Raw genomic sequence first — 114,828 nt, 5'->3', positions numbered from 1 at the left:
CTACATATCGAAAGATCGTATCTCGTTTTTTCTTTCCAAATCGGGTTTTTTACATATTCTGGTAGACAAAACTCAAATAGACCGCCCTTATTAGATTCTATGTATGAGCATGGCTCTTTTTATACCCTTCGCCATAAGAATCCTAAAATTTCTTTTTACAAAAACTGTTTTCAATCTGAACGAAATGTATAATTTGGTGAAGGTTATATAAGATTCGGCACAACAGTGTATAGCTCTCCTGTTATATCCACATATCTGATTTGTTACAGATTATAATACATTTAAAAGAAACGTTATTTTCATTAAAACCTCTTATTTTTATTTTATACACTCAAAACGTTTATAACAAAACAATTCCTTATTTCTTAGATTTTTGGCTTGTAATTTAAATACTAATATTACACATAGGAAGCACATTTCCTACCAGTCAACCTTCGTCGCTAGCCACCACCTCTAATAAATTGCCATTCATTTGTACTGTATTCAGTTTTAAAGCATTTAGTTGTCCTAGTATTAATATTTCATCTATGGCTTTTTTAGCAAAAAGTTTTTGTTGTGGACTTAATTTACGAAAACCACATGCCCATGATTGGCCATAAATTGCTGCTTCATCTGTTGGTATAGGTGATACTAAACAATTTCTGAAGAGTTTTCTATTGTTAAGATCTACAGATTTAACACGTAATTTTGATTTTTTGTTTAGATTGGAACGTTGTATTCTAGGCGTAGATGTTCTTTGCAATTTAATCGTTTCTTCCAAGTCTTCTGATTGTTTTAAGTTAATTTCATGTGGAACCGAACTTTGAGGTTCTTCTATAGACATGGGACGTAAAGGGCTACATGGTTCTGATAAATGCTCAATTAAGGGAGTATAGTCAATTATAGGTTTTTGTTCTGGCTCTAAAAATTTGCTTGTATTGTTCCTTTTAAATCCTGAACGTGTCATTGATTTATTCGGTATTAATTTTTCATAGCTTGTTTTCTGATCATGATTTGACATATCCATTTCTTCTTGATTTATAGATACTTCATGCATTGTTTCATTTTCATCCATGTTTTCACTTTTGGCTGTAGTCAGACCCTGTAATTTTAAAATAATAACGGTTAAAAAATGATTGAGGTTACTCGTCATGCATGAATAATTCGTTTGAATTAAACGAAAAAAAACTCTTACCATCAATGTCATGCCTTCGTCATAGTGGCCACTACCAATATTATATTTTTCTTGATTCAACAGAAATGATAAATGATCAAAATACCATAACGTGGGATTGTATACTTCTGTGGGCTGTTCTTTTTGTGTTTGTCTTATTTTCCGTACCTCCCGATTGAAATTCGAACGGAATGTATTAATTTTCCGTTTTACAGAATCTTGATTGGCATCTGGTTCAACTTCTTGCAGTTTTTCCACCAATTTATACCACGACAACGAACGACTTTCACGATTATTATAGTTTTCATCTTTTGTATTCCACAGGCTGGGTAGACTGTGATAGATATCAATGAATTCAGTCCAGAATTTTTTATTTGCTGTGATTGCCATGATCAAAATATTTTAAATTTTACTTTAGCTACTCTAAAAACAGCCACAGCACAATCATAACCAAAATATACTTTGAGTCATACAGCATGCATTATGGCCGACTGAAGAAAGCATGACACAATAATAATAACAAATATATATAGTTGTACTATTCTGGCAAAAGAGAAAGCATTGAGGCTATAGATTACTAGTGTAACAGCTGACTTGTGTTTACATTCAATTTGCTGTGAAATGCAATTTTAATAAATTATAAAAAATTTATTTATTTGGCTAATAATAATTAAGATTTTGTTAAACAATTTAACTTGGCAGTACAGAAGCCGTTTTTATATTTGAATAATCCTTTTCCGTTGAGCTTTATTACAAAAGTGTTTCTTATTTCAATAATTATAAAAAAAATTCGTAATTACTTTAACTATTTCCTATTTTTTGCCTTCTACCATTATAATATGGTAACCAAATTTAGTTTTGATTGGCGGATCAGTGTACACGGGATTATTGACAGTCGAAATGGGTAAAGCAAAGGCAGCATCTTGAAATGGTCCCACCATGGCGCCACGTATCTGCCAACCCAAATCACCACCTGAACGTGCTTTGTCTTCACTATAGGCGGCTGCTACTTCAGGGAACTTTTGACCGGCTTTTATTTTTTCCATGGCCTCCATAATTTTACCTTGTTTTTCGCATAAAATATGTCTCACCTTAACAGCATTGCCTCCTTTCTTTTCTTTGCCTACAAGCAAATGTAAACAAAACTTAAACAATGTTATTTATAAGGTATTGAAGCAAACCTTTGTCTTCTGCAGCTGCTCCTCCCTTCTTGCCGCCGGCAGCACCTTTGTTGTCTTTACCCTTGTTATCCTTTTTGGGAGGCATTTTTAATTACTTTATTAATATTCTATATATTGGTTTCTTAAAAAATAATTATAAAATGTGAGGTTAGGTTGTCATACAATATGTCAAATGTCCCAAGTGCTGCCAAGTTAAATTTTATCATAAATTTCATGCTGGCAATGCTGTAAATACCTTGTGCGATTTTTTTTATATCATCATTACCAGCATGACAAACCTTATAAACTATAGCCATCTCTTTTCTGCTAATGGCGTTTTAATGCAAGCTCTTTTGACATTTCATAGCCTTTATAAAATGTGTATTGCCTTCCCTCTTTTCTGTCACAGAACTGAACATATAAAGTTCATCAGGCATTTTGTCGTAAGTGAAAATTTCATTAAAAATAATTAAATTCCATATTAATAATTGAAAATTTTGTTTGATTTCATAAAATTGTGTGCGTAGATTCGATATTTGTTGCAAGAAACCTCAGTAAACCGCAAACACAATGCCTAAAAATAAGGGAAAAGGTGGCAAAAATCGTCGTCGTGGTAAGAACGAAAATGAATTCGAGAAACGTGAATTGATTTTCAAAGAAGATCAGCAAGAATATGCACAAGTTACAAAAATGTTGGGAAATGGCCGTCTGGAGGCAATGTGCTTTGATGGTGTCAAACGTCTGTGTCATATTCGGGGGAAACTAAGAAAGAAGGTAAAGATCACAATTATATTAATTTTGTTTTAGTTTTATTTAAAGAAAAGGAATAGAATAATTATTTTTCTTTATGTGAAAGTGAATTTAATATTGAAGAGGTATGAGTGTGCAAATGCTGGCAATTGTTTTTGTACAAAACATCCATTTTTGTTTGAGGGTGTGTATGTGTGTGTGTGCAAAAATTGTTTTGCGATGTGGATTTTTTTTATTTTTGAAGGAGACAATAAACTGTTTAAACCCCCCTTTGTAGTGGGTTTGTCAGATATTTATTATGACGTTAAATGTTTATAAAAAGTCAAACAAGGTTGTGCAAATCACAGATATAATAGTGCAAATTTCAAAAACATTTAGTTTAAATAACTATAAAAATACAAGGAATTTTGTAATTATATTAAAGAAAGTAGTTGAAATTCGTGGTGGGAATTATTTATATTTTTTTACACTAGGAAAGTTTGTAAATTCTGTATAAATATAGAGATAACCTTATCGTTATTATTAAATATAACTAGCGAATAGTCAAGCCCATGACCATCCCACTTTAATAAATAAGTAAACATATTGTATTTTTCAATATTTTTTAAACAAAAAAATAAATACTCAAAATCAGTCCAGCTCTTCGTCTTGAGTTTAAAACCTTCCTTTGAAAAACTTTCGATTTTGGCTTAAATATATGACTAAACGGCTGCGTCCTAATCTCTTGACTAAGAATAACAAACGTCGTTTTTTGCATCAGTCGGAGATGAAAATGTCTCCGGAGGTAAAACCTTTCGTCTTGAGTTTAAAATCTTCCTTTGAAAAACTTTGGATTTTAGCTTAAATATACGACTTTAAACGGCTACGTCCTACTCTCTTTTCACTAAGAAGTTATACAGTAACAAACGTCGTTTTTTGCATCAGTTGGAGATGACGTCTTTATTCGCCCAAAAACCATTTAGACTTCGCTTCTCCATATACCCCGGAGAATTTATCCGCCGCAAGGCCGATAACCGACTACTCCGAAAAAAAATTTAACAACGATTTGTTAAAAAATGTACATGAAAACTGTTTTCAGAAAAAAATATCTATCCTAATTGGCATCTAAAGCCCTTTTAAATGATATCAAAACATTTGAGATCAAGTAATTATTTTAGAAGATATTCAAGATTTTAGTAATTTACGGATGTAAATGAGTTACTCGATTTTTTTTAATTATTGAATTTTAGTTTATTATCTATATCCTTAAAGTTTAAAGAAATAACTAATTAATATAAATTAGTAGATTTTTGAGACACTTAGAAAGAAAATATACTGGTCAAAGCCCATTTTTTTCATTATCCGAAATACCTATTTGTTTAATTTAAAAATTTGGTTCGCTTTTTATGGACCAATAAAATGTTATGTTGATGAAAAGAATTTGTTTTTCTTTTAGATATAAAAATTTGGTTTAAAAATCTCCAGTTTCGAAGTTACCCCCTTAATAGTTTTAATAAAATTTCACAATATTTCGATTTCTTAACGAAATATTTCTATAAACAAATTATACCAAGTCATTCTTGTATTTTTTTTTTATTATAGATATGATTGCTTCTTTTTATTGATAATACAAACATTTATTTGCGTTCTTTAATTTATATAATTGTAATTGTTTGTTTTAATTAGAAGTAGCAATGTAAAATTTTCCCCAAAAGGTAAACATGTATTTTGTCTAAATATAAATGAGTATTTATTACGTCGTTGTTTCTTAGAAAATATCTGTCTACTTAAGAGAAATTTCTTTGTTTCAAGTGCAGATATTTATTTTATGATATGGGGAGCTTAGTTCAACTCGAATCTTTAGAAAAGTAACGCTAAATGCTGATTATTTAGTTTGTAATACTTTTGTTTAAAAGTTCTTTTATTTTTATAACATTTAAAGGAAATCTAATCTATTATGCAAATAACACTTTCTCGTGAAATTACTATCTAACAAATAACACCAGGAGCAGTCTTTGCCCTCAGAAAAAAAAAAGTATCACACGATTTATAATCAATCCTCTCTAGCAATTTAAGGCCATAAATATTTACCTTGAATTTTGCATTTGCTCAAATTGCAATGAAAAGATTAAAAACTTTAACTTTAAATGCTATAAACCTTTTATTTTATATTAAAAAACAATTTAATACTAACTAAACAAATAAGCCAATTGTTTGACGACTGTCATTTATTTGCAATTTACGTGCTGCTCAAACACAAAAACAATAAATACATACTTATCTAATCAAAATAAATATTTAACCAAATCATACTTACCATACAATAATTTGCAAAATACATTTACTTTAAATTCCAATCATGTCTGGCGCATTTGTAGTGTTCGCGTTTTTTTTTAATCCACCATTAATAATACACGTGTATTAAGATGATTTTGTTGCGAAATCATTAAATTTTTCATCTTGTTAGATAATTTAATTTTTCATCTTGTTAGATAATTTTTATTATTGAAGATTAAAATAAGATAAAAGGCTGACATTTTACTGTTACTATTTATTAAAATAAAACGTAATACTGAGAATTCAAAAGTTAAATTTAAATATTTAAAAATATGCAATAAAGCTTCTTAATATTTAAAAAAGTGTCAAGGTTGTTAAAAAAAAATTTCAGTTCTCAGAATTGTTTTGCGTCTAGTTAGTTTTTAGAGATAAATTATTTTTATTTATTTTAAAAAATTTATTAAATTTTCCACATAATGAATTTTTGAAATTATCTTTGAAGATTTTGAATTACTTAATTATTTTAAGTCAATTTTCACAGTTTTGAATAATTTTTTTAAAAAAGTTTTAAATTTTCGAAAATTCTAAATTACTTAGAAAAATTTGAACTTTGAAAACCATATATTTTGCTAAACATGATTTTTTATATTTTCGAAAAATTTTTTTTTGCAAATTTTGAAATATCGATAATAAAATATTTTTTTTTTAGAATTTATTTAGAAAATTTCAAACTTATTTGAAAACCTTAACAATTTGCTGAAATATTTTATAAATTTTTTTTACATATTTTCAAAATTTCAAAACTAACTGAAAGTTTTGAATTTAAAATCCAAAATTTCGAACATGACTGCAAACAAGTTTAAGTCATTTTGTTTTAAATTTTCGAATATTCTAAATTCATTGAAAAAATTTTGGATATTTTTGATATATGGATTCTTTATTTTCGAAAATTAGAAATTTACATCGAAATATACATTTCGAAAAATACGTTTTAAAAATTATTTTTTTATTTCGAATACTTCGGCAATATCGATAATTTTTTTTTTTTTAATTGTCGAAAATTTTAAATTCTTTGGTTTTGAACATATTGGCAAAAATAAGTTTTAAACATGATTTTTTTATATTTTCGAAAATTCAAAATTTATTTCGAATAGGTACATTTGCAAATTTTAAACATCGATAAAAAAATTTTTTTAACAAGTTTATAAATTTTTTTTATTTTCGAAAATTCAAAACTAATAGAAAATTTCAAATGTGATTCTCAACTTAAAATCTTGGTAGAATATATAATTTTAAATAAATTTTGGTAAATTTTAAGTAACATATTTAATTTTTTAAAATTCAAAATTTATTTCGAATATAGAATTCAACGTTAAAATCTCAATAAAACATTTGGGGAATTCAAATGTTCTGCAAATTAAGTCATATTGTCTAATGTCCTAAAATATTATTTTAGTAAAAAAAATGTTTGTTACAACAACAATTTGTTTAAACTAAAAAAATTATTAGGACATTATGAAATAATAGCAGACCGTTTGATTCCCCCAATTATTTTAATTAATTAATTAATATTAAATAATTTTCTATTTTTCGAATATTCAAAATTAACTTCGAAAATTTTTAAAATTTCGAAAATGTTTCCAATATGAAATTTTGATAAAAAAAATAGTTTTAAATAAAATTGGAACAATTTCTACTACTTTTCTAATTTTCGAAAATTCAAAATTCCTTTCAAAATTATCGTTGATGATTGAAAACTAGGAATTTCCTGTTAAATGTTCTGTACACAATGTATCAAGACAATTTTTATTTCTGAAAACTCAAATGTTCTTAGCATAGGGTAACATAGAGACGAGACGTAATTGTCAATAACCTAAGTCTGTGATCAAAAACCTATCTCTGGCAACAACAAAATACATGCTAGTCAATGTATTTTGTTGTTGTATCCGACATATGATTTGTTGTATTTTTGTTTGACAAATCGGAGTGTCTCGTCTCTATGTATAATTCTCTATGGTTCTTAGTTTTCTAAAAATTCGAAAATTTCAAAAATTATTGTAAACTTTCGAAAGTAACGAAGATGATGCAAAAATAAAATCTTGCCAAATTGCATTAAATTTTTTTAATTTTCGAAAATTCAAAATTAATTTGGAACATGATTATATACATGTACAACCAACAACTACCAGAATCGCTCCATCAGTTGCTAATTAAATATCTTGGCAACAAATTTAGGAAATGTTTTAAACATCTGCAAATATGTCAAATATTGTGTTAGCACTTGTCTTAATCAAAACATGTATCAGTTAAAAAGCGATAAAGCATTATTTTTGGTGGATGTTAGACTTTGAACTTCATCACGACAACAATTTTGTGCTTTTTTTGTTATTTTTGGAAATCCACATTCTTTAAGAGAGGAAGAAGGTGTAGAGGTATTAACACTTGCCGCCGTCTACTTGTTTAGATTTGAATGAGTAATTTCTTGTTAAAATTTCACCATAATTATTTTTTTTTTTGCTTACTTTTCTATATTTGTGTAGCTAATCATGAATTAGATTATTTAAATGGAAATAAAAAGTCTGGTATGATTTTTTTTTAGATAAAATAAATAAATTTTTTATTAAATAAATATAAATTTTTTTGAGATTTAAATTTTTTTTAACATTTTTTATCTTACAATGTAATGAGATTTCTTTGGTTTTATACAGTTAAACTTAATTTTACAAACTTAATTCGAGTTGTTTTTTTTTAATTGGCTGAGGAGTTTTTATTTGTTTTTGTTTTCAATACTTATTCAAAATGTGTAGCTGTGGTAATGATTTGTTGTATCCACTCAGTAAACGCCGACACTCGTACAAACACCGAAGGGGCATTCTTTTGGCCACAAGGCATTTTACCCCAGGATACTATACCGATTATGGTCTGTTGTTCTTGACCATACATATCGTAGTCAGTTTGTATTAAAGGTCCTCCCGAATCAGCGGTACATATGCTAACACCTCCTGTCAAAGGACCCGTACATAAATTTGTTTCATGCAACTGCATGCCGGAGGCAGCCAATACTTCCTCGCACAATTCCATATCCAATATGGGCATATTTGCCTGCTGCAATTTATGAGGAAATTGAGGTACAATTGTCATCGAAACATTACCCCAGCCATACAGAGTGCCATATCCTTGGGGCAAAACATCGGGTTCAGGTAAATTTACCGGCTGCACATACTGATCAAATACCAAGGGTTCTTTGGTGTAGATGAGGGCTATGTCATAGGGATTTACGCCACCCAAATACAATTCATGCCTAACGTAATAGTCTATATGGCGCAGTTGTACATGCTGAGATTCACTGCGGGCATGAATGTCATGACAACCCGCCACTATTACCGAATTTGCCACCATTTGAGGATTGGTTAGGCAATGGGCAGCAGTTAGTATCCAATGTTCATTGATAACTGTTCCCGCACAATAGTGTACCAGACCCTCTTCGGGGGTCATTAGTTGTATGGACACCACATGGGGCGCTGAATGTGGTTCTGCCTCACGCTTGGCCAAAAACTTTTTACTCCACAAAGTTTGTTGGGTTTCCAAGGAGGCTATACGATTTTCTAAAAAGCCATATGCTAAGCGGGTGGTTGATGATAATCCTTGTATGCGTAGACCACCACCGCCGCCGCCGCCACCTTTTCTTACTGGCAATAACTGTGAGTTGCTGGCTACGACTACCATTGGTAATAGTGTGGTTATTAGGAGCACATAAATATAGTTGACACAAGTAGTCATAATTTCTTCTTCTATAACGTTTAAACACGTTGAGCACGTTAATAAATCCGTTTTGATTTGTTTTTATCAATATCATAGAATAAATTTATAAAAAATTTTATTTTCAAACACTTGTCTTTTCTTTTTAATGTTTCTTGTAGCTTTTCTTGTTTTAAATTAACTTGCCTACTAAAAATGAGTGTTGTATTTATAACTAAATTGTTAATTAAAAATGAAACTTACTCTCTTTTTTACCAAAAACGAAACTTACACGAAGAAAAACGATTTTCTAGCCAGTTAAACACGAGTGGTTATCGGTTAACATTAGACGATCTTTATAATCACTTAACTAACGTGCTCATTTTCCTTATCAATTTAACACTCTCTGTCTCTCTTTAAACAACTATTGTTAAATTGTTAAACACACCTCCTCCTGCCTCTTATTTAGAATTTTTTTTTTTAATTTTCTACCACCTGTGTAGATTAATTATAGAAAAAAATTATTCGCTTCGTTTTTTTAAATATAGTCTTGTAAAGAAATTCCTTTATTATGACTCAAACTTAATATATAAAAGCAATTAATAATTTTAAAGAGCCACTACACACTGCTCTGGTTTTCCTCAATTATTTTTAGTACATACATAAATATTTTAACAAAATATTGTTAAAATATTGCCTAAACATGGTTTTAACTGTAAATTCTTTTAATTAATATAATTGTCATGTTCTTTTTTGTTGGGAAGCACCTTTTATTATTTACTCATACTTACCATACCATATATTTTTTTATTACTTCATAGCTATAGTAAAATTATTTTCGTCATAAAACATTTCTTATCTTTCGTTGGCTTCTTTTTGGCTGCCTTATCTCTTCAACTAAAAGATTCATGCGTTCAGCACAGTTTTTTTTATAATTTATCAATTATTTTCAACACTTTCCCAGTCACACGTCCATGTTTATCAATTATTAGTTTAGATTTAATTTGAATTTTCCAAATATACTAAATAGTTTTAGGACGATTATAAATGCGTGACATTCACACCATGCACGAGATCTTTATGTTAAATCTATAATTTTATGTAATTAATTACTTAAATTTGTTGCTTGCTATCTATTGGTTTTCCATTAGGGTTTTTTTAGTTAAATGGGAATTGTTTAAGAAGCTTTATGAAATTGTTATGGGAAATTTGTATGACATTTTAATTAATCCTAATTGTTATTTGTTTAAATTTTAGAAATCCATTAATTTTTAAACAAATAATTTAATTATATTCGGTTAAAGGGTAATATTTTTATTTAGTTTGAAAGTTATTGCATGTTTTACAAGTTATTGAATTGATTTTGTTTAAATCCAACTAATATTTTATGACTCCTTTGCTGGATAAGTACTAAACAATTGGTGTCGTGGCCATAAACTGTTGGTTAATGCAATTTAATATGTCGTTGCTGTTATTTATATTTTAGGAAAGTTTTCCAACAAATCATGAAATTATGAAATAATGTACAAAATTTAAAAAAATTCGAAATTAACTTTAATTTCAAACTATACATTTCTCAAGAACTATAAATTTTGTTAAAATATACTTTACACAATGATTAAAAAGCTAAATATTTCATTTTCTAAAAATTTAAATTAATTTCGAACATGTTTGAAAACTACAAGTTTTATTTGTATAATATCTTTATCTAAAAAATGTTGGCAAATGTTTCCTGAAATTCGAAATTAACTTTAATTTCAAAATATACATTTCTCAAGAACTATAAATTTTGTTAAAATATACTTTACACAATGATTGAAAAACAAAATATTTCATTTTCAAAAAATTGAAATTAATTTTCGAAAATTCGAAATTAATTTTCGAAAATTCGAAATTAATTTTCGAAAATGCATGTTTTGAAACATGTTTAATACTGCAAGTTTTGTTTGTATAAAGACTTTGGGAAAAGCTTTTTTGATGATATGACTTAAGCAACCATTGATCAATTTTAATTCACCAATTTCAGTGAATTTATCAATATGTTATTAAATTGGAAATTTAGCACACGAAGGGCCATTATTACAACTTGCCTTTATAGTTAAAGTTAACTTCAAGGGTACCTTTTTCTATTACTTAAAGTTACCTTTTACTGTAAAGGCAAGTTGTAATAATGGCCGTAAAACTAAATCTAATTAAAATCATTGGCCCATAATCATAGTCAAACACTAAAGTCGGTTCTTTTTAAAAACAACTTTAAAATAAAAACCAGCTTTTAATTATTTTGCAACTATAGTCAAAATGAAAGTATGTTTTAAATTGAACCGACTCTAACTGGTTGCAACCTCAAATGTAGAAGAAGTTTTCATACAATATACAACAAAATACAAACAAGTGGCACCGCTGAACAGCTGACAGAAAATTTAAAAAAAAAAAATCAAAAAATTTAAACAATAAAAGTAACCGGGACAACTAAAGAAAAAAAGTTGTTTGTGGTGGAAAACTGTAAAAGAAAAGATTAATATCATATTTAGGATATTTTGGTACTAATTTTATTGATTACTGTTCAATAATTGCAAAATCTCTGCCAATATCTTGTAACCAAAACATTTTTGACTTTTTGTCGAACTTTTTTACTTAGCGAAGAACAGCTGATGCTGTTGTTAAATGAGTTAAAAACAACTTCAGCTGGTTTTATATTTACAGTCGACTTTAACGTCAAAAGTATACTTTAACTTGTCTATGGTAGACCTAAAGTCCACTCTTAGGTAAAGACGACTTTATTTCTCTTAAAATATACTTTATTTTTGACTATGATTATGGGCCATTGTTAACAATAAATGTTGATAAGAAAAGTTATTTGTAAGTAAATTTAAAATTTTCGAAAATTCGAAATTAACTTAAATTTCGAACTATACATTTCACTAGAATATTTATGACGATTTCAATTTTCGAAAATTTGTAATTTAACTTTTAACATAAATTGTAAACGTAATTGAAAGTCAAATTTTTGAAAATTCGAAATTTATTTTGTACATGCATTTCTCTAACGGATTATTTAATGGGTAGATTATGGATGCCAACCGAGCTTCAGTTGCGTTGTCGATCCATAATAATGATTTAAATTTTCGAAAATAATTCCTAATACATTTCGAATATGATTTAAAAGTATACATTTTATCAAAATGTTTTTTACATAATTATTTAAAATCGATATTCTACTTTCGAAAATTCGAAATTAACTTTGAAATGTTTGAAAACCATATTTTTAATCATGTTCGAAAATTTCGAAAACTATAAGGCTTTTTTTTTCATATTACTATGAATAAAATAAAAAAAAATAAATGTCTTAATGTGTATATTTATATAAAGAATTCGAAAATTTTAAAATCTTTCGAAAATTATCAAATTATGATTGTGTAAAGAATTTGAAAATTTCAAACTAGATTTCAAACGATTATAATAAATAAATTTTTAATTTTCGCAAATTCGAAATTGAAAATTATACATTTCTCTCACAGATTCTCAAATAATGATTTTTAATTTTCGAAATTTACTTCGAAAAGTTCAAATACTTTATACAAGCATGAAAACTATGCATTTCTCTCAGAGATTCCCAAACAATGATTTTTAAATTTCGAAATTAAATTCGAAAATTTCAAATATTAAGAAATTTTATAGCTTTCGAAACATTGTTAAAAACTATGCATTTATCAAGAGATTATTTAATCTGAAAATACGAAATTAATAATAATTAATGTTGATATTCTAATTTCGAAATAAACTGAAAATTTTGGAAAATCATGTTTTTAAGTATCGAAACTAATCAAAAGATAAATCGTCATTAAAGCTCTTGTACACAAGATATGAATCTAATTTTTAGTGTTGTAAAATTCGAAAGTAAAATAGAAAATTTCGAACATGCTCAGATTCCTTAACAATGATTTTTAATTTTCGAAATTAATTTTGAAAATGCTTGAATATAATTTACATAATGATATTTAGCCAATTAATATTTTTCGAAAATTCGAAATTAACTTCGAAAATGTTTGAAATGTTTGCAAACGATAAGCGATCTTTTAAAATTTTCGAAAAATTTAATTAATTTTGAACATTAAAAATTAAATATTTAAAAATTATACATTTTCGTCTGAGATTCTAAAACAAAGATTTTATATTTTCGAAACTAACTTGCAAAATTGTAAATTTTTCGAAAAATTTAAAGTATTTAATTTCGAACATATAAATGTTTGAAAACTATACATTTCTCTCTGGGATCCTAAAACAAAGATTTTATATTTTCGAAATTAACTTGGAAAATTGTTTAAAATTAATTTATTATTCATTTACAAAATCAGAATTTTGTTAAAATCTACTTTACATAAAAATATTAAGCAAATTAATAAGCTTAACGATATTAAACCAATAAGTTTAAGATCAATATATTTCAAAGTCTTTTTCTCATTTTAGATTTGTTAAACAAACATGTTTGTCTTATAATATTGTGAAATTATTTTGCCCTCATTAGTTTGATACAAATTTAATGTGACAACTTTAAAACAAGCAAGTGCATATGTTTGGCATTATATCTAAACTATTTTCTCAACTGGAGGAATTAGTTGTATGTAGACGATAACTTATCAGTCCTTATAAGGATTTGATTTTTTTACAAATAACAAAGTGCAATTCAATTTCTTATCAATTAACTATCACCCACTCGAAACATGGCATATGGCTGTAAAATACGCAGCAACAAATCATAATTTTTTTTATTTCTAAAATTCATAAAATTTTTCACACACTCACACTTGAAAATTATCAAGCGTGATCAATTATTAGATTCCTATATAGTGAGCAATTTCTTTGATATGCGCCAGTGCATATAGTATACATATATTTATTTTCAAGATTACAGTGGGTATCAATTGAAATGGAAATATTTCTTAATTTGATTGATTGTCATGGGTTTCATGAGAAATAGGAAATTCGTTTATTTTAAATGGTAACATAAGGTTATGCTCTTCAAAGATAAGGTTATGGAATTTTAATAGCATACAAATTTGTATGATATTATCTACACATGGAAACATTGACGAAAGTAAAAAATTTCATTCTTTTTGGAAATTTGATTTAGACATTTTGGCAAACAATTTTAATGAATCTGAAGCCAAATTACAGCATTCGATAATGAGTAAAATTTTATCTCAATTTTCAACAGAAGCGTTTATAAATGGGAGAAATATAAACGAAAATTTTACAAAATTTATTTATGGAAGTCGGTCCTCCGTTAACTTTCGATTCCATGTATTTGGAAAGACCAGTCAGATATAAATGTTTGGTTTAAAAATGGAAAAAACCTTGTTTAAGATTTTTTTTCACAAAAAATTTTTCTCGAGATCCAGCCATTACTTTATTGTTACTTACAGTATGTAAGTTAAATTAAATATATTTTTTTTAAATGAATAGAATATGACAAGTTCAATTTCTATAAAATTCCAAAAAATTTTCGTATATGATTAATGTGTAACACAAAGTCCATGTCTTGTTTATAAAAATATTTACAATTGACACTCATAAATCAAAAAACAAAATACAATTGGCCAGTAGACGTCCTCCCTCAACTCTCTCTCTTAAAATAATAAAATAAATTTTAATATTTTAACTTCCTGAAAGTGTGCGTAAAAAGTTTACGTCATATTCTATTCTATGAAAATTTATGATTTTTATAGCATTAATAAGTATAGTGTCGCCTGCCTTACGGTCTTACTGATAATTTGTTAACGAATAGTGATTGGCCTTTGGCAAATGACACTTTTTGTTTTATTAGTAATTATGTCACTTTAGGTATTTAGGGAAATATTATATTATGATGACCATATTTCATATTATTTTCCCCCCAATCTAAACGGAAATTCTTTAAGACTTTGCAAAATACTTTCGGAAGTATTTAACTGTGATTGCAAAAGGCGCAGGGCATTGAAATTTAAGTCTCTTTATTACATTCGTAAATGATTCGCAAATTAGTCATATAGATAATACTGATTGTTTATATACAATCTTAAGGCAGGTCTTTCCTTTTTCTATTAAACCTAATGACGTCCAAAAATTTGTTTATTTGTTTGTTGTCTAACTTTATCTCATCATCTGGAAAGTGATAAAGTTGAGCTAATGCGACAGTTATTTCTAATGAATTAACTAACTACGTTAATAAATAAAAAAAAGCATAAATTTATTATTGTTATGATTTTAAAAGAATGATAAAAAAAAACACATTCGCTGCCCACACGAATTTTTCCCGTCATGTCATGTGCACCATCGGTGGGTCACACTTAATATAAACCTTTGAACAAAAAATATTTTTGGCACACTGGTAAAAGCCGTTTTTGTAGACACTTCTTAATATATATTTCTGTGTTTATCGTGTCTGATGTCACAAATGATTGGCTGCTTTTGCCACAACTGCAAATGGCTTGCCACACAAGAAACTTCTTGAGGAATTTTGTTTGTTTTTTGTCCGGTATTGTTCTTGAACATTACCTCGTCCATCAGCCACATGAAAATCTTGACCCGAAAGTTGTGAAAAGACTGCCAGTGCATAAGTTTCATCCATCACACAACAGGTGTAAGTTTGTCATTCCGTTTGTAATTTCCACAATACAATTTTCCAACCCTATAAAGTATATATATTCTGGATCCTTGTAGATTAAGCCATGTCCGTCTGTCTGTTGAAATCAACTTTCCGAAGCCCCCAAATAACTTACACGATTGATACATCAATATCTCCGTGCTATTTAAAATAGAGAAAATCGTCCACAAATGGCTGAGATATAAGGAAAAAACCAGGACAACATCGATTTATGACCTATATCTGGACTACTAAGTAATTAATATAGACAATATGGATATCTAATTATAGATATTTCAATATTTGCAACGACGTATATAAGATCATAGTAAATTTTTTTTATTCCACGAAGTTTTTTTTTCGTTTCATATTAAAAAAAAAAATTTAAATTTGAAAAAACAATTCGAAATTTTTTTTTTCCAAAAATGATGTTTTTTATAAAATTTTACCTCATTTCAAGTTCTTTACCGCGATCTGGAACTTTCTGAACTTATACGACTTCAATAATTTCTTGGACCAAGGATAAGTTTTGGCTGGATAGTGTCTATAAGTTTTTTTTTGACTCACTCTTTATATCTAGATTACTAAGTCATTAATAGTCAATATGGATATCTAATGATAGACATTTCAAGGACCTTTCCAACGACATACAGTGGTTAACAAAACAATGGAAACTTTTCCAAATATTCCATATGTAGCCCAAAATTTAAAATATTTTTTAAAATAAAATTTTTTTTTTTCATAATTAATTATATTCTGAAAAAAGGGAACAAAATTAAAAATATTCACTATTTCGCTACTGACAGAACAATGGAAACTTTTAAACTTCTGCAAGAAAGAAGTGTAAAACGAAAATAATATTTAAAAGAACGATGTAAAAAGCATCCTGTTTATAGTTCTTTTATTTTATTTTTAAATTCTGGTAATTTTTCACAATTTCTTTTTCTAAGTTTTACGCATAATTGCTTTTTTTCATAGTTAACGAAAATTGCTAAAGTTAAGATTTGCGAAGACTTAAAAAATAAAATAATTAACGATTTTAAAGCTGGTTTAAAACAAAAAAGTATCTCTGACAAATATTCAATAAATAAATCAGCAGTTTCAAAAATTATAAAGAAATTTCGTGAGACCGGTTCTGTAAAAACTCAACATTTAGGAGGAAGACCTCGTAAGACTACTCCTAGACAAGATAATTTAATAGCGAGAGAGTTCAAGAAATTCCCAAAAATAACTCCTCGAGAGATTGTTAATAGCCTAAAATTAGAAATAAGTACCCGAACAGTTAGTCGCAGGGCAAATTAGGCTGGTCTTGGTTGCTATCGTCCTGTGAAAAAACCACTCATTTCTAAAAAGAACCGTTCTGCTCGTCTACAATTTGCCAGGGATAATTTAAACTGGTCGATACAGAAATGGAATACTGTCCTCTTTTTCGACGAATCCAAATACAATTTAAGAGGCAGTGATGGGAGAACATTTGTAAGACGACCAAAGGGAAAAAGATTAGATCCAAAGTACACAAATAAGACTGTAAAGTTTGGCGGTGGCAATATTATGGTATGGGGATGTTTTTCAGGACAGGGTTATATTATAAAAGATACCATGACAGGTATAGGATACAGAACCATATTAAACGATGTTATGTATCCATACGCTGAGGAAAATATGCCTCTAGTTTGGAGATTCCAACACGACAACGACCCGAAACACACCTCTAGGGTTGTAATCGAGTGGTTACAATCCAACGAGGTACGTGTTTTGAAGTGGCCTGCCCAATCGCCAGATCTCAATCCCATAGAAAATGTATGGGAAATTGTAGATCGTAAAATAAGGACCCAAAATTACACCAGGAAGGAAGATTTATCGGAGGCGGTTATAAGGGAATGGCAAAATATTTCAAAGGAGACCATTGACTCTTTAATTGGTTCAATTCGTCGATGTGTAGCAGTTTTAAAGAATAAGGGATACCCAACAAAATAATTAGACCATATTTGTTAAAATAATACCTAAGTTTCCATTGTTTTGTCAATGCCGTAATAAAGAAATCTTTTCATTTTGTTTTCTCATTTTTAGAATTTAATTATGTCCTTTGTTTTTTGTTAAATTAAGTTAATAAAAGTATACAAATAAAATACTACAAAAATGTTAAAATTTTTTAAAAATTTATTTCAGATTTTAGGCCACTAATGAAATATTTGGAAAAGTTTCCATTGTTTTGTCAACAATCAATGGGTCAAAATCGGGAAAAATATTTTTTAACCAGATTTTTTTTCCCCATAAAAATTTTTTTTATCGCAAAAAAATACACAAACATTTTTTTTAACAAAATTGTTATTTTTTTTTAACCAAAAGTATACTTTGCCATCAAAACTAATTAAATTTTTCTTTACTTTCTGTTCACTTCCAGGTGTGGATCAATCAAGGTGACATCATTTTGGTTGGTCTTCGTGACTATCAAGACTCAAAGGCCGATGTTATTCTTAAGTACACATCCGACGAAGCTAGAAATCTGAAAACCTATGGTGAATTCCCCGAATCTGTGCGTATCAACGATACAGTCACCTTTGTGGAAGACGGTTTGGATGAAGATATTGAATTTGGTGATGAAATCAGTTCTGATGATGATGCCGACTCTGTGGACAATATCTGATTAAGCGCTAAAACTAAGAGAGACATAAATAATCAAACAGCAGCAGCCGCAACAACAACAACAGAAGAGGAAGAATTGAACAAAGTGAAAAATTGAAAAGAAAACTAAAGAACTAAATTAACAAAATTAAAGTAAAACAAGGAAGTGAAGAACAGCAACAACAACTATTAAGAGAATTAAAGAAAAAGTTTTAAAAATTATTTTAAACACAGATTTATTGTCCACAGAGTAACGAAAAGCAAACAACATCATTTTAAACAAAAAGGCAAAAGAGCACGTTTTATATTACCCGTAAAAGCGGGGCAAAAAATATAAAGAAATAAAAAAACCATCAAAAGAACAACCAACCAACTAACCTTTTATATATACATTTAAAATTGCAAAGACACCACGTCAAACGTACTCTCTTATATACTTATATAAACAAACAAATAAAATTCAAAATTTAAACAATTATAATTCTATATAATAAATAAATATACAATTAAATTAAAAACAAAAATTATTAAAACAAAACCCTATATATATTATATTTAATTAATTAAATTTAAAGAAGAAAGAAAAACCAATATATTCAACTACAAAAGAAAAAAGAACTAAATACATATTTAAAGAAAGAAAATAATAAAACAACAAAACCAATCCATACACATTAATAACTAACTAAATTATATAGATTTTAGAATTTTATTATTTAAATGAACTTAATTCTTAAAGTTAAAAACTCAATAAAAACTTTACATAAAAACAACAACAACAACTTTAAAACCAAAACCAATAACATCTTTGCAAAAACCTGAAGTTTAATTTGAATTCTCTTGAGTAGCGCCCTTTCTCTTTATTTATTTGTTAACTTATCTAGAATCTTTAAATTCTTGTAATTTTCTTTAATAATATTGTCTGTGGTTTAGTTTAATTTGCTTTAATATTTTCCTTTTTTGAACAAAAAAATAAAGTGTTCCTTTCCACCATTTTTATTTGATAATTTTTTTTTTTTAATAATTTCTTTAAGAAATCTTTTGTTTTTTTTGTAAATTATTATTATTTAGAAACAAATATGTTATTAAATCTTTGTAAAAGGATGCAAATCAATAGTTTATTTAAGAAAACAATAAAATGTGAAAGGAAGACGCCTAAAATGTAAACTGATTTTTTATTTTAAATTGAGGAATATTTAAAGGGTTAAAAGTTTCGGTTTGTTGGAGATAGTGTTGAATAATAGATTCCGTTTTGAAATAAAAAATATTTAAGTCGGACTATAATGATTTTCATGATCTTCACTGGTGTTTACTCAATTTTGAGCCTGGGTGTATCTTATAAAAGTTATCGAAAACTTTACTTTTCTATAGAAAAGTTATCGATAACTTTACTTTTCTATAGAAAAGTTATCGATAACTTTACTTTTCTATAGAAAAGTTATCGATAACTTTACTTTTCTATAGAAAAGTTATCGATAACTTTACTTTTCTATAGAAAAGTTATCGATAACTTTACTTTTCTATAGAAAAGTTATCGATAACTTTACTTTTCTATAGAAAAGTTATCGATAACTTTACTTTTCTATAGAAAAGTTATCGATAACTTTACTTTTCTATAGAAAAGTTATCGATAACTTTACTTTTCTATAGAAAAGTTATCGATAACTTTACTTTTCTATAGAAAAGTTATCGATAACTTTACTTTTCTATAGAAAAGTTATCGATAACTTTACTTTTCTATAGAAAAGTTATCGATAACTTTACTTTTCTATAGAAAAGTTATCGATAACTTTACTTTTCTATAGAAAAGTTATCGATAACTTTACTTTTCTATAGAAAAGTTATCGATAACTTTACTTTTCTATAGAAAAGTTATCGATAACTTTACTTTTCTATAGAAAAGTTATCGATAACTTTACTTTTCTATAGAAAAGTTATCGATAACTTTACTTTTCTATAGAAAAGTTATCGATAACTTTACTTTTCTATAGAAAAGTTATCGATAACTTTACTTTTCTATAGAAAAGTTATCGATAACTTTACTTTTCTATAGAAAAGTTATCGATAACTTTACTTTTCTATAGAAAAGTTATCGATAACTTTACTTTTCTATAGAAAAGTTATCGATAACTTTACTTTTCTATAGAAAAGTTATCGATAACTTTACTTTTCTATAGAAAAGTTATCGATAACTTTACTTTTCTATAGAAAAGTTATCGATAACTTTACTTTTCTATAGAAAAGTTATCGATAACTTTACTTTTCTATAGAAAAGTTATCGATAACTTTACTTTTCTATAGAAAAGTTATCGATAACTTTACTTTTCTCTAGAAAAGTTATCGATAACTTTACTTTTCTCTAGAAAAGTTATCGATAACTTTACTTTTCTCTAGAAAAGTTATCGATAACTTTACTTTTCTCTAGAAAAGTTATCGATAACTTTACTTTTCTTTCTAGAAAAGTTATCGATAACTTTACATTTCTTTCTAGAAAAGTTATCGATAACTTTACTTTTCTCTAGAAAAGATATCGATAACTTTACTTTTCTCTAGAAAAGTTATCGATAACTTTACTTTTCTCTAGAAAAGTTATCGATAACTTTACTTTTCTCTAGAAAAGTTATCGATAACTTTACTTTTCTCTAGAAAAGTTATCGATAACTTTACTTTTCTCTAGAAAAGTTATCGATAGCTTTACTTTTCTATAGAAAAGTTAGCGATAACTTTACTTTTCTTTAGAAAAGTTAGCGATATCTTTGATGTGATGTGGCCATTTCACATCACCTCCATGTGAGATTAAGCAATTTATATGAAGAATACTGAAGAATAGGTTTGAAAGTTGAATATTTCTATACAGTTTCTCAAACGTTTGACGTTATGGTTCATAAAATCTGGCCCTAAGTAAAGGGTTTTTAAGCCCGATAGAACTTACGAAAGAGTTAACAGAAATACTGCGCTCACTTTTTGACATTTATGATCAGTATACTCTGGCAAATCATCATGAATAGATTGACGCTTGAACAACGCTACTAAATTATCCCAATTTACTTTCAAAATCAGTCATTGATTCGCGCAACTTGTAGACGACTTCTTGATTTCTATGGCGCACATAATCGTCCATCTAAGCAAGCCATCCGTAGAACTGTGGATAGATTTCATACCACTCTCTAAATGATGCAATAACACCAATACTTCGAAGGACTGTGCATACTGAAGAGAATATCGCCGCTGTAATGTGTGTAAGAAGATCCAAATTTATCGATTCGTCGCAGATCGCAGGAATTGGGGATCAGTTCGTCCAGTACGACAACATTTCTATTGGAGATTATGGCACTCGATATCGAGCCATAAATTTAGTACATTTTTTGTAAAAATCAATCGATAGATTTTTCTACACTATTATAGCTCATTCGATCACGAATGCAGTAATTCGGTCCCAGTTTAAGTTTTGTACTAATTCAACTTAACTATTGTTTTGTTATAAGTTTTGTACTAATTCTACCTAACTAATTCAGCCATAAAAACTATAACGCCTAGAATTGTATGTCAAATGTAAATTTCAAGCAATTTGTTTTCAAATATTTCGAACACCAAATTCTGTAGAATTTTTTTTCGGTTGTGCATTTGTCAATTTGTATAATTTCTGTGATTTCTTGTTAAAAATTTATCAAAATTTATAACTTCCAACTAAAAACGCAGGAATATTAAGAAGAAAATTTCCAACAAAACCAAATAGAGACAAGAAATAACAAAATTATGTGTGAGTAAGTAAATTCACATTAAAAATTCATCTAAAAAAAACGCCTTTAAACAATTTATTCAAATCCTTGCCAGTCAAGTTATATGTGAAGTTCCCGAAGAATGCACTCTAAATGCAAATCCCTGCGATGCTGCAGTTGCTGCTGGCAACTATTGCGGCGACTTTTGCCCCCCTCGTTGTGAACCTTGTCAAGCTCCTTTGGAATATCCGTCGTGTCCTCCGGTAGGTGAATATAATTCAAGATGTGATTGTGGCGACTATGCGGGATGTTGTTATCAACAACCCTCTAGAACTTTACCCATAAAACCACAAACCTGTATTATGCGTGCCACCGAACCTCTAGAAACCGAAACTATTTACAAACGTTCTTATCCCGGCAATTATGGTGATACCTTCAAAGCAAAACCTGTTAAGCCATACAATAATATTTCCTCAATTAAGGAACCCATGGAAAAATGCACCATACAAAAATTGTCGTATATGCCTCACCCGTGTGTGGCTCGTGTTGAACCCATAAGGCCCCGAGATAATTGTTTAAATTTTACAGGTCCTTTATATGCCATAACCTCACAGAAACATGATTTTATGCCCAAGGGTTATTGTAGAAGAGAACCCATTAAGCCTAGTAATGGCATATGGAAGTCGTGTGATCCTTTAGAACATTGCACAGTCAATAGACTTTCCTATATGCCCGTGGATGTGTGCAAGAACCCACCTCCTAGACCTATAGTACAAACATATAATTATATACGTCCTACTGCACCCGGAGAACAGTGTACTATACAAAAGTTGAGTTATTTGCCAGTGTGTTTGCCTGCCAAGGAACCCATGCCTTGGGCAGAAAAATCTCGTTGTCCACCACCTAAATATGAAAATCTAGTCAGTACCTACAATTTGAGTTACATACCGAATTGTAATAGCCATCGTATAGCGCCCATAATGCCTATGAACGGCCTCAAGTTCCTGGGCACAGACTGTAACGATGGAAATACCGTTTACAAACTTAGTTATATTGGCAACGATGCCCGTTGCTGTCGTCCTGCTCCCATTCTACCCCTAAATAGCCTACATATGCCCACCGGTCCTATGGAGAAGTGTACAGTACAGAAATTATCATATCAACCAAACTATTGTACTGGTCGCACTGCTGCCATAAGACCGCGTGAGAACTGTATAAAACCTTCGGGACCCATGTACTTTATGACAACCCAAAAACATGATTTTGTTCCGAAACCAATTTGTCGTCGTGGCACTATTAAACCGCCTTCCTTAATTTGCCGTCCTTCGGGTGGTTTGGAGAAGTGTACTGTTAATAAATTATCCTATATGCCGGTTAATGTTTGTGAACATCGTCGTCCTGCGCCTGTAAAACCACCAACAGGTATTTGTCGTCCTCAGGGGTCAATGGAAAAGTGTACTACCTATAAATTGAGTTATATACCGAATTGCATAGGACCTAAGGAACCATTACCATGGGCCAGAGCCTCAAGTTATGTTAAGCCAACAGCACCGATAGAAAAATGCACCATACAGAAATTGAGTTATGGTCCTCCGGGAACGTTTAACAGATGTGGAGGTAGGAATAATTTTAATAGAAAAATTGTAAATTTCTAAGTTACTAAAATATTTTCAAGTTATCGATACAATTTCAATAGAAATTTTGGGATATTGATAAATTGTCTACGGATATTTCAAAGTAGAGATAAATTTCCTATGGAAAATTCGATAAGTTTTCTATAGAAAATTCAAATTATCGACAATTTTTCTATAGAAAATTCAAGTTATCGACAATTTTTCTATAGAAAATTCAAGTTATCGACGATTTTTCTATAGAAAATTCAAATTATCGACAATTTTTCTATTAATTTCGATAAATTATCGATAACTTTTCTATAGAAAAGTAAAGTTATCGATAACTTTTCTATAGAAAAGTAAAGTTATCGATAACTTTTCTATAGAAAAGTAAAGTTATCGATAACTTTTCTATAGAAAAGTAAAGTTATCGATAACTTTTCTATAGAAAAGTAAAGTTATCGATAACTTTTCTATAGAAAAGTAAAGTTATCGATAACTTTTCTATAGAAAAGTAAAGTTATCGATAACTTTTCTATAGAAAAGTAAAGTTATCGATAACTTTTCTATAGAAAAGTAAAGTTATCGATAACTTTTCTATAGAAAAGTAAAGTTATCGATAACTTTTCTATAGAAAAGTAAAGTTATCGATAACTTTTCTATAGAAAAGTAAAGTTATCGATAACTTTTCTATAGAAAAGTAAAGTTATCGATAACTTTTCTATAGAAAAGTAAAGTTATCGATAACTTTTCTATAGAAAAGTAAAGTTATCGATAACTTTTCTATAGAAAAGTAAAGTTATCGATAACTTTTCTATAGAAAAGTAAAGTTATCGATAACTTTTCTATAGAAAAGTAAAGTTATCGATAACTTTTCTATAGAAAAGTAAAGTTATCGATAACTTTTCTATAGAAAAGTAAAGTTATCGATAACTAGTTATTTTTTAACCTGAAGTTGTACTGACAGTTTTCATGCAAAAAATATTTTAACATACATTATAACTATAAGTTAAGGAATAGAAACTAATAAAATGGAGGTTATAGTTAAATTGTATATAGAAAAATCCAAGTTATCGATAATTTGCTATACAAATGTTAAATTATAGATTCAAGTAATAGAAAATTCAAGCTATTTATAAATTTTTCTTCAAAAATTTAAGTAATATAATATTTTTTTCTTTTTTTAGCTTGTTGTAATCAAAACAATAATAACTCCAGATTTCCTAAGGCGGGTATTTGTTAAAAGAAGCAAGAATTTCTTGAACTTATTTTTTTAAATAGCTGTATTTTTCCCCAACCTTTGAAACAGTAAATAAATTTGTCCAAAACTATATATTTTGTAATAAATGTTTTATAATGTTACATTATATACATTTTAGTAAATTTTATTAATTTTTTGAATTTCATATCAACTTAAAAACATACATATTATATTAGAAACAAACTAAAAAATCAAGCCATTTGTATAAGTTGTCTTTTAATACCCTCACGACGTTTCTTATCACGCTTCTTGCGTTCTTGAGTGGCTTCACGGAATAGTTCTACACCTTCACGTTCTTCTATATCATGTTGTATGAGCGCCAAACCATGCAGATTTAAGCCAATAACATCTCTTAAGGAATACACATCTTTCTTCAAAGCCTTGACCAGGGTTTGTAACAAAGGTTTCATGTGTTTGGCTCCAATGATGGGTTTCATATGGACTCTAAACAAAAACATGGTAACTTTGGCCAATAATTCAATTTCATCTGGACGTTCTTCCAAAATGCCTGGTAATTTTTCTAGCAGTTCGCAGACATTAGAAAATGGCAGTATAAGTAAAGCTTCTTCCAAATCTGAAGCCCGAATACGTGCTAAAGTAGCCAGCACAAAGTCATTGGGATTTTTCACATCTAAAGCACGCATTAAGGGATGTAAATCGGGTTTTTCATCGTCCTCCACATCGTATTGCTTGCATATTTCCAAACACTCTAATATAGATTCAGCAGCCTTTTCAGAACCCACAGTTTTGCGTGAGGCTAGTTTTAGGCCAGGCAGCAAGGGAACCGTGTGATCTTCTCCAGTAGCCAATTGTTGATTTTCCATTTCTTCGCGTTCTTCTTCTTGGACATCTTGTAAAACTATGGGCTCTTCGGTGCGCTCAAATAAACGTAAACAGCGATCAGAACCACAGGTTACCAGGAAACGTCCATTGGGACTAATGGCTAAATTATAGGCCTCTCCCAAATGACCTGGTAATGTAAGAATTTTGTCAAATGTATCAGCGTCCCATTGTTTAATCTTGCCATCTTTGCCACAGGTGAAGAACATGTGGGTTTTGGGTATAAACTGTAAGCCCATGACAGAATCATCATGGGCAAACAAAGATCTATGACAATCACCAAAATCTAAACCCCATATCTTGACATTACGATCAGCAGAGCCGGTAGCTATTAAAGTGCCATCATGCGATATATCCATACACAAAACAGGTAACTTGTGGCCATACAGCGATAGATAAAACTTAAAGGTGTCTAAAAAGAAAACTTTGACAGTAGAATCCAAAAGACCCACAGCCAAATATTTCATATCAGGACTGACTTTAACACACAAAACAGTTTCTTCCAATTTCAAAGTGTTTTTGTGTAAAAGAGACAAAACCTTGCCTTGTTGGAGTTGATCTCCACCGTCCACTTCCATAGAGTCATCTTGGGCACTATCAATTAACTCAAAGGTCCAGATTTTTACCGTAGAATCACTGCTGCCGGTAACACAACCCTTCTGATCGGGCAACAAAGCAATTGACCACAGTTCACTGTCATGAGCTGGAATTTCTTCTACCACATCTGCAGAGCCCACATCTATAATCAGCAATTTACCCGACTTAAGACCCAATAAAACATAGCGATCTCCGGGTACAAATTGTGAACAAAGGACATAATCACTGGATACAGTTCTTAAACATTGCATGGAATCTCTATTCCAGAACTTAAACGATTCTGCAGAACCGGAACCAATAGCTAGAGAATCCGAAGAAAAACAAACACTGCGCACTTCTGACTGATGGCCCTGTCTATTGAGGGATCTCAACAGTTTTACAGTTTCCTCGTGTCCCGTCTTCTTGAAGGCAGCCTCCATGCTGTACAATAGCAAAGTGTTGTTGGCCAAACTAACCAAAACTCTTAGTTCGTCTTTAGCTCCCAACAAAACATCTATAGATTTAATCTTTTGTTTTACTTTAATACTCTCCAGTCTTTTTATTTCATCTGACAGGGATAAATCTTTGGAAATATCTTCGTTTTCAGCTAATTCACCTGACTTTTTAGACTTCTTTAATCTTTTTTGTAAACGCTTTTTGGCCTCTTCTTCTGTACAAATATAGAAATTTTCTATTAAATCATTTGTACCATGACACGAGACAATTCTTTCAGAAGCATCTGCCACCAAATTCACACAACGCCCTTTGCCAGCTCTCTGTATAACACCAGAATTTAACACCGATATAGGACTTATGGTATCCTCATCGTCAATGGACAGACCTTCGACAGCAGATTCCAGATTGTGACTTACGGTTTGTGTGGGATCTCTAGGTTTCAAGCGATACACATTCATGGTGGACTCTCCGCAACCGGCAATCATGAGGTCATTTACAAACGCCAAAGCCCAGACTTCTGTACGATTATCAACAATAGTTTTAAAGCAGAATTGGGTCTCCAGATTCCAGAATTTTATTTGCGTATCCTTGGAACAACTCACCACTATGTTTTGTTCTTTGAATTTCTCCATAAAGTGGGCATCAGTGACGGGAGCATTGTGGCCTATAAGACGTTGACTACCAGCCTGTTCTATAACATCTACCACCGTTAATTCACAATCCAAACTACCGCAAACCAAACGTATGCCCTGCTCATCGTAACGCAATATGGAAACGGCCGTTTTATGTAGAGCCAAAGAACATACAGCTACCTCGGGGTTAGATAAATCGAAAATTTCCACTACACCATCATTGTAGCCTACGGCAATGTGTAAACGATCGGGTGATACTCTGAGGGCGGTTACCTCCTGTTTGTCTCGTCTAAAGGTTACAACACGTTCGCCTAATCTGTTGTTCATAGAAGGGAAATGGAAAATTGGAGATATTTCTTTATTAAAAAAAAAATTTGAAGATCTTAAACCAACTTAATCTATTTTTAAGGATAAGTATGAAATTATGAATGGAAAGTGATGATTGAATGAACTAAAAAACATTTGGATGAGAATCATAAAAAATCATGGTAAAATATACATAGACCGGACACTAGAAAACAATAGAAACAAAACAATTACTTAAAAAAAAAACAAGTAAGAGTGCTATATTCGGCTATGCCGAATCTTATATACCCTTCACCTTTGTTGTGGATGCATTATTATTTTTTATAATTAGTATATATGTATGTACAGTGCCCACTTTCAGCGTACAGAATCCTAAATTTATCAAGAACACAAAAAACAACAACAATGCCAAACGAAACAAAACACCAAAAGAAAAAACAAAATACGCAAGCCAATGAAACCAACACACATCCAAACATACGTTTAATTGTATAAAAAACAACAACAACGCCAAAAGAAACAAAACACAAAAAAAACAAAATACGCAAAGCCTGCACATCCAAGCCTACGTTTTGTTGCTTTTTTGTAAAAAAAAACCAACACACAACCAAACAACCGTTTAGTTGTATAAAAAACAACAACAACGCCAAAAGAAACAAAACACAAAAAAAAAAACAAAATACACAAAACTTGCACATCCAAACATACGTTTTGTTGTTTTTTTGTCAAAGCATGCAATACATTGTGTTTTTTGATGAAATTTTCAGAGGTTGTCTCGGATTTTTGCTCATATCTCCGTTATTTATGGACGGATTTTGCTGATTTTAAATAGCAAAATTCTCGAAAGTATGTCTGACAGAATTGTTGAAGATTTGGATCCCGGAGATATCTGGGGCCTTCAGAAAATTGATTTCAACAGACAGACAGACAGACAGACAGACAGACGGACAGACAGACAGACAGACGGACATGGCTTAATCGACTCCGCTATCTATAAGGATCCAGAATATATATACTTTATAGGGTCGGAAATGAAAAATGTAGAAATTACAAACGGAATGACAAACTTATATATACCCTTCTCACTAAGCTGAAGGGTATAATAACACATACGAGTGTATCTGTTTTTATGTAGTTTTTTTTGATAATACATTCTCATCAGTTAGGTTTTTGACAACTGAGTTAGGTCTTTGACAGTAAATTTCTCGATCTATGGTTAAAAAATGTCCAATTATTAACCAATTTCAGGTTGTCAATGAATATTGTATTAAGAATCTTAGTTTATTACATTTTTTATAGAAAAATCATCATAATCGATAGATTTTTATAAAAAAAATTTATAATAAATAAATTCTCTTTAGAATATCCATGTAATTGTGAAATGTTTATTATAATCGATAAATAAACGATAAATTGTCATCAGAATATTCGAGTAATAACTACATTTTCTAAAAAAAAATCAAGAATTCTATAAATTTTCTGTATAATATTCGAGTAATCGATACATTAAGTATATAATATTATAGTAATCGATTAAATGTATATAGAATATTCGAGTAATCGACAATTTTTTTATAGAATACTCAAGTAATTTATAAATTTTCTTAAAAATCTATAAATTTCATATAGTAAATTTAACTAATCGATACATTTTATTGAGAATATTCAATAATTTTTCTATAAAATATTAGAGTAATCGATAGAATTTCTATAGAATATTCTAGTAATCTATAAATTGTCTATAAAGTATTTAAGTTATAGATAATGTCAACAGAATATTTGAGTAATCGATAAATTTTCTATAGAATATTCAAAGAATCGATATTATTTTTTTTCTTAATCTCGAATACGATACATTTTATACAGAATATTGGAGTAATTTATGTATTTTTATATATAGAAAATATAAAATAAAAAAAATAGTTATCGATAAATTTTCAATATAAAATTCATGTTATCTATACATTTAGTATGGAAAATTTAAGTTATCGATTTATTTCTAGAGAAAATTCTAGTTATCGATACATTTTCTATGGAATTTTCATGTTAATGACATATTGTTCATGTTATCGATAAATTTTTTATAGAAAATTCTTGTTATCGATAAATTTTATTTAGAAAATTCTTTTATCGATAAATTTTTAGTAGAAAATTATTGTTATCGATTAATTTTATTTTGTTATCGATAAATTCTCATTAGAAAATTATTGTTATCGATCAATTTTATACACAAAATTAAAGTTATTGAAGAATTTTCTTTAAATTTTTATGGAAAATTCGAGTTATTAATAAATTTTTAATATAAACCGAGTAACTAATTGATGTTTTATATAATAGAAAATTAATGTTGTCCATAATTTTTTTTACAGAAATCTCATGTAGTAGATACAATTTTCTTCACATTGAAATACATATTTGGTATTAAAAATTTAATATTATCATCTTGTGATCAGATTTTTTAAATTAATGCAATGGTTTAATTATGATTTTAATATCTAAAATTATACAATGTTCTAAAATTAAATCCTTTCTTTTCATAAAAATTTATAAACTTTTTTTGGGACACCGTTTGAACAAATAAACACCCATATTCATTAACAGTTTTTAAATTCGTCAAAGGTTTAGAAAACAAATTTTGTATGGAAATTTTGTTTTATAACCCTCTTATCAATTTAAAAAATGTTTATGAAGTACATAATTTAATGAAAGCACAAACCTATTCCAAGAATTCTAGAAGAGGTTTCCAAAACAACAATTAAGAATTAATGAAGACACGACTTTAGAAGCAGATGCAAAATGTCCCACAATGGGATATGGTGAAAGTTGGAACATGAATAACCCTGATTATTTTTATTTCATTACTTATTTGTTAACTTTTGTGCACATTTTTATTTACTTTACAAAGTATCTTAAACTATAATTTAGAACATTTTCGAACTCACCTTAAATCCCAAATAATAACATTTTCAGCTGCAGCCGCCACCACATAACGACCCTCTATTTTGTTATAAATAACAAAATTCACATTACTGCGACCACTGGCAATTATATTAAAACTGTCTATAGCTCTATAAGCTAAATATTGTTTAGTTAAACCCATTTCAAATTAGATTTTTTCAATATTTTTTCTTTAAATTAATAATTTTACACAAAGAAACACACTATACCACTACTCTGCACGTGTTTGAATGAGTTGTATACAAATAACATAATGAAACAAGTTCGACAATGTTTAGAAAAATATAAATAAAGCAAATGTCAAAAAATATGAAAGATGCCATACTAATAGCTTGCAATAATACCACACACAATGATATGGCAATATCTATAAAAAAAATTCGACGGAGCAAGCGCATAAAATGCTGCATACTTTAAGGCGGTTACTGGCAACATGGTGTATTAAAAACCAACAAATGGCAACACCCTATGAGCCGATATGAGTTCTTCTGGCAACACCGGTGGCAACACCGCGGCTGAGGTCAGCGGCTGAAGTCAACCAAACCATTGTTTTATATGAAGTTTTTACGATTTAGATTTGGGGGGTTCATGAGCCAAAATTCCCATAAGAAAATTCCCATGTAGCATGTGAGCCAAATTGGCAGATGTCAGCCGGAGCATCCGGAGTATAAAGTTACCAGATGGATTAAAATAGAACAATTTACTTTTTTTATTATTTACTATTGACACGAATTTGAGGTTATTATATTGAATCAACAAAAAAATAGTTTAAAAATATATGAACTGAATTATATATTTGTTGGCATTTTTATGTGCAGTTTTATCACTTGAAAATCAGTTATTTTTTTCTAAATTTGAAAAGTTTTTGAAAAAAATATGGCAACGCTGGATGTAAGCCAGATGAGCCGCAGGAGTATAAAGTTGCCAGATTGGCAGCATTTTATTATTTCTGCCAAGTATACTAGTCGCACAAAAAAAAGGAACATAGAAGAGGTCCTTGCAGGAAGAGATATACATATAAGCAGCAGCATCCCTTAGCAAAAAATATATAAGAAAAAAAACAGAAAATTTGCAAAAATATAATAAATTTTTACTTAAATATATAATGGACTATCAAAATTTTCCTGGAGCTGGAGGTATTTACTGTTTAAATGTTATTTAACTTTAAATTTTAAAATTTTTTGTGTTTCTTTAAAGATGATTCAAATAATGAATCCGTAGAAGTTTTACGTGAACGTTTAAATACCATGAAACGTTTAATGGCTGAACGCACAGCCCAGCAACAAAAGAATCCTGCTAGCACCGAAGAAATCTGGTCTACACACCGCCCACATAGGCCGCCTAGCATGATAAATGGGAACATTTTAGGCATGTGTTTTGCTGGTGCTTTACTGGTTATTATCTCAGTTTCTGTATACGCTTTTTATAGTCTTTATACGGCTGTTTTAAGAAAATTCCCCTCTAATCATGAGGAATTATAAATGGTCACAAATAAGAGTAATTAGCTTTTAAGACGAAATGATTCTTATAGAATAAAATTAATAAATAAATAAAATATTACATTGCCATTAAAGGTTTTTAAATGTTATTGAACGATTTTAGTTTCATGTGTAGAGGAGGGTATTAAAGATGTTCGAAAGGTGGTTGAATTTTTGTTTCATTGTAGTATTTTCTTCCATTTTTAAATTTTCGTGTTATTTTTTAAAAAAAAAAAACAAACTCCGAAGCGTTTTGCTTGTCTGCAGATACACCTAGAGTCTCTGTCGGGAATCGAACCCGCAATCCTCAGATTAGTAGTTTAGCACAGTCTATCGTTGAATTTAAAGAACATTTTCATTAAAGAAGTGTTTCATGCCCATTTTTTAGAGTTAATCAAAATTCTGTTTTTATATACTTCGCCATGAGTGGCAAAGGTATATATAAGTTTGTCATTCCGTTTGTAATTTATACATTTTTCATTTGCGACCCCACAAAGTTTAAATATTCTGGATCGTTATAGATAGCGAAGTCAATATAGCCATATCCGTCTGTTATGGCTGAGATATAATGAAAAAACCGGGACAACCTCGATTTTTTACCTATTTTTGATCTATATCTAGATTACTAAGTCATTAATATAGGCAATGGACTTTGAAATATCTATCATTAGATATCCAATGATAGATATTTCAAAGTCCATTGCAACGATGCATATAAAGCTATAGTAATTTGGACCTACAATGAGTCAAAATCGGGAAAAATATTTTTAACCTGATTTTTTTTTACAAAAAAAAATTTTTAATTTAAAAAAAAATTTCGAAAAAAAATTTTTTTTTAAATTTTAAAAAAAAAATTACTTTTTTTTAAATTTTGTTTAGCTAAAAATATTTAAAATTTGTATTTTAAAGTATAATTATATGAAGGGTATATAAGATTCGGCACAGCCGAATATAGCTCTCTTACTTGTTTGATATAATTTTTTTTCTGGAAATTTTTAAAAATATTTTATTTGGAGGACTTCACAATTTTAAAACTTTAAATCTTTTCAAATTAAAACAATATTTTTTTTTCAAGTTTTTTTTGCAAAATTTTATTAGGCTTTATTTTTTTCGTTTATTTGTTTTTAAGCTATTTTTTTTGTTTATAAATATTAAAAGAAAAACGCACAATTCTTAAAGAAAAAAGTTTGCAAACAAAAATACAATTTTTCAAAATTCTTACTTTTAACAAAACTTTAACATTTGCGGCTATCCAATACAAAACTAAAAATTAAAATGGGCACACAATAGAATCAATTATCAAAAAAAAGTACTATGTTTTATAACCAATACAAACTTAATTTAATAATTATAAAAAAATATATTTAATAAAGAGAAGAACTTTTCACAAAATTTATATACATTTTACAAGGAGTTTGTTTTTATTTTTCTGTTTGCTTATTAATTAATAATGATAGCAGGGGGAATATTTTAGTAAATACATAATAAACACTTAACAATTAGAATTGTGACTTTTGTTGTTAATTAATTATTTAATTTAATAATACAATACAAGTTGAGAGTATAATATGGGAAAATACAAATAAAAAAAGATTTCGTTTATCAAAAAGATATCGATTTGAAATGTGTATAATTTTATTATTTTTTTTATAATTTTCTTTAAATAAATTTAATGTAAATTGTTGTTTGTTGTATTCTTAATTTTCATATAAAGTGTAGGGTGTATAGGAAAATAATCATATCAATAGTAATTTCTTTTAAATATTCAATTTCAAATGTAAAATTAATATCTTTTCATACATTTCTATATAACTACTGCATATTAATATTTAGGAATTATTCAAGTTTATGTGTAAATATATAATTAGTTTAAAACTTAAGGCATTGGTATATTAGAGGGCACATATTCAAGAAAATTAGCTGGAAACTGACCCTGTCGACCGTTTACTTCGCCATACAACCAGTCTTCATTTATTCTATGCAATATTGTTATTAAATCATTTTCCTAAAACACGAAATGAAATATTTAAAAAAAATCCTTTAAAAAAAATCATTTCAATAGACTTACTTTCAATTCCAAATCACCCTCAACTTCGGCTGGGAAATTATATAAAGAACGAATTTTCAAATTTTGACTATTTGCAGTTGCGGCTTGTTGATATGTTGGTGTTGTCGAGGCAGACGATGATTGTGTTGAGTTTTCACTCGATAGAGTTTTGCTGGGAAGTGGCACTTTGATTTCTATGTAATTTACGGGGAAAATACCTTCACAGCCGGATCGTGTGCGTCCCTTATACCATTCTTCACTTACTTGTTCTATTAAATAGATTTTTTCATTCTCCTGAAAATAACAAGAAAATAAAATATATTTTAAAACAATAAAATTACATTCCTATGAGCTAGAAAATTTATCGATAACTTGAATTTTTCTATAGAAAATTTATCGATAATTTGAATTTTGTATAAAAAATTGATCGGTAACTTGAATTTTCTATAAAAATTTATCGATAACATGAATTTTCTATTAAAAATTTATCGAAATTGAATTTTCTTTAAAAAATTTATCGATAACTTGAATTTTCTATAGAAAATTTATCGATAACTTGAATTTTCTATAGAAAATTTATCGATAACTTGAATTTTCTATAGAAAATTGATCGATAACTTGAATTTTCTATAGAAAATTTATCGATAACTTGAATTTTCTATAGAAAATTTATCGATAACATGAATTTTCTATAGAAAATTTATCGATAACTTGAATTTTCTATAGAAAATTTATCGATAACTTGAATTTTCTATAGAAAATTTATCGATAACTTGAATTTTCTATAGAAAATTTATCGATAACTTGAATTTTCTATAGAAAATTTATCGATAACTTGAATTTTCTATAGAAAATTTATCGATAACTTGAATTTTCTATAGAAAATTTATCAATAACTTGAATTTTCTATAGAAAATTTATCAATAACTTGAATTTTCTATAGAAAATTTATCGATAACTTGAATTTTCTATAGGAAATTTATCGATAACTTGAATTTTCTATAGAAAATTTATCGATAACTTGAATTTTCTATAGGAAATTTATCGATAACTTGAATTTTCTATAGAAAATTTATCGATAACTTGAATTTTCTATAGAAAATTTATCGATAACTTGAATTTTCTATAGAAAATTTATCGATAACTTGAATTTTCTATAGAAAATTTATCGATAACTTGAATTTTCTATAGAAAATTTATCGATAACGTGAATTTTCTATAGAAAATTTATCGATAACGTGAATTTTCTATAGAAAATTTATCGATAACTTGAATTTTCTATAGAAAATTTATCGATAACTTAATTTTCTATAGAAGATTTATCGACATTTTTTTTAAAAAAATTTATCGATAAATTAAATTTTCTATAACAAATTTATCGATAATTTTCTATAAAAAATTTATCTGTACCTTGAATTTTCTATAAAAAATGTATCGATAACCTGATTTTTTCTATAGAAAATTTATCGATAACCTGAATTTTTCTATAGAAAATTTATCGATAACTTGAATTTTCTTTAAACAATTTATCGATAACTTGAATTTTTCTATAAATTGAATTTTCAATAACAAATTTATCGTTAATTTGAATTTGCAATAAAAAATTTATCGGTAACTTGAATTTTCTATAAAAAAATTATCGATAACTTGAATTTTATATTAAAAATTTATCGATAACTTTAATTTTCTATAAAAAATTTATCGATAACTTGAATTTTCTATACAAAATATAGCGATAACTTGAACTTTCTTAAAAAATTTATCGATAATTTTAATTTTCTATAGAACATTTATCGACAAAATTTTTTTTTTTATAAAAAAATAATCGAACTCAATTTTCCTATAGAAAATTTTCGTTAACTCAGATTTTCTCTAAGAACGTTTCATTTTGAATTTTGTATCACTGTTTACTACTCACCCTAAAACATAAATCTCCTTCCTCCGTGCTATCAAAATCGTACAGCGTTATGCCATGTGGCGGCTCCAAAGGTTCACTATCATATTCATCCATTCCCCCAGAACTCAATTGCAAGGCATCGACTTTGCCGGTAATAACATCTAAAATCGAAAATGTGGGCTTTTGCGAGGTGCCCACGGCTGCCGATGATGAGGCTGCAAAAGATGACGTTATGGCTGATGTGGGTGGTAGTGGAGGAGGTGCACATTGTGGCATAGGCGGAGAGGGTGGTGTGATTAAATTATCGGAATAAATTGATGAGGAACCAAATGATGTGGGTTTAGCTAATAGTGGTGGTTTGGGTGCTTTAGGTTTCTGAGAGATTTTCGGTTTTATAATTGTGGGCATATTGAGCGCGGGTGATGGTGGTAAGAGACTTTTACCGTTGCATAAAGGATTATCACCATTGGTTTGTATACGTGTATTTATTGTGCTGAGATTTCTTACGGGCGCAGTACCAATACTGCCGTAACGAGGTTGTGTAGTTGTTGTTGTTGCTCCTGTATTGTCCGGATGGCCAAAGGCATCAAGGGCCTCCCAAGGATCCAGGGGACTGGTTGTAGCTGGTCTAGAACGTCCGGCTGTGGCTGAAAAATCATCTTCAAAACCGCTTTCTGGTTGCGAAACACTGCCATTGTTGGGCGAACTAAAATTGGAATCCGAACTGAAACTGTCCACGCTCAAGCAATCGCTGTTGGATTTTTGCGTAAATGTTGGAGAACTTGGAGGAGAATCAAAACTGATCAATTGAGCTTCTGTGGTAGCAGTTTGATGCATTGTTTGCATAGACGAAGAGTTGAAATTGCCAGTATTGTTCCAAGCACTATTCCAATCAGTGCTCAACGAACTGGTGTTGCTAAAACCATTGTTTTGCAGTGATGTCGTTGTAGTTTTTGAAGACATTGAGGAGGTTGTAGTACCGTACGTGGCCGAGCCATACATACGCGATGAGGCATTGTTGGCTGTTGCCGCCCTGGACGATTTTTTCTTAAGATGGAATATATTTGTTAAAATATTGGTAGATTGTTGTACTGGTGGAGTGGGAGCAGCACCCTTTTTCGGTTGCACTTTAGGTGGTGGAGGTCTGGGTGGTGGTTGTTTTTTATAATTACCATTTGTTGTGGGCTGAGTTTGGCTTTTCGTGGCCGCCACCCCTCCACCAAATCCTGTGTTGCCGGCTAAAATATCAAAGGGTGAATCATCCCAATCGGTAGCAGGTGCATAACGTGCTTGGGGAAATTTTCGCGTGATTGAACCCGTATTGTTGTTATTAATTGAACCACCATTGTGTGCATTTGTGGACATCGGCTGTTTGGGTGGGGGTGGCAATTTGATTGTTAACTTTGGTACGGTGACATTTTGATGTTGTTGTTGGCTGCGCTGTTGTAATTGTTGCTGTTGTTGTAATTGTAAACGTAACTGTTCTAGACTAGCGTTAGCATTCGCCGCTGCATTTTGTGCTCGTGATCCAGGTGGTGCCGGTGCTGGACGTGTTGGTAAGGTCATAGTTTATTGTAATAAAACAGTCTGAAGCCTTTCCTCTACAACTGAATACTGAAAACATGAAATGAGACAAGGAAGAATAAAAACAAAGAAATGTTAGAAAAATTCGTTTATTTTTTTATAGAACTATGTAGTATGTACTTATGTATTTGCATTTTGTTTGCATAACTATTCTAATTGGTATGACAATTTTAATTAACATAAACACGAAAATTAGGAATGTTACAAAATTTAATAGTTTTTATAATGTTCCATAATATAGAGATGTGAATTCTAATACATATTTAACTAAAATGTTTATAAAACTAGTTCCTATATTTTTTAACTAAACAAATTTCCGATAACTAGAATTTTCTAATAAAAATTTAACCATAACATGATTTTTTTAGAGAAAATTTCTCGATAACTTAAATTTTATTTTTAAAATTTATCGATAATTATATTTTTTAGAGGAAATTTATCGATAACTTGAATAGCCACAGAAAATGTTTTGATAACTTAATATTCTTTAGCAAATGTATCGATAACTTGAACTTTCTCTAGACAAGATATAAGTTATCGATATATTCCATAAAAAATGATCGATATGTTATCGATAACTGGATTTTTTTTATAGAAAACTTATCGATAACTTAAATTTTCTTAAGAAATTATCGATAATTAATTTTTAATTTTTTAAAGAAAATTTTTCGATTACTTGTTTTTTCTATAGAAAATTAATAATAACTTTACTTTTCTCTAGCGAATTTATCGATAACATAAATTTTGTATAGAAAATCGATTAATTTTTTTTATAAAAATTTATCAAAATCTTTAATTTTCTACAAAAATAGTATTGATCATTTTTTTATTAAATATTTATTGATAACTTGAAATTTCTATTGAAAATTTGTAGATAATTTGAATTTTCTATAGAAAATTTTTTCCCATGCGCTGTAATCAATTAAATCTCTACCCCAAACACACAAAAACCAACCCCAAGTACTTTTTCGCTACAAATGCAATTGTAATAAGTTAAACCTGAAAGTGAAATCAATTTAATAGCTGCTTTCTATCATTTGATAACTAGACTTTAATTTGTTTTCATTTTAATTATATATTTTCTGTGTTTTGTCATTTTGTTGAATTTTTTTTAATGACTCATATAGTCGCGTGTGTTTTAGGGGATTTCAAATAAAAGTTGATTGCCTTTTTGCCGAATTGTTTCTTTCTTGTGGTTGTGGACATTTTATTTTATTGTTGAAACGTTTTGTGGCGATAATTTGTTAAACTTTTAATAGTCTTTGATAGTAGAGTCTTTAAGTACTTTAAGCGATTAGAATATGTTTGATTGGAATTTTTTTCAGTCTTGTATGTGAAGTGTGAATGAACAGTAAAATATGTATGAGTTATAATTTACTCGTAATAATAACTATTGTTTAAGATTATATTAAGTTACTTACATAAAAGATATTAAATATTTATGTGGTAAATAAAAATTTAACACCATATTCATTATAACAAGTTTTTTTCAGTTTTGTTTTCAATCTAATATAAATCATTATATTAAAGAGAAATGTTCATAAAAGTAATAAACACTTTGGACATTTTAAGAAATTAACATTTGTTTGTTGTTATCAGTTTGCTAATTACTTATGTCTCTAGTTAGAGAAAATTTTAAAATTAACGGAAATGGTGTAAACCTGTACATTACTAGGTTATTTAATATTTGCAATATATAATAGTGTTTGATTGAATAAATTGACGACCTTGAGGTTTTGTATTGTTGTTTTTTTTTACAATAAGTTTTTTTCAAGAAAACTAATGTACTTTTTCAAACAATTGTTTATTATGGTTAAAATATAAAATAAACAATAAATAAATAGCTAGCACTGTTTATTCAAACATTAATGGTTGGTTAACTTTATTTGTTTGTCATAAAATAAATTCATTTTATAGAAAAAAGTATTTTTCTTTTATAACCATTTTAAAAAATTGTTTATTCATTAAAAATTGTATATAAATTGCAGTTTATTTAAAGTGCATTTATTTACAAACACACATACATACAAATTGCAAATTTTAGGTCTGTCAATAAGTTGGTAACTCGTTAGTTGTTTGTTTACTTTTGCTCAATTGTTCAATACTACCGTTATTCTTGTCACTCAGCATTCAGAGATGGAAAATTAAGTAATTTATAGAAATGAAATTATTTTTTTTTAATTTCACAAATTCTTTTAAATTTTAACGGTTTTACAAATATGTATTTATTGTAAAAAAGTCTAAAAATTTAAACTATAAAAATATGCAATTAATTTGTTATTGTTTTAATTAACCAATATAGGTAGGTATTAAAAAAATAAAAACAACTCATTTGCACTCCCCTTAAAGTTTTTTATATGTATCACTCATTATTGCTATTAAACACACAATGATTATGATTTTCATAAACACCCATAAGTAGAAAAATGTATGTAGTTCAATAAACTTGATTATTACTTACATTTCAAATCAAATACGACTCTGAAATGTATTACAAAAAAAAGAGAAAAAAGTGTAGGGAAAAAATGCAAAAGAAAAAAATCAAATTAATAAACCATTTTGTATGGATTTTATTGTGATTTGAAACTGGAACACATTTTAAATAGTAAGTTAAATATTTTTTCTTTTTTTTTTGTTTAGTGTGTGCTACTGCAAAATCTTATTAATGTTTTTTGTTTCTTCTTATCAGCATTTCTTTATTTATTTTATATTTTATTAATATTTTCAAGCAAAAATGTTTTTAATTTAAATCTGTTTAATTTTATCATGTGGTAGAAAAGAAATATTTCCATTATACTCTTGGTACGGTGTGATTTAAAATAAGGCATATGTTTTAAGAAGAAAATAGAAAGAAAATTAAATGAGACTGATAAAAATTAAATACACTGAATACATTTGAAAATATTTCAAGAACAAACCCATATTTATTTATGGTCATCTGTTCAGTGATATTGAAAAAATTAAATGTTTCACAAAAATAGAATAGAAAAATTTATTGGTAACTTGAATTTTCTATAGAAAATTTATCGAAAATTTGAATTTTCAAAAAAAAAAAATCACTTGAATTTTCAAAAAAAAAAAAAAAATCACTTGAATTTTCAAAAAAAAAAAAATCACTTGAATTTTCAAAAAAAAAATCACTTGAATTTTCTATAGAAAATTTTTAGATAACATGAACTTTCAACAGAATAATTATCGATAACTTGGATTTTCTATAAAAAATTTATCGATAACTTGAAATTTCTATAAAAAAAATTATCGATAACTTGGATTTTCTATAAAAAATTTATCGATAACTTGCATTTTCCTTAAAAAACTTATCGATAACTTGAATTTTATATAAACAAATTTTCGATAGCTTCGATTTTCTATAAAAAATTATCGATAACTTGAATTTTCTTTAGAAAACTTATAGATAACTTGGATTTTCTATAAAAAAGTTATAGATAACTTGAATTTTCTATAATAAAATTATCAATAACTTGAATTCTCTAAAAAAAAAAATTTATCGATAACTTCAATTTTCTTTAGAAACATTTTCGATAACTTAAATTATCGATAGAAAGTTCTTCGATAATTTTATTTCTCTATAGAAAATTTATCGATAACTTGAATTTTCTATAAAAAAATTTATTGATAATTTTAATTTTCTATAAAAAATACATAAACAGAAAAAATTAAATGTTTCACAAAAAAAAAAACGGTTTATACAAAATGTATCAATAACTTGAATTTTCTATAGGAAATTTGTCGATAACTTATATTTTTTATTGAAGATTTATAGATAACTTGAATTTTTTTATAGAAAAATTTTGATAACTTGAATTTTCTATAGAAAATGTATCGAAAACTTGAATTTTCAAAAAAAAAAATCACTTGAATTTTCTATACAAAATTTGTAGATAACATGAATTTTCATCAGAAAAATTATCGATAACTTTGATTTTCTATAAAAAAATTATCGATAACTTGGATTTTCTATAAAAAATTTATCGATAACAGAAAAATTATCGATAACTTGGATTTTCTATAAAAAATTATCGATAACTTGAGTTTTCTAAAAAAAAATGATCGATAACTTGGATTTTCTATAAAAAATTTATCGATTACTTGCATTTTCTTTATAAAATTTATCGATAACATGGATTTTCTATAAAAAGTTATCGATAACTTGAATTTTATATAATAAAATTATCAATAACTTGAATTTTCTAAAAAAAAAAATTATCGATAACTTGAATTTTCTTTAGAAACATTTACGACAACTTAAATTATCGGTAGAAAGTTCTACGATAATTTTATTTCTCTATAGAAAATTTATCGATAACTTGAATTTTCTTTAAAAAAATTATCGATAACTTGAATTTTCTATTAAAAATTTATCGATAATTTGAATTTTCTATAAAAAATACATAAACAGAATTTTTATAAAAACAAACGTAATTTCCAAAACGCCTTTATACGATACTTAAAATATTATTCCAATTAATAACGCCTTTTTATTTAATTTTTAGTTTTATGTGTATTATTTCATATTTATTTACTTATTTTTTATCTCAAATTAATATGAGTCATTTATAAACTTTAGTTTTAAACACTGTCTTTCAATACTATTTTCTAAAAATAATCACAATTCCTTTAGAAAAACTTACAACTACTTTACTTGACTTTTAAAATTATTGTACATATTATTTTATCTGTAGTTCGGTGCAAATAACAATTAAATTTTTCTTTTTGCATTATACAATGCCTGCAACTATAAATATTTGCCATAACTTAAACATTATCGATGTGGGCACCACTCAAATTAATTACTTTCTAACAAATTTATATACGAGTAAACAAATTGAATAAAAGCCTTAATGAAATACACCACACGGGCGCCATATGCAGAAAATAGCAAAAACAAATGGACGAGAACTTTCTTACACAACAATTATTTAATTAATTTATATTTTGACCAAGTGTGGCAGTAGAAAAAACACTGCTACTTTTTTCCCCCCACTACAAACAAATAATAAAACGTTTGCCCACCTCTGTACTTCCTTTATACTCACGCTCTTTGATAAATTAAATAATAAAGAAATATACACATGCAAACATAATTGCTCGTGTTGCAATTTTCTTATAATTAAATTCACCTTTATTTGTTGATCAATAGATGGGGCAAAAAAAAATGTTGACGAAATAAAAGCTTAAACATATAAAAAACCTGCATTTAGCAAATCATTAAAAACGCATGAACACAATGAGGAAGAAAGTTGGCAATGCAGTTGTTTGTTTACGCACCTTACACAAGTTAATATTAAATACATGCTGTTGAAGCATGAAGCAGCAGTATAGCACAGTCGGTGCTCTAACTTTTGCATAAAGTATCACTTTGGCTGTGACGTTTTTATTGTTTATCTTGTTTTATAATTTACTGCCAAAAACAAATTGCTAATTTTATGTCGGTCATTAATTTGGTAACTCGGGTAAAGTTGTTTGTTTATTTTTGCTCTATTGCTGAATAGAAAGATTGTTGGCAACGCAGTAATTTGTTTATGTTATTTACGCATCTAAACGGCTCTAGCCTATACAAAACTTTACGCGTGCGCTAACTTTTGCGTAAAGTATCACTTTGGCTGTGGCGTTTTTATTGTTTGTCTTCGTTTTATAATTTACTGCCAGAAAATGCTTAATGGGAGCCATATATTCGTAAAAACCCACTTTATGTATATGTTACCGGCATTTTAAACACCAGAAAACATTAAAACAAATTCCTACAAGAATAAAATTACATATTTTAATACTACCTATATACTTAGGTAGCATGTATTACATTTTTATTTTATTTATTAAATGTGGGAGTGTTGTCGTTTGAAAATAAACTGCAATAATGCACAGTTGTAGTTAATTTATATTCAAGACAGGTTTTAATTTTGTTTATTTTAAAGCAAGTATTTAATAATAATTTAAATAGTTATGTTTTAAATAAGGCTTTCTATTTCTTTCATTTCTTTTTATATACATATCTATAAGAAATTATGCAAATTTTTTGTGTTTTTTTTTTTGTTAATAATCAATTGATCTTTGTTGAACATATTTTCCATACAGAAGAACCAACAAAAATTTTGAATAAACAAAAAGAAATCTTTAGAGAGAAAATAATTGTCAATGAAAAGCAGACAATACAATAAAATAAATACAGTTTAGTTTGATTAAATAAATAGTTAAATGACCTGTATAAGAACAAGTTAGGTTGATATATTCGACTGAGTCGAATCTTATTTACCATTCACCTTAGTATATATAGCTTTTTTTAAATTAAAAAATAATAATTCTCATTCATTCTATAGTTTTTATTTGTATAATATCTTTGGCTTTACTAAAGCCTTTTGAGAAAATGTTTCCTGATGATCTGGCCTAAGCAACCAGTGAAATACGCATAGAAACTAGTTTATCCCCAAACAATAAATTTCACGGAATTTATCAATAATTGGGAATTTAGCACATGAAAACTAAATCTTACCAAAATATTAATTTTATATTCTCGTAATAACTTTTTAATAATCATTTTTGTTTTATGAATTTTATGATATTGCAACAACAAGAGGTCCTACTGGAGGATAATTTTAAATTTTTCGATAATTTTCCTAAAAAAATACATTATTTCTTTACAGCCAATATTGTCATAGAGTGCGTTTAAAGATACAGTAAATTTGTAAGTCATTGATGCAGAATTCTGAAATATAGTATTTTATTAATTGTTTTATTACCAAACAAAAATTCTACTTTCCATCCCTGAATGGTATATCAATTTATACTGAATGCCAATTTATAAAAAAGAAGCAAAAATAGCTTATGAAAAGGTAAATAACCTAAAAACGTTAGTTTAAATAATATTGAACTATAATTTGGCATTAAACGAAATTATTCTTTAAAGACACTGCTCAAAACATTATTTTATAAGAAAAAGCAATTAAAGCCAAACACAATTTAATTTAATATTTCTACATAATTGACTTTTTGCAAGAAATAACTTAAGAAAGACAAAGTCTTTGTTCTGTAAAAAATAACAAAAACAAAAAAGTTTAGTTGCCGAGGTTAAAGGTTGTTTATTTTATTTCATAATAAATGCATGATACAATAATAAATTGCTATTATTTAATTCAAAAATATGTAATAATACAAAATAAAATTTGTTGTTATCAATTTTAAACGGAAGTAAAAAAAAACAAATGTTGTTAATATTATAATTATTTAAATAAATTAAAAAATTTTACAAAAAAAGTAAAAAAAAACTGAGTCGAAACAATTTGTATAAGAATAGTTCGAAAAAATTTTAATTTTCAATATTTACTTTCATAAGTCCACCTTTTTAAATTTTGTTCAGGCATGTTAAATCGTTTCAGATATGAATAGATATATTTTTAATTAATTTACAATTTTTAGTTTTAAGATTATTTCCTTTAAATTATCATAAAATTATTATCCATTTAAACTTCAGAAAAAAAATGCAATTTTTGTTATACTATATAACTGTTCATACTCAAATTCCCAGCGTTCATATCCACTAAATTCAAGAATTAATTAAATTTAACAGCTTAATGACCGCATTTTCAAATCTTTTTTGCAATATTTTTTTTATCAACCTAGCTTTGCTTTACACTCGTAACACACTGAAATGAGTAGCAACAGAAAACAGAAATTAGCAAAAGGTTAAAGAACTTTTTAAACACACCAAAAATGGAGATAAATGTGAATCAAATTTAAAATGTTTCTGGTGTCTATTAGCAAAAATAAAAATGTTATACACAAAATTTTACAGTAGGTGTGTTTTAATGTGAATAATTAAACATTGAACCCAAATAAGAGTTCAATATCTGCTACAAATGATTAAATAATAAATGGCATGTTTGTACCATGACTGGGAATATAAAGTTGGGGAAAAAATACTCTCTAGGGATACATTTTTCAGCGAAAAAAGGAAATAATATAACGTCAAATAAACATAAATTCTATAGCTTGCAAAATTCAATAACCTTTGCCGAAAATTCCCGATAATTGTTGTTCAAAATCATCTGGCCGGCCTATTTGGTTTAATGACTTGTTATACGGGATTCACAAGATGACTTTTTTGTGACTTTAAGTCATGATTTTATGAGTTTGTTGGCAAGAGGGGTGGAATTGAGAGAATTGCTAAAGTCATCTTGTGAATCCCGTATTACTTTTACTTGATGTCTTTGAAAACGCACCGTTACAATTCTGTTTACACTTCAGCGTGAAAAGACTTAAATTCATTTTACTTGTTTTAACTTATACCTATTTTAAAAGTCTTACGACATTTGGCCCAGCCCGAATCTTGTGTTTAAAATACTGTTAATTGTTTTATTTTTTTGTTATATTTAATTTTTGCAAAAAAGTATGTAGGTAAACAACTGTTTTATTATTTTTTTTGTTTGTTTTTTCACTTTGTTGGTCTTACTCATACATTGAAGTGTTAGTTTTTTTGTTTTATTTTTGTAAAGTAATATTTTAACATCATTTACACATGTGCCGTATCACCTGTTCTAGTTTATGAGTATGTCAACAATATGCTACGTTTCATTTTATCTGTTTTGAAACCATAAAATTCTTTACAACAATTTTTGAGCCGAAATTCTACACAATAAATATAACTACATACAAAGAGATATACATACATATGTTACTTACAATACATACTTTACCCACATACTTTACGTATATGAAAATAAAAACAAAACGTTAAATAAAAAGAAAATCGATTGACTCACCTCAATCATTGAGCATGAGAGTGAGAGTACTTAGTGATGTGTCAAGTGAACTATAACATTATTTGATTACATACATATGTACACACTTACAAACATACAATTAATTTATGTATATGGTGTAGATGCATGATGTAAACAAAAAAAAATACAATTAACGTCATAATGCAAAAAGTTATTTTATCCATAGTGTGATATGTTTATCATATTATTAAAATGTTATACAAAATAATTAAAGAAATTCTGTTTAAAAATGTTTTCATTTCACTATCATTTTAAATTAATTTAAATTAAAAAAAATAATCTCAATTTAATTCTGGCGAAAAATTTAAACAATCTAAAAAGTTTAATTTGCTTAAAAACAAATAAAAAATTCTTGGAATTTGATAAAAACATAAAACATTTTTCGAATTTAAGAAAAAAAAAAAACATAATATAATTTTCAGATCTTAAACAATTAATCTCTTTCTACCAACAAACACACATATTTCTAAATCTATGCTATTAATTTAACAAATTTAAGCTTTTGAAAACTTTATCGACATTAAACAAAAAATCTACAATTCTACTGTGTGAATGTGTAATTGTACTTGTTGAAATCAGTTTTACGAAGCATATCAACTTTGACCTAGTTAATTTTTTTAGTTAAGGTTTTACACAGAATTCCGAATTGTAAAAAAAATAAAATTGTATCGCTCATTTGCTACAAGTTGGTCATAACTCAAATTTTCGGTTATTTAAACGCTTAAAGCTTTTACTAAAAATTCTATTATTTTGGAAGTGAGTTATCATGAACGTCAAAATTAAAAGACAGGTTTTTACATAAAATTTAGTTGCAAATTAATCAAAAAATATACAAAACTCTTCTTTTTTAAAAAAACAAACACAAACTGCGAAGCTTTTTGCTTGTCTGCAGATACACCCAGAGTCTCTGGCGGGAATCGAACCCGCAACCCTCAGATTGATAGCCCAGCACTCTATCTAGTCTAGTCTATCGAGCACATTTTTTACATGTTTTATTTTTACAAACAAACGATTTGTTTGTTATAAACCATTCACCAAAGTATACATTACGATAATTTTGGTGAACATTTTTTTTAGTGGTAACAAAAAAAGTTGTCAAAAAGGAATCTAAATTCTGTTTATTTTCTGAAAAGTATTAAAGGCACTATAGGTCCATTTTTGGCACGTTTTAGACATAAATTTATCACTAAATATAAATATTAAAATCCCATCACTGATGCCGACCACTGTTTAAAATATTCAATGACATTTTACTCGATACTATGTTATTTTGAGTTATGTCGCTTTTGTCGCAAATGAGCGTTATTATTATTAAAACTAATACACAAATGAGTTATTGTTAAAATAAGTATGCGTGAATGTAAACATGTGAATGTACAGTACAATTGTGTGAAAAATAAGTAAGTGACAAACAATTTTGTTTAACAGATTTGGTCGCAGTTTTAGGTGAAGGCTGTCAATATAATTTTCAAAATGTAGTAATGGGCAGTTTTCCGTAAGTTATGCATATTACTAGCTAGGAGAAGATTATTTAAGATTCAGGTGAAGAACAACACAGGTTAATTTAGAGATAAAATAATGAGAAACTGTCTAAACCGGTGCCCGGCACTCATATAACCACTAGGGGCATCAAAAACTGAATCAGAAAATTCGTTTTATGCTACATTAACACACATTTAAAGTTTGGGTTGTTTTGCAACAATAGGGGTTTGAGAGCTTCACTTGATTGACACGACAATAAATATAAAGGGTATACACGAAATTGTTCCTCAACTAAATTCAAAACAGATTTGTCTGGGCATTGTATCATTCAAAAAAAAAACATCGCATCGTCTGTTGAAATCCACTTTCCGAAGCTCCCAAATAACTTTGATTGATACATCAATATATCCGATATAATAATGTTTCGGTCGGACCTACTGTGGGTCAAAATCGGGAAAAATATTTTTAACCCGAATTTTTTTTTTCACAAAAACAAATTTTTTTGGTATAAATTGTTTTTACTAATAAATTAAAAAAAAAAATTTTACAAAATTAAAAAAGAAATTTTATAAAATTTTTTCCCATAAAAAAAATTGTCAGTAGTAAAACAACATTTTAAATTTTGTTTACCTAATAATATTTAAATTTTTTATTTTAAAGTATAATTTCGTATATAAGCTTTCTTACTGGTTTTTTATCTATATCTGGATTACTAAGTCATTAACATATACCATATGGATATCTAATGATAGACATTTCAAGAAAAATATTTTTTAACCCGATTTTATTAAATTAAAAAAAAAACTAAAATTCTTATTTTTATACCCTTCAGCTTCGTGAGAAGGGTATATATAAGTTTGTCATTCCGTTTGTAATTTCTACATTTTTCATTTCCGACCCTATAAAGTATATCTGGATCCTTATAGATAGCGGAGTCGATTAAGCCATGTCTGTCTGTCTGTCTGTCTGTCTGTCTGTCTGTTGAAATCAATTTTCTAAAGGCCCCAGATATTTTGTTTTTTTTTGTGTTTTGTTTCTTTTGGCGTTGTTGTTGTTTTTTATACAACTAAACGTTTGTTTGGTTGTGTGTTGGTTTTTTTGACAAAAAAAACAACAAATCGTATGTTTGGATGTGCAAGCTTTGCGTATTTTGTTTTTTTTTGTGTTTTGTTTCTTTTGGCGTTGTTGTTGTTGTTTTTTGTACAATTAAACGTATGTTTGGATGTGTGTTGGTTTCATTGCGTATTTTGTTTTTGTTTTTTCTTTTGGTGTTCTGTTTCGTTTGGCGTTGTTGTAGTTTTTTGTGTTCTTGATAAATTTAGGATGCTGTACGCTGAAAGTGGGCAATGTACATACATATATACTAATTATAAAAAATAATAATGCATCCACAACAAAGGTGAAGGGTATATAAGATTCGGCATAGCCGAATATTGCACTCTTACTTGTTTTTTATTTATTTCTGTTTTATAGTAATACAAAGCCATCAAGGCCAAAAAACGTATTACAAAGATCAAATATTCTGAGTAAATATCAATAAAATAACAATATAATAATATTTATATATCATAATCATTTAAGGGCTGGCTCCCCAGCCATTTATAATTGAATTTAATTAAATTTAATTGTAATTAAAAATTTTTTTTTGATGATTTTTTAAAATTTAAAAAAAAAATTAAAATAACAATTCAAAATAAAATTTTTCCAAAAAATTAACGATTGGAAAAAAATTAAATTTTGTTTACCTAAAAATATTTCAAATTTGTTATTGAAGTATAATTTGGTGAATGGAATATAGCTCTCTTACTTGTTTTCTATGTTTTTGTTCTTTTTAAAATACTTAAATAAGAACACAAAACCGATTAATTATTTGCTCGATTAACCGATTAAACCAGAAACCCGATTAATTGAATATCCTAATTGTTATACACAGTATATGAAATTATTTATTTCATTCCACTCTTACTTGTTTTTAAGTCATTTATTTAACTAGTATAAAATAATAATACTAATAATAATATTGACAATATTTACGTTTTAAAATTAAAACCACATAAATGATAATAATACTTTTTTTTGTTCCTTTATTCTTTAAGCCATTACAGCTACAAAATAAAAATAACCACCTACTTTTTTTTTCATACACAATTTGTTTCCCAAAACATCACTGATAACAATAAAAAAAGTATAAATATATAAATGTTTTCCTATAAAAAATCGAACGCCATAAATTAATGGAAATGCCCTATGACTATTAAAATCCGCTTGTACCAAGTACAAAATGGTATTTATGTATGAGTAGAGTATTATAAAATAATAACAATTACAATAATATACTTTTCAATGAAATCTCACTCTCAGGGGTAATGGAAATCTAAGCGAGCGAGAGAGAGAGAGTGAGGGATTTAAAAGAGTTGAGTGATAATAAACAATAAATAGAACAATTACAATGATGGCTGGCTGTTGTATAGGAAATTTACAGTGATAAGAAATGGCGCTATTATTACAATTAAATCGCATTTAAATGTATGTTTTTTTTAATTTTTTGCTCTCATACATTTGATTTTCTATTCACAAACTAAGTATTTGTGTAATAATTGAAATTGAACGTGACTATTAGAGAAATTGGGGTTTTTATTTTTTTGGTTGACAATTGACGTAGTCAGAAAATTTTGCAAAAATACAAGAAAATAAACAAAACAACAAAAAAAATGGCAGGCGTAAACAAAAAGGGGAGGTTATGTAAAAAACCAAAATGAAATACAAAGAAATAAACAACATGACAATAGTAAACAAGAAATAAACACGTCAAATAGTAAAATAAATTTATTAAAAAAAAATAAAGAAATGTGTTTTTTTATAACACTATGATAAAAAAAAAACATGAAAAGAATAAATAAATGTAGGTAGAATTAGTAATAAACTAAATATACTATAGGTACATGGAAGTAATTTAATTTAAAAAAACTTTGTCATTAGATAATTAGAGCTAAGATGAGCAGTTTAACCACATCATAGCTGTTTTTTTTAGACAAATTCATATACTGGCCTTTTGAGGGTTAAACACTTGGGAAAAGCGGAAGTTAATTGACCCTTAGCCAATTAAATAATTACATTAGTTTAATTAAAACACAATGTATATTCCTATGCAGTTTATTTTAGTTGAATTATTTGTTGTAAAATTTATTTAAAACAAAATTCTTCTGTCTGGGTTTTAACAAAACACGGGCGACCTTGGGTTTTGTTTTCAAGAAAAATTATCACCACTCTTAACAATTTTAAATTGTTATCTAAAGTAAAATTGTTTTAATGATAAGACTACCTATGCAAACACTGAAAATACTTAGGTAAATGAATTGAAAAATAAACAGTAAAAGTAAAAAACACACAAAACATACAAATTAATGAAACATACTGCTAAATAAATACATACCTTTCTCAAATAGGTACTTTCTTTCTGATGATTTCTTCGAATTTAAAACACTTGTGCACGGCCACCGACGCAATGTGGGAGAGTATTTAAATTATATTTTTATAAATGTTTCCAAACACAACAAGATATGTTTAATTTGTGTGGGTATTTATATTTTAAGCACTAAAAAAAAACATAATAAAAAAAATTTAAATTACTTTAGATAAAATTTTTAGATTTTAAAAAATTTTAATTTTAAACTAAGCTAATTTTAAATTTTTCAATCAAGAATTCATATAATTTATTTGCATGTTTTTATTTTAATTAACCGACACTTTTTTCCCATCATAAGTAATTTTTGTTTAATTATTTTTTATTTTATTTAAATTAATATTTATTTTCTATATCTTTATTAATTAACACCACTGTGTATTTTGTTTTTGTTTGTTCCCTTCTACTTTTGTTTTTGCCTTTTTCATCAGTCTCATTCCAGGTGAGTTAGTAGATGATGTTATTGTAATATTAGTATGAAGTTGTATTGTGTGGAAGAAAGAATCGTTTCGTGTTAAAAATGACAATTGCGAGAAACAGACAACAACAAAAAACAAATAAAGATGACCTCCCGTTTGCACATAACCCGCGCGCGCTCTTCTAGTATTTATATTAAAAACAGCAGCAACAACAATGACAAAAAAACAAAACTAAAAACACACTCATACCAATGTAAGGCAGACAAATGAATAATAAGAAAAAACAACAACAATAATCATTCATACATTTTAGGGTGGCTGTTAGATATTTTAAAGACAATCCTAAAGTATTGACTGGAAATCTCCAAAATTACATAAAATATAAGAGAAAAACTATGTATTTTTATTAATTTTGCAATTTTTGTTTAAAGGTAGATATTTTTTTTAATTTTTAGCATGGTTTATTCCCATTTTAAATATTGGAGATAAATTCACTGACATTTATTTTTGGAAGATAAGCTAGCTAGTCCCTTGCATTTTTAGCAATTTGTTTTGTATATACATATATCTATAGAAATAATTAGATATACGTCATAACTCAAAATCCGGGTGTTTTGAACTGAGTAATACAATATGCGCCGTTTTTTAGTATTTCATATAGTTTTATCAGTTTTAAAATAAGTCAATTATTTTTTGTATGTGTGTGTTTTTTTGTTATAAACGTCAAAATGAAAATTCATATTTTCTCGTATATTTGACAGGTAAACATTTGGGTTAAATACAAATTAGAAAGATATTAATAGCTACTATTTAAATCAGGTTTTATTTCAGAAATCGCATGATTTGTTGAACATTTATTTAAGAAGAAGTAAAATGACATAAAACATTCAATGTCGTTTTTCTCGAAAAGATTTTTTTTTAATTATGACGTTGTTGCAGCAAATGAGCGATATATATTTTTTTCTATTAAATACAATGAAACATTTTATTTTTAAAGAGAGTATTCAGGAAATATAAATTTTTTTAGAAAAACCTGTTTCGGATTATTCGAAAAATTCCTTTTTCTTAAAAAATCGGTTAACGGGGTTTTCATTATATGCGGTTCAATATCAGTTTTTCTTTATTTTGATTAGAAAAAAATCGATTGTAAATAATGTGTAATTTTTTTTACAAATAATGACCATTTTAAAGAAAATCAAACAAAAAATACATCAAAAACTGAATTATTTTTTAATAAACAATTAAACTGTTCACTAAAGAGCGTTAGATTTATTCCAGATCAGTAAAATGTGTCAAAAGTATATCCAAGTATAAAATATTATTAAAATTAAGATTTTTTGGTGACCTCAAAAGACATCTGAATATTCTTAATAACATTGCTTTATAAAAGAAAATACTTTATGTCGTAATCAAATGAAATCGGTCATGGAACCGAGACCATTTTGTTACTGGGGCCAAATAACCAACATGGCAAATAAAAAAAATATATACATCATATATTTTACAATACTTTGTACAAAAAAGGAATTAGTTTTTGATACACTTCAGAAATTAAAATTGTTTGCATAGAATTGTTAGAATATATTTTCGGATAAGATGCATACTTTTGCATATTTATTCTATAGGTAAATATGCAACATTTAATGATGCATATTTAAGGCTTGATATCATGTTGTGTCATAATACACTTTGGTTGCTATTTTTTACTAAGTATGTCTACAAATAGTAAACAAAATATTGAAAAATAGTAAAACTTGCGTTCAAATGATCGGACTTTTAATGTATATTTTGCTATTTCAATAAATTTTTTTTTGTGCAAAAAATAAACCTTGAAAAACGATAAAAATTAATTCACTCTAACTCAGTATTAAAAACTCCTGTTTTTCATTCCATAAACCATTCAGAAGCTACTAATAATTTAGCTTCATGCTAAGATTTTATTAAAATTAAATTTTTAATTGTATTTGATACAATGAGCTTGAAATTACTTAATTCTTAATTCTAAAAAAATGTCAGAAATTCATTGCAATTAAACATTCTCAAAAAATCAAATTCATTCATTGAAATAAATTAATTAATTAAATTCTTGCAAACTTTAAATTGTTAAATGTTTTTAATATTATTTCTTTATTCAATTTATTTTCATTTGACTTGCAATAATTTACAAAATAAATTGGAAAAAATATCTAAAGCCTATTTGCAATAATTTTAAATTGAAGAAAAATTCAATCATTCAATACATTAAGCTATTTTGAAATGGATTTGAATTAAAGAAAACTTGAATGACTCAATAAGGAATACATTTTCAAAGGAATCAATGCAATGATTTTGAAGTACTAAGGAACTGGACCTATTATTTAAATTGTAATGAATTGGTTAAGATATAAAATTTAATTTGATTGTGAAAATTTTATTAAAAATTAATTTTATTGAATCTTTGGCTACTAACAAAAATGTCGATATTAAAAATTTAATGAAACTTGTAATAATGTAGCTGAAGCCTGTCTGCCGTTGTTGGTCCTAATAAACTGTAATGAAACGATTATCATACTCCAGGGAAGTAAAAAAAACGTATATAATATAATTTAGAGAAAATATCTCCCAAAAGATTAATTCGATCTCAAATGTTTTAATATTTTTTAAAATGGTTTGAATTCGCAAATACAATAGATATTAGGGTGGGTAAAATATTCTGCGACAAAGGCGCATCGCGATTATTGTTCTATGGGTCATTCCAAGAAACTTTGCCGAAGAAACCATAGCTCAAAATTGAATTTCGAGCCCCGGATTTTTTAAAATAGGTATTCTTCCAAAATATTCAATAATCGAATTCTAAGAAAATGTTATTTCCTATAGCCAAATGTGTATGTTTCGGTTTTATCTTTGATTAACCCCAGATGGGGTTTATTTTTTTTATTTATTGCTTGATTTTGGGGAAAATTTACGAAATTGTTGTGAAAATTTACCAGTTTTTTACTTTCTTATAATGACATCCGGGAGCTCGAAATTCATTTTTGAGATATAGTTTCTTGGAATGACCCTAATGGATATATATTTCTTTTTCGGAAAAATATATCAAATTTTTACACCTACAATATGGATTAATTAGTCGTCGAAAATTATTTTTCTGAGTAGAAGGCCTTTGCATAATAATTTTTCTCAAACTATCCCGCTTTTAGCATGACAAAGGCGTTTAAATATTTGACACTTGCAAAAAAGAACGCTGTATAACTTTTAAGCCAAATGTCATATATTTAATCCTAGGAGTAATAAGATATTAATAAAAAAAACGTGTTGCGAAGCCGATTTTTGATAACTTTTTTTCTGTTAATATTCATATGTTCTGTATTGCCGGCTTTAGGCCCGGCAAATGGACTTTATACTCTGGGGTGTATCGATCACCGGCTTCGCTAAAATCACTTTTTCTGTATATCAAAATTGTCTGAAGTACTGTTATATAAATTCAAATAGGAATTTTTGGTTCACAATGTTAATTAACAGTACCATATTACCACTATTAAAGTATATATACCCATAATCTTCTGATTGTTTTCTAAATATAAATTCCTAGAACCCCACAGCAGGCGAAAATTTAACGTTTTAGTGCTTATAATTATGAGAGCTATCAACCCCAAAAAGAATTGTTAAAATTAAATCTATTTCGACGATCCTGATTTATGCTTTTATCTATTTTTTAATCCCAAACACTTTCCTATTCACTAATGATCCATAAGTACAAAAACCACCCCTGGCATCTTGCTATTCATCAATCCCGTAAATTGTCATTGAACAAATGTCTGGACAACTCTACTCTTATTAAGGCATTTAAGTAGTGAGCAGCTGCCTGTCTCTCTACGAAAAGACAAAAGGAAATTTTAAAATAACTTCCTTTTTGCAGCAATTTTTGTTAGTTATTCACGTTTTCGTTAACCATGTTTTAATAACTTGTTACTTTTTATTAAGTTATAGTTTAGTTTTTTTTTATATTTCCAAATAAATTGATATTAAATAACTTGTTTAACCACTTTTGTTGAGTATTCTCTCAAAATTACGTTATATTGCTAACCTTTTTTTATTATTAGGAAACACTATATTTTTTTAACTTTATATTTCGTCACTAAATTTATTTTTACTTATTTGATTTGATTATTTTTAATTAGATTTAAGCATACGAAGAAATTTCACTTTTATTACGTTTTTAGCGTATTTAATACTTTTGCGAGCCGTTTTATTTTGTTTACACGTATTTACTTTTTATATATTTGTTAAACAAAGAACAGTAATATTCGCATTAATAAATGTTATTTGACAAGAATAATAAGAATAAAACAAATTAATTTAAAGCACACACAATTATATTCTGCTCTTTACTGGTTGAAATATCAGCACAAATTACGACAAATAGAGTTGCTAAACGTAGGGTTATGTGAGTGTATGAGTAGCTGAGTATTTGGTACTTAAATAACTCGGTTACTGTTAAGTTTCAGAGTGAGTAATTGTTTACATGGAAGATAGTTGGCAATGCGTTTAAGTAATAATGGGATATTTATGTTTGAATGGAATAATTAATAAAAGGAAACGTATTTGCTTTTTTTTTAAATATATGCAACAGTAAATAAACTATATAGAAAAAATCCACTGTTGAATAAGTATTAATATGCTTATGACTGCGCAATATTTGTAAAAAGAGTATAAATTTGTCTGTATGTATTTAACTGATTTTAATAGTAATAATCTAAAAAGGTTATTCATATTGTAAATTTTTATAAACATTTATTTAAACTATTATTAGTTTTAAAGATTATACGAAAAATATACATACAAACTGATCATTAATTTCTTTGATTTTCTTTCATGTATCGTAAATAAATTGATATTTCTTTGTAATTATTTGTTTTTCTAAAATTTTTAATCAATTTCTGTACCAAAAACTTTACTTTTGTTTTAATATAAAAAAACTATGTTAAATTAAAATTAGAAATACATACAGAATTATTAAATATTTTTGGAATTAATATATTATACGGAATCTAAAGAACCTAAAACGAACTAAGTGACAAAATAATGGAAACTTTTCCAAATATTCCATACGTAGCCCAAAATTTAAAATATTTATTTAAAATAAAATTTTTTTTTTTTAGTATTTTACTTGTATAGTTTTATTTATATAAATTAACTGAAAAACAAACAATATAATTAATTATATTCTGAAAAAAGGGAACAAAATTAAAACTATTCACTATTTCGCTACTGACAAAACAATGGAAACTTTTAAACTTCTGCAAGAAAGAAGTGTATAACCAAAATAATATTTAAAAGAATGGGGATCTTTTTTAGGGCAAGGTATGGGCCCAATTCATATTATAACAGAACCATATTAAACGATGTTATGTATCCATACGCTGAGGAAAATATGCCCCTAGTTTGGAGATTCCAACACGACAACGACCCGAAACACACCTCTAGGGTTGTAACCGAGTGGTTACAATCCAACGAGGTACGTGTTTTGAAGTGGCCTGCCCAATCGCCAGATCTCAATCCTATAGAAAATCTATGGGAAATTGTAGATCGTAAAATAAGGACCCAAAATTACATCAGGAAGGAAGATTTATCGGAGGCGGTTATAAGGGAATGGCAAAATATTTCAAAGGAGACCATTGACTCTTTAATTGGTTCAGTTATATATAGCAGTTATAAAAAATAAGGGATACCCAACAAAATATTGAGTTATTGCAAAGATTAGACCATATTTGTTAAAATAAATACTTAAGTTTCCATTGTTTTGTCAATGCCGTAATAAAGAAATCTTTTAATTTTGTTTTCTCATTTTTAGAATTTAATTAATTATGTCCTTTGTTTTTTGTTAAATTAAGTTAATAAAAGTATACAAATAAAATACTACAAAAATTTTAAAATTTTTTAAAAAATTATTTGATTTTAGGCCACTAATGAAATATATGGAAAAGTTTCCATTGTTTTGTCAACCACTGTATATTACGTCATATTAAGTCGGTTCAAAATCGGAACAAATATTTTTTAATCCGATTTTTTTTCAACAAAAAATAATTTTTTGTCATCAAATTTTTTTGCAAAAAATTAAAAAAAATTTTGACATAAAATTTTTTTTTACAAAAAAATTATTTCATCAAAATGAGACCGATTTCTGGATGAATGGGTACGTCAGCAAAAAAAATTGGCGATACCAATCCACATGAGATCCAAAAGCGTCCAATGCATCTCGAAAATTTCAGTTTATTGTGGATTTTCGGCTGCAATGACAGCGGTCCATATTTCTTTGAGAACGGCGTTGACAGGCCATGACCATCAACAGTGAGCGTATATGTTTATACCAACCATTTTTCATACCCAAATTCAAAAGTAATTTATTTGTGTTTTGTTTTTATATAGATTTTTTATTGATAATTTGTTTACTTAAAAACATAAATTCCATTTCTATAAACATTTTTTTTGTGTGTTTTTTTTTGTAAATACAACAGATAAAAATTAATTTCAAAAAATATTTTTTTAATTTGTTTTGATTTTTGTGTGTGTATGTGTTCTGAAACATGGTACAATCAGTTACCAGGTACAATTATTAGAGAGAGTTTCCAATGTTCACCCCCAAAACGTCAAACTATGTATTTATTCACTTAACTTTTTTTAATTTGTTACCGCGATATTATATAAATTTGTAACGTTTTAACTAAAACTTACACACTTATTTAATATTTTATTAGTTTTTCTGCAATTGTTAGTAAATTAATGTTTGAAATTTAATTTTTTCGTAACAAAAATTTAAATTCAATTATTTTTTTTTTGACATTTCCTTTTGATATTTTTTAATTTTCTTTTGTTTGACGTTATAGGGAATGTATAATAGAGAACATACTTTCTAGTAATTGTACCTTGCTTGTTCTGCCATGTTCTGAAATAGAATTTTGTTTAACAAAAGAAGTAATTAAATTAAAAAGTAAAAGTAAAAATTGTTGCAGCCAAAAGCTTATATTGCATTATTAATAAAAAGTAGAGTTGTTTTTTTTTTTTTTTGTTTTGTAAAGAAAAATTTAACTAAAACTGTTTAAATAAAAGAAAATGAAAATTAATTGCTACTTAGGCATTGCTTAAATTTAAATATTTTGTTTTTTTATATCGTTTTTTTGTTTGTTTTGTATGGATTTTTTCTATTATTAACTAAATATTAAAAAAAAAATGAAAGTTTAGGGAAATTATTTTAAAAAAAGGTTTTAAACTATAAAAAAAGTAAAATCTTATTATGAAATATATATATAAAATAAAAACAGTATATGTATCATTTTCTTGTTGTTGTTGGTTGTTCAATTAATTGGTTTTGTATTATTATTATTATAATTTGTTACTTGTTGTTATTTTTTGTTTTTATTTTTTTTTAATGGTACGACGACAAGTTGTGACTTTTAAGCTAAGCTTAAAATGACTCACGAAATTACACAGCTGCTCTTCTCTTGAGGATTACCATTTTCATTTTCAATTAACAACAACAGCTGATGGAATATATCAGCAACAGACTAAAAACAAACAAAAATCATTTAAATTAAAGTATATTTTATATATTGTAAGCATTAAAAATGAATACCCAGATTTAGAAATACGATTGGAAAACAATTTTCAAATTAATTTATTGAAAATCATTCAATTTTAAAATGTTTCATTGTTTCCCAGTCGTAGTTCTAAATCATTCCCTTAAGCTTACCTCATTTTGTTTAGCCGAAGTTTCTAAAAATGCCGCACGCCACGATTCCGCTAATTTTCTACCCTCTTCCGTGGAAACTGTGCGTTCCTGATGTAAATCTGTTTTATTACCTACCAATACCACAGGTACACTAGACACAACAAGTTTTCATTATTAGTTTCAATTAATAATTTGTTAAAATCGTGTTAAAAACTTACTATTTTTTGCCCATAACATCTAATAATTTCTCATATATAATTTTTATAACTTCAAAAGATTTTTGACTGGTAATAGAATAGACCAAAACATAACCATGAAAATCCATACTGTATTGTACTGGAAATATACTATATTCATCCTGTCCAGCTGTATCCACCAATTTGACACCATAGTCTTGAGAGTTTACTCGTGTTACTTTTGTAAATGCTGGAAAAAAAAGGAAGAAAATTAATTTAAGGAAAATTGTTAATACAAGAAAAAACAAACAAGTAAGAGTGCCATATTCGTCTAAGCCATATCTTATATTCTCTTCATCAAAGTATACTTTAAGATAAAGATTGAAAACTATTTTTCGATTATTGGTCTAAAAATTTTGTTTTGGTGAAAAATTTTTTTATTTAAAAACCAATTTTAGTTAAAAATAAGTAAGAGAGCTATATTCGGCTGTGCCGAATCTTATATACCCTTCACCAAATTATACTTTAAAATAAATTTTTTTAAAATTTTTTTTTTCGTATTGTTTTTTAATTTTTTTTAAAAAAAGTTTTTTTTAAATTTTTTTAAAAATTTTTTGATGAAAAAAAATTCGGGTCAAAAAATATTTTTCCCGATTTTGACCCATTGTAGGTCCAACTTACTATAGTTTTATCTACATAGTTGCAATGGACTTTGAAATATCTATCATTAGATATCCATATTGTCTATATTAATGACTTAGTAATCCAGATATAGATCAAAAATAGGTCAAAAATCGAGGTTGTCCCGGTTTTTTGCTCATATCTCCGTTATTTATGGACCGATTTTGCTGATTTTAAATAGCAAACTTCTCGAAAGCATGTCTGACAGAATTATTGAAGATTTGGATCCCGAAGATATCTGGGGTCTTCAGAAAATTGATTTCAGCAGACAGACGGACATGGCTTAATCGACTCCGCTTCTATAAGGATCCAGAATATATATACTTTATAGGGTCGGAAATGAAAAATGTAGAAATTACAAACGGAATGACAAACTTATATATACCCTTCTCACGAAGGGTATAAAAATATTTCTTGAACAAAAAAATTTGGTGAAAAAATAATTGTTGATTTGAATTTACTTGGTTAATCAGTATATTACAAACATGACGTAAGTATATGTCGCGTGACAAATCAAACTAAAGGTTGTAAAACAAAAACCTATTAATAGCTCTCAATTAATTTAATTTAAATCAAGATTGTTATATTATACTTTTAATAAAAATTTAAAATGTTTATGGTAAAATTTTTTTATCAAAATTTAAAAAAAAAAATAAAATTTTTTATTAAAAAATGTTTGTTTTTAAATTTGTTAGAGAAACAAATTTTATGATATTTTTTTTCAAAATGTAAAAAATTTAATTTTATTAGTGAAAAAAATTTTATGAAAAAAAATATTTTTCCCGTTTTTGACTAGACTTACTATGGCGTTATACCCGCCATTGCAAAGGTGTTTGAAATATCTATCATTAGATATCCATATTGTCTATATTAATGACTTGTTAATCCAGATATACAGTGGTTGACAAAACAATGGAAACTTTTCCATTTTTCAAATATTTTTTTAAAATCATTTTTTTTTTAGTATTTTACTTGTATAGTTTTAATTATATAAATTAACTGAAAAACAAACAACATAATTAATTATATTCTGAAAAAAGGCAACAAAATTAAAACTATTCACTATTTCGCTACTGACAAAACAATGGAAACTTTTAAAATTCTGCAAGAAAGAAGTGTAAAACGAAAATAATTTTTAAAAGAACGATGTAAAAAGCATCCTGTTTACAGTTATTTTATTTTATTTTTAAATTCTAGTACTTTTTCACAATTTATTTTTCTAAGTTTTTCGCATAATTGCTTTTTTTCAAAGCTAACGAAAATGGCTAAAGTTAAGATTTGTGAAGACTTAAAAAATAAAATAATTAACTATATTAAAGCTGGTTTAAAACAAAAAAGTACCTGTGACAAATATTCAATAAATAAATCATCAGTTTCAAAAATTATAAAGAAATTTCGTGAGACCGGTTCTGTAAAAACTCAACATTTAGGTGGAAGACCTCGTAAGACTACTCCTAGACAAGATAATTTAATAGCGAGAGAGTTCAAGAAATTCCCAAAAATAACTCCTCGAGAGGTTGTTAATAGTCTAAAATTAGTAATAAGTACCCGAACAGTTAGTCGCAGGGCAAATGAGAATGGTCTTGGTTGCTATCGTCCTATGAAAAAACCACTCATTTCTAAAAAGAACCGTTCTGCTCGTCTACAATTTGCCAGGGATCATTTAAACTGGTCGATACAGAAATGGAATACTGTCCTCTTTTCCGACGAATCCAAATACAATTTAAAAGGCAGTGATGGGAGAACATTTGTAAGACGACCAAAGGGAAAAAGATTAGATCCAAAGTACACAAATAAGACTGTAAAGTTTGGCGGTGGCAATATTATGGTATGGGGATGTTTTTCAGGACAAGGTATGGGCCCAATTCATATTATAAAAGATACCATGACAGGTATAGGATAGAGAACCATATTAAACGATGTTATGTATCCATACGCTGAGGAAAATATGCCCCTAGTTTGAAGATTCCAACACGACAACGACCCGAAACACACATCTAGGGTTGTAACCGAGTGGTTACAATCCAACGAGGTACGTGTTTTGAAGTGGCCTGCCCAATCGCCAGATCTCAATCCCATAGAAAATCTATGGGAAATTGTAGATCGTAAAATAGGGACCCAAAATTACACCAGGAAGGAAGATTTATCTGAGGTGGTTATAAGGAAATGGCAAAATATTTCAAAGGAGACCATTGACTCTTTAATTGGTTCAATGCATCGCCGATGTGTAGCAGTTATAAAAAATAAGGGATACCCAACCAAATATTGAGTTATTGCAAAGTTTAGACCATATTTGTTAAAATAATACCTAAGTTTCCATTGTTTTGTCAATGCCGTAATAAAGAAATCTTTTAATTTTGTTTTCTTATTTTTAGAATTTAATTAATTATGTCCTTTGTTTTTTGTTAAATTAAGTTAATAAAAGTATACAAATAAAATACTTCAAAAATGTTAAAATTTTTTAAAAAATTATTTCAGATTTTAGGCCACTAATGAAATATTTGGAAAAGTTTCCATTGTTTTGTCAACCACTGTAGATCAAAAATAGGAAACAAAAATAGAGGTTGTCCTGGCGTACGAATGTCGCGTTCGGGACCATGAAAATGCCCATATACTTTATAGGGTCGCAAAAGAAAAGTGTAGAAATTACAATTAAATTTTAACATATTATAGAATTAAAAATTGTGCATTATTTTTCCTTATAAAGAAATAAATAAAATAGGTATAATCCATATTATTAATTCAATTTGTTTGTATCATTCTTAAATGGAAGGTTTCCAAATAGTTTAGAATGCTTCTTGTCTAGCCTACGAAAGGTAGCATGCAGGAATCTATAGCTGGATAAAAAATAATTTTATTTTTCTGCATAATCTACTTTGTCCAACGTTTCTCCAATTTTATTAACCATCAAAAAATTATATTTGTCGAGGTCATTAAAGTAGTTATTCGTTTGTGAGATGATTTCATCGCTTCCACCAAACCATTTCTTCAGTTTTGGCAACAAGAAATTTTAAACCAGGTCTACATCCGGTGAATAGGGCGTTTTTTTCAAATCCTCATTAAATCGACCCAATAAGTTGGCATAATAAGTTCGTCATTGACTGTTTCACTCTTTTGAAGGCAGTCAATGTGAATTATAACGCATGCATCCCAAAAAACGGTCCCATGACATTATTGACCTTCTTTGCCGCCGATTTATCTCGATAAATCTACTATTTTGAATGCAGTTTGGTCTCTGGTGTGTTCTGATGGATCCACGTTTCGTCCGCGCTTAAGAAATGGCGCATAATCTCATACATATTGCTGTTGAACATAGCCAAAAAAAACTCCAGCGATGTTGTCACACGATTGCGTTTGTGGTCGGTTGAAAGCAAACGCGCCACCCATCTTGCGGAAAGCTTTCTCATACCCAAGTAATCATTCTAAATTGATCATATGAGATGCTTATGGCTTCGACAATCTCTTGAACTTTCAATCTCAGATCGGCCAACACCATATCATACATTTTTCAAGCGTTTTGGGTATAGAGACCTCACCGCGGCTCCCATATTGCGGAAAGCTTTCTCATACCCATGTGATCATTCAAAATTGATCATGTGAGATGCCTATGGCTTCCATAATCTCTTGAACGTTCAATCTCCGATCGGCCAACACCATATCGTGAATTTTTTTCAAGTGTTTAAGGTATACCTCAACTAGGCTGGTTTTGGTTTCTTTCCGCAAAAAATAATGCTAAATGAGCACACGAAATTCATTTTTATCCACTTACTTCTCAAGTCCCGCGGTAGTCTGCTATCAATGGCTGACAAATACAAACTAAATGACGCAGCTTAGTGAATGGTAAATCGATTACGATTATGGTCGAAAATCGATTTTCAGGGTCTAAAAACGATTATATACTCCGATTTTTATGCTGAAATCGATTTTTGATAACGATTAATCGAAATAGAAATAAAATTCCGGAATTTTTAGTATTTTCTACGTTTATTTTTGCTTTTATTAAAATTTGCAATATATTAATCTTCAGCTGACATCGGAAAATATTCAAGGAGGACCTAATTTTTTCCATAAAATTGTTGTCAAATGTTTGCCGTTACCGTTTATAAAATGAGCATCTCAACATAAAGGAGTTATAATACTCTTCCAAAATATGATTTTAATCCGTAATTATAGCGTATATGGGTCATTTTAAAACCGATTATTGGGTTCGATTAATCAACTGTAAAAATCGAAATGAAAATGGTTGATCGAAACGCAGCTTTTTCATATTTTGACAGGAGTCAACTGACAGATGCCTGTTGACAGGAGCAGTGTATCCCTTTCAGTTAAGAGTCGTGAAATTTAAAAAGTCGCGGATTTATTAATCTGTCCTCGTACTTTTATTTTATTTTTTCACCTCAGGTGTTATTACTATGTAATATGTATTGTTAGTTGGGCCATTTAGGCTTACTATTAAAGAAAAAATTAAGGTTTCGACCAAATATATCAGAGAGATGGAGGAAAACACAATGGAATTAAAATTTCCAAGTGATATGTTCTAGGAACACAAAGTATTTCTAGTTAATATTAATTTTTCCATTATAATTTTATTAAAAACTGATAAAACTTTAGCCAATACTAACAATTATTATCTCCCCCTCTTCCTAGACGTTGATAGATACGAAAAATATGTACAGACAATTAACCTTGACATAAAACATTAAACGAATATTGAAAAAATTAAAAAGAAAGTAGGTTAAACTGGACTAGTAGTATAGAAATTGCATACAAATAATAAAGCAATATACAATATAGAATTTTTGTCTGAACTCAATATAAACTACGCAGTTTTGCAAAAACAAAAAAAACCTTAGTTAAATTAAACTATATGCGTTCTACTAAACAAAAAAAAAACTACAAACAATCAATATGTTGTTGTTAATCAAGCTACCAAGTAACCTTTCTCATAACAAAACCTTTAAATAATTATATCTGGAATAAAATTATAGGCAAATACGAACACACATATTAGGTACTTACTATTTTCTATTGTTGGATCATATGAATCGACAAATTGTCCCTCAACAAATTGTATACTCAAAGAGGATTTGCCTGCAAGTAAATAATAAACAAAAAAAAACGTAAATATTACATGGAATTTTTCCATATAAAATAAGCAAACAACAACAAAAATACCAGCAACATATAAATAAATAAAACGCAAAAAAAAGTAAGAAATAATAATAGTGTAAGAAAAAAATTTAAATAAAAAGACACACAAAAGAGAATTAAAAGAAAGAAAAAAATATTTAAGAACAACCAATCGACCAACCAACAACTTACCCACACTTCTGTAGCCCATCATGGCAATATTACGTTCTTTTGGTGGCATCTTATTAATTGCTTTTTTTATTCTCTACTGCACAATTATTGTCACTTAATACTTAATTAATGATATTTTCTATAAATTTATATTTTATTTATTGGTTGCAAGTTAAAATTGGGATTTTTTCCTAAATACCACAGCGAATTATATGAACCTCACCTAAAATCAGTGCTGTCACTATTTTTTCAGACCTCAGGCCCGGTTAATGTTTTCGTATCGCCAAAAAACCTCAACATTATATTACTAATGCCCACTGGGATTTATATCGTAGCCATAGGGATAACATAGAACCGAGATGTTATTATTAAAAACCTAACTCTTGCAAAAACAAAATACATGTTATTTATTCATTGTATTTTGTTGTTGTTTCAGACAAATAAAGCTTTGTTGTATTTTTATTGAACCATAGCGTAACATTGAGACGTCATTGTCAAATACCTAAGTCTGTTGTCAAAAACCTAACTCTGTATTTTGTTGTTGTATGAGACATATAATTTTTTGTATTTTTTTTTGACAAATCTGAGTGTCTCGTCTCTATGTAAAATTCTCTATGATCGGAGTACCGATCCTCATAAAATTTGTTAGTATGATTTAGGTAATTTATATAAAATCATTTGAGTTATGGTATGAAAATCGAATAATCAATTCTAAAAATCATTTTTTTTTATTAATCGATGGGTGAATTCCAAAATGTTTGTATGCAATGCAACCTTTAAAAGTCGAGCGATTCTTAACGCAACCGTGTAAACTTTGATAATATTTCATATCGCAAAATGTAGGAAAAAGTAAAAAACAGGTAGTATGAAAGTTTTTTTTAGATTTTAACTACGCGTTTGCATGCTTTGTCTTGATAAAGATATGGCTGCATTGCATATATACATTTCGGAATTCACCCCATCTGTATTTCAGGGATCCATAGTAAATGGCCTCTATTTGGGGATAAATCCATTAAACTGGCAAACCCTGCCTAAAATGTCTTTTTGTTATTAACATTATGGCGTTGCCAATACTTTGAAAAATCTATACTGAAGTTTTTAAAACAGATATAATAGAGAAATATACATAGATCGGAAACTTGAAAGAAAAAACTGAAATAAAAAAAATGCCTCTAAATAATAACACATACGAGTGTTGTTTTTGTTTTCACATAGTTATTTTTTTTCTAATACATTCTCACAACTGAGTTAGGTCTTTGACAGCAGAGTTTTCAATCTATATGTATTTATCTATAACATATATTTTAGATTTAATTATTAAAAAATTAATTACTTTAAAGTTGAGAAAATTATAATTTATTTGTGTATAAATTAAAAATGTAAACATTTAAAGTTAGAATTAAGAAACTGTGGCATCCTTAGTATACATATGTTAAATATATATTAGTTGTCTCTTTCTAACCAACTGTATGAAATAGAAGTAAACAGCTGGCCATTTTAATAGAGTGGCCAGCTCTTAATATAATTATTTCTTATAGGAGTTTTTAATGCAATAAGAAAATGTAAATAAAACTATTAAGGAAATATTGCAAATTTTATAACATTAAAAAATATATATATAGAAAAAAAGAAAAGTTCGAATAATTACCAAAAATCTATAAATATAAAAAACACATTTAACAATTGTTTTTAATTAATTTGTATTAAGTTTCAATCAAGGTTGGCTACCGATTCGAAACGGTTAAAAGATATTAGTAATATTAATTTGAATTTGTTAACGGTACTTTAGTGTTAATGGTATTTTGGCATATTTCGATAACGGTATTTTAGCGGTAATGGAGTTGCTGTTATTTCGATAACGGTATTTGAGCGGTTTAAAATATTTAATCAGAGGGTTCTGCAAATCCAAGGAATTGTGCTACTTCGACAGGATGAGTTCATAAATCCGCAGAACGTAGTGAAGTAGGTTAGTTTTTCCACTGAGTATCACTCAGCGAAGGTGAGCATAGTTGACCACTGACGGACCAATTGTCTTGAAGGTAGTTTTCAAGGTTTCTTTGTACATACCCCAAGTGCGGCTAGTGCTTTGAGACCCTGTTCCTATTTTGCAATAACAATTACAAACGCATGAGTTTAAGTATATTAGAAAACAAAGAATAACATACTCCTGCAATCTGGTAACGGGTTTAAAAAAAATTACATCAAAGAACCAAATTATTATCATTCAAACATTTTTTGTACCCACTGTTAAATTTACACGTTTTTACACCAACGAATCTAACGATCAAAACAAGAACCACCAATTATTGCAGTGCTGCCATATCTATACTAAACATATGTTTGTTGTTTTTTTGTTTTTTGACATACATTGACATTCGTATTGATTTTTAATTCTACTTGTAAAACAGAAAAATACAATTTTTTTGTTAGTAAATTAAATTTCTTTCGTGAAGGATTTTCGACGTTTAACTCTGGACCATGTCTTTGTCTATGAGACTATTTACGGCTTCACGCAATGGTAAAAGGAATTATAAATAAAACATTACAACATATTGTTGAAATAATAAAGAAATTAGTGTTTTTTTTAAATTGAGGTTATGGTCACTTATGTCATCAAAAGTGCAAACAATTGAATTTTAACAAGGAATTTAAGTGCAATTTGTGTTTAAACGCGGATTTTACTATGGATGAGATCTTTGAGAGGTTGAATACATGATAAATCTAAAATAAATATGTTGGGGCGTGTAAAAGTCGGTATTTAAGTGGTAGAAACAAGTGTTGTGAGTGGTAAGGGAAAGAAATAAAGTGTGCCGCAAAATTTTAACAATTTATACTATGAGTGTAAAATATTTAAGTCGTAGAAATATAATGGAATATACTAGTTAAAAACAAATGGTTTTAGTCAGAATTTTACCCCAAATACAGACAAAATTATAAAGGTTTCAAATACCAGAATACTTCGGATACTTATTAATAACTATATATTTAAGAAAAATCTTAATTTCTATTTGCTAAATGGTATTTATGCATTTATTTTTTCAGGCCAGCGCATGTTTGCTGCTAGTCCTCGTTTGATGAGCAGCACACCACAAGAAGCCAAAGACATTGTCCATGTTCCGGCTGGTTATAAATATGTCAACAACAAAGAGGAAAGCATGGATTTGAAGGATGTCACTGATAGAGCTGCCTCTACCATCTTCCTCAGTGAATTGATGCGCGGTTTTGGTGTTACATTGGCTCACATTTTCAAAGAGCCAGCCACCATCAACTACCCCTTTGAAAAGGGACCTTTATCGCCCAGATTCCGTGGTGAACATGCTTTGCGTCGTTATCCCAGTGGTGAGGAACGTTGCATTGCCTGCAAATTGTGCGAAGCCATTTGCCCAGCTCAAGCCATTACCATTGAGGCTGAGGAACGTGCTGATGGCAGCAGAAGAACAACACGTTACGATATTGATATGACTAAGTGTATCTATTGTGGTTTCTGTCAGGTAAGTTTCAAACAAATTCTATATTGAGAACAATGATTAATTGCATTTCTACAATTTTAGGAAGCCTGTCCCGTTGATGCTATTGTGGAAGGACCTAATTTTGAATTCTCCACTGAAACTCATGAAGAATTATTGTACAATAAGGAAAAGCTGTTGAGCAATGGTGATAAATGGGAATCTGAGATTGCCTCCAATTTGCAAGCCGATCATTTGTATCGTTAAGTTTTTCCAAAGATCAGTAGAAGAAGAGCAAGTGTTTCCTCTAAGGATAGTAATGAATTAGCTAAAAATAAATATAACAAAAACTGTGTATAAATGTGTTAACCATTTTAAATGTTTAAATAATCTTTCTTCGTTAGTTAAAAACTTAAACAAAAAAAAACAACAAAAGCTTTTTTTTAAAGTCAACACTTTTATCCAAATAGTAAGAAATAGTTAAACAATAACAGCAAGTGCCGTTTGTGTAGGTATATAATGCCCTTTTTATAAATGGAAGTCTTATCTTTTAAAATTGATTGATAATTATTGATTTATTGGCCAGGTCCAGATAATGATTTTTCCATGAACTTCTTTTTGGCAAAACAAATCCACCATTTGTTGGGTTTACCATCTTCCGTATTGAAGACCTTCTCCAACACACGATTGCCGGTTTCATGGCGCAATTGTAGCAAATACTGTCTCATTAATTCTAAAATAATTTGTTTTTTTTTTTTGTTAATTGATTTATCACTTTTGAATATAATTTATATTTACCCGAGTCTTGTGCTGACGGTGTTTTGGCATAGACAGCATTTAAGGGAAACCCAGCCTCTCCGGGTAAATCAAATTTGGATATAGCTAAACTATACATTTCCTGCTGGCCTTGATTTTTGTTGGAACAGCGTTGAAGCTTCTTCAAACATTCCGTTATATATAAAGTAATATAAATTAAAGTACGATCCACCTCCGACTAAAAAAAATTTATATTTTTATTTTAATTATCTGTTATTTTTTTGTGTTTATCATTTTTGTTTTATACCTTTACTTCATAGGTGCGAAAGAATACATTTGCCTTAAAGTAGTAAAGTGACTCATCAATGATATCGTTATCATTACTCATTTGTGATGGAGCTGGTCCCCGGTATTGGGTTCTCAATGGCAATATAGCCATATTACCTACCATTGAGGGAAACTCTTTAATGGTGGAATGATAAGCCTTTGATATGTTACCAAAAAGTAAAAGAAAATTGTGTTTATATTTATGTAGAATACCAGCTATAAAACCTTTGTTGTTTTTCAACCCCACCCTTGGGCAAGACAATCTTTTCGAGGCTTCAGCATATTTTTGTTATAATTTCTGTTTTATGTTGAAAATTTAACTTACCGGCATTTTATTTGCTGTTTTTATTGCTTGAAATGATTTCAATTAATAATATTTTATATTTTTCACAATGAAAACAAATTTTTACACAAAATTTTTCAACTTTTTGAGAACTGTCAAATGATAATACTGCAATGACAGGGATGGTTAAAATTGTAAGTGTCAAATATATATTTGCCTTTTATAGGGTTGTCGTTATCTCCTTTATATTTATGAATGAAGGCAGAGATTTTAGCGATCTGGAAAGCCGAGGACTTGATAAGGGCAAACGTCACAATGGGATCTGAAGTGACTATTTATGTATGTGGCATAGTATATTCTAGGATAGTGGTGGACTGCAAGAAAGCTCTAGAAGCGTTATTCGAACTATACACAGTCAGGTTGTGTTGGGTACCAGGGTACTGTAACATACAGGTTCAGATCTGGACCAAGGTAGTGGGTACTGGAAATTTATATCATATATAAATTGATATTTTTAAATGACGTACCAAATCGGATAAAAAACAACAAATATACAACATATCCATTATTCGAACTTTGGAGGCCCATCAGGAATTTAAGACTGGATTTAAAAACTATATCGTAATGTTCAAAATAAATAGATGTACCTCTAGTAAAAATTTGGTAATGATCCTGATTGGCGCCCATAAATTAGAGTTTAGCCAGCATATGTACATATATTTGTATACCTTGGCATCTCTGTTCTACTACAACAGAGTTGCTCACACATCCAATTCAGCAATCTTTGCTTTGTCTGACAAAATTTTGACAAGTAAACAAACAAATTGTCCTAGAGAGAAAAATACAGCGCAAAATTTTAAATTTTCCTTATATTTTAATAAAAACTTTTCTATGTAGAAAATTCAAACAGTATTGCAATTAATAACTAACAACCAACAATAGAACAAAAATTAAATGTTGAAAAATGTTACAAACCGAATTAGCAACAAACTCGACGAATAATACGGCCGTAAACAGTGTTTTAGCCAAAACGGATAAGCAGGCAGATATAGTGAAAAGACTGGAAGAGTTAAGCAAATGGCAAGAGGAACAGAAAAAGTTACTGGAAGCCAGACAAACTATGCAGAGACAAATGTTGGGCATGGAACAGCAGACCATGTATCAAATGTTGGGCTTACAAAGCTCAAGTGAATTGAGTGTGTTAGAGGACATAGAAAAAGTTGTAAGAGAAGAACGTTTTTTGACTAACCAGGCTGAAAATTTAGAGGAATATGAGGATCAAAGTACTGAGGAAAGTTTGGAAACCTCACAATTGGAGGGGGAAGAAGAGTCAGATGAAAGCGAACAACTAAAGGATGTAGAACCAGCATCCTTTAAGACTTTAACTTCAGGCTATGAGACTGAACATGGCTTGGAAGTGCCACAAAATAAGCCTAAAAGACCATTTTTGAAAAGGGGAGAGGGTCTCAAACAGCGCTTTAAAATTGATCCTAATGAATTCAGACTAAATAATTTGCCCAAATATAAATATGCAAATGCCCATCCCACATTAAGTTTAAAGCCGTCTAATAAATTAAATAAAGTTAAGGAAATAAATACAAAGGCCTTAAAACAAGTAAATTTTACAAATAAAAATACAAAATCTGTAGTTAAGCTTGCAGCATTAGATGCCCAAGAGCAGCGTTTTCAGAATTTGTTAATTTCCTCACAAAATACTTGCAGTTCTACACCGGATACAAAATTATCATATGCAGCTAATAAAAAATTAACGGCGACTACCAATAATGCAGCAAAAGTAAAATTTTTGGAAGATAAATCAAATATACCACTTAAAATACAGGATGATGGTCCTAAAACTCAAACTGTTATTGGACCCGTGGTGGCTTGGTCGAAAATTTTAGATCCTTTAGAAATAGAACCTTTGCAAGTGCCCAGAAATCGCATACAATCTCTACCCCACACGGAGGAAAGTATATTTGAACTTTTGGAACAAAAGGCTATAAATGGTAGCTTTGATATGGATTCCACATGCCTTAAACAATTTATGCAACGCAGAATTACGGAAAAACTAAATGAAACTGATGATAATATACCGGTGCAGGAGGAGCTGAGAAATAAGCGTTTGGAACCAGTGGTTTTAACAAAGAAGGCAGAAGAACAGTATTCCAACTCATCAGAGGATGTGGAAGAGGAGGAGTCTCAACTGACAGAGCAAGTAGAAACTACTGAATCTGATGACACAACACACAAAACCATAGAAACCACCAACTCTTCGTATCCCCAACATACACCACAAGTTAGAGTAAGATTTTCCGATTCAAATGAGACACATGAATATGAGGAAGAACCAGAAAGTACTTTAAATGATAGCTCAAGACTTTCAGCCGGCGCTACAGAGCAAGATGGTCAGGGTGATAATAGCAACAATGAAATGTTCGAACAATTCAAACATGCCTTATTTGCAGCTCTACAAATTAAAGCCGACCAACATCTGGCCAATGACACCACCATAAACTCAAGTGATACCACTTTAACTCCAAAAGATTCAATTTCCGTTACTAACAACAACAACAACAATTCCATTTATTCACCCGCCTGCCAAGACCTACAACAAAAAACCGACATGATTAAGATACGTCTGGCTGAATTGGAAAAAGAAATACAAAATTTCAAAGACAATAACGTTCTGCTGATGAAGGCTAAACAGGAGCATGAATTGCAAAAATCCCTACATGCCCAAGAACATCTTGAGGCAATGGAACGTGTTAAAGATGAAAAAATACAAATGGAAATCTATTTACACGATGAGCGTGTGAAGTTGGAGGATGAGAAGCGTTTGTTCGAACAAAACATGAAAATGAAGACTCAAGGTTCAATTGCCAAAGAGCGCAAGGAGTGTGAACGTTTAAGGGAACAGGTGTCCCAACTGGAAATGCAATTGAAATCGAAAGACGCGAATCATACCTCGGCTCAAGCTAGACTAAGAACACAAATACGTAATTTGGAAAGGGAACAGAATAAGTTGCACGAACAAATAGAGCATTTATTGAGAGAGAACAAACGTTTGGAGAATGAGAATTTGAAGATCAGCCGAGAGCAAAATAATAAAATACTGCTGGAGATTAATAGAAATATAGCGAAATTGGCACCCAAACAGGTATGTTAGAAGCCTCAATATAACTTACAAACATGATTGATTCATTAATATATTCAATTGTTTGTTTTTTAATAAAAATCTATATAATTTAGCAAATTTTAACTTTCCATTTTTATATAACAGATCCAACATTCCTCCACCTCTATGCCTGAAGAGGGTCCCCCGACATTGGGCGCCTCTAGGACTGTGTCCAAATGTATAGTGGCAGCAGCTACGGCTAATAAAAATGCGGGTAAAGCTTATAAAACCACAAGTACTAGATATTCCAATAGCAAACTAGTAACAAATAAAAAATCAACACCTCCATCATCACCCGAGCCTGATAGGACAACAGAAAACAGATTTAAACCAGAAAAACAACCACAACAACATCAACAGCAATCCACAAAATATTTCACGGACCCTGATGACGATGAGGACATGTTAAAAGAATTTCAAATGACACCGGCCAAGAGTAACTCTAATGCTAACAAATCTCTCCATCCAACTCAAGAACCACAACCGCCACCTCCTTCACCACGAGCAACAGCAGCCCAACATAATGACACAACCACCAACAACTTGAAACGTGAAATAGTTAATGCTGACGGCAGCAAAGACATCTGGTATCCAAATGGTAATCTAAAGAAAATCTCTGCTGACGGCATGGTTATACGCATGTTGTACTACAACAAAGACATTAAAGAGACCAACATCAATGAGGGCACCGTTAAATACTATTATGCCGAAACAAATACTTGGCACACCACCTATTTGGATGGTTTGGAAATTCTGGAATTTCCCAATGGCCAAGTGGAACATCGCCATAAAACTGGTGTGGTCGAAGTGCACTATCCCAATAATTCGGTTAAAATAATGGATCCTAAAGATGAGCATAAACAAGAAGAGTGGCGTTTTGTGGATGGCACTCATTTGGTGCAAATGCGTAATGGTGATAAAATACTTTCGCTGCCCAATGGCCAGAAAGAGATACACAATAAACTGCACAAAAGAAGGGAATATCCGGATGGCACTGTCAAAATTGTATATCCAGATGGTAGTACCGAAACGCGCTATTCAAATGGTCGTGTTAGACTTAAAGACAAGGAGGGTAAATTGGTAATGGATACAGATATGGCTAAGTGATTTAAAGTTGGTGTTTTTTTAGGTTTGTGAAAATATTATTTTTGTAAATTTCTTTGTAATCTTTTAGATATTTATGTATTTTGTTTTATTTTTTAAATGAAAATTTGTCTGTGTGTGTTTTTGCTACGCTTTGTTTTAGTTTAGGTATTATTATTTTTAATAAAACTTTATTTATATATAAAAAAAAATCAACTTACTTTTATGTCTATATTTTTAAAAAATTTTCTTTATTTTACATTATTTTAAGTAAACATATTTTCATTATTGTCGTTTTCCTCTTCCTCTGGCGGATCAAAATCATGTACTTTAACATCGGCATCTTCGCCATACTGTATAACATTGTCGATTTGCATTAATAGATCTTGTATACTTTCCTCATCGTCTACATTCATGGGCACGAAACGGACTAAGCTGAAAGATTTTAAAGAAATATGTAGAATTGCATAAAAGGAAAAGAAATATAATAAACTTTAACATTACTGGATTAATCTTTACAAAAAATCAATAGTTTTATTAAATAAATTAGACAAAAATTGCTTAAATCTATAAGTTCACTTTATAAAAAAAAGCTATTTTCCATAAAAACGTTGTTTATACGTTTTCATACATTTTTCTACAAGGTTTCGAACGACTTCCAAATTTATTGAAATTTGGAACACGGAAATTTATTGTAGTATTCGCAACAACAAACACTAGTGAATTTGACAGTTTGAGCCTCCAAACAAGTTTTAAAATTTTTAATATTTTTAGGTAAACAAAATTAAATTTTTTCCATTGTTTTTTTCATTTTTTGGAAAAAAAATTTTTTCGATTGTAATTTAAAACTTTTTTTAAATTTTAATTTTTTTTTTTGTTTTTAAAATTTTTTTTTGTGAAAAAAAAGAATTCGGATTAAATTTTTTTCCGATTTTGACCCATTGTAGGTCCATCCTACTATGGTCTTATATACGTCGTTGCAAATGTCTTTGAAATATCTATCATTAGATATCCATATTGTCTATATTAATGTCTTAGTAATCCAGATATAGGTCAAAAATCGAGGTTGTCTCGGTTTTTTCCTCATATCTCAGCCATTTGTGGACCAATTTTGCTGATTTTAAATAGCAAAATTCTCGAAAGCATGCCTGACAGAATTATTGAAGATGTGGATCCCGAAGATATCTGGGGTCTTCAGAAAATTGATTTCAACAGACAGACGGACATGGCTTAATCGACTCCGCTATCTATAAGGATCCAGAATATAAATACTTTATAGGGTCGGAAATGAAAAATGTAGAAATTACAAACGGAATGACAAACTTATATATACCCTTCTCACGAAGGTGAAGGGTATAAAAACAAGTAAGAGAGTTCTATTACTCGGCAGTGGCGAATCTTTTATACCCTTCACCAAACTAAACTTAAAATTTTTTTCAAAAAATTTGAAATTTTTTTTTTCAAAATTTTTAATTTTTTTTATTTTTTTAAAATCCCGATTTTGACCTATTGGAAGTCCAACTTACTATAGACTTACAGTGGTTGACAAAACAATGGAAACTTTTCCAAATATTTCATTAGTGGCATAAAATCTGAAATAATTTTTTAAAAAATTTTAACATTTTTGTAGTATTTTATTTGTATAGTTTTATTAACTTAATTTAACAAAAAACAAAGGACATAATTAATTAAATTCTAAAAATGAGAAAACAAAATTAAAAGATTTCTTTATTACGGCATTGACAAAACAATGGAAACTTAGGTTTTATTTTATCAAATATGGTCTAAACTTTGCAATAACTCAATATTTTGTTGGGTATCCCTTATTTTTTATAACTGCTACACATCAACGATGCATTGAACCAATTAAAGAGTCAATTGGTCCCTTATAACCGCCTCCGATAAATCTTCCTTCCTGGTGTAATTTCGGGTCCTTATTTTACGATCTACAATTTCCCATAGATTTTCTATGGGATTGAGATCTGGCGATTGGGCAGGCCACTTCAAAACACGTACCTCGTTGGATTGTAACCACTCGGTTACAACCCTAGAGGTGTGTTTCGGGTCGTTGGAATCTCCAAACTAGGGGCATATTTACCTCAGCGTATGGATACATAACATCGTTAAATATGGTTCTATATCCTATACCTGTCATGGTATCTTTTATAATATGAATTGGGCCCATACCTTGCCCTGAAAAACATCCCACAGTCTTATTTGTGTACTTTGGATCTAATCTTTTTCCCTTTGGTCGTCTTACAAATGTTCTCCCATCACTGCCTATTAAATTGTATTTGGATTCGTCGGAAAAGAGGACAGTATTCCATTTCTGTATCAACCAGTTTAAATGATCCCTGGCAAATTGTAGACGAGCAGTAAGAACGGTTCTTTTTAGAAATTAGTGTTTTTTTCACAGGACGATAGCAACCAAGATCAGCCTCATTTGCCCTGCGACTAACTGTTCGGTACTTATTTCTAATTTTAGGCTATTAACAACATCTCGAGGAGTTATTTTTAGGAATTTCTTGAATTCTCTCGCTATTAAATTATCTTGTCTAGGAGTAGTCTTACGAGGACTTCCACCTAAATGTTGAGTTTTTACAGAACCGGTCTCACGAAATTTCTTTATAATTTTTAAAACTGCTGATTTATTTATTGAATATTTGTCACAGATACTTTTTTTGTTTTAAACCAGCTTTAAAATCGTTAATTATTTTATTTTTTAAGTCTTCACAAATCTTAACTTTAGCAATTTTCGTTAACTTCGTAAAAAAAAGCAATTATGCGAAAAACTTAGAAAAAGAAATTGTGAAAAATTACCAGAATTTAAGAATAAAATAAAATAACTGTAAACAGGATGCTTTTTACATCGCTCTTTTAAATATTATTTTCGTTTTACACTTCTTTCTTGCAGAAGTTTAAAAGTTTCCATTGTTTTGTCAGTAGCGAAATAGTGAATATTTTTAATTTTGTTCCCTTTTTTCAGAATATAATTAATTATGTTGTTTGTTTTTCAGTTAATTTATATAAATAAAACTATTCAAGTAAAATACTAAAAAAACAAATTTTATTTAAAAAAAAAAATTTTAATTTTGGGCTACATATGGAATATTTGGAAAAGTTTCCATTGTTTTGTCAACCTCTGTATATACATACAGCAGACCTTTTTAACACCAATTGTCCTTCCCACGGAACGACCCGATTCCCAATCGGTCAAAGATTGTCAACTCAGCAACAGCTGTATCAACCGGAAGTTTCTTTTCCCAGGGTAGAACTTCCAACAACAACAACCCAACAAGCATTTTTACTGGAATTCAATTTGAAAGCAAGTGCAATTCAAGCCTTGAATATATATTACACTTTCAATAGCATTCTCCAGTAAAAAGCAAACTAAAATTCAAGCCATATGTTTTTTGTTTGAAAAATATTTAATTTTTCAAATATTTTTCAAGTTTAAAACATAATTTTACATTTGTATTCAAGTAAAATTCCAACAAAATATTCAAGTGCTTGAATTTTTTTGGGACTTTGGTGCTTATTGGGAACTAATTAAAAATAAAACCAATTTTTATTTTCATACATTTCACTAATTTACTATTTCCCCTTTATTTTCTAATTATGTATAACTAAATTCATATTTTTCTTGTTTCAAATTTCTTAAACTTAACGTTTTGTCATTCTCCAGCAAACTCTTGGCATACGACAGCTGGGCCACATCGGCTGAGACAACGGGGGCATATTGATAAAGCCACAAGCTTTCCTGCTCAATTTCGGTTCGTTGTTTAATAAACAAATTAATTTTGTTATTCATTTCGATTAATTCCTGTAAGCCGGCATTATCATTGATAATTTTATTGAATTTTTCAATGAAATCGGGGCGTTCAGAGGCCTGTATGTTTGTTCTTATAATATCAATGGTAGCGAGACTTTCATTTAGATTTAAGTCTCTAGTTTTTAGTTTTGTTATAGCTTCAAAAAGACTTTCAAAGTGTTGATTAATATAAATTAAATCGTTTTCGAGTGAAGTAGTTTGTATTAATTGTTTAGCTTGTTTAAGACATTCAACATCTTCGTCCTCGTCTAGCATAAGTAAAAGGGTTTTGATTTCATTAAAGTTATTTCTATAGTAAATAGCGGCTTTTAACCAGGTGCCGGGGGTAGCTGTGGTGTCGGTGGTTGAGGGCAGCTTTAGGTAGTGGTACTTAGAGCGCATTATATGCTGGCGGTGAGGAGACTAGTAGATTTAAAAAAATATTTTTAAAGAGTTTTTAAAATATGAACATTTTGGTTTTACCTTTAAAAACACAGCCTCACAATTGGTAATAAAATTGTTTACTTGTTTGAAATGCACTTGTATATATTCCACCATTCTGTGATAGGATTGTAGCAAACAATTGGCATAAATCATATTGGGATATAAAACTTTAAGTGATTGTAGAGCAGTTACCATATAAGGAATTTTATCGGTTATTACCAATAAAACATTTTCATAACGGATGCCTAAATGAAATTAAAAATTAAATATTTTTTTTTTTTTTAAAACGGATGTTAAAATAATAACTTACCATCCGGCCATAGAATTTGCAAAGAATTATTAATAAAAGCGGCCAATGAACTGGCATTTGCCCGTTCTAGACGAGCCATATTTAACAAATAAGATTTACCCTTTTCATCTTCTTCCATTAAACCAAACACAAAATTCGCCACTAATTGCTGTTCACTATCGATTGTTTCCGCTATCGATAACCAAATTTGTTTATTTTCCGCTTTATGTTGTAATTTTTGTATATATTTCTCATACAGGGCCGGTACATAATTCGTCCTTAGCATTGCCTCAGCGGGTAAGGCTCGTTTTGTGTACTTTCGTAAAAACATTTGAATGGCTGTATTGTCAACTGTTTCCAACGGTATATTGGCCTCTAGAAATGTGGTGCATAAATCCAAACTAAAAGTTTCTAATTTGATGTGCACAACTGGCTGCTGTATTAATAACTTCCGGCTTTCAGCTGCTTCAAACATAGGCATCTCCAGGGCATTCTGCTGAGCAGCTTGATGTTTTAACGTGCGAAAATGTTGCTGTACACTAAAGACCTTAGTGCCATTGATATTGCAAAGACACAGTTTGCAAAATAGTATAGACGATTCAATGTCCAAGACATTTGGAAACTTTTGAACCATGCGATCATTAAACTTTTGTATCGATTCCCTAGAAATCTTGGGCATTTTTCGTTCGTTTATTTTTAATATTTAATCTAGAACAAATTACTTTCGTTAATTTAGTTTATTGTAGATTACAATAAAATTTTTGCTTGAATAGTGAAAAAATTAGCAAAAAAAAGTAAAAGTATGTGGGAAAAAATGTAAATATATACATTTAATGCAAATTAAAGAAAAATATGCTAAAAAAAGCTTTTTATGCAAAAAAAATTAGAGTTGCCATACAATATGCTATGTGTAGTGATCATATAGTTTAATGCTAGGTATACACGTTACGATAAGCCGTACGATAAATCGTATAAGTATGAAATTAGTAACGTGTACCATGTTGTCGTACTAACGAAGTACTTGTCATTTTTTTCTAAGGAAATAGTACGATTTGTAGTAACTTCTATCACAAAATCGTACTTCAACTCATACTACGATTAGTACGAAAAATAGTATCGTGTATACCCAGCATAAGATATTAGTGACGTTAAAAGGTCGGCTTACTTTTTTTTTGGTCGATATGTTTTCGGACTTCTATATCTAGTTTGTTTACATTGGCTTGTTAATTTAACTCCTGTCTATACTTAACAAATATTCATCATAACAATAAATGACATTCAAATCTATTTCCTGTCCTATTTGGACTGGGATGTTTTTCACTTTATTTCTCTTTACATCACCTGGTTACTTTCCTCTTCAATTTCATTTATTCTCGTCACATCTAGTTCATACCTAGTTCATATTTCTAAATGATATCACATTGGATTCTTTGGGTCTCCCAGTGGATGTATACTTCTTACTGTACACCTCTTCAAATCTATCTAAAGAAAACCGAAGCACCAGAACGAACCAGTTCTTACTCGGCCATAGATTGTCCGTTTTTTTATTTTTCTAATTGTTTAGCTTTTATTCTCTTTTTTTAAATAAATTTCGTTTATATTTTAGTTATTTTATTCATATTTTTAATTTTAAGCATATTTTTGCATATCAGCATATCAATGAAAATACGCCCCCAAAATAAGACATGGATAATTTTAATGGTGGCAAGCGTTTTGTAAAAAAAACAAATATATTACAATTATTATGAATTTTGCACTCGATTAAATTTATATATTATTTTTTATTAAAACCTTTTTAATTAACTTTTTTCTGATTTTTTTAATTATATTCTTATAAAATAAATGCATACGTAAAAGCAATAATATACTAAATACCCGGCAACTCTGTGTTTCAACAAAAACAATAACAAATATAAACAACACATTCTTATACAGGGCTACCATATTAATCGAAAATTGTGATATTTCATTATTTGCGGAGATGAGTTTATTTTTTGGGATTACGGTTCATAAATTCCCTAAGTTTAAGTTTTGACTTTGTTCAATTTTATTTATAATATTTATTTAATTTATATCATAATTATTTAATTTATTTTATATTTAAATTTTTTAATGTAAACTATTTTTTTAAGTAGAAATTTATAACCGATTATGGCCAATAGGCTAGGTTGTTGAAAATAAATAATAATAAAAAAAAAAAAAAATAATAAAAAAAAATTGGTTTCAATAAGAAATCTCTTCATTCCCTGGAATTTTTTAAAACCAGTAATTTTTTATAAAATCCTCGCTAAAATTTTCCCGATTAGGAACCCTAGATTGGATGTTAAAATACTGTTTAAACGGAAGTTTTGATATTTAGCTTTTTCATATTAATATAGTAATTTAAAAATTAATGTACTTCAATTAACCCATATCAAAAATTTTAGAAATATGTATTAAATAATGTGGTTGTTATTAGGATTATATTTAAAAAAAATATATATTTTTCATAGCTTTCAATTAGCTATGAAAAATTTTACACATCTGGCAACAGATAAATTTCCATAACATTGTGGATTTTTTATCTCTCAGAAATTTCCCTTTTATACATATGCATTTGGATATTAAAAAAAAATATTTATAAATTTTGTTATATCGAAAACAAAAATAGTTGAAAATCCTATTGGAATTTTTCAACATTTCCCCCATAATCTTGCAATAAACTCTTAAGCGGCAGCTCATTAAACAGAGAAACATGCCACATTGTAAAAAAAAAACAAAATAAAAAAACCTGAAAAATTACCCATAACATTAGGGATTTTTTTATCTTTCACAAAATTCCCTTTTATACACATGCATATTCAACTAAAATTCCCCTTTTAGTGGCAGCTCAACATTTACACCAACTAACATTTTCTACACAAATATATACCAGACTATAGCTGTCTCTTTCATTTCCCCACAATACCCAAATGGGCTAGAAATTAAAATAATCCCATCGTGTTAGCCAGCAATACCAATACCCACATACAAAATACCTCAGAAAAAGTACAGAAAAAAAACTGGAAATGACATAAAGAAGCCACATCAAATTGAGGAAATTACTGAAAAAAGTGCAGAGTGTTAAGGCAAAAATATATTTTTGAGGGAATTATCAAGATAAAAGTGGAAATAATTCCTTATTGTTTTTGAAAAAAATAATAATTTACCCCACATAGGAATTGTGGGATACATGTACGTTCAGCAATTACACAATTATTAAGAGTGGTTTTTGATTTTTGGGAAGAATATTTACTTGTTAGTTTTGGTGCGTGCTTGGAAAACCCTTAAAAATGGCGGAAGAATCCCCCAAAGTAGAAATGTTGCGATCCGTTAAGGGCAAGGATATGTTATTGGTGGGAGATTATCTCTACCATTATGATGATAGAACCAGCAAAGCCTATAGATGGGTGTGCAGTCGCCGCAAAGACAAAACACCTTGCCGGGTGCGTATGTATACATCGTTAATAGATGAATGGGATTTGACGCGCCATAAACTTGAAAACATTGTGGGCGAACATCCCCATGGCCCGGCCGAACAAGATGCCATTATCAGGGCCCGGGAAAAGAAACGTCAGGCAGATGCTGAAGGCTTGCCCTGTACATTGGGTAATAAATCGCTGAAAAGGCGCTTTCAAAAGCAAGAGTTGGTTAAGAAACTTAATGCTAAGAAAATGAAATTGGGTGATGATAGCGATGATGAAAACAACACCAGTAAAGATAGATTTGACACCAGCGATGATGAGCTTGGCGATTTGGTAGAAAGTTTGGGCATAACAGCACCAAAACAACAGCCCAAAGTGAAAAAGTTATTAATGCTCAAGACCACCAAGGGTCATCATATGGTGGCTGTAGATGGCTGTGTCTATAGATTGGATGGTAAATCTATGATAAGTACCACCTACCGTTGGAAGTGTTTCAGATCCAAGGACTTGCAATGTTCGGGCAAAATCTATACCGAGTGTTTGGCGAATGGGCAACATCGTTTCAAGCCCATACGTTTAGAGGAAAATACCCATAATCACCAGCCGTACAGTGAGGTCAAAATAGAAGCTTTGATTCGAAGGAACAACATTAAAGTGTTGCAGGGTAAGGAGGAGAAATCCTCATTCAAAGTATTCGATAGTTTGGCTCCCAGCCCGGAAAAAAAGGTCAAGGCTGAGAAAAAAATTAGACCAATAACCATACCTTTGTCCGTAGCAAAAGGTGGTGGTAACGTTTTGTCCATATCCAGCAGTTTCGATGTGAGTCCGAAACCAGATATCAGACGAATAAGAGCCGAAGCCACCTCCAAACTGTACCGCCAGGTAGACGATATCATGGACGCTCTTGAAAGTCCCAAAGATGGAGAAATAACCAAGTTTACCTTTTTGCCTTCGTTGAAAGGAAACCGCATACTCATAATGGATAGCATGATATTTCATTATGACTCCAGAGGCTCCCAGAACGATAGGGCCTATTGGACCTGTTTGTATCGGCGGGATAAGGTGCACAAATGCAATTCGCGTTTAACCACGGAGGGTGTAGGCAAAGACATGAAAATTATGAAAGTCTCCGGTGAACACAAGCATGCTATTAATCATCGTGAGCATATTTTAAAGAGAATAAACCAAAATCTAAAAATAAAAGACAAATCATTCCCTTCACAAAAAGTGGAAATGTTTTCGTCGGAGAGTGAAGACGACAATGATGACAATGATCACATGGGTGATTTTAATGATACCCAAGACAATGCTGTAAACCATACAAGCTTTTCTCGTGAAAACTCTCCTGACATTTCCGATTTCATACGCATGAAACAACCCAAAACTGAAAGAGTACTTGAAACTACCCATGAAATGTTGGAGAGCACTTTAGATGAAAATGCTCATGCTTCTATAGTAGAATATAAAAATGAAATTGAAGTGGATCCGTTTCATGAAACACTGCCCGTCATCGAATACATAGAAATGGAAAGAATAAATACATCAACCTACCGTTCGGATTCGGAGGTCGAACCCGAATATAAACCACGTGCCACAAAGTCACGAGCACGCAAAAGCGCCGCCAATGAAGCTGATGACGAAGGCGACGAGGATTACAAGCCCAGTACTAGGGGCGGCCGCAAACCCCAGTCGTTATTGAAAAAATATTCGAGCAACACACGAGTTGCCTCCTACAATCCCGACAACATCGATACCAGCAAGATAACAAAATTACGTTCGGCCAAAGGCGGCGAACTGCTATGCGTTGATGGTTATATTTATCACTTGAAAAGCATTTCACCCACTACACGCACCTATTGGGCATGCATCAAGTCCAAAGATCGCATTTTAAAATGCCCGGCACGTGTCACAACTGTCTCGGATGCAGATAATAAATTGAGTGTTGTTCACTTGAGCAACTCACACACGCATCCCATTTCGGAGGATGACATTAAGAAACGTTTGTTTAACGAATTCTCCAAGTCGGTGGTTAATGCGGATATAAAAACAAAAGACATTATGGAGAAATCATTGAGTGAATTAAATCCGGAATTTGCTCATTTGTTGGGAAATCATCAAGCGGTGAAGAGGGAGACATTCAAGTAAGTTGTTAGATATGAGATGTAGATGAATTTTTTATTATTGATATAGAAAAAATGTTATGTAGAAAATTGTGTTATACATAAGATTACTTTAACCATCTCTAATTCTTTACTATGGAATCAAATAAGTCATAAGGGAGTGATACGATACTTTTTATTATTATCCAAAAAAGGTGATCGTATCAACATGATTGGTGTTAACTAATGATTGTGCTGTATTTTTATCAAAAACACTCAACCAAATCTTGCTGGATTATTATGCAATTATTTGTATTATATCATGTTCTTCTTCAGAACACGTCTTATACAGAGTTGCTCTCGCAAAGCTTATATTGTGTCTATAGTTGTTTGTGCTTAATTTTTCCAAATGCAGCCACCCGAATATCGTTTGCTTAATTAACTTAATTTTTTTCATATCATAAATTTGCAAAATAATAAGAATATTTCTAGGACAATTAAAATGGCAGCACAACAAGAAAAATAACGGTAACTACAGTGTTGCCGCTGGTTATTTTAATAATCACACGGTTTCCGTTATATTCCGTGCTACCAGAGAATTTTAAAATAAAATTGGAAATTTTAACGATTTTTACAAACTAAATAAAATAAAAATTTCAATGATTTTTTTAAAATCTAAATAAAACTAATAACTAACCTTCCATAGTTAGTTGCCTGAAGCTATATATTCTTAATGGAGTCACATTTATACCCTTCACCATGAGTTTGCAATTCCGTCAAACAAATTTGTGCTAAAAAAGTGGTTACGCTTAGTAAATATTTGCCATGTGTGACCATACCTTTAATATAAACTTTTAGTTCAGAAGGTCACAATCTGTACTAATGATGGACATTTCAAATACCTTTCCAACATCGTATATAACGCCATATAAATTCTGATCGACAATGAGTCAAAATTAAAAAAAAAAAAATTTTTAACCCGACATTTTTTACAACAAGAATTGCTTTTCATCCAAAAAAAAATTTCATCTAAAATAGTTTGTTCTCCAAAAAATTAAATTTTCTCAAAAAAATTTTTTTTAAAATAATTTTTTTTGCAAATTTCAGCACAAACGCAATATAGCATCCCACTATGGTAGTGTAGAATATAAAAATTATGCTCAACCAACCGCTGACTTCTGGCACAGACAAATTGATTGATACGATTTTACTTTTATCGATACTATTTTGTATTCAAAAGTACCGTGGCACTCTCTTAAACAATTTGATACCCTAAGGAGTAACTAGATTCGAAAGTATGTATACATACATATTTTTAGGTTGAAAAATAATACTGAAATACACAAAAATTTCAGTTATATTTTTAAAAAAATTTCTTTAAAAAAAATTGTTGATTAAAAAAATTTCAAATGAAAAAAAATTTGTTGGTGAAAAACTAATATTGATTAAAAAAAAATCTAAAAAAACAATAGTATTTTCAATAGGAAACAACAGTATTTTCTATAGAAAAAACAACAGTATTTTCTATAGAAAAAACAACAGTATTTTCTATAGAAAAAACAACAGTATTTTCTATAGAAAAAACAACAGTATTTTCTATAGAAAAAACAACAGTATTTTCAATAGAAAAAACAACAGTATTTTCAATAGAAAACAAAAGTATTTTCAATAGAAAACAACAGTATTTTCTATAGAAAACAACAGTATTTTCTATAGAAAACAACAGTATTTTCTATAGAAAACAACAGTATTTTCTATAGAAAACAACAGTATTTTCTATAGAAAACAACAGTATTTTCTATAGAAAACAACAGTATTTTCTATAGAAAACAACAGTATTTTCTATAGAAAACAACAGTATTTTCTATAGAAAACAACAGTATTTTCTATAGAAAACAACAGTATTTTCTATAGAAAACAACAGTATTTTCTATAGAAAACAACAGTATTTTCTATAGAAAACAAAAGTTTTTTATATAAAAAAACACAGTTTTTCTATACAACATTTTGATTTTTTAATCAAAAAATGGGTTTTCATTCACCAAACTATTTTTTTTATCTGAAATTTTTTAATCAAAAATTTTTTTTCAAAATTAAAAAATATATTTTTCTCCAAAAATATTTTTGGATTTTGAAAAAAAGATTTTAAAAATTTTTCTTAAATTTTTTTACCCAAAAATTTCTTTAAATATTTTATCATCCAAGGCTTTATCTTAAAGTATATTGTGGTTAAGGGTATTTAAGATTCGGCAATGCCGAATATAGCTCTCTTGTTAATATGCATTTTTTAAATGCCGTTAAAAACTCCTAAGATTTTTATAAAATCGAATAAAAATGTCCCTAATTAGTTGCCTGTAAATGTATATTCTTAATGGTGACTCCATTGACAAATTTTTCGGTTGTTTTTTTTCTTTTTCTTTTTTTGTAGGTGGCAATTAAAATTCATATTTGTTTATAATGCACAATAATAATACAAGTTATTAAGCTTTGTGCTGGTCATTAATTCAGTTAACTTAACAATTTTAAGCTTTTATAGAAAAACAATAACACAAGCTTTTTTTTTGATTTTTTTTGGACCACAACTAAAATAACTTGTTTTGAAATTAAATACATTAATCATTTGCCGCATAAGCAGCTAAGAGTTAAGACGTAGTCGTCATCACCTTACACAGAAAAAAGTAAAAGTAAGAAATAATTTAAATTGTGGATAGAGCAAGTTTTAGAAAGTGAAATTATAAAATTTGTAAAGAAAAAACAATGAAAATTTTAAAATTACTAGAAAATTTGTTAGATTTTCTTTTTAAATTTAAACTTATAAACTGTTTAAAAATAATTTTTGTATGAAAACTGCCAGTATATTATTATTGTGATAATGGGGGTTAATGTAATAAATAATTCATTAATTTTAAGTAATTTTCCGGTGACAACCTTGAATTCATTAATAATTACATTATTGCGTGTACTCTAAAAAAAAGAAACCGATTAAAAATAAATTTTGGGCTAAAATTTGTGTAATTATTTGTTTTTTCTTTCTTTCAATAGATTCAATATGAAATTGTACTCAGTATCCGATGGCCCACCATCTTTGGCCGTGCGTATGTGTTTAAAGGCTTTAAACATTCCCTTTGAATTGCATAATGTGGATTATGTAGCCTCCGAGCATTTGAGCGAGGATTATGCTAAGGTAAGTTTTTTTTTTTAAATATCCAAAACATAAATGAAAAATATTTATTTTTCTTTTGTTAAATACTAGATTAATCCCCAAAAAGAGATACCCGTTTTGGACGATGATGGTTTCTATCTGTCTGAAAGTATTGCCATTATGCAGTATTTATGCGATAGATATGGCGGAGAAAACGTTTTATATCCCAAGTCGCCCAAGGAACGTGCCTTAGTCAATCATCGTCTTTGTTTCAATATGTCTTTCTATTATTCCAGCATTGGATCCTACAGTATGGCACCCATATTCTTTGATTACGAACGTACCGAAATGGGCTTGAAAAAGGTTAACAATGCCTTGTCGGTGTTTGAAACTTATTTGCAACGTTTGGGCACTAAATATGCTGCCAGCAATAATCTAACTATTGCTGATTTTGCTCTGGTCTCGGCTACTTTATGCTTGGAAGCTATATCATTTGATATCTCTGAATATCCACTCATCACTAAATGGTATAACACTTTCAAAAAGGAACATGCCGATTTATGGTCAATTGCCTATGGTGGCATGCAGGAAATAACCGAATTCGAACATAATCGTCCGGATTTGTCGCATATGAATCATCCTTTCCATCCGACACGTAAAAATGTTTCTTCATAAGTTCATTTGGAAGGCAATTCAATTGTTGCAAATTATTTTTCTTTATATATTTCTTTTAGTTTTTAGGACAAAAAGTAGTTTGTCATTATTTTCTTAATTTTAATAATATGTTGAATGTTTTAAACACTTATACACCCCACAACGGGTTAAAAATTTGCATAAAAATATAATAAAATATATACAATACAAATACATGCATATGTATAAAAAAAAATCTGTTGGTTTTTTTCTAGTACTACACAAAAATTTACAGGTTTTGGACAGAAGTAGTTAGATTAATCAGAAAGGTAGGTAACATTTATAGTAGGAGAACGATTCACTTTAAAACTGGCAAATCTGGCTAATAGTGGAATAAGTTTTGTATTTAAATAGTGTGGAAAATAACAAAAGTTTGGTGAAAAGTTTATTCAATATATTAGTGAAAGTTTGTTTTTTGAAGACCTGCTTTTTGCTACCATTATTGTTGAGTGTTTTAAAGTAAAAACAAGTAAGAGTGCTATATTCGGCTATGCCGAATCTTATATACCCTTCACCTTTGTTGTGGATGCATTATTATTTTTTATAATTAGTATATATGTATGTACATTGCCCATTTTCAGCGTACAGCATCCTAAATTTATCAAGAACACAAAAAACAACAACAACGCCAAACGAAACAAAACACCAAAAGAAAAAACAAAAACAAAATACGCAAGGCAATGAAACCAACACACATCCAAACATACGTTTAATTGTATAAAAAACAACAACAACGCCAAAAGAAACAAAACACAAAAGAAAAACCAACACACAACCAAACAAAAGTTTAGTTGTATAAAAAACAACAACAACGCCAAAAGAAACAAAACTCAAAAAAAAACAAAATACACAAAGCTTGCACATCCAAACATACGTTTTGTTGTTTTTTTTGTAAAAAAAACCAACACACAACCAAACAAACGTTTAGTTGTATAAAAAACAACAACAACGCCAAAAGAAACAAAACACAAGAAAAAACAAAATACACAAAACTTGCGCATAGAAACATACGTTTTGTTGTTTTTTTGTCAAAGCATGCAACATTGTGTTTTTTGATGAAATTTTCAGAGGTTGTCTCGGATTTTTGCTCATATCTCCGTTATTTATGGACGGATTTTGCTGATTTTAAATAGCAAAATTCTCGAAAGTATATCTGACAGAATTGTTGAAGATTTGGATCCCGGAGATATCTGGGGCCTTCAGAAAATTGATTTCAACAGACAGACAGACGGACAGACAGACAGACAGACAGACAGACAGACAGACAGACAGACAGACAGACAGACAGACAGACAGACAGACAGACAGACAGACAGACAGACGGACATGGCTTAATCGACTCCGCTATCTATAAGGATCCAGAATATATATACTTTATAGGGTCGGAAATGAAAAATGTAGAAATTACAAACGGAATGACAAACTTATATATACCCTTCTCACGAAGCTGAAGGGTATAAAAACAAAATACGCAAGGCAATGAAACCAACACACATCCAAACATACGTTTAATTGTATAAAAAACAACAACAACGCCAAAAGAAACAAAATACGCAAAGCATGCACATTCAAACATACGATTTGTTGATTTTTTGTCAAAAAAACCAACACACAACCAAACAAACGTTTAGTTGTATAAAAAACAACAACAACGCCAAAAGAAACAAAACACAAAAAAAAACAAAATACGCAAAGCATGCACATCCAAAAACATACGTTTTGTTGCTTTTTTGTCAAAAAAACCAACACACAACCAAACAAACGTTTAGTTGTATAAAAAACAACAACAATGCCAAAAGAAACAAAAAACAAAAAAAAAACCAAATACACAAAGCTTGCACACCCAAGCATACGTTTTGTTGTTTTTTTGTCAAAGCATGCAATCAATACATTGTGTTTTTTGATGAAATTTTCAGAGGTTGTCTCGGATTTTTGCTCATATCTCCGTTATTTATGGACGGATTTTGCTGATTTTAAATAGCAAAATTCTCGAAAGTATGTCTGACAGAATTGTTGAAGATTTGGATCCCGGAGATATCTGGGGCCTTCAGAAAATTGATTTCAACAGACAGACAGACAGACAGACAGACAGACAGACAGACAGACAGACAGACGGACATGGCTTAATCGACTCCGCTATCTATAAGAATCCAGAATATATATACTTTATAGGGTCGGAAATGAAAAATGTAGAAATTACAAACGGAATGACAAACTTATATATACCCTTCTCACGAAGCTGAAGGGTATAATAAAAATCTACACTGACTGGGAATGAATTGTTATTTTAGCGTTAGTTTGTTATGTTAATTTTCTAAAAATGAGAGTCATTAGAACGCCATACACATACCCTAGAAGTTAAACCAATGAATTAACAGAATTTTCTAATCGATATAAAATTGAATGTTAATACCAAACGAATTTTATCAAACCATAATACAAAAAATCATATTTGTGATATAACTACCAAATACATTGACTATGTAACACTATGGTTAGTCCCATGTTCGGAAACTCTCCTGTCAAAGACCTAACTCAGTTGTGAAAAACATAATTTTGTAATGCAAATCGATATAAAATTAAATGTTAATACCATAGATATACACATAGATTGGAAACTCTTCTGTTAAAAACCTAACTCAGTTGTCAAAAACAGACTTAGGTTTTTACAACAGACTAGGTTTTTAACAATTACGTCTCATCTCTATGTTACCCTATGGTTAGTCCCATAGATCGGAAACTCTCCTGTCAACGACCTAACTCAGTTGTGAAAAATAGAATTTTCTAATGCAAATCGATATAAAATTAAATGTTAGTATCATAGATATTCACATAGATTGGAAACTCTTCTGTTAAAAACCTAACTCAGTTGTCAAAAACAGACTTAGGGTTTTACAACAGACTAGGTTTTTGACAATTACGTCTCGTCTCTATGTTACTCTATGGTTAGTCCCATAGATCGGAAACTCTTCTGTCAACGACCTAACTCAGTTGTGAAAAACATAATTTTCTAATGCAAATCGATATAAAATTAAATGTTAGTATCGTAGATATACACATAGATTGGAAACTCTTCTGTTAAAAACCTAACTCAGTTGTCAAAAACAGACTCACGTTTTTACAACAGACTAGACAGACTAGGTTTTTGACAATTACGTCTCGTCTCTATGTTACCCTATGGTTAGACCCATAGATCGGAAACTCTGCTGTCAAAGACCTAACTCAGTTGTGAAAAACAGAATTTTCTAATGAAAATCGATGTAAACTTAAATGTTAGTACCATAGAAATACACATAGACTGGAAACTCTTCTGTTAAAGACCTAACTCAGTTGTCAAAATACAATAGACTAAACAACAGACTTACGTTTTTGAAAGTTACGTCTCGTCACTATGTTACATATGGTTAGTCCCATAGATTGAAAATTCTTCTGTTAAAGACCTAAAATTAGTAAACAAAAATGTGAAAACATAAACACTCGTATGGTGTTTATTTGTTTGAATTTGTTTCTAGTTTCCGAACCATAGAATAAACGCATATAACGCAAGGAGAGAGAAATATCAATGGAAAAATTACCAAAAATCCCACTATTAGTTACCCTACTTCGAACACTTTTTCCAATACTTTTTTTTAATAATTTCGAATTATTTCTGCGCAATATTATGAATTTTTGTTGATAATACTGAAAAAATTATTTAAATTATCCAAAAATATTGACACTTATTATAAGTTTTTAATTAATAGTCTCACAAATGCAAAGCGCATTATCTCAAATAGAGCAAAATATTTTGTAACACATTTAATTTATTTAAATCTTCCTCTTTCACTTACCTAAAATCTTCTATTAACGCTCCAATGGCTTCTGACAGCTTCCGATGTGTTCTACCCCATGCCGACTCCTGGGTTATATCGCCCAGCAATGCCCTGGGATCAGGATCCAAATATTTATCCAATTGTTTACGCGCCGTCTTACTTAACAAATCCATTTTTGTCAAAACATTTACATGAGGCATTTCCAAATTGGCCATAACACTCAAGGCGGCCATGGTGCCGGACAAAAACTTGGCACCATCAATCATAAACTGTGAATCCACCAAGAATACCGTGCATATACGAAAATTCCAAGACTCCAAAAGCTCTACCAATTTTTTGCCCATATCTAAATGTGTAAACAACTCAATTTGTCCGGGCATATCGAATAAAATATAATCATCATCAGGTTCCACATTTATGCCATCCTCTTCTTCATCACCCCCACCGCAAAGTTGAGTTTTTAGCCATTCCTGATTCTCTATGAGAAATTCTAGACAAAACACCAAGCCACCATTGGGCCCATAATGTAATTCCTCATCGTCCATGGCATCATCTAGCTGTATAAGGTCACGTATATCCACTAAGGGTTGATAGTCAAAGTGTTCGGCCGCTGGATCTAAGTTAACCACCTCAATAACACGTTTGGAGTCTTGAGCATGCCGTTGCATGAACGAGCAGTAGGTGGACTAAAAGTTGTTGGGAATTTGTTTTTATTTGCTTTTTTTTATAGGATTTCTTATAAAACTTACTTTACCACTGCCGGCTGGTCCTATTACCACCTGGGCATAACGCATTTTATTAATTATTTATTAATATTTACACAATTATTTCGTGGGCTAATAAAAAAAAAACTGTTTTGTTATTTTTGTTTAATTTCACATGAGTTTTTTATTTTTCCCATAAGCGGTTTTAATGCAAAGCTGCCAGCTTGTTTATGTTTTGAAGAAAATTTCCCTTTTGTAAACAGTTGACAGCAACTGCCGGTATTTTGCAATGTGTATTAACCCCTGCAGGGATTGTGTAGGGTATTTGGCAAAGTTAAAGGGAAATTAATTATGAGAATAAAAGCAATTAATTTGTTATATTAATAAAGTTTTTAGATGTAATTATCATAAAAATAAGTAATTAAATAGGTTTTTGTTATTGTTTTTATTAAATTTGCCAGATTATGGTTTTGTAATATTTCTTGTAAAATGGCAATCAACAGGTGTTTTTTTCATTAACCCCTTTTGGGAATATTTGTCCGTTTTTGGCAAATTGCAAGGGAAGTTGTATTTTCTTGTTGGAATAGGACGATACATCTATAAATGTTCTATATGTATCAGTCGTAGAACGAATATGATTTGAAGAACAACTGACGCTTCATTGTTATTATCTCTAAGGATGGTTAGGCCGAATTTTGTTGTATGGCTTTCCAGAGTTTTGAGTTATTGGCATTGATTTTATTCATCGCATAACTGTTATCATAGTTTGAGTCGTTTATGTTAATCTATGCGTTCATTTTGTTTCAACCTTGATTTGAGGTTATGATAGAACACAGTTGATATACGCATTTTTTGAAAAGTGAAGCACCATTCAAAACTCATTGGAGGAGACCCATTAAAACTTAATTGAAGAGATTCTTGAGGAGGACCACATAAAACTCATTTTATCGGAAAACTGTTCGATTGCACCTTCTCCTAGCTCTTTTTTATGCTTTTAAGAAAATTTCTTCACGCTCCCTAAGCACCTCAAAGTAAACTACCAGTTTCTTACAATGATCTGTACTTTGGGACTGCCTTTTTACGCCAGGGTCTTTCATCCCGATTCCCTCGAAAAGATCCTGCAATGGCTTAGATGTTCCTTCCATCAAAGCATCAAGTTCCTCGGTGGGGGAATTTATCTTCAGCACATAATTTTCTTAGTCCTCAGTGTTCAGAGGGAGTAACGGAGACAGTGCAATGGGTTCTTCCATTTCTAACCGTTTATTAAACATGTAATTTTTCGAAAGTGGAGCAAGAGGAAATGGTGACGGTGGAGGTGTAAGCTGTCGGTTCTCCCAAAACGTACGGGCGTAAGTGTTAGCTACCGTATCCCCAGATCGGGCCAACGTAACGCTTGAAATTTTGGGTTTGAGTCGTTATTTTGTTTACTCGGGTTTAGAATGGTGGAATATACTGCTTCATTTTGGTTGTCATACGAGTATTTTTTTAGGTATTTTTTATGTGGCCGGGAGCTAGAGATCTTTTGGGTTTGCATTCCATCTTGAGATAGATAATAAACTGAATTTTGTGGGGCTATTTATAGTGTGCCGGCAGGATGAAGTAATTAATTGTATTTTATTTTAATTAGTTCGTTCTAGAAAGAGTTTAATGTCTTGTATATGAACTTTCTGTTTTTTTTTTATTTCTTATTTGAACATTTAGGATATTTTGTTGATGCTTTTTCCATTCATAAGAGGTAAATCCACCCAACGAATGCTTCTGAAGGGTATACGAATTTCCAAGACTTCTATGGTGGTTATTTGGTAGTTGTGTACATCGCTTTTCCACTAGATTTGAGTATGGAGTCCGGTAACCGCTCAGGCGCCATTTGTGATGCAATTTTTGTGAAATTTTCTATTACATTTGTTCTTGATCAATTATGGGGAATCAATTAAGCGAAAACTATTGTACCAACTTCTTATAAAAGTTACTTTGTTTTGTTTTTAACCCCTGTCTATACTTGACAAATATTTATCGTAACAATTAATGACATTTATTGTCAAGACAAAGTTGTCTGAGCAAAAGCACTAACAATTTTGTCATAACAAAATAATAATACTAATAAATAGAGACTATACCTGATAATTTTTTATCTTGACAACCATTTTCACGAGTATCATGATAAAAATTGATCAGGTATAGACAGGGGGTTATGTTTAAGTAAAATTAAATTTTCTTTTAGATTTTTTTTTTTTCAAAAAATAACAATATTCCATTTTATTTATGATTCTTTTTGTTTTCTTTACTTATAATTTATAATATGACAAATTATAAGAATGTATATATAGAGTAAAATAGATAATAATATGAATTAAATAAAATATATGGTTATTCATTAAATGTTTTTTTTTTTTAATAATATATATTTTAAATATATTTATATAAGTAATTTATGTTTTCTTTAAATTTGTTTTTTTAAATTTTAATTAATTATAAACAGTAAGTCTTAATTGAGTTATTGGAATTATAATTTAAAGAGATTTGTTATAAATGGTAAACAAATATTTATACAAAGTTAAAGCAAGCTAAAAAATATTTTTTTTAAAAAAAAAAAGAAAAATCAAAGTTTTAAAAACTTAAAATTGGAATTGCTTTTTTATATTATTTTCTTTAAATTTATTAAAGAAAATATATAAAATATTTTAGGTATGTAAATTGTAAATATTAAAAAATAAAAATTTGTTTAAAACTATTAACAAGCAACAATTAAAAAATAAATTTGTATGTATTGTATATATGTATATTTTAAGATAAACAACAGATAAAATAATCTAAAAAATAAAATAAAAGAAAATTCATTAATTATATTTTGAATAATTCTTTTTTTTTAAGGCAAATTTCTATTATAGACTAGATGTAGTAGTGTAGTTTTACATTAAAAGAAACCCAAACCAAAACGTATTAGTAATGTTAAACGTTTGCATTAGAGACGACAGGTTTGCGATATATATTGCGAGGGTTGTAAACGTGTATAAAATAATATATAAGCAGCACTCGATACTACATTCGATGCGTCCAATGGCGTAACTACTTGATCGTCATATTTAAACCATCGGCCATAAGTGCCACTCTTACAAAATGCTGTATAATGACCACTTTCCATGGAACCATAATGATTGGAGACGGCATATAGTTCATAGGATTTTGTGGTGTTGCGTCTGGACTCGGAGATGGTAATGTAGGGTGAGGTGTCGAGATTCTCTAGGGGAAAACGTAAATAGTTTTGTTTCTTTTTGTAGGAGGGTGTTATGGAGTCTGTGTCAGCATAAAATCTGGAAAATAAAGAATTCAAGTTTGAATTGAGATCTAAATATCCCTCAGTTACAACACCCACCTTTTCAAATGTATCACCAACACCGGCGGCAGTTTCGATATATTCAGCTTTTTGATAGCCTCCCGTTTCTGCTTGCAGCCGGGACAATTCCAGCCGTGTATGCGTTCACCGCTAAAATACATATCCAAACATTGTGACAAGTGACATACGTTATTGTTTTCGGGCAGTTCTAAACTGAGATTTGAGAAACACTCGTACGTGGCCGACTCCTTATCGCAGGTGGTGCACTTAACGATACTCTTGATTTGGCCATAAAATAAATGCAAAATTAAACTTTCTTTCGATTTGGTAAAATCCAACCAGGCCTTATCCGAGGCCGTCATAGGTTCACGCAGGTATTCAGGTTGGGTTAGCGTCTGTAAATCCGAATGTAACCAATCCATTAGAATAGTAAGAAATTCATGTGAATCCTGCTGTTCGATGCCACGAAACATTTTCTGATATTGACCAATAACATACTACAAACATAATAATAATTATAAATTTAAAATATGTAAAACTATAAACAAATTAATTAATTGTTTTCTGTTAATGTCTCACTTACACGCAAATCCTTGCTGGCTACACATTTGTAGTTGCCATTCCATAGAACTTTAATTAGTGCGGCGACTTCTTCGACAATTTGTCCTTTTGTTTTATTGTTGCGACTAATGTAGTTTTTGTATTTGTCCGTTATACAGTATTCGGCCAGTTGGGGCGTATTGCTAAGACACTGTATTATGCTGTTCATGTAACATGTGTTTCCTAGATTTTTTAAGCCCGTTAAACCGCGACCCTTGAATAAATAAACAAAAGATAAATTTGAAATTTTTTGTTTCTTTTTTTGTTTGTTTTTTGTTGTTGTTGAATTAGTGAAAGTAAGAAGGGTGTGTTTTGTTGTTTTTTTTTTGTTGCTAAATATTTAATGTAATAAACGTTAAATTTGAGTATGGAACGTACGACGGATTAAATATTAATATTGTCTAAATAGAAACACATGCATTCATACTACACATGTACAAATGTCAAGTTCAATTTATTAGAAATATTAAGTTTTAAGTATTCTTTGTTTGAAATATATAGGGGGTCAATATTAATTTTAAAAGAAGTAGACGGAATGACATCCTTTTAAAATTTTAATTTAACAACAGATTTAGTCGATAATTTATATTCTAGTGTCATATATAGTCTCGTCTAAAGATCCGTTCATAGCCTATTCTATATTTCCATAAATTGTCTCATCTATAATCTAGTCTATAGTCTGGTCTAAAGTCTCCTTCATTATCTAGCAAATAGTGTCGGCCATAGTCTCGTCTATAATCTAGTCTCCTCTGTAGTCTGGTCTGTAGTCTGGTTTTTTGACAAACCGGTTAAACGGTTTTAATGAAATATATTTTCTAAAGCTCATTCAAACATATTTATAAAAAACTTTGATATAATTTTTAAAAAATATTGATTTGTTTTATAGAAAATTGTAGCATTTGACAACATTTCGTAAAAGATGTAAAATAATTGCATAAAGAATTCAAAAATGCTAAATTTCCATTAAATAAAAATTTAATATAATTTAATATATCGAAACCGCTTAACCGGTTGTTTTAAAAGACAATAATCGAAACAGGTTTTTTTCAAAAACACACTCTAGTATATACAGTGGTTGACAAAACAATGGAAACTTTTCCAAATATTCCATATGTAGCCCAAAATTTAAAATCACCCCTATCGCAAATTAATATTTCACATGAAATGTGTTCCCTTTTCCCATTTTTCGTTCATGAACTTTGTTCACGTGAAAAAATTCCCCATGTTGGGAAATTTTTAGATGAAATTTTGTAAACAAAAAACAGCTGTTACGAACAAAATCAGCTATTGTGAATGAAAAGTTCAGGGGAATATCACGATAGCAATTTTCCCTTCGAGGGAAATGGATATTTCATGGGAACATAAATTTCACATGTTTTTCACGATAGGGGTGAATATTTTTTTAAAATAAATTTTTTTTTTTTAGTATTTTACTTGTATAGTTTTATTTATATAAATTAACTGAAAAACAAACAACATAATTAATTATATTCTGAAAAAAGGGAACAAAACTAAAAATATTCACTATTTCGCTACTGACAAAACAATGGAAACTAATAAACTTCTGCAAGAAAGAAGTGTAAAACGAAAATAATATTTAAAAGAACGGTGTAAAAAGCATCCTGTTACAGTTATTTTATTTTATTTTTAAATTCTGGTAATTTTTCACAATTTCTTTTTCTAAGTTTTTCGCATAATTGCTTTTTTTCAAAGTTAACGAAAATGGCTAAAGTTAAGATTTGTGAAGACTTAAAAAATAAAATAATTAACGATTTTAAAGCTGGTCTATTCAATAAATAAATCAGCAGTATCAAAAATTATAAAGAAATTTCGTGAGACCGGTTCTGTAAAAACTCAACATTTAGGTGGAAGACCTCGTAAGACTACTCCTAAACAAGATAATTTAATAGCGAGAGAGTTCAAGAAATTCCCAAAAATAACTCCTCGAGAGGTTGTTAATAGCCTAAAATTAGAAATAAGTACCCAGACAGATAGTCGCATGGCAAATGAGGCTGGTCGTGGTTGTTATCGTCCTATGAAAAAACCACTCATTTCTAAAAAGAACCGTTCTGCTCGTCTACAATTTGCCAGGGATCATTTAAACTGGTCGATACAGAAATGGAATACTGTCCTCTTTTCCGACGAATCCAAATACAATTTAAGAGGCAGTGATGGGAGAACATTTGTAAGACGACCAAAGGGAAAAAGATTATGGTATGGGGATGTTTTCAGGGCAAGGTATGGGCCCAATTCATATTATAAAAGATACCAACCATGACAGGTATAGGATACATAACCATATTAAACGATGTTATGTATCCATACGCTGAGGAAAATATGCCCTTAGTTTGGAGATTCCAACACGACAACGACCCGAAACACACCTCTAGGGTTGCAACCGAGTGGTTACAATCCAACGAGGTACGTGTACGAAGTGGCCTGCCCAATCGCCAGATCTCAATCCCATAGAAAATCTATGGGAAATTGTAGATCGTAAAATAAGGACCCAAAGTTACACCAGGAAGGAAGATTTATCGGAGGCAGTTATAAGAGAATGGCAAAATATTTCAAAAGAGACCATTGACTCTTTAAAATATAAGGGATACCCAACAAAATATTGAGTTATTGCAAAATTTAGACCATATTTGTTAAAATAACACCTAAGTTTCCACTGTATATTCTGGATCCTTATAGATAGCGTAGTTGATTAACCCATGTCCGTCTGTCAGTCTGTTGAAATCAACTGTCCGAAGCCCCCAAATAACTTACATACACGATTCATACATCAATATCTCCTAAATTCTCCCGGCTCGGTTGCTATTTCAAATCGAGAAAATCGGTCCACAAATGGGTGAGATATAAGGATAAAACCAGGACAACCTCGATTTCTGACTTATTTTTGACCTATATCTGGATTACTAAGTCATTAATATAGACAATATGGATATCTAATGATAGATATTTCAAAGACCTTTGCAACGACGTATATAAGACCATAGTAAGTTGGACCTACAATGGGACAAAATCGGAAAACATATTTTTTAACCCGAATTTTTTTTCACCAAAAGTTTTTTTCGCTAAATATTAATAAAAAAATTTTTAAATTTAAAAAAAAAATTTAAAAAATTCAAAAAAAAAATTTTTTTTAAAAATAACTGTAAAAAAATGTTTAACATTTTTATTTTGAAGTATAATTTGGTGAAGAGTACATAAGATTCGGCACAGCTGAATATAGCTCTCTTACTTGTTGTCTATATTCTCGTCTATAGTAATTATTAATTATCTAGTCTATTTTTGGTATAATCTAGCCTAATATTTTATCTTGTCTATATTATGGTCTAATTTCTCCTGTCTCGCCCATAACTTGGGAAATTTAAACTTGTAGCGGGATTTTAAAGATCTTTACCACATGCTTAACTTAAGTTTATCTCGTCTATAGTCTCGTCAATAATTCTGTCTAGTCTATATTTTGGTCTTTAATATCTATTATCCAGTATATTTTCTTGTCTATAGTTTTATCTATTGACTCGTCTTCTATAGTAATAATATTGTTGCGAATTTGTATTAGCGATTTGAATTTAACGTTCTGTAACAGCTGCTTGCAACATTCGTCATGTTTATAAACATGTCCATCAGTAGAAGCTTCTACTTATCAACAACACTAACATTGAAGCTGTTAAAAGCTCTAGAATTCGTATATTCTAGTTTTGTCCGTTTAGAACATTGCAGAAGCTACTCGAAGGAAGATGGCGCTGCGTATAAATAGTGGCTGCTGTTGCAGTCGTTAGTCAATGCTATCATAGGCTGTTTTATAGTTAACATCAACTGAATTCTTGTACATTATAAAGTGTAATTTAAGTGAATAAATTGAATAAATAAAGAGTTGTTACAATTTTAAACTACTAATCTACATTCATTTGCAAACAAAAGAATCCGGTTTATTTAAAGGACATAAACCAGCGTTTTTAAAATGTAAAAACGTAACAATTGGTGTCAGAAGAAATTAATAAGCATAAAGTTTGAAGAGCTTAAAGTGTAACAACTCAAGAGAGAATTGTGTAAGTTGAAGTTTGCCGAAAGCAGGTTTTACAAAAGAGGCTGATATATGAATTCAAGCGGCTTGATATTGACATCAGAGCCTACGAATTCGAGTATAAAGAGGAAATCAATGAGTATAAATGAAGCAGCAGGGATTTAAGCACAATGTTCGTGGCTATGATGGAAAAAATGGAAACAACCAACGAGAAACTTCTAGTTGAAGTTTAAGAAAATTGTAGAGAAGTTCAAGAAATTTTTAAAGTCAACAACGCGAAGCTTTTGATTGAAATGGAAGCGAAATTTCAGGAAAGTTCTGAAGCTACAAACGAGAAACTTCAAGAAATTTGTGTGGTTATAACGAAAAACTTCTAGTTGAAGTTCAAGAAAATTCTAGAGAAGTTCAAAAAAATTTCTAAAGCCAACAACGAGAAACTGTTGATTGAGATGAAAGCGAAATTTCAGGAAAGTTCTAAAGCTACAGACGAGTAACTTCAAGAAACATAGTGGATTCCATTGACAAAAAAGTGCCCAACTTAGAGAACGGCCTAGAAAAACAATCCTACGATGTTGATAATAAATTGCTCGATCTGGAAATGAAAGATTATTAACTTCAATGCCAAGATGGAAGTTCGCCAAGAGAAATGTATAAAACAATTAAGTTGCTACATAGTTGATTTTGACCTTGATGGGAAGAGCAGCAGAAGTTCTGGAATGCCTGCTCTGCAACGTCAGTATGGTCGCGAGCACAAGAAAGAAATATACCGACTGGAATTACGTGGTAGAGTGCAAAAAGCTAATGAGACGTTGCAGGACTTCGCGATGGATATTGGACGTTTGGTACACATGTCTTATAGAGGCGAAAACCATCCGTCATGATCTTGACCGAAGAAGCCATCGTTTGCAGAAACCGTCTCACTGACACAAGAAACCGCCAAGATAATCTCTACACAGAAAAGATGCGAGAAGAGGAGAAATATGGTGAGCGCAGTTATGAAGGCATAGCAGGGCTTGAATCAATTGTTATAACTGCGGTAAAGTCGCATCCAGCGTAACTACAAAGCTCCAATTAAGCGAAAACGGAAAGGAGGTCATGGTCATATTGACATGCTCTCAAGGCCTTGCAACCAAGAGGACAAACAGTGGATAAAGGTCGAAGAAAAGCGTCATTAATGTTCGACTGATGAGTGCCGATTCCAGTAACGATTAGTGTGTGGCGCAAAGAAATGACCCCGTACTGGCAAGAATAATACCTGCAAAAGAACAAAACTAAAGGCCTTGCCGCTATGAAATCTCAGGTGAAGCCACTCAAGCAGCAATTGCTAAACATTTGCATGCAGCAGGATTCTCTGTATTCGGTGAGCTGCTGAAATTTGACCAGACGATCACAGGGAACCTGTACCAAACGCATCTAATTCGTTTGAAGCGAGCATTGGCCGAAAAACGCCCAGACATGAAATCGTAATATTCCATCATGACAACGCTCGGCCACCTGTTAAAAACTATTTAGAAAAAAGTGGTTGGGAAGTTTTGCCTCAACCGCTTTATAGCCCAGTCCTACTACTAATTGTTTCGATCGCTTATCCCAGAGAGCGAGCAGCTCTTTCTAGAATACGCTTCACTTTGGAACAGAGTATCCGATATTGGTTTGATTCGATCTTGGCCTCAAAAGATGAGCAGTTCTTTTGGCTCGGAATCCATATGTTGCCAGAAAGATGGGAAACTGTCACAGCATGGATCGATCGCAAGTTGGTTTTTCAAAAAGGGAAATATTAAACAAACCCTCTGGGGGCTTTTGACCAGTCTTCCGAGGATATTTCAATGCCAGTTCATTCTCTCTCATTTAATCTGTTTTTATACCAAAAATTTATCTTATAATCATTTTTCCCAAAACTATAAATGTTAAACTGCCCACTCTATTGGTTTAAATGTCTTTATTTTCTTCTTTAACTGCTCAACATTTTCTTTTGTAATGAGTTTGCCAAAAACAGAAAGAATCTATTTGCTTTAACGATTAAATCAAAAACAATTAATTTACTTTGCACACACCTAAAAATGAATAAAAGAACACAAATTCATTTGGATGTTTATACATACAAGCCAGACGCCATGGCATTAGATATTTATGGCTTAAGATAAAGAAAGGAACAAGAAAAAAAAACAAACCAAAGCCAAGGTGATTTTTTTTGAAATCGACAACATAAAATGAAAGTAATGTTGAGAGAAAAATATAGACATAAAATGCTATAAAAAGGAAGAAATGGTTTCAAAGTAGGCTACAAATATAGTAAATAAATTCGTAAAGATAAATCTGTAAGGAATGATACTACAAACGAGGGTGGTGTCAATAAGTCCGCGACTTTTTTAATTTCCCGGCTCTCAACTGAAGGAACCCTCCGGCCAAGAGGCATCTGTCAGTTAACTCCTGCCAAAATATGAACAAGCTGCGTCATTTAGTTTGTGTTTGTCAGCCATTGTTAGCAGACTATCTCGTCAGTTGAGGAGAAATTGGAAAAAAGAGAATTTCGTCTGCTAAGGTTCGTCAAATAAATATTAAGCTTGATAAATATTATGGAAACTCTGCACCATCAATTTCAATGGTAAAAAAGTGGTTTACTGTATTTCGTTGTGGCTGTACAAGCACTTAAGAACTTCATACCCGAAACGATTGATTAAATCATCGATATGATGTTGGCCGATCGGAGATTGAAAGTGCGAGAGATTGTGGTAGCCATAGGAATAGTGGTTTCAATTTTGAATTATCACTTGGGTATGAGTTTGTACACATATATGCAGTTTCCATGGCAAAAATCCATGAATTAGGATACGAAATGCACCCTCTTCCGCCCTATTCTCCATATTTATCCCTGTCGTCGTGTAATTTTTTGCTGGGAAGAGATAGATCGTGATGTTTTGAAGAGATGCTGGATTTCTCTATCCTTTTTAACTTTTACAATATAATCTTCCTGCGATTGCACAAGGAGTTAAAGCGTTTTTAAAAATAATCGTATTTTTCAACATAAATAAGCTCAGGTTATTATTAAAAAATACTAGTTTTTACAAATAAAAAAAAATTTTAAAAACACTGATTATTCACAAATAAAATATTTTGTTTTTTAATTTTTCAAAATTTTTTGTATAATTTTTTCAAAATTGTTTTTTAATTTATTAGTAAAAAAAATGTATAACAAAAAAAAAATTTTTTTATTACTAATTAAAAAAAAAAAAATTTTTCTAAATTTTGAAAAAAAAAAATTTTTAAATTTTGTTTACCTAATAATATTTAAAATTTATGTTTTGTCATACATTTTTTAAAATTTGGAAAAAAATTAAAAAAACAATTTCGAAAATATTTTTTTTTTTTAAATTTTTCAAAATTTTTGTATAATTTTTTCAAAATTGTTTTTTAAAATTTTTTTTTGTAATTTATTAGTAAAAAAAAATGTATAACAAAAAATTTTTTTTATTTCTACTAATTTAAAAAAAATTTAAATTTTGAAAAAAATATATTTTTTTAAAATTTTGTTTACCTGAAAATATTTAAAATTTGTATTTTGTCATAAATTTTTTTCATACTAAATTTTAATTTTTTAAAATTTGGAAAAAATTAAAAAACAATTTCGAAAAAAAAATTATAAAAACACTGATTTTTCACAAATAAACTTAATTTATTTTTTAAATTTTTCAAAAATTTTTTTAATTTATTACTAAAATAAAATGTATGACTAAAATTTTTTTTTAAATATTTTTTTTTTAATTTTGTTTACCTGAAAATATTTAAAATTTGTAATCTATATACAGTGGTTGACAAAACAATAGAAACTTTTCCAAATATTCCATATGTAGCCCAAAATTTAAAATATTTTTTTAAAATAATAATTTTTTTTTTAGTATTTTACTTGTATAGTTTTAATTATATAAATTAACTGAAAAACAAACAACATAATTATATTCTGAAAAAAGGGAACAAAATTAAAAATATTCACTATTTCGCTACTGACAAAACAATGGAAACTTTTAAACTTCTGCAAGAAAGAAGTGTAAAACGAAAATAATATTTAAAAGAACGATGTAAAAAGCATCCTGTTTACAGTTATTTTATTTTTAAATTCTGGTAATTTTTCACAATTTCTTTTTCTAAGTATTATAAAAGATACCATGGCAGGTATAGAGGATACAGAACCATATTAAACGATGTTATGTATCCATACGTTGAGGAAAATATGCCCCTAGTTTGGAGATTCCAACACGACAACGACCCGAAACACACCTCTAGGGTTGTAACCGAGTGGTTACAATCCAACGAGGTACGTGTTTTGAAGTGGCCTGCCCAATCGCCAGATCTCAATTCCATAGAAAATCTATAAGAAATTGTAGATCGTAAAATAAGGACCCAAAATTACACCAGGAAGGAAGATTAACCGGAGGCGGTTATAAGGAAATGGCAAAATATTTCAAAGAAGACCATTGACTCTTTAATTGGTTCAATGCATCGTCGATGTGTAGCAGTTATAAAAAATAAGGGATACCCAAAAAAATATTGAGTTATTGCAAAGTTTAGACCAGATTTGTTAAAATAATACCCAAGTTTAAATTGTTTTGTCAATGCCGTAATAAAGAAATCTTTTAATTTTGTTTTCTCATTTTTAGAATTTAATTAATTATGTCCTTTGTTTTTTGTTAAATTAAGTTAATAAAAGTATACAAATAAAATACTACAAAAATGTTAAAATTTTTTAAAAACTTATTTCAGATTTTAGGCCACTAATGAAATATTTGGAAAAGTTTCCATTGTTTTGTTAACCACTGTATATAAAAATGAAATGGTCCTTGTATGTAATGACATCACGTGAGAACGGCTGGAGCGATTTGGCTGATTTTTTTTTATTCGATTCGAAATTTTCAGGAGATGGTTTCTAAAAAAAAATTCAAAAAGTTTTTGAGTGCAGTCAACTGTAATAAAAAAGCTCCCTAAATTATGCAGTACAAATTTAGATATTTTATTTGCAAATAAATAAGAACAGACAGGTGTATGTGGGTTGGAGAAACTTGAAGAACTAACATTAGTAAAGGGTATATGAGATTCGGCACAGCCGAATATAGCCGAATTTAATATTCGACCAAAAAATCAATATTCGACTTAATTCGAAATAAACCAAAACTTTTCTAATGTTCCAACCCAATTGTAAAATAATTATTAATTTGGAATTCCAAATATATAGCCGAATTTAATATTCGACCAAAAAATCAATATTCGACTTAATTCAAAATAAACCGAAACTTTTCTAATATTCCAACCAATTCCAAAATAAGTTAATTAACTTTGTTTCAGATCTCAGTTTTTAGTTGTGCTTTACATGGTGGACTTCTATTCCATTTCGCCTTGCATCTAAATTTTGAACAGTTTTCCAGTTTTTTTTTTTTAAACATCAATTAGTTTTCTTAGTAATTTTACAATAAAATATGTCCTTACAAGTCCTTGGATTTAAGTTATAGTATTGTTTATCCTTTAAACTCTATTATTTATGCTTTCTCTTCATAAAATTATTGGTATTCGACCAATATTTTCCCGATTACTGACTGAAACCCGATTTTTAGCCTAAATCGAAAATACGGTCGAAATCTTTTAATTATACTTATTTATGTCACTATTTATGGAGAAATAAAAAAACAAATTTAAATTTTTTTGGAAAAAAATGTTAAAGAAAATTAATCACATTTTCATAATTATAGATGGAATAAGATGAACAAATAAAAAATTATAATACATGTTCAATATCAAGACTTTTTGCATACAGAATAATGAATTTTGGTTCAATTTCAAAACAAAATTGTTTAAAGTACTTGAAAAGTTTTTTCAACAAGACATATTAATTGAATACACCTTGCAATATATAGAAAAAATTTTATAATTGTCAGTATGTAGATGTTTCTTTATCCAAATCTCTTAATTTAAGGATACTATATACAAAATTGCGTTTATATTAGAGGCATTTTGTATAGTAAATAGATTTTTTTGAGCAACTAAATGTGTTTTATTGCACAATGTAGGTCATTTGAAAAGATTAAACACGTTTTTTAAGAGCTTTTCACAAATTCTTTTATAGATTTTTTTCTTTAAGAAAAATGTTCCATGAAATGTTTAAATTTGTAAAAAAAAACATTTTAAACATTTTTCATGTGGTCTTACAAATTAAGCACCTAAAAGTAGGCTACATTTTATAATATACAACTTTAATTTCCCCATTTATTTTTTAGTTGCCCCTAAAAGTATGCAATTTTTAATGTTTTGCTTTGTTTTAAGCAAAATTATCTCACACCTTTTTAATTGGACGTAACGAGGCTGTGTAGCGATATGTTGAGGTTGGTAATTGAATTTTAACACCGCCAATAATCATCTTAAGAGACAAAACGAAGTTGTAAAAAATTTAAGATTTTTTAGTAATTGAAAATTCCGCAAACTTGTTAAACTTAGCGACATTCTTTGTTAAAACACCGTATAAAACTAAAATCTTAGTTTGGCTGTGAAAAACTACAACACAAAAACAAAAAACATACTATAAACGAAAACTAAAAACAACAAAATAAAGAATGGATAGAAGGAAATGAAAACAAGCAAGAAAATAAAGAAATTAAGGCGCATTTTCCCAACATGCGTAAAAGACATTTTCCAAAGAGACTCATCGTTAACAAAATAAAACAAGAAATCCAAAACTATGATAAACTTTTTTAACAAACATGTGCTCTGGACTACAGACATTTATTTATGTATTTGTTTGTTTGTTTGCTTTTTTTTTTTGTTTTTAAGATTTTGGTGGTCATGGTTTTCTTTAAAGTATAAATTTTAAATTGTTTCCTATTTAAGCAAACCAAAGTTAAAAATAATCCATCTAACCATTTGTTAAACAAAACAAAAATTGCAATTTTGTTTACTCGACCACCAAATTGTATGAACGTAGAAGAGTATGATTGAATGTATAGAATGGTTGCTTTTTAAACGTGACCTTTTTAAAAGGGAAAAGATTTTTTCGATTATTGATTTAAAATTTGTTTAAATTTTCTTTGTTTTTTAGTTAAATGATGACGTCTTCTTTTCTTTTTGGTTAGGAGGGAGACACTTAACTGTTGCTGTGTGTTAGACTTAAAGGTAGTTGAATGGATGTATGGTTTAAATTAATCTTTGAAAAAAAACGTGAAATTTAAACTATTTTTAAAAAATAATTTTAAATACTAAAAATAAGTATGAGCATAGGCATGCATTACATTTAAATTAAGAGTGACAAGCGTACTTAAATGTGAAGCATTGGAAAAATCCAATTTAAATAAAATTGACCTGGATCGAAATGAAAATCACTAGTTTTAGAACGAGTATATTTTGAAGTATTCAATAATATCCTTCCAACTATTGATACCGGAAGCACGTCTAGAACCAGTTCTGTGGAACTAAATAGTGATTCCAAAGAGCTTCCATAGAGTTTCTAGTATTAATGGTTTTATAGATAGGGCACTGACTCTCTAACGCTTCTGTATAACGTCTTTAGGTGACAAATTCTAACAAAAAATCCCTAAAGCGGCTACTGGATATATGCTAATTGTGGAACAAATGTATTCCAAAATTGTATAGTTTTTATTTCAATTTAAAAAATGTTTGATTAGTTGACGATTAATTGTTTTCATTATAATAAAGAATGTTAAACAATTGTAGTTTAAGCTACGTTTAACTACTCTCTTCATCTCTCTCTACAAACCATACTCTCGTCCATCAAATTCTCTATAGAATTAATTCTATATTGAATCATTTAATTTCTCTATAATTCAAATGCATTACAAAATAGCTTAAACAAAATTATTGAATGATTAAATTTCTTTCACTTCAAATTCTTTTACAAAAAATCTTTTCAATTAATTTTGTAGACAATTAAAAGTAAAACAAAACTGATTGAAGAAAAAATAGTTTCATTCAGTTTGTATTAGAATTTGTGAATTAATTCCAAAATGAATGAATTCTAAGCATTCAAATAAAAGCATTTGAATGAAGACATATAACTTGTTATGTTGGAAATGGCTTTATGGAATGATTTGCTGAAATTCTGAATTAAGCTTAAATTTAATAATTAATTCGAAGCTCTGGTTGAGACTGAAGAAAATATCTGGAGATTTAAATTTCTCTATTTCTCCATATTTAAATTTCTCTATAGATAATTAGTGGAGACTTAAATTTTCTCGTTAGAAAATTAGTGGAGATTTAATTTTCTCTATAGAAAATTAGTGGAGACTTAATTTTTTCTATAGAAAACTAGTTTTTAACTTAATTTTCTTAATAGAAAACTATTGAAATAATTTGTTTTTAGAAAATTTGTGGAGACTTAATTTTCTCTATAGAAAACTAGTGGAAACTTAATTTCCTTCTATAGAAAACTAGTGGAGGCTTAATTTTCTCAATTGAAAACTAGTAGAGACTTAATTTCCTCAATAGATAATTAGTGGAGAAAGCGTTGTGGACACCAAGTTTTCTATATAGAAAAGTTGTGGATAACAAGTTTTCTATATAGAAAAGTTGTGGATAACAAGTTTTCTATATAGAAAAGTTGTGGATAACAAGTTTTCTATATAGAAAAGTTGTGGATAACAAGTTTTCTATATAGAAAAGTTGTGGATAACAAGTTTTCTATATAGAATAGTTGTGGATAACAAGTTTTCTATATAGAAAAGTTGTGTATAACAAGTTTTCTATATAGAAAAGTTGTGTAAAACAAGTTTTCTATATAGAAAAGTTGTGGATAACAAGTTTTCTATATAGAAAAGTTGTGGATAATAAGTTTTCTATATAGAAAAGTTGTGGATAATAAGTTTTCTATATAGAAAAGTTGTGGATAACAAGTTTTCTATATAGAAAAGTTGTGGATAACAAGTTTTCTATATAGAAAAGTTGTGGATAACAAGTTTTCTATATAGAAAAGTTGTGGATAACAAGTTTTCTATATAGAAAAGTTGTGGATAACAAGTTTTCTATATAGAAAAGTTGTGGATAACAAGTTTTCTATATAGAAAAGTTGTGGATAACAAGTTTTCTATATAGAAAAGTTGTGGATAACAAGTTTTCTATATAGAAAAGTTGTGGATAACAAGTTTTCTATATAGAAAAGTTGTGGATAACAAGTTTTCTATATAGAAAAGTTGTGGATAACAAGTTTTCTATATAGGAAAGTTGTGGATAACATGTTTTCTATATAGAAAAGTTGTGGATAACAAGTTTTCTATATAGAAAAGTTTTCTATATAAATTTCATGAAAACCAAGCTTAAATATAGGCAATTTGCGTTGACTAAATATTTTCCTCAGTAACTTACCGTTGTTCCCGAAACTGGTGAAAAATCACGTTGTCTTTGTAAAGCATAGATATTAGGCGATTGTGGCGGTGAAACGCGGGCGGTCAGTTGAGGCTTAACAGAACGATCAAATTGTGGTATGTTAGGTTTTGGTATAAACTTTTCAGGCTCCTCTAATGGCTTGTCCTCCAACTCATAATCGCTATTATCGAACTCTACCTCAAGTTCGGTATGACGTTTTTCTGCCTCAATAAGTTTGGCATTTAAATGGCGTTTATTTTCTCTAGCTATAGCCAATTGTAAGGCACGTTGTTGTTTCTCTCGCTCCAATTTTTCATCTAAACGTTGGCGTTCCTCAATCTTAGCTTCAATTTCTTTGGTGGTCTTTTCTACCTCTACCTTAAGTTGTGGTGGTATGTTAACTTTTTCCTCTTTCTCGCGCCGTTTGTATTCTTCTAGTTCTTCGCGTAAGCGCATGTTTTCTAGTTTCTAGAAAAACATAAAAAGAGTAATAAATTATGTAAACAAATTATTTCTTTAAAAAAAAATACTTACAAAATCTTCTGCTGCACTTTCCAACTGCATCATATTGTACAGCAATTGTTGTTCCGAGGCCGTTAATTGTTTTTTATCATAAATATTATCCAACTGTTTGGCCACCTTCTGCAATTCCTCATCATTTTCCTTGGCCTTTTCCAACAGAGTCGTCTGATCTTTAACTATTTCAACAATGTCCTTCTGCTTATCATCATAGGTTTTTATAGCCGCCTGTTTGCTGGCTCTATCAATTACCGGTCTGCTTATCATGGGTGGCGGTGATTTTGCGGCATTTGTTGTATCACTGATATTCAGTATTATCTCATCTTTCATTTGTATATCGAATACTGAGGGATATTCTATATCGTCTATGAGATTAAGATCATTTTGCGGTACAGATGGTGCCTGCACCATGGGATTCGTACAGCAGGTGGGATACATTAGGAGAAAATACTCATAGCCACCCTCGAGAATTTTAATGGATGAACGATATGTTACGTCAGGATCCCACTGTAAGAAAATAGTGTTTAAATTTCAAACCAAACTACAAACAAAATGTGATAACAAAATTTCTATATAGAAAAGTTGTGGATAACAAGTTTTCTATATAGAAAAGTTTTGGATAACAAGTTTTCTATATAGAAAAGTTGTGGATAACAAGTTTTCTATATAGAAAAGTTGTGGATAACAAGTTTTCTATATAGAAAAGTTGTGGATAACAAGTTTTCTATATAGAAAAGTTGTGGATAACAAGTTTTCTATATAGAAAAGTTGTGGATAACAAGTTTTCTATATAGAAAAGTTGTGGATAACAAGTTTTCTATATAGAAAAGTTGTGGATAACAAGTTTTCTATATAGAAAAGTTTTGGATAACAAGTTTTCTATATAGAAAAGTTGTGGATAACAAGTTTTCTATATAGAAAAGTTGTGGATAACAAGTTTTCTATATAGAAAAGTTGTGGATAACAAGTTTTCTATATAGAAAAGTTGTGGATAACAAGTTTTCTATATAGAAAAGTTGTGGATAACAAGTTTTCTATATAGAAAAGTTGTGGATAACAAGTTTTCTATATAGAAAAGTTGTGGATAACAAGTTTTCTATATAGAAAAGTTGTGGATTACAAGTTTTCTATATAGAAAAGTTGTGGATAACAAGTTTTCTATATAGAAAAGTTGTGGATAACAAGTTTTCTATATAGAAAAGTTGTGGATAACAAGTTTTCTATATAGAAAAGTTGTGGATAACAAGTTTTCTATATAGAAAAGTTGTGGATAACAAGTTTTCTATATAGAAAAGTTGTGGATAACAAGTTTTCTATATAGAAAAGTTGTGGATAACAAGTTTTCTATATAGAAAAGTTGTGGATAACAAGTTTTCTATATAGAAAAGTTGTGGATAACAAGTTTTCTATATAGAAAAGTTGTGGATAACAAGTTTTCTATATAGAAAAGTTGTGGATAACAAGTTTTCTATATAGAAAAGTTGTGGATAACAAGTTTTCTATATAGAAAAGTTGTGGATAACAAGTTTTCTATATAGAAAAGTTGTGGATAACAAGTTTTCTATATAGAAAAGTTGTGGATAACAAGTTTTCTATATAGAAAAGTTGTGGATAACAAGTTTTCTATATAGAAAAGTTGTGGATAACAAGTTTTCTATATAGAAAAGTTGTGGATAACAAGTTTTCTATATAGAAAAGTTGTGGATAACAAGTTTTCTATATAGAAAAGTTGTGGATAACAAGTTTTCTGTATAGAAAAGTTGTGGATAACAAGTTTTCTGTATAGAAAAGTTGTGGATAACAAGTTTTCTTTATAGAAAAGTTGTGGATAACAAGTTTTCTTTATAGAAAAACAAGTTTTCTATATAGAAAAGTTATGGACAGCATGATTTCTTCATAGAAAAGCATTATTTGCAACTTACATTTTGTAAAATATCCAATAATATTGCAATTGGTCTATCTTCCGATGGATTCGGTTCAGAGCAATTCCAATCTATTAGCACAACCTCATTTTTAACCGCTCTAGCTGACCACAATTTCTTGGATTCATTGTCCAATTTATCTTGCAGTTTACCAGCCGACATGCTAGAAATTTAAAATAATTTACTTTAAAAAGCATGTACGTTACTTTAAATATTAAAGGGGAAAAATTACCCAGCTTGAATTATTTCCTCTGGTATGTTTAGCGTCAAATTATACTGTAAATGTGACGATTTATAATCTTCCGCTGAACGACAATCTATTACTAAGACATTTTGCAGTTTCATTGACTCAAATAATTGCTGACAAGACATTAAACGCATAAAGGCAATGTCTATATTTGAGATTTTAGGAGAATTTGAACGAGAACGATCATTTGACACCATTGCATACTGTTCATTAGACGATGGTGGTGTTGCTGATTTAGCTACAGTTTTTGCTTTAAGCTTGGCATTTAAACATTCATAACGTTCGTTTAGTGACATAGTTAAGGCCTCCAAACGATCCATAGTCATTTTATTGGAGCGATTATCGCCCAACATTTGTCTTATCAAGGGTTTATTTTCCTGATAGTCGGGTTTCTTGTATATGCTGTTGAGTAGATTAAAATATTTTGTGTAGAAAACATAGGCCAACTCCTCGTCACCTTTGCGATAATATTTCTCAGCTTCAGCATTAAGTTTTTTTGCTGTCTCCAGTAAACTTAATTAGAAATAGAATTAAAAAAAAGATTAGAATGAAAACTTGTTGTTGGCTTGCTGCATCTTTATAAAACTGTACTACTACTTACTAATGCATTTTACGTTGTCTGACATCAGGAATCTCGGAACACTTTTCCAGGTCATCGATGTTTTTGCAGTAATATAGATCTTTCTTTATAGACATTTTTCGTTGTTATTTATTATTACTTTTATAATGAAATTATAGTTTAAATTAATGGATTTGTCTACTAATTGCACTTTTTTTATTGTTATTATTGTTGCTTTGCTGTTTTTGTAAATTCTGCTGGTTCTCTTTTTTGCTTTAGGGAGCCGCTTTTCTTTCAATGACTAATTTGCTAAAGTTGCTTAAGCAATTTTGTTTTTTTTTAATTATTAAAAATTACAAAACTTTTTTGTTAAACATTTCATGTTATTTTATAGTTTAATTACACCGCATCCAAATAAAACATATAAAATAGCCAATATTTTTGTTATTTTTGCAGATTTTTTAACATAAATAAAATTTTTTCTTCTCCAATCAGTCGTCAAATGACGTTTTACAATGAAGAGAAATAAATGACATAAGTGATGCCATATGGATTTCATTCTATATGAGAGATAGAGTAGCCATACCATTTTTTATAAACAAATACCCCAAAATGGGTAATATATATAGAGTTACCAGAGGTGTGTGATAATTAAGCTAAATAGTTATCTAATTCACAAACCCTATTGAGCAAAGTACCGTTATTTTCAAATGTAGAATTTTGTTTGTTGTGGTGAAGAAGAAACATGATGAATATAAAGAAATTCACCACAAATTCTGGTGTCTTAAATTGTTCAAGCTATTTTTATACCCTTCACCATCGTGAGAAGGGTATATATTAGTTTGTCATTCCGTTTGTAATTTCCACAATATAATTTTCCGACCCTATAAAGTATATACATATATTCTGGATCCTTACAGATAGCGGAGTCGATTAAGCCATGTCCGTCTGTCTGTTGAAATCAATTTTCTGAAGACCCCTGATATCTTCGGGATTCAAATCTTCAATAATTCTGTCAGACATGCTTTCTAGAAGATTCCTATTTAAAATCAGCATA

General features: G+C 29.3%; 16 protein-coding genes across 19 annotated transcripts; 6 read left to right on the top strand and 10 right to left on the bottom strand.

The window, feature by feature from the left end:
• Positions 1-299: 299 nt before the first annotated feature.
• LOC135955534 (uncharacterized) lies at positions 300-1,742 on the bottom strand. Its single transcript, XM_065506150.1, has 2 exons — positions 1,175-1,742; positions 300-1,081 (listed from the first exon to the last, which is right to left on the bottom strand). The coding sequence occupies exons 1-2, from the start codon at positions 1,541-1,543 to the stop codon at positions 428-430; spliced, it is 1,023 nt and encodes a 340-aa protein (XP_065362222.1). The 5' UTR covers positions 1,544-1,742; the 3' UTR covers positions 300-427.
• An 87-nt stretch (positions 1,743-1,829) lies between these two features.
• Positions 1,830-2,483, bottom strand: LOC135957309 (peptidyl-prolyl cis-trans isomerase NIMA-interacting 4). The gene is made up of 2 exons (XM_065508418.1): positions 2,335-2,483; positions 1,830-2,276 (listed from the first exon to the last, which is right to left on the bottom strand). Exons 1-2 carry the CDS (start codon positions 2,417-2,419, stop codon positions 1,966-1,968), a joined length of 396 nt encoding a protein of 131 aa, XP_065364490.1. The 5' UTR covers positions 2,420-2,483; the 3' UTR covers positions 1,830-1,965.
• A 133-nt stretch (positions 2,484-2,616) lies between these two features.
• On the top strand, positions 2,617-19,465 carry eIF1A (eukaryotic translation initiation factor 1A). The gene is made up of 3 exons (XM_065507258.1): positions 2,617-2,756; positions 2,841-3,087; positions 18,084-19,465. Exons 2-3 carry the CDS (start codon positions 2,884-2,886, stop codon positions 18,324-18,326), a joined length of 447 nt encoding a protein of 148 aa, XP_065363330.1. The 5' UTR covers positions 2,617-2,756; positions 2,841-2,883; the 3' UTR covers positions 18,327-19,465.
• On the bottom strand, positions 8,067-9,259 carry LOC135954608 (lectizyme). Its single transcript, XM_065505186.1, has one exon. It carries the CDS (start codon positions 9,097-9,099, stop codon positions 8,110-8,112), a length of 990 nt encoding a protein of 329 aa, XP_065361258.1. The 5' UTR covers positions 9,100-9,259; the 3' UTR covers positions 8,067-8,109.
• Positions 19,466-21,850: 2,385 nt separating the features above from the next.
• Positions 21,851-24,969, top strand: LOC135953159 (stabilizer of axonemal microtubules 1). 2 transcript variants are annotated; one of them, XM_065504046.1, is made up of 3 exons: positions 21,851-22,064; positions 22,139-23,640; positions 24,824-24,969. In XM_065504046.1, exons 2-3 carry the CDS (start codon positions 22,386-22,388, stop codon positions 24,877-24,879), a joined length of 1,311 nt encoding a protein of 436 aa, XP_065360118.1. In that variant the 5' UTR covers positions 21,851-22,064; positions 22,139-22,385; the 3' UTR covers positions 24,880-24,969. The 2 variants fall into 2 exon arrangements, with proteins under 2 accessions (XP_065360118.1, XP_065359366.1); XM_065503294.1 differs by having other exon boundaries at positions 21,851-22,068.
• On the bottom strand, positions 24,970-30,883 carry LOC135952170 (WD repeat-containing protein 3). Its single transcript, XM_065502384.1, has 2 exons — positions 30,650-30,883; positions 24,970-27,717 (listed from the first exon to the last, which is right to left on the bottom strand). The coding sequence occupies exons 1-2, from the start codon at positions 30,805-30,807 to the stop codon at positions 25,089-25,091; spliced, it is 2,787 nt and encodes a 928-aa protein (XP_065358456.1). The 5' UTR covers positions 30,808-30,883; the 3' UTR covers positions 24,970-25,088.
• Positions 30,884-31,671: 788 nt separating this feature from the next.
• On the top strand, positions 31,672-32,253 carry LOC135948965 (uncharacterized). Its single transcript, XM_065498419.1, has 2 exons — positions 31,672-31,801; positions 31,863-32,253. The coding sequence occupies exons 1-2, from the start codon at positions 31,771-31,773 to the stop codon at positions 32,144-32,146; spliced, it is 315 nt and encodes a 104-aa protein (XP_065354491.1). The 5' UTR covers positions 31,672-31,770; the 3' UTR covers positions 32,147-32,253.
• A 952-nt stretch (positions 32,254-33,205) lies between these two features.
• l(3)05822 (lethal (3) 05822) lies at positions 33,206-56,221 on the bottom strand. The gene is made up of 5 exons (XM_065501225.1): positions 55,900-56,221; positions 51,385-51,546; positions 36,109-37,701; positions 34,212-34,484; positions 33,206-34,148 (listed from the first exon to the last, which is right to left on the bottom strand). The coding sequence occupies exons 3-5, from the start codon at positions 37,651-37,653 to the stop codon at positions 34,020-34,022; spliced, it is 1,947 nt and encodes a 648-aa protein (XP_065357297.1). The 5' UTR covers positions 37,654-37,701; positions 51,385-51,546; positions 55,900-56,221; the 3' UTR covers positions 33,206-34,019.
• A 2,965-nt stretch (positions 56,222-59,186) lies between these two features.
• On the bottom strand, positions 59,187-65,939 carry Rheb (Ras homolog enriched in brain). The gene is made up of 5 exons (XM_065499341.1): positions 65,721-65,939; positions 65,418-65,489; positions 59,760-59,967; positions 59,563-59,692; positions 59,187-59,377 (listed from the first exon to the last, which is right to left on the bottom strand). Exons 1-5 carry the CDS (start codon positions 65,767-65,769, stop codon positions 59,288-59,290), a joined length of 549 nt encoding a protein of 182 aa, XP_065355413.1. The 5' UTR covers positions 65,770-65,939; the 3' UTR covers positions 59,187-59,287.
• Positions 65,940-68,055: 2,116 nt separating this feature from the next.
• Positions 68,056-69,524, top strand: ND-23 (NADH dehydrogenase (ubiquinone) 23 kDa subunit). The gene is made up of 3 exons (XM_065515759.1): positions 68,056-68,217; positions 68,742-69,190; positions 69,251-69,524. The coding sequence occupies exons 1-3, from the start codon at positions 68,178-68,180 to the stop codon at positions 69,410-69,412; spliced, it is 651 nt and encodes a 216-aa protein (XP_065371831.1). The 5' UTR covers positions 68,056-68,177; the 3' UTR covers positions 69,413-69,524.
• Positions 69,525-69,625: 101 nt separating this feature from the next.
• Arpc3A (Actin-related protein 2/3 complex, subunit 3A) lies at positions 69,626-70,690 on the bottom strand. The gene is made up of 4 exons (XM_065498377.1): positions 70,554-70,690; positions 70,209-70,385; positions 69,944-70,139; positions 69,626-69,878 (listed from the first exon to the last, which is right to left on the bottom strand). The coding sequence occupies exons 1-4, from the start codon at positions 70,557-70,559 to the stop codon at positions 69,721-69,723; spliced, it is 537 nt and encodes a 178-aa protein (XP_065354449.1). The 5' UTR covers positions 70,560-70,690; the 3' UTR covers positions 69,626-69,720.
• Positions 70,691-71,326: 636 nt separating this feature from the next.
• Positions 71,327-74,941, top strand: Sas-4 (spindle assembly abnormal 4). The gene is made up of 2 exons (XM_065501224.1): positions 71,327-73,668; positions 73,792-74,941. Exons 1-2 carry the CDS (start codon positions 71,476-71,478, stop codon positions 74,791-74,793), a joined length of 3,195 nt encoding a protein of 1,064 aa, XP_065357296.1. The 5' UTR covers positions 71,327-71,475; the 3' UTR covers positions 74,794-74,941.
• A 49-nt stretch (positions 74,942-74,990) lies between these two features.
• On the bottom strand, positions 74,991-93,526 carry LOC135957633 (GPN-loop GTPase 3). The gene is made up of 3 exons (XM_065511968.1): positions 93,252-93,526; positions 92,521-93,188; positions 74,991-75,204 (listed from the first exon to the last, which is right to left on the bottom strand). The coding sequence occupies exons 1-3, from the start codon at positions 93,294-93,296 to the stop codon at positions 75,036-75,038; spliced, it is 882 nt and encodes a 293-aa protein (XP_065368040.1). The 5' UTR covers positions 93,297-93,526; the 3' UTR covers positions 74,991-75,035.
• LOC135948707 (uncharacterized) lies at positions 78,335-80,109 on the bottom strand. Its single transcript, XM_065498118.1, has 3 exons — positions 79,335-80,109; positions 79,064-79,269; positions 78,335-79,003 (listed from the first exon to the last, which is right to left on the bottom strand). Exons 1-3 carry the CDS (start codon positions 79,990-79,992, stop codon positions 78,386-78,388), a joined length of 1,482 nt encoding a protein of 493 aa, XP_065354190.1. The 5' UTR covers positions 79,993-80,109; the 3' UTR covers positions 78,335-78,385.
• Positions 82,302-88,862, top strand: gfzf (GST-containing FLYWCH zinc-finger protein). 2 transcript variants are annotated; one of them, XM_065499237.1, is made up of 3 exons: positions 82,302-84,897; positions 87,898-88,039; positions 88,109-88,862. In XM_065499237.1, the coding sequence occupies exons 1-3, from the start codon at positions 82,625-82,627 to the stop codon at positions 88,670-88,672; spliced, it is 2,979 nt and encodes a 992-aa protein (XP_065355309.1). In that variant the 5' UTR covers positions 82,302-82,624; the 3' UTR covers positions 88,673-88,862. The 2 variants fall into 2 exon arrangements, with proteins under 2 accessions (XP_065355309.1, XP_065355310.1); XM_065499238.1 differs by lacking the exon at positions 82,302-84,897 and adding an exon at positions 87,452-87,539.
• Positions 93,527-95,876: 2,350 nt separating the features above from the next.
• On the bottom strand, positions 95,877-114,265 carry Usp8 (Ubiquitin specific protease 8). Of its 2 annotated transcripts, XM_065499235.1 has the most exons (8): positions 113,814-114,265; positions 113,198-113,725; positions 112,966-113,128; positions 111,059-111,550; positions 110,525-110,992; positions 97,124-97,354; positions 96,580-97,037; positions 95,877-96,517 (listed from the first exon to the last, which is right to left on the bottom strand). In XM_065499235.1, exons 1-8 carry the CDS (start codon positions 113,906-113,908, stop codon positions 96,169-96,171), a joined length of 2,784 nt encoding a protein of 927 aa, XP_065355307.1. In that variant the 5' UTR covers positions 113,909-114,265; the 3' UTR covers positions 95,877-96,168. The 2 variants fall into 2 exon arrangements, with proteins under 2 accessions (XP_065355307.1, XP_065355308.1); XM_065499236.1 differs by lacking the exons at positions 110,525-110,992; positions 111,059-111,550; positions 112,966-113,128; positions 113,198-113,725; positions 113,814-114,265 and adding an exon at positions 107,496-107,669 and having other exon boundaries at positions 95,889-96,517.
• Between the last annotated feature and the right edge of the window lie 563 nt (positions 114,266-114,828).

Source organism: Calliphora vicina, chromosome 1, assembly GCF_958450345.1.
Source record: "Calliphora vicina chromosome 1, idCalVici1.1, whole genome shotgun sequence".
In the NCBI taxonomy this organism is placed as follows: domain Eukaryota; kingdom Metazoa; phylum Arthropoda; class Insecta; order Diptera; family Calliphoridae; genus Calliphora; species Calliphora vicina.
This window is presented reverse-complemented; position numbering and strand designations above follow the sequence as displayed.

What these genes read in the sequence shown, in the direction of transcription:
- LOC135955534 (XM_065506150.1), bottom strand. Translation starts at nt 1,543, where the DNA reads ATGGCAATCACAGCAAATAAAAAATTCTGGACTGAATTCATTGATATC. An exon ending in ACGAAGGCATGACATTGATG is followed by an intron (nt 1,082 to 1,174) that starts GTAAGAGTTTTT and finishes TTAAAATTACAG; the next exon opens with GGTCTGACTACAGCCAAAAG.
- LOC135957309 (XM_065508418.1), bottom strand. Translation starts at nt 2,419, where the DNA reads ATGCCTCCCAAAAAGGATAACAAGGGTAAAGACAACAAAGGTGCTGCC. An exon ending in AGCAGCTGCAGAAGACAAAG is followed by an intron (nt 2,277 to 2,334) that starts GTTTGCTTCAAT and finishes ATTTGCTTGTAG; the next exon opens with GCAAAGAAAAGAAAGGAGGC.
- eIF1A (XM_065507258.1), top strand. Translation starts at nt 2,884, where the DNA reads ATGCCTAAAAATAAGGGAAAAGGTGGCAAAAATCGTCGTCGTGGTAAG. An exon ending in GGGGGAAACTAAGAAAGAAG is followed by an intron (nt 3,088 to 18,083) that starts GTAAAGATCACA and finishes GTTCACTTCCAG; the next exon opens with GTGTGGATCAATCAAGGTGA.
- LOC135954608 (XM_065505186.1), bottom strand. Translation starts at nt 9,099, where the DNA reads ATGACTACTTGTGTCAACTATATTTATGTGCTCCTAATAACCACACTA.
- LOC135953159 (XM_065503294.1), top strand. An exon ending in AACGTTTAACAGATGTGGAG is followed by an intron (nt 23,641 to 24,823) that starts GTAGGAATAATT and finishes TTCTTTTTTTAG; the next exon opens with CTTGTTGTAATCAAAACAAT.
- LOC135952170 (XM_065502384.1), bottom strand. Translation starts at nt 30,807, where the DNA reads ATGGGTTTAACTAAACAATATTTAGCTTATAGAGCTATAGACAGTTTT. An exon ending in GTTATTATTTGGGATTTAAG is followed by an intron (nt 27,718 to 30,649) that starts GTGAGTTCGAAA and finishes TATGAACAACAG; the next exon opens with ATTAGGCGAACGTGTTGTAA.
- LOC135948965 (XM_065498419.1), top strand. Translation starts at nt 31,771, where the DNA reads ATGGACTATCAAAATTTTCCTGGAGCTGGAG. An exon ending in AAATTTTCCTGGAGCTGGAG is followed by an intron (nt 31,802 to 31,862) that starts GTATTTACTGTT and finishes GTTTCTTTAAAG; the next exon opens with ATGATTCAAATAATGAATCC.
- Rheb (XM_065499341.1), bottom strand. Translation starts at nt 65,769, where the DNA reads ATGCCACCAAAAGAACGTAATATTGCCATGATGGGCTACAGAAGTGTG. An exon ending in TGATCCAACAATAGAAAATA is followed by an intron (nt 59,968 to 65,417) that starts GTAAGTACCTAA and finishes TTTTTTTTCCAG; the next exon opens with CATTTACAAAAGTAACACGA. An exon ending in CTTCGGCTAAACAAAATGAG is followed by an intron (nt 59,378 to 59,562) that starts GTAAGCTTAAGG and finishes GTTTGTTTTTAG; the next exon opens with TCTGTTGCTGATATATTCCA.
- ND-23 (XM_065515759.1), top strand. Translation starts at nt 68,178, where the DNA reads ATGTCTTTGTCTATGAGACTATTTACGGCTTCACGCAATG. An exon ending in ATTTACGGCTTCACGCAATG is followed by an intron (nt 68,218 to 68,741) that starts GTAAAAGGAATT and finishes TTATTTTTTCAG; the next exon opens with GCCAGCGCATGTTTGCTGCT. An exon ending in TCTATTGTGGTTTCTGTCAG is followed by an intron (nt 69,191 to 69,250) that starts GTAAGTTTCAAA and finishes CTACAATTTTAG; the next exon opens with GAAGCCTGTCCCGTTGATGC.
- Arpc3A (XM_065498377.1), bottom strand. An exon ending in TTCGCACCTATGAAGTAAAG is followed by an intron (nt 70,140 to 70,208) that starts GTATAAAACAAA and finishes AATTTTTTTTAG; the next exon opens with TCGGAGGTGGATCGTACTTT. An exon ending in ACCGTCAGCACAAGACTCGG is followed by an intron (nt 69,879 to 69,943) that starts GTAAATATAAAT and finishes AAATTATTTTAG; the next exon opens with AATTAATGAGACAGTATTTG.
- Sas-4 (XM_065501224.1), top strand. Translation starts at nt 71,476, where the DNA reads ATGTTACAAACCGAATTAGCAACAAACTCGACGAATAATACGGCCGTA. An exon ending in CGAAATTGGCACCCAAACAG is followed by an intron (nt 73,669 to 73,791) that starts GTATGTTAGAAG and finishes TTTATATAACAG; the next exon opens with ATCCAACATTCCTCCACCTC.
- LOC135948707 (XM_065498118.1), bottom strand. Translation starts at nt 79,992, where the DNA reads ATGCCCAAGATTTCTAGGGAATCGATACAAAAGTTTAATGATCGCATG. An exon ending in GCAAATTCTATGGCCGGATG is followed by an intron (nt 79,270 to 79,334) that starts GTAAGTTATTAT and finishes AATTTCATTTAG; the next exon opens with GCATCCGTTATGAAAATGTT. An exon ending in GTGAGGCTGTGTTTTTAAAG is followed by an intron (nt 79,004 to 79,063) that starts GTAAAACCAAAA and finishes TAAATCTACTAG; the next exon opens with TCTCCTCACCGCCAGCATAT.
- gfzf (XM_065499237.1), top strand. Translation starts at nt 82,625, where the DNA reads ATGGCGGAAGAATCCCCCAAAGTAGAAATGTTGCGATCCGTTAAGGGC. An exon ending in GTGAAGAGGGAGACATTCAA is followed by an intron (nt 84,898 to 87,897) that starts GTAAGTTGTTAG and finishes TTCTTTCAATAG; the next exon opens with ATTCAATATGAAATTGTACT. An exon ending in TGAGCGAGGATTATGCTAAG is followed by an intron (nt 88,040 to 88,108) that starts GTAAGTTTTTTT and finishes GTTAAATACTAG; the next exon opens with ATTAATCCCCAAAAAGAGAT.
- LOC135957633 (XM_065511968.1), bottom strand. Translation starts at nt 93,296, where the DNA reads ATGCGTTATGCCCAGGTGGTAATAGGACCAGCCGGCAGTGGTAAA. An exon ending in GACCAGCCGGCAGTGGTAAA is followed by an intron (nt 93,189 to 93,251) that starts GTAAGTTTTATA and finishes AACAACTTTTAG; the next exon opens with TCCACCTACTGCTCGTTCAT. An exon ending in GCGTTAATAGAAGATTTTAG is followed by an intron (nt 75,205 to 92,520) that starts GTAAGTGAAAGA and finishes AAAATCTTTCAG; the next exon opens with CTTAGTCCGTTTCGTGCCCA.
- Usp8 (XM_065499235.1), bottom strand. Translation starts at nt 113,908, where the DNA reads ATGTCTATAAAGAAAGATCTATATTACTGCAAAAACATCGATGACCTG. An exon ending in GAGGAAATAATTCAAGCTGG is followed by an intron (nt 113,129 to 113,197) that starts GTAATTTTTCCC and finishes TTAAATTTCTAG; the next exon opens with CATGTCGGCTGGTAAACTGC. An exon ending in TATTGGATATTTTACAAAAT is followed by an intron (nt 111,551 to 112,965) that starts GTAAGTTGCAAA and finishes ATTTTCTTACAG; the next exon opens with TGGGATCCTGACGTAACATA.